The 121,432-nt window shown below is 38.8% G+C and overlaps 4 protein-coding genes and 1 long non-coding RNA gene across 7 annotated transcripts; 1 reads left to right on the top strand and 4 right to left on the bottom strand.

Annotated features, from left to right (window-relative positions):
• Positions 1 to 19,253: 19,253 nt before the first annotated feature.
• On the bottom strand, positions 19,254 to 23,740 carry adra2a (adrenoceptor alpha 2A). Its single transcript, XM_006790805.3, has 2 exons — positions 23,482 to 23,740; positions 19,254 to 23,302 (listed from the first exon to the last, which is right to left on the bottom strand). The coding sequence occupies exon 2, from the start codon at positions 23,091 to 23,093 to the stop codon at positions 21,807 to 21,809; it is 1,287 nt and encodes a 428-aa protein (XP_006790868.1). The 5' UTR covers positions 23,094 to 23,302; positions 23,482 to 23,740; the 3' UTR covers positions 19,254 to 21,806.
• Positions 23,741 to 31,577: 7,837 nt separating this feature from the next.
• On the bottom strand, positions 31,578 to 48,804 carry shoc2 (SHOC2 leucine rich repeat scaffold protein). The gene is made up of 9 exons (XM_006790804.3): positions 48,716 to 48,804; positions 39,516 to 40,559; positions 38,867 to 39,004; positions 38,585 to 38,715; positions 38,244 to 38,432; positions 37,367 to 37,489; positions 34,510 to 34,647; positions 34,077 to 34,194; positions 31,578 to 33,049 (listed from the first exon to the last, which is right to left on the bottom strand). The coding sequence occupies exons 2-9, from the start codon at positions 40,180 to 40,182 to the stop codon at positions 32,841 to 32,843; spliced, it is 1,713 nt and encodes a 570-aa protein (XP_006790867.1). The 5' UTR covers positions 40,183 to 40,559; positions 48,716 to 48,804; the 3' UTR covers positions 31,578 to 32,840.
• A 1,946-nt stretch (positions 48,805 to 50,750) lies between these two features.
• On the top strand, positions 50,751 to 52,488 carry LOC148102562 (uncharacterized). Its single transcript, XR_015719136.1, has 3 exons — positions 50,751 to 50,848; positions 51,235 to 51,299; positions 51,847 to 52,488. It is a non-coding gene; the product is annotated as an uncharacterized LOC148102562 (long non-coding RNA).
• Positions 52,489 to 52,631: 143 nt separating this feature from the next.
• pdcd4b (programmed cell death 4b) lies at positions 52,632 to 61,096 on the bottom strand. 2 transcript variants are annotated; one of them, XM_087841908.1, is made up of 12 exons: positions 61,033 to 61,096; positions 60,408 to 60,513; positions 59,830 to 60,147; positions 57,876 to 57,970; positions 57,636 to 57,752; positions 57,263 to 57,484; positions 56,036 to 56,133; positions 54,319 to 54,433; positions 53,749 to 53,856; positions 53,425 to 53,535; positions 53,183 to 53,322; positions 52,632 to 53,088 (listed from the first exon to the last, which is right to left on the bottom strand). In XM_087841908.1, exons 2-12 carry the CDS (start codon positions 60,448 to 60,450, stop codon positions 53,028 to 53,030), a joined length of 1,428 nt encoding a protein of 475 aa, XP_087698034.1. In that variant the 5' UTR covers positions 60,451 to 60,513; positions 61,033 to 61,096; the 3' UTR covers positions 52,632 to 53,027. The 2 variants fall into 2 exon arrangements, with proteins under 2 accessions (XP_087698034.1, XP_006790866.2); XM_006790803.3 differs by having other exon boundaries at positions 60,973 to 61,062.
• Positions 61,097 to 63,573: 2,477 nt separating this feature from the next.
• Positions 63,574 to 110,987, bottom strand: rbm20 (RNA binding motif protein 20). 2 transcript variants are annotated; one of them, XM_006790800.3, is made up of 14 exons: positions 110,463 to 110,987; positions 80,740 to 81,772; positions 80,287 to 80,351; positions 79,851 to 79,960; positions 77,636 to 77,736; positions 72,069 to 72,215; positions 71,105 to 71,236; positions 70,942 to 71,021; positions 70,143 to 70,845; positions 69,976 to 70,062; positions 69,275 to 69,863; positions 68,867 to 68,932; positions 65,788 to 65,909; positions 63,574 to 64,367 (listed from the first exon to the last, which is right to left on the bottom strand). In XM_006790800.3, exons 1-14 carry the CDS (start codon positions 110,582 to 110,584, stop codon positions 64,299 to 64,301), a joined length of 3,426 nt encoding a protein of 1,141 aa, XP_006790863.2. In that variant the 5' UTR covers positions 110,585 to 110,987; the 3' UTR covers positions 63,574 to 64,298. The 2 variants fall into 2 exon arrangements, with proteins under 2 accessions (XP_006790863.2, XP_035763529.2); XM_035907636.2 differs by lacking the exon at positions 110,463 to 110,987 and adding an exon at positions 107,704 to 109,520.
• Between the last annotated feature and the right edge of the window lie 10,445 nt (positions 110,988 to 121,432).

Below are 121,432 nucleotides of genomic sequence, written 5' to 3' on the forward strand. Positions count from 1 at the left end.
CCATCATTTAGCAGGTCATGATTTTGATAAGGGCAATTAGACCACAAGCTGCTGCAGAAAATCAATGGGCAAAGGAAGAGGCTGCCTCGCAGAATTTATCAGGTCTGTGGAGCAGAGAGAGGATTACAACTTGTCTGCTTGTCTGAGCAGAAGAGAGACAAATTCAGGTGAACCCTGAGGTGTCATAATTTCCTAGCAAGTTTTACAACCGAAGAACATTTTAATATTTATGCAAAACAGGTCAGTCAGTTTTATCTAGACTTGCTGATGAATGACTAAAGTGAAAGGTGAAATCAGAAATTTTGCCAACTTCCTTTAATTACGAGAGCCATCACACTTTTTTATATTTCTCTTTATTTCAGTGCTTTCATTTGTTAAAATTATCCGACAGTCTCAGATATCATTATTGAAATACAATAAAACCTTGCAGAGCGGAATATTATAGACTTCACATATATCTTTTAATAAGTCGTTTCCCAAAAACCCACTTGATGTGCCAATAAAAGGTTTTCCCTCTTGCTCTCTTTCAGCATTTATCTGCATTTCTCCGATCACGTGACCTCTGGCAGGTTTGGTTCACATGCATATGAGTGATGCCGAGGGCAGATAAAGCATCCTGTGGTAATGAAATACTCCACATCTGACAAATAGGAGTCTTCACACCTCAGGTTTTATTAGATTTAGCCCTTTTTAAATGTCTCCTCAGTGGCATGGAGGCAGCTTCACTTTCAGCGGTGAGGCACATACAGCACACATAATGTCTCAGTATTAGCTTTACTTCATTCTCAAGGTATGACAGGCCACATGCATCTGTTTGGTGAAACCCTATCATCTCCTGCATGTTCTCATATTGACAAAAAGCTGAGGTTTCATTGTGACATTTAAAGTCTTCTGTACACAGGCTGTGGTATTGACATGCAGCTGCTAACATGAAAATCTGTCAGCTGTCCCATGGAATAGAGGGTTAAAAATGATAATGGAAAAGATTGTGTTTGTCAGCTATAATATGTTTGTTGGCCCTCAGGTCATACAAAGACAAGAAATACGGGAAAAAGCCTAAAGGGTTTCATAGCAGTGGTGCAGTCTAAGATCCTTATGAGGATTTAATTCAATTTTTTGCTTCGACATTTGAACTTTTGTGGGGGGGTTTTCTCCTTTTTTAAACCAAATATTTGACACATTATGGGAAAAAGTCTTTTCCTTGCCCTTTGGAATAGTAGCAATTCCTCACTAAACCACAAAACCTTTACCCAACATTTTCCATTGTGTCCAAATGGTAAAACATTTCAGTGTGGACAAACAAAGCAGAGTCACAAAACTATAGAAAAAATGTCAATTATTATGTATGGATCCTACATTTATTTTTTATTATCCTCTGGATATCCTCTGTTGCCTCACACCAAGAAGGTCCTGCGTCAAATCCACCATCTGACCGGTGCCTTTCTGTGTGGAGTTGCATGTTCTCTCCGTGTTTGCATGGGTTCTCTCCAGGTGCTCCTTCCTCCCACCACCCAGGTGGGGGTGAGGGTAGGGATGCACCGATACCGATACTGGTATCGGGTATCGGGGCCGGTACTGTAAAATGTGTGTGTACTCGTAAAAGTTAACCGATACCATGAACCGATACTAACTTATTTCATTAATCAGAGGGTGGCTTGTCATTTTTGTTGTAGTTTTTCAGATTGGCCATTAGGGGGACATCCCACGCTAAACAGGTACAGGGTTAGAGGAGTCAGACTGGCAGCTCCAGATAAAAAAAGAGAAACTGGAGGCTGCTGTAGCTAGGCTAAACAAAATGTCAGCAGTGTGGACCGGAACAGCCAACTTTAACTCAGGTTTTGGAAAAGTGATGAAAAATGTCAAGAGAAAATCCACGGGCAGTTAAAATAACAGAGGCTCTGACTCATTATATCGCTCTGGATGACCAGCCAATGCCAGTTGTGGAAAACATAGGTTAGCTCCGTCTTCTCAGCATACTCGAGCTGCGATATGAAATTCCCAGCCGCCCATACATCAGGGAGATAATGGTGCCAAAACTTTCTGAAGAGGTAAAGACAAGCAGTGTGTGCGCGATGTCAGTCCTTGGTTTAACGGCACAGTGGACTGATGATCCACGGGCAGATGATGAGTTTGTTCGTCAATGCCAAATACTTTTGTGTGTTTACAATATGGACACTCTGCAACAATTTAAAAGTTTATTTTATTCTCAAACCTAATTTGTATTTATTTTATTCCAAACAGAAGTGTTCATTTATTATTCTGAAAGCTCGAGACAGTGGCAATAGTTCAGTGATATTTTGTTAAATTACAATGTGGAGACTCTGCAATAATTTAACAGAAGTGCTTATTTTTCACTTGAAATTTTTTTGTGGTCATTTTTATTAAGATATTATTTATTATCGGCAGAGAATGAAATAAAACCTGTCTTCCAATTCATTGCGTGTGTGTGTGTGTGTGTGTGTGTGTGTGTGTGTGTGTGTGTGTGTGGTAGAAGTATCGGTTTTTGTACTCTGTATCGGCAAGTACTCAGATCCAAGTATCGGTTTGAAAAAATTGGTATCGTTGCATCCCTAGGTGAGGGTGAATGGTTATTGTCTGTGTTGGCCATGTGACAGGCTGATGGCCTGTCGGTGTACCCCGCCTCTCGCCTTATGGTAGCTGACCCTGCATCTCTGAATTCAATAAGTGGAAGAGAATGGATCAGACGGATGGATGGATACAAGCAGTGATTAGCATAAAAGTGTAAATTAAAATGCAGTACAATAAAATAAAAATTACATAAGTAAAATACATAAAATAAGTACATTAAATGTAATTAATGTAATTATACATTTACAGTAACTTCACAGTAAATAAAAAGATTACCAATTGCCGTAAATTCCACTTAGCAGCAGAATAATTTTTTGTTTTAAAAAGTGTTTATTTATATTTATAAATTTAATGTGAGCATTTTTATAGTAACTGGTTGCCAGGAAGTTACTGTAGAATTTACATCAACCTGTTTGCATATTGTTTGTTTTTTTTTAAACTTCTCACCAAACACATGATTTTTTTTTTTCTTTTTTCCTTCTGTTTTTAACACAAAAATCTAAACAGAACTGAACAACCTTAAAAATGTTTTGATACAATTTAGTGCAAGTCAAATATATCAGCTGGGTTTATTGTCTCTGTGGTATATTTACTCCCCTCCACCTGTATGGCTTTGGTTTGTACAAAGATAGTACATTTCGAACCAAAGTCTAATATGGATGTGCAGTTAGCAGTAAGTCATAAAAGCAAATCTGGAGTGTCTCAGCCAAGCATCAGCAAACAATCACTGTTCTCAGTTCATTTCCATTGAAAAAGAATGACTCAAAAAAAGATTCATTCGCATTCAAAAAACCAAAAGATGGGTGTTCCAGTAGCTGAAATTGATCTATTTCAGAAGTTTTTTCTAATTAGTTTTGTAACTTTTAGTTTTTATTTATTCTATTCAGCATCTGTTTATCCTCCAGATCCAGATGTGGCTACTTTATTTTTCTGTTTCGTGTACTCTTTTCTCAGTCCTCCTGCCTGTAACATGGAAATACAACTTAGTGGGCCACCTTGAAGGATGTCTGACTCCCTAAAATACATCTGGCAGGAGAAAGAACCAAGGCTGTTTAGGGGGTCGTGTGTTTTGTTTTGCTTTTCACTCTTGATGTATCACAAAAAGCTTGGCAACAAATTATAACACAAAAAATACTGAAAAAATAATAATTCCACTTCAACTCATGATGAAGATTAATAATTGACTGCAACACATTGTAATACCAATTGCCATCTAAATGGAAAATAAAGATTTTGCTGTAACTTTGTAGATCATTGCTAGCACAATGTGTGACTACTGCTGCTCAGAGGCTATACATAAATAACAGATGTAGCTTCCGAGTCTGAAAAGTGAAGCTAATAAAGAAGTGCATTAGACCTGCTTTTTTTAAATGGCCAACATGGAGAAAATACCTTGTTGCAAACTAAATGTAGCTGTGTATAAGTCTATAGGAAATCCCCCTTCTCTTCCCTTGATGCACATCTTCAGTAACCATTTTCTTGAGGACTTTATGGGCTCAACACTGGCTGCGATCTACAGGTTGCAAACACAGAGAGTTACACAACAAGCAGAAACACCAGCAGTTTTGACAACGGCACTTAGAAAGTAGGTGGGGACATGAATTGTCCCTCATTTTCTTGTTTAGTTCGAGCCCATGCTCATCTTACAGCAAGACTTCATTAACCAATGTGTGTGACAGACTAGTGCAACACCCTCTGGCTTACACTCAAAGTTACAGCAGATCATGAGTCTCAAGGTTTAACACTGATCCCAAACAATTAAATTAGAAGACCTAATGTTAAAGGTAACTTTGAATAGCATTAGTAGTAGTAGTAGTAGTAGTAGTAGTAGTAGTAGTATTTTCTCTTTTTATAGTGATATAAAGCAATTGTGCAGTGGTAATCTGATATCGTGAGAGCCTTAATTCAAGCATATGCTATCAAATAAACTCCTACAATAGACTGGTACACTATCCAAGTTATACCGCCCCTTGTTCCCTGTGACAGCTGAGACAGGTTCCAGTCCAAGCTGTTAAGAAAGTGAATAGATGGTCTTCACATATATACCAGCCATGCACATTTTGTGATCGTGTCTGTGCATTTTCAGCTTATTTTATGTTATTTTCCACCATAATTGACACACAAATTGGTTAAGGTTCATATAAGGTGTGAAATAACACACGAGAACCAAAATATATGCTGTGTGCAATAATATGCAAAGAAAACACAGGTGCAATGTCATGATACCAAACCTGCGATATCGTCTTTCAAATTTCACGCTGAGGCATATTAAATGAGTGATGCTGCCAGTAACTGTAGCGGCACGGTAAGCCTTAGTGTGAGACTGTTTGTACTGGGCACCTGTTGGGTATGAATTTACCACCGCAGGGCTACAGCTCCTATAAGTGCGTGTTCTTTGCTAATGTGGCTGTTTAAACAAAGTGCTCTCAGGCAGTATACACACAAACAGCAACAACGTCTGACATGTGTTTGTGAGTCATAGAAGAAAAACGCCTTTGAATGTGCAAGTAATGTTTAGTCATCTGCTTTGAAATACAGAGAATAGGTAGAGTAGGAAGGAATAAATTCCACCTTCACAAACCTAACATCTGCCTACAATATATAGCCTATCAAACCGTGTGCATTCTTTAAGCTATTCAGCAAAACCTGTATTCAAAGGAAATAATGCTTTGTTGCTCCTCCAGGAATTCAACTTGGGAAAATTCTTGTTATTGCTTCTTTTGCTCTCTGTTTCATTTTTCATTTCTCAGTGATAGCTAAAAGTGCCACAAATTGATTTAAAAAAAAAAAAAAAAAAAAAAAGAAGAAGATGGCTTATTTCATTTAAAGATGCACCAAGCTGTGAAAAGCTGTGGGAGGACTGGTCCCCTCTTTTTTTTTCTCTCTCAGCCTTTGTGCGTCATAACAACTTTTCCATTTAGGCGCAAAGCTTCTGAGTGATTTGTGTGGCGGTAGCTTTTTTACATAACAAGTATTTTTATTAGTATCACCTCTGTACACTTTGAGGAGATTGAGTGAAAAGGGTGGGCTGTAATGCCCGGAGCAAACACTAACCAGGAATAATCACCGATTCAGAGGGATGAATGGAACACAATGCATCAAGTGGCAAGCGGAAATTGCAAAGGCCAAAGCATCATATGATGAAACCATTTCTGTAAATTAGATATTTACTCATCTTTGGGAGAAAACCAGGAGACAGCAAATAGGTAGGGGCGAATGTAATGTGGATTCACAGCACAGTGCAGGCAGTAATAATGTCTAAATACGGACCAGACCTCAGGGTCTAGGTCGCACTAAACTGTGTGTTTTTGTAACCTAAAACACTGTAGCCATAACCAACAAATGACTGCCATTAATAAAAATAAACACTCCATTTTCTTCGTGTTTGGACTGCTAACCATTGGCACAGCATGTTCACGCCGGATCCAACTGTGAATAAATCAGAACACATAGCTCTGCCTTCCCTCTTGCTGTAATCATATTATAGACACATATCATGGGGTGAATGTAGTGTTGTCGCAAATCTAGAATTTTAGACATTTTATCAGCAGATCGTGGACATTTAAATGAAATTACGTGATGCACCACTTCATAATGGATGTTTTTGGAGCAGTTTCTAAGGTGTTATTTGAGTTTAGAAGTATTAACCCATTAGAAAACCAGTCAGTTGAATCTTCATGTTAAAGTTTAAACCTCCTGGCTGACAGACAGTTACGGAGGTATGGTGACAGGGACAATTTCACTTGCTTGTGTTTGTAATGTGGTGGCACATTACAAAAATCAGCACTTTATCCTGGCTTTAACTGTGAACAGATCTCCTGCTTCTGTAAACATCCTTTAATAGAACATAAAAGTATTTCAAAATGGCTTAGAAAATGTACAGTTTTATTGCTATAATAAATTAGATTTACTGTACAACAGTTGTGGTGGTTTGGGGATTCCCGGCAAAGGACCCAAACTCTGAAAGACGTGGATGGGGAGGGTGAAGCTTCTAAAGACTAGGAATGCGCTGTTTCACATGTGTAATGAGCACAAGTGCTTTGGGCGCAAATTCAGATGATCTTTCTGTTGTTTTTGCACACTACAAAACAAGTGCAACCAGCCACTCTATATTGTTAGAAAAAACCCAAATAGGTCTTAAGTGGTAGCAGAGCAGATGTCACCATTTGGCTTGGAATTTGCAAATTTTGGTCAGTTTAGTGCTTTTGCGATTTATTCTTTAATATTTATTTTGTTTTTTGTAGAGGGTCTAATAAAATTATTCCAAAAGCACTCTGTAGACTGAAGTTAGTAACCAAAAAATATTTGAAGCACGCCGGTTAAAGCCAGGGTAGCACTGGCATCCATTGATAGTGAGTGGCAGTAATATAAAGGGGTTTATCTTAAAAGAATATATTTTATTTTTACTGCAGTCAAGCTAAATGAAATGATTTAGTTGATCATCTAAAGAACAACAGAACCAGAGACCCAGTCATGAAGCATACTAGCACCCACACAGATAGGAACACATTCAGTCACGCTAACAAAAACATTCCCCACACATCATAATAACACAATGAACTCAATCAAGACTTCATAAAAACACACTATTGCACCGTTGCTGACAATAGTGAGACCTGGCTGCTGTCCTTCGTTCCGTTTATTTTATGACAGACAGACTTTCCTCCGAGTAAACACCGCAATCTTTTTTTCAATCAAATATCACCGCACGCCATCCCTGATGAAGATTCCTCCACATCCTCCTATGCCCAATTTTATTTGCTTTTTGGATACCCACTTTTTTCTCATCACAGCTGCTCCAAATATCAATAAAAAGCTTAATTATCATCTTTTTGGAGCTATCCTGTGTAACCCACTATTGCCTGTTGTTATTTTTTCACTTCATCAGATTTAGTACGCTAAAATGCTGCAATAATATTGTGCAGCTCATGGATGTTTCTGTTTGCATCTCCCCAGTGTTGCATCAGAATGTTCATCATCCCCTTGTGATGGGAGAATGGATGGAAAGCCTTTGGGAGGTCTCTGAAATTACTCACAATGTCCTTCACATTGAATTTCTCTTCCCTCCACCAAAAACAGCACCAACTACCTGCCTGTTGTTTGTGCATGTATATTTATATGTACGATGAGAAGTGACTCCAAAATGTTTCTGGCGCTTTGTCTCTTATCCCCCCACCCTGCCTATCGTCTGAGTTGTTGTTTTCATTTTTGTGCTACAAGTTCCCACTTGGTCAAATCGTCACAGGGGAGGAGAGGTCACCAGATACAAGAGGGGGAGAAGGAGGAGGAGGAGAGAAGATGGAGAGGATGAGTAATGACAGGAAAAGGATAAATGAGTGCAGGAAGGGGGAAATAGATAATGAAAATGAAGAAAAGAGAATAGAATAGAAAAGAACAAAAGGAAAGGAAAGGAGAAAAGAAGGATGAGGGGCTTTTTTAAGGGGGGGGCAACAGAGAAAACAGAAATGGATGGGAATGTAAAGAGGGAAAAGGTGGGGTAAAAAAAAAATCCAAAACTGGGACAGAAGAAGGAAGAAGTGAAATGAAATGAAAAAAAAAAACCCAAAAAATTAAAAGGAAAATGAGAGAAGAGGCAGTAGAGCGGGGGGGTGCAGATCCAGAATAAGCTTGGATGTTTATCGTTAATCCCCTCAGGAAGGGTGAAATCTTGTGAGAACTGACTACTGTGGAACCCTGGACAGACTCCATGTGGAGAGAGCAAGAGGCACCACACACACACACACACACACACACACACACACACACACACACACACACACACACACACACAGCAGGGTGCTAAGTGATGAGGACTGAGAACTGTTACGCAGCAGCTCACCCCCTGCTAATTCAAAGTCCATTTTGACAGCTGAGATATTGATTGAAATGAACATGTTTAGTGGCAGTTTTATTAAGGCATTAAGTCATAAGACATAGATCTTCCTATCTGTCAAGATGTTAATGATGCATTACAGTGAATGATAACCACAATGTAAACATCTGCTCACTGAGCTCAATCGACTTCTCAGGAGAAGCCTGGAGAGATCCTGACATGTTTTATGAAACAGAGACAAAAGGTGCTGAACTGTTTCCCATGCATTCGAAATATGAAGACATGCATTTTGACCATCGAAACTCGCTGTTCTTGACTAATTCCCAACAGCATGCTGAGAGCACTACTTTGATGTGTTATTATTTCTCCTACATGTTATGGGAGATTGATGTCTGTATTTCCCTCAGACAACTCCCCCACGGCTTGAGTAATTCCCCCAGAAACAAACAAAAACCAAAAAAACGTGATGAGGAAAGAGTGCAAGACTGTGCCAGATGTAATCCTCCCCAAAGCGTAGCTCTCACTCCTTTTTTCTTTTCCAAGCCAATGCTGACTAGCTGACTAGTGCAATCGAAACAACTGATCATCCCATCAGTATTCACAGCCAGGCCCTATCCCTACTGCTGTCTACCTCTCTGCTGGCCACATGAAGCCATTTTTTGTCACATCTTCCATATTCTGCATCTCTTTTTGAGCTCTACGCCAGCTCCCACCTAAAAGGTTTGATGAATTAAATAATTAAATAATGGAATAAATGAGCAGAAAGCAGCAGAAAGTCTGTCGTGACAACTGTACGTGTTTTTGTTGGGCATTTTGCAGTTTCCTTCGAAGCATATCCACATGGGATGGGAAGGGAAGAGGCAGATGGAGGAGAGGTTAAAGGGGAAATACAATGAGTAGGATTCGAAACAGATCTGGAAAGCAAATCTCTAGTACTGCAGAAGACCTCTACAGCACCTGCTGTGTAAGGAGTGCTAAGAAAATCTTTAAAGACACTATAGGCCCTGGACATCATTTGTTCAGGCAGTTTAGAACTAAGAATGAATGCACAAATAGACTGAAACAACTTATCTCAAAAGCTGTAGTACTAAAGCCGAGTCATCGTCAGTCTGGTAGGAAGAGTTATGTACCTTATTTTCTGTGCAATATTTTAGGTTCATATATACATATTTTTCTTTTATTTATGTTAAACATGTTTGTGAAGCTTATTTTATTTGGTCATAAAAAATGGAAACATGGTATCTAACCAAATACATATTCCTCCTGGCATTGTGCAGGCTTCCAGAAACACTGTAGGGAAACTTGCATGGATATTAAACAGATTTCTAGGAGATCTTGTTTTCGTCTGTGCAATATTGCTAAATTTTGAGAGATGCTGAAAAACTATTGCATGCACTTGTTACTTTTAGGCTGGACAACTGTAATTCATTATTATCAGGCTGTTCTGAAAGCTCCCGGAAAGCTATCAAAATGCTGTGGCAAGAGTACTAACAGAGCACTCAATACCAGAAAGAAAAATCACATTTCTCCCTTACTGGCTTCTCTCCATTGGCTCCTTGTTAAAGCCACAATTGAATTTAAAATTCTTGTCCTCACATCCAAAGTGTTGAATAATCAATTTCTTAAAAAACTCATAGTACACTCATAAATATCCTAACTGAGCACTTCACCAGTGCAGGCTTACTTGTGGTTCCTGGTGTTTCTAAAAGTTGAATGGGAGTTAGAGCCTTTAACTTTCAGGCCCTTCACCTGCAGAACCAGTTCCCAGTTTAGGTCTGGGAGACATTTCCACTATTTAAGTAAGACGTTACTCTTTCCTTTTAGGTAAAGATTATACTTTGGGCTATACTATTGACCTTAAACCATTTCTGAGTTATGCTGTCATTGGCTGTGGCTGCTGGGGGGTGTACCGAGCGTTTCTTCTACACTTACTTCCTTTCAATCCTGATGTGTTTATACGCCTCTTCTGTCTACTTACTCCAGCAGTTTGAGTTTTGTTCTTGTCTCTCAATGATAAGATGTCTCTCAATCTCCCTTTTTGTGTTCTCTTCTGCTCAGAACCCAACCAGCCACAACAGATGGGCTTAGTGCTGCCAGAGCTCTCCTCTTCCTGTCAGAAGGGAGTTCTTTCTCCCTACTTTTACTATTGCCATTTTCTCCATTATACTGTAGGAAATTAAACTTACAGCAGAAAGGAGGACACTATTGCCATAAACTGGTGCTATATAAACAAAATGTAATTTTTGGTTGCCTTGGGTTTGAAGCAGGAGTTTGGAATTGCTAGCAGGTTTTTGCCTCAGGATTTCAAGATTTGACGCCATCTGGAGAACTACATTTGGGCTATGCAATTTTCTCTAAATGTTTGATTATCTTTTTGGCATTTAAAAACTGAGGCTAATTTATTATAATTCTTGTTTATTGCAACTGTTTCCAGCTAGAAATAACTTTGGGTCCACTGAAATTTGTTTTGCAATCACACTGATCTCTTCCCAAAATGTTAATCTGGTACTTATGAATAACAGATCCTGCAAAGTAGATGTCTCCAGGACCAGCTTTTGCCATGATGATACAGGCAAACGAACAGACAGACAGACTTACAAATGGTAATGTGAATGGTTATTATGTGGCTCCCTGCTGATTTGTTCGGGGAGCAATTTTAAGGCTGACCTTTGTTGGGAAAGGAGGCTATGAATTCAGTGACACTGTTTAAAAAGCCTTTCAGGTGTGAGTCAACCTTAGCAGCGATCATAGAGGAAAATTACTGAAATTTACTTGCGTCAGTGGTTTTATTTTGTTTTGTCATTGTTGTTTTTCCCTGTGAGGTTAAAAGACTGTTGTGTAACTGAAAGCTGTCTCCTTTTACTGCAGCACTACGTACAGTGAATATATCAGGTTTTCTGAGCAATCCCTTGTGCTCTCTTTGATAAATAATATCCTGTTATTTCAAGTGTGCAGCGCAATCTAAAGTGCTGCAACAAGCCTGTCTTATCACTTCATTTAAAGGAACAATGTCTACATGGTAGCAAAGTCCAGCCGTTGCCACATTTACCTTAATACAACAAAGGAATATTTATCTCTTACATGATTTTTCTTGACTAATTATGTTTCATATTTCACATAACAAATATTTACTGGGGGACTTTAAAGCTTGGCTTGTGAGTAGGCCAAGCACTCTCAGAAAGAAGCCATGCTTTTTTGTTTTCTAAAAGTTTAAAGGACACAGCCGGAGATTCACTATGTTTGGGTTGAAGGGAAAAGATGAAGGCAATCAGTCAGTGTGATTTGCTGCTGCTCTATTATGGGATGTTTCAATATACAGCTGTTTATGTCATGACTTTTTCAATTTTGCACCATATCCCAGGGGTTCCAGACCCATATTCCCTGACTGATCCACTGTTTAATGTATACACTGCTTGTCTCAGCCTTCTCATTTGCTGGGAATGTTCCAGAGAGAATACCAGTGGTTTTCTTCCATTTGTGTTTGCCAGCGACATAACCCAATTCACCTATAAATATGGGCTATCATGTCCATTTTCCATGCCTGAGCCGCAGACTAATTTACCACTGGCATTGATATGAAAGATGAGCCTTTTGTCTCAGGGAAATAGGATTATTCTCATTGATGGGAAGAGGCAGAATCACATCTGCTTAGACAAAAAAAAAAGGCTGTCGTATGAGAAGATGGCAGCCTGAATACAGTTTGGGCAGAATGCAACCAGGGCAGAGCTTTTATTGTAGAGATCTGAAGATCGTCTTGTACAAAACGGAGCAGGAGGTTTTGGCATGTAGATGAGAAGGACTCCCACCAAGGTACCCTGTGTACTCACTTCTCTCCCTTTTGCCAGTTTCCTAAATACACATATACCTGCTGCATGTAAAACTTTGGCAATGATCTCTGTTAGCTGTTTATTTTCATAATTTCAAATAATCTTGGGAGTTTACTTGCTCACTTTTATTGCTCTTGTGTCTTTTTTCTTCTCCTCATTATATCTCTTCCACCTGTCTCACATGAAGCAAATGAGATCTAGGTCGTAACACCCACATATCAGATCATCTACACCATTTGGATACATGCTCACTGGCACAGCCCTTTTTTCTGTTAATTGCCTATAATGTGGTTCTTTTTCTGGGATTTGCAAGCTTCCTGCTTAAACCGCACATAAAATGCCATGCTTCTGAATTACTCATAATTACCACGCAGTAGCATGTCTCCTATTCTCTGGACTGTATTTCCTGAGAGCACTTATGGAGAAACACAGCTTGAGTTTTACAGGCATGGATATAGGTGGGTAAGAATGGGTGAGTCAAAGGATGAGTTCAATTCAATTTTATTTATATAGCGCACAACAGTTACTTCATCATGCTTTGTATTGTAAGGTAAAGAACTTACAATAATACAGGGAGTGGAAAAGAAAAAAACTTCCTTATAACAGGAAGAAACTTCCAGCAGAACATGTCTGTGAAGGTTCTCAGTCATCCAGGTCATTGTAGTCAAAGGAGCTTGCAAAGAAAAGCGTCTGGACTTCTTTAAGTTACTTGAAGACATTTCACCTCTCATCCGAGAAGCTTCTTCAGTTCTAAGGTCAAATGGTGGAGAAGTCCCAGATATAAACCTAGTGGGAGTGTCCCCCCACAGAGGGACAAAAGGACCCTCTTGGGCAAATACCCGAGATTGGTTCTTCCAGCAGAACCAATCTCGGGTATTTGCCACGACGGGTTGGGGGTGAGTGGATTGAGAAAGGACAGAGACATGCTGTGAAAGAGCGGATAAGCAGAAGAAGATGGATGGACGGATGGACGGATGGATTTTGCCACGTTTGCATAAAAACTTTATTATAGTGGAAGGACTGTCTCTGTATGTCAGTCAGTTATGATTAAACCACATTAACTAACACTATCTGTTCAATAAAACAATAATAAATAACATGCAGTATGATGATGATGATGCAGGATGTGAAGCATGTGTCACTGACTTAAAGACATGTTTCTGTCTGAATGTCAAATTTACACTCGGTTTTTGGTCTCTACCAACTTCTAAGGGAGATATCTGGGTTTTACACTGATAAATCTTCCAGTTTTTCTCAACGTCTTGTTGCCAAATGTGTCTCTCAGCCTTGTGGCAATAAGAAGTTACTGGACAGAAGGCTTTTAGAGCAGGTCCAGAGAAAATAGCTGCCTTCTGGATCTGAAAACTGATGAGATTTAGGGAAGCTGCGGATTTAGGTTCATTGCGTTATTCCTTGTGTCATTATTCTCACACTGCTTTATGAGCCAAGTTGTGGATTCAGATTTAACTCCAATTGGTATTAGAAGCCCTAGCATTCATTGATAAAGAGAAAGGATGATGCACCAGTAGGGGCTACTACTTTAGTTTTTTCTTTTTCGTAAAAATTCTCTTTTCTGCATAAATCTACCAAATGTTTAACTTCAATAATTGAAATTTCAATTGAACTACATCATAGATACTGGGTTCAAAGAAACCCATGGGTACAGTTTACAGCCCTGTTGCAAAATGAAGCAAGCTTGAAGGTATCATAAACTCTCAAATATTACAACTTGCAGTCAGAAGAAGCCCATCCAGGAACTCTGTCTGGTTCTAATCAGCGAAATTCTGTTATTTTACTAACCTGTACTAACTGGCAGCTCTTCGCGTCTGTGTGTTGCACAATCTGCTGGAGTCCAGAAACCAATGTGTGACTTCTCAGCACCTACATTTATATCCAATCTATGTTTAAACTGTATCTTTCTAAGGAAATAGTAAAATAATCATGTGACTTGGCGCCAAAACTACAGAACAGCTTACCACCCTCTCTTCACACCTTAAAAAAATTGCTTAAAAGTCATCTGTTCAAAGTCGTGTGTGTGTGTGTGTGTGTGTGTGTGTGTGTGTGGTTCATGTGCGTTCATTTTGTCCTTGGACAATTTGTTTTTTATTGATACTTCTCTAAAGTACTTTTGTAGCTAGTTTTTACTTTAACATAAAGGTTCAAATGCTTACTATTAAAACAGTTAAGTGACAACATTTGTTACCCTCAGAGTGAGAACAAGCTAAAAAGAGTGACTGCATTTGCAACCTGAACTTCTTTCATCAACACTATAAAGTAATTGTGCTGTAACTTCAAAATAAGAAAATGTTCATCCACGTTTCCTTCCCAGTTATTGTGATTATAAAAGCTGCCTAAAACACATGCTATTAACTTACAATCATGGTACCATGAAAAAAAAAGATCAAACATGTCCAAATTTATACTGCACATAAAAAGCTGCTATTCATGAACCGACTGCTTTCATTAAGTCATCGTTATTAAGGCCTGCAGCAATGAAACAGCAGAGTGCTCAGGTATAATCTCCTTCAAACGCCCACCGGCCTGTCCATCAGGACACACTAGACAGTCATTATAGACACTACAGCAACCTACTTCAAATGCCCTCTCTGCCTCCCATTCACTCTGCTGTTCCCGTGTCACCATACAGATATTCTTCTCGGCTGTCAATCACTCATGGAGAGATGGGAATTTCCAGCACAAAGACCTTAAATAATGGTGAGAGAGAGATCGGCTATTTGTTGCTTTTGTAGGTGATAATTAGCGAGCCGCACAGTTCGCGCGGGGCTGGAAAAGTATTGGTTGTTTTTTTTAATCTTCCACCTCTGTTAAACACTCTTTCATGAAGCTTTTTCAGCCATCATTTCTTCAAAACGTGACTCTCGCTTATCAGCTGGTTCTCTTGGGATTGATGTGTGACAGGTGCGTGTGGCGTCTCCATCAGGTTAAATAGCTCTTTAACAGGAAGCTCTGCTTGGACAGACAGTATACACATGCACATGGACAGAGACTGGGCAGAGAGTGCTGAATGGATTATACAGGAAATCAATTACAAATACAGAAATATCAAACTAGAAAAAACAAATTTAAACAGCTACTTGTTTCATTTTCTCGTGGTCTTGGGTCCTTAACACAGTCTCTTTGTGTTTTGGGGGTTTTGACTCTTTGGATTCTGGTTTATTTTATTATTTTATTTATTATTCTAGTTTGTATTTGGTTTCTGTTACCATGCCTGTGTTCTACACTTCATGTTTAGTGACTCTTGACTTCATGTTTTATCTCTTGTCTCCAGTTTGGTATTCCTTTTCTGTCTTGTGTCTTTTCTGTTTCTCCCTCAGTCCCAGTGTCAAGCTTGTGTGTCTTAGTCTCCCCCTCGATGTGTTTCCTGTTTTATTTTAACAGTCGTGTGTTCAGCGTGTTCAGTTTTGCTTCCCCAGTTATGTCTATTTGTTGCAGCTGTGTACCCATGTGTTTCCACTTTTGTTGGGTTGTCATCCTCTATGTTCTGAGTCTCAGGCTTTTCATGTGTCTTATGTTTCTTATGTTTAGTTTCACCTTGTTTGTTAGCAGTGTCTTGGTCTCCTTTTCCCTTGTATTTGCATCTTTACTCAGCCACAATAAAACAACTCACTTGTCTCCCTGCGTCTGCTTTTGGGTCCTCACCACTCTTCGCTCCACACAATCATGACACATTTGGCTATTAGGATGTTAAGGATGTTTTTAATGTAATGTACCGGTGTCCACGGGGTGTAGTTTTTGTAGTGTTTGAATATAATTTACCCTTTTGAGTTTGCACAAAGATCACATCAGATAATATCACATGATCATATGCTCTCAGAAGTTCAGAATTGTCTGTTTTTATCTTCTGCTGTTCACAAATGTAAGCACTTCCGTGCTTGATGGCTTTCACATAGTCTACAGTGCCTGGTGATGTCTTATGAATATCACGAGGAACATTAGATTTTGTTTTATTTTTTTGTTCATATAAGAACAAAGACTACTCCAGCTGTCATGGGGCAAAGTGTGTGTGTGTGTGGGGGGGTACAACATAGACGGGTCACACAGATCCATGAGTAGAAAGAAATTCCAGAAATCGAGTGTTTCGAGCAGTCTGAAGCCTCAACCTAATTATTTAATGTTTTGGCTATGTTTAACATGAACATACACCGGTGTAATAGTGTATGTGGCATAGCAGCATAACTGGACACTTACAGAATGAAATTTCCTTTCCAGAGATAAGGAAGTTGAACTGCACAACTTGAAAACCTTGCTAAAAGAAAGGGTTTTTTCTTTAGAATATAATATATTCTAATAATAGGCATGTATATATAAACATATACATGCCTAATATCTACTACTACTTGTATTGCATTTATATGAATAAGAACATGTATGGATTTTTTTTAACTAGTTTCATCCCTGATGTAATGATGCATCTCTGACATATATTCTGTTACTTGTGGCAATTTATTCTTTCTCAATTTTAATTTTTAATTCATTAATTATTTGTTATACTATTTACTTTAAAACCAAAGTAAAGCAACTTGATTTATGTTAATAAAACTCTTGTACTAACTGTGTGCATCACAATACAACATCTCTGTCTATGTTTAGGCTCCAGTCAGGTGAGATGAAATGAATATACAGGGTGCACATCATAACAAAATATCAAATTTAATGTGTTACAAAAGTAAAAAAAAAAACAAAAAAAACAAACAAACAAAGATTAAATTAAATTAAAAAAAAAAAAGCAAAGTGTAAGATGATATTAGTTTGTATCAGAGAGCATTTAACTGCATGGTATGTTGTGTATTCAAGATAATTATATAATAAATAAATATATTTACATATTGGATGATTTTTCTGTTTGTTTGTTTTTGTTGTTGTTGTTTTGTTTTGTTTTGTTTTGATGAGGAGGGGTTTTCTACGTGCTGCATTTCACTATTACCAAAACTGGGTTTGACTGGCAAAAAATAGAAACACATGTTTTGATTCTGTTGCTAAAAATTGCTGCCAAAATGCACACAGCTGTTAAAAGTGAGATGATGCATGTGTACACTTGTGCACGCTGGCTCAATATGATTCTTAAATGGTAGAAGCTTAAATGTATAAATGCTTTAAGACCGCTTTTGTGCTTTTCTTTCCTTGTCTGCATATTTCCAGTCCACGTTGTTCAAAGATATTTTAGACACATGAAAACTGATCTGCTGCGCCAACATTTTTATGCGCATGACTAGAACACTAAATCCTGCATGCTATCCTTTCTCCAGGCAGACCAAAGTACCTCACAAGTTTAATAACCACGTTGCGTAATGCTGTGTGGTCTCTGGGACGATGGGAGCTGATTGCACTCAATCATAATGAGTTCCTGGAAAATAGATTTGTCGCGACAAATTATTCTTCAAGGGAAATATCCACTGCCCTGCGTTGTTTTGTTTCTCCAGTCTGACAGATAATCAGCTTGTCGTTAATGAGACTGGAATTTCATTTTAGATGACACCTGTGAAATTCTCTCTTTCCTCAAAGAGGAGCTGACAGCCGGCTAAGACTGCTAGAAAATATGATCATTTTCTAGTCGTATGTTCTTGGTGTAAATCGTAGTTAAGATGACAAGTACAGGCCTCCTGTGAAATCGCAAAAAGGAAAGCAGGCAAATCAAAGTAGGAGGGAAAAAAAACACAGTGAGTCATCAGTAACACTGTGAATAATCATGTATATTAAAGCCACCTCAAATAGGCGGATGTCACTCTGAAAAAAAGCTGTACAGGTTGTAGTACGTGGGTGCCTCAGCCAACATTCGCTGTCATCATGACCTTTTCACCCCAGCCACCTACAGCATATGTGCACAACACACAGACACACCCATCCTCCCACGGCCACTTATAAGCACTCATCTCAAAACAAAGCAGCCAAGTAAAATGCAACTTTATCCCCACACGCATCCTCCATCTATCACGGATTATTTGTCCTGTATGATTTTCGAAGCATACTGACATTTTGTTCCTGTCATTTTCAGTGGTAGCTGCTCTGAACCACGCTTTGCCTTTAGAGACGGATGTGCACTCTAACCTGATGATCCATGCCCCGATTCCCAGAGGCTAAATGTTTGTGTGTGTCTATGTCTGTGTGTGTGTGTGTGTGTATGTGTGTAGAGGGTCTGCTGACTTCGACAGCTGGCTTCCTCCAATAGGCAGTCAGCGAGTACATCCGCCTAATGATATCACTACTGCTTGTTGATGTGAAAGGTGCAGAGGGAGAGACGGAGAGGAACAGGAGGACGAGACGAGGTAAACACACAACACATATATATTAGTTAGTATCCATTCACAAACCCCTGTGACTTGCTGTGCAATATTTCAGATCTGTCTCAAAGGAAGAGGATATCACGACGACACATGCATTTAAATCAGCTATAATTAATATAGCACTAATCTATAAAGTGACAATACGAAAGCACTGCAATCTGCTCAGCGCCAAAAAACAGATGGATACTGTAACTAGTGATATTTCTCTCAGGAGTTAGCTAGAATCCAAAAACAGAGCAAAAATGACAGTAAATATTGGATTATGTTCATCAGCAGTTCCGCAACCCAGCTTCAGTTGAATCATGTTCCTGTCACACAGCTGCCGTTTGCATAAATAAGCAACTAAAAGGGTTGCCATATCAATTTACAGGGCAATATGTTGGTTTTGTTTTGACCTTCCCACATGTCAGTAATTCCCAGTTTAGAAATTTAATTAATGTTTATGTTAAGCAAAATGACTTTAGTTACACAGGATTGTGTATCTATTAATATTAGCTCATACCAGCATGCTGGTCACACCACATCAGTGTTTATATACTGTATATATGTTACTATAGCAGTATGCACACTGTCCATATACACCAGCAACAGTATGCAGTATTTATAAAAATCAATATTATGTTAATTATAAGAAGAAGCAAAAAAAAAAAAAATAGCATGGTTCAGTTCAATTTAATTCAATTTTATTTATATAGGGCCAAATCACAATAATAGGTGCTTTATACTGCAAGGTAGAGACTCAACAATACAATATAGAGAAAACCCCAACAATCAAACAACCCCCTATGAGCAAGCACTTGGAGATAGTGGAAAGGAAAAACTCACTTTTAACAGAAAGAAACCCGAACCAGGCTCAGGGAGGGGCGGCCATCTGCTGGGACTAGTTGGGGCCGAGAGGAGGAATGAGATGGTAAATTTTTTAGATCTAACCAGGAACTCTGTCAATGTACTGTAAAGTTCTGTGAATATGAGTATTTCATAATGAAATACTTCAAAAAGTAAGTAGTGATACTTCACTTTTGTAAGGATACAAAACATCTAAACTTCCTAAATAAGTTCAGTTTAGTTTTAACTTGATGTTCAATCTTATGAGTTGGCTGCTCTTTCTTGACGATGGATATTTCACAACAAATATCAATGTGAAGAGCTTGTGTTCTCAACCTGCAACCTCACAGGAAGTAGAAGGACTTAAATCAGGCTCTGGGGAATCAATGAAAAACTCTCTGCTCTGGGTATTGTAAAAAAGTAACAACAAACATGTTGATTTAGGTCATAGTTTGTGACTGGCATCAATTAGGACACAGCACTCCAAGAGAATTTATTACAAATAGACTGACAGCAAAAGCTTGGCTTTCCTGTCCATTTCGAAACAAGTGAGCAGAATTTGAGAAGACTTGACTTTGATGTATTAGTTCAGTAACCTTTATTGACACCCATCTCTGTTGGTAACGTTTTCTTTTCTTTTCTACAACATAACAAAATCTCCCAGACAATTTCTCCTCACATTCAAAATGAGCATGGAGTATCAGCACGACTGCAAACATGTCTGTCCAGTGGGAGCTCACCCCCTGTGTTTATATGTGCTGCAAATACTCTTGCACATTCTCACACACATGCACTGCCTTTTTCTCACAGACTCACCACACTTATACATGTTGTAAACGTGCAGAGAAACACTCCCCCGGCTAAATATAAGTGTACATCAGGCTGTGTTGTAAGGTGGATACACAGTTAGAAAAACTCCCAAAAGACCATTTAGCTTTCCGAGGACTGTGCTGCTCAACTGCCTTCCTGACTTTCAAAAGGAATCCATTTACTCCTCCTCTGCGGGGAAAAGCTATGCTCTCTGTATTCGATGCACAGATTATAGTTACTCAATTGTTTTTTTTCACCCGCTCTTCGAAGTCTGATGGAGGGAAGACAGTGAAGAGAGAGAGAGAGAGCAAAAGAGAGATGAACCAGTCAATCAGGATCTGGTTTGACAGGCTGCGTGTCTTTATTTAATGACACATACTGTGGTAGCACAAGACAGCAAATGAACCGCTACTTCTAATCATCCATAACGAACTCTGAAATCTAAAGCCCCACTAGACAGACTTGGGGTGGGGAAAAAAAGATTGGAAGTGTAATTTAATTTGACATCTTCCTAAAAAGAAAAAAAGTCAAGCATCTTATCACAATCTTTGTTAATTCAAAGAGCAAAAGAACATTTGCACATGTTCTGTTCAGGCTCATTAAGAGCTAAGCTCTTTGTTAATCTCTTGCAAAGGTCAGATTCACCAGACCTGCATATTTGCACTTTTCTGTTGGAGTATCCAATTCACTGTACAAGAAGGTTTTCACACCCTTACACGGGTGGCACGTGGGACCGCTTTATTTTCTCCTTTGGAAACTCTTCCTCAACCCGTGATCATTTTCTGAGAACAAATTCAGACGTTTTCTTTTGTTCGTGCTGCCTTTGTGCCTTTTTATTACACGCCTCTAGTGTGTTTTGTGTGAAGTAAACACACAGTAACACTCTGTAAATTATAACATGTCATCACCAGTCTGAAGTTTTATATGGCTCCTTGAGACTCCTTCAGGAAATGGCCTTTATTTACTCTTTAAAAGGGTCTGCATTTTTTCCCACACCGCCATCATCATCATTATCTTAACCGTCATCGTCATCAACATCATATCATAAAAAAATGCACAATACTGTATCCATAACAACAAAAATAGAGACAAATATTCAGACAGATCATTTTGTACAATACACGTTCATAAAATACAATACATATCATGGACTTCACTGTGTTTGTTTCTTTTATAAAAATACAAAGAGCAGTTACAATAAAACATGTTCTCGCTGTGGTGTTCGGTACTTTAAGCCTCTTTTTTGTGTGAACTTGGTCAATGTTGAGGCTGTGGGTGGCAGACGTTTCGAAAAGATGCTGCAAGACATGAGAGAAGTTAGCCTTCGGTTCTTTCTGTTGTATTTCATAGAATGTTTCTTAACCCAAACAACAATCTTTCTGAAATCTTACCACATATTTGTGTTGCTCAAACCTAGGAAAGCATAAAAGAAAACGAGATTTTCTGCCAGAAAGTTCTAAAGGCAAACTTTTCCCACTGGTGCACAGGAAGCTCATCCTGGCAAAGCTTTTCCAAGCAGTAACACCTAGAGCAAACTGGTGATCCATGCACAAAGATCAATGTCTTTTACAATTTATGTACAGGATGGCAAAAAAGAATGTATGTACAAGATCAAGTCCATCATACATATCTCCTAGTGTCCCTCCTGCACAGAATCTTTTTGAATGACCTCCGGAAGTCGTTGTTGAAGATGGTGTAAATGATGGGGTTCAGTGCACTGTTGCAATAGCCGAACCAGAAGAAAAACTTGAACAGTTTTTCAGGGACACAGCAGGACAGACACAGTGTCTTCAGCATGTATGTAAAGAAAAAGGGAAACCAGCAGATCACAAATGCTCCAATGACCACTGCCAGGACGAAAGTGAAGCGTTTCTCTCGGTTCTGACGGCCTTTCCAGCGGCTGCCTTTGGTGCTCGGCTCGCGCTTTCTGACATCATCTTCCCCTGGTTTGATTTGACTCAGTCTGGGTGTCCCCTTGGTCGATTTTTTTTTAATTGAGCATGGATTGTTCATATGATGATCAGAGGAGGATGAGTCCTCAATGTCCACCCCGTTGGCCTCAACTTTCTCATCCTCTGCACCATCGCCTCGTTTCACTTCCTCCTTCAGTTTGATGACCTGTTCGCCATTCAGCTTGTCATGATCCTCATCATCCCCCATGCCGTTCTGCTTCTGGTTGGAAGCAGCGACGGTGGCAGCCTTTGGCAGATCCTTTCGCTTTCTGTCTCCGGGTGGTGCTCGCGTCCTCTTTTTGGCAATCTGGTAGATCCGAATATAGACCAGAACCATGATGATGCAAGGGAGGAAGAAAGACCCGATGCAGGAGGAGATGACATACCATTTCTCATCATTGATCCTACACGAAGGTTTAGTAACATTAGTAAAACTGTTATTATTGTTATAATCATTTTCAGTATTCTTGTCTTTCTTCATGGTGATTAGAGGTGGGAAGGATATAACTGCTGCAATAACCCACACAATGAAGATGATGCATTTGATGCGACGCGGTGTCCTTTTCAGGTTGTACTCGATGGCCTGGGTGATGGACCAGTAGCGGTCTAAGCTGATAGCACAAAGGTGGGCAATGGAGGCAGTGCAGAAGAGAACATCAAGTGCAAGATAGATCTCACACCACACTCCACCGAAGTACCAGTATCCCATGAGCTCATTGGCCAAGGAGAAAGGCATCACAAGGGTAGCCACTAAAATGTCTGCTGATGCCAGAGACACCAAGAATAAGTTCTGGGGAGCCCGCAGGGCCCGGCTTGTAAACACAGCTATGACCACCAGGACATTACCAAACACTATCAACAGGATCATGATCGCCACCAGCACTGTGAGTGGCAGGGCAATCTGGAGGGTGTAAACTTTCATGTCTGTCTGGTTGGTCTCCATAGCACACTCCATTGGAGCAGGTTGACCCACTGCCTATCTGAGTTCACCTGAGGTTAACAAATATCATCCACCAGGAAGGACAGAGCTTGTAGCTCACAGCAGGGATGAGGAAAGGAAGCAAATGAATCACTCCTCTGGGGCTTTCCTCAGCTTTTTCTCTTTCATTGTGCACTGCCTCCTCCAAGAATTAGCCCTTATTATTTATAAGGCTGACAGTTCATCTGAAAATATGAGGCAACACAAAGAAACAAACATCAGATCCTTCAGTGCTAACAATTCTGTTCTCACTTAACTATGACATGACTTATGTACTAATATCACCTGTCTGAGACATTAGGTGAGCACTTGAACCTGAGTAACACTGAGAAAAGAGCGTAAAAAAAGAGCGGAGCAGCCTTACCTGAGATGAAGGGCAGTGGCACAACGTGTCCAGTGCATGAGAGGCACAGGCATTAAAAAACTGTCAGTGGGTAACTTCTTCAGGCAGACCGTTTGAAAGAAAAGAGGCTCCATGTGGCGGATGAAGCGTTTCCTCTGCGTCTCCTCTCTCTCTCCTCACACAATGATCTCTGTGCTGCATCTAGTTGTGCTCAGTAGCGGACCTAATAGAGCGCTAATCGCGTTATCCCGGGCGCTGCCGTGCTTCTGTCTGCGTGTGGAGTTTCTCTCCTCAGTGTTAACCAGTGCGCCACTCCCTCTCTTTATATTCCGCACGCTGCAAAAAGTGTCCCCATCACCGGGCCACTGTGCTTCCGCGGAGTGTCAACACTGGCGTTTTGCCGTGACATGTTTATCTGGCAACATATCGCACACAAAATACGGTCTGCAAGCTTAGTGCAACGGGGAGGTATTAAATGAGGCGGAGATGGAAAGGAAATGAAAAGAAAAGAAAACTTGTGCAACTTCTGAACGAAATAACAGGTATATCTGGATCATGCGATGTTGTTACATTTTTGTTTAATTTAATTTGTTCCCCACTGCTCCAGGTGTTTGACATGATGCCTCGTGATCCTGATTTTTAAAACGAAAAAACAGCCAGAGTAAATAGATACTAAAGGCAGAATTACTGCAAGAGAAAGAGCGCTTTTTTGTAGCAAAGTTATGGAGGTTTTAATTCAGTTCACTGAGTAAGAAACCACATTTTGCAGTTCAAAAAGAGACTATTGAAAGCGTAAAGTCCAGGCCGTGTTGGGACAGATATTTTTTGCAGTGCAGCTGCTAGACTCTGTTGCTAAGCAGCTGCCATGGACATACCATGTGGATATCAGAGAAGCATTTTATTACTCACCAAACCTAATTTATTTGGCCACCTTTCACACTCCACGTAGAACACACAAGGGAGTCCCCAAACTTTTTCGAGAGCGGACCTCTGACTGACTCACAGACCTGTTTGCCTGAAGGATACGTATAACAAAGTGGCCAATGGTAGCAGAGGCTCAGGCAGATGTAGAATATTAGCTCTGTATTCCCAACAGAATCTGAAAAAAAAAGGCAACCTCTTTTATAAGGAGTCCTCTCTGTGTGTGTGTGTTTCTCTGTGGCCACTTATTGAAGCAAATTCGGTGATTAGCAGAATGTTTTTTTTCTATTGGCACAGACGATCTAATCAGTATCTTGTGATATAAACAGATTGCTGCCAAGTAATATTTTTCTTCAAACATGCAGGTGGTTTTCTTCTTCAGTGTAATCTCATGGTGGCTGCTGACTTATAGGGCATTAAAAGTGGATAATGAGGATAAAGCTAAAAATTAAATTAAAATGGTTCAAATTAAATAAATATCAAACATATTTTTGCCTTTCTATTTATTTTCTAATGTGTCCTATGTGACTGTCTTGCCATGTAATGAGAATCAAAAACTGTTTCTTGTGAAAAAGTTGTATAGTGGGAAATGTATCACAATACAAGCCTATAGGAGTCACTGTGCAATCCACTTTGCAAGACAAATCCTGCAAAGTGCCTTACAACAAAATGCTAAAAACAAAATGATAAAAAGTTACCCAGTGGCCTGAAATAAACCTGCCCAAATATTCCTTTTCAGCATTCTGACATCGTGACAAACCTTATCTCTCAACCTCCTAATTAACAGTCACTCCGAGTCCCACCCAAACACTCAGAAATTTGACTATAACTATGAATAGAAACCCTTTGTCTCTTTACATGTCATGAACTCTGTTCAGTAGTTCACCTGATGTTTGAATTCAAATATTTAACTTCACCTGATGCTTGCATTACTCTGCCCAGTCCAGTTTACTTAGACTATATTTACCTGTCATATGATACATGCATTGCGTCCATAGACTAAGGATGTGGCAGGTAATCACACAACAGCTGCAACAATTTAACACTAAAAAACATATTTATCAGTATGAAAAAAGGATAAACACTGGATCTTTACTGATCTTTAAAATAAACCAACAGTGCGCAGAAGCCGGAAAATGTTTTTCATAAATCTAAGACAGCAAAGGAACATTAAAAAAGAGAGCAATAAAGAGTCAGTTTTAAGTATTACTTAAGTTTACTAGAAAGTAGTTGTTTTCCTAACTCTGACACATACAGTGTGGGCAGTATTCCTCTGACATTAGATCAAAAATCTCACAAGACTTCGCAAACCCCACAAATGCTAATCCCCTCGTTTTATGTATACAATTTATAGCTGGAGAAGCCTGCGCTTTTGTTTGGTTTGGACACTTTTAGCATTTCTTTAGATTTCATCCACTGGGGGATTCATTATGGTCCAAACTCCCAGAGTCTTCTCAGAAAGTCTTTCTTACCACAGAAACTGTGCTGAACGCATTGTTTGTGTTCCACTAAAAAAAAATCGCTCTAGCAGGGTGACTCGAAGGAGGGAAATCTCGAAGAGCTGCAGGAGGACACAGAGTACCCTGCTTATCATCAGTGTGTGCCGGGCGCGCTCAGAATGCAGGAGTCAGCAGACACACTGAAAAAAGTGTCGTGATAATCTTGACTTCAGTTGTGCTCGTCTCTCACAAACAAACTAAAGCTGCAACAGTTAATGGCGACTTCACTGGGTTTAACACCCTGTTGGTGTCTATGCTGTAGAGAGGCTAAAACTACAGCTCTAATTATGAACCAACCATATTTTAGTTTGCAATTTTAGCTAATAATACATTTTTTACAGTCACGTGCTTACATGTAGTGTCTAATTTTCTGATGTTTTGTCCGGGGATCTTTTATTTTCTATTCACCGTTAATTTGATGATTTTGATCACGGAAACAGAAGTGTGCCTTTGACCCTGTTCACTCCAAAGCAGGAGCAACAAGATGTGGAAGAGAAAATTGACATGGTTTTAGTCAGAAACATGTAACCCAATAGCTTAATGGATTATTAGAAATTCTGGTTGCTCTGTGATTGTCTTCTGCTGAAGCCATAGACCACAAACTATCCGATAAATGTGCGGAAAGCTTTTAACGGGAAGTCAGTGAATATTCAAAGTGCCCACCTGCGAATCGCTGCTCACAGGCAGGACCCACAAAAAAGCCTGACAATCCAACTCTTATCTGTCCTGGCTGGTGAAATGATAGCAGCCGTACAGGGAACTGGCTGACTGTTTTGGGGGTAAACATTGTCTCGTGGCGCCGGTTGATGCATGAGGGCGCGCACAAAGCGCAAGGATACAGTGACACCTGTCGTCTCCAGCAAGAGCCTCCCAGCTCCGGGAACCAGCTCCGTGGGAAAAAAGATATTTATGGACAACACAGACGATGAGGAAGTGGAGGAGGTCAATGAGCTCAGTGGGGGTTTTTTTCCCCCAAGTTTATGATTTCCTTTGCTAAAGACAGATATGTGAAGGCACTCTCCCACAGTACATACTTGAGCGTAACTAGACGAGACGATAAACTCGGTTGATCGGGTTGATTTTCAGATGGTGGTGGTAGCTCCATGGTGACATCATGTGAGTATTATTATAGATTTATTTAAAAAGACAAGACAAGAAAAAAGAAGAAAAACCCGTTTCGAGCTTAAGTTAGAAAATAATTTCATCTCCCCAGCAGGGGGCGGTGTTGCACTGGACTGATGACACCGATACAGATTCAGGCCGTTAGAGAGACAGTGATTACTTGAAAAACAAACAAACAAACAAATATTGTGTAAAATGCACCTGCTGCTCTTTTACCATCTTTTGTTACACATTATGTAGCATAAATGAAACCGTATTAACCCCAAAGGCAAGGTGAAAATAGCCAGTCTGAAAGTGAATTATAGATAGATGGTGAGAACATTTACTATAAATCAATACTTAAGATTAGAGCAACTTATTTCTTTCCGTTATCAACAGTGGCGTTTGCAGCTGTATTCTCTGCACAGGTGAATAATGAATCACATCAGCACTTCCGAGATGAGCTGTGAATGAGAACAGGCTCAGCTCTGGCACAGGTCAGCAGCGATGCAAAACAAACAGGAAACGTGTTGTGTAGTGAGTGCTGAAATTGTCCCCGGGGGTGACAAACAAAGACTGCTTCCACTGCTTAAGTGGAACCAGTGGAAAAACATTTGTTTATTTATTTCATTTAGAACATTAGAACAGTGTACTTTTATTACAAATTAATAAATAGATGTTTCTTTCTTTGTATTTTTAGACTGATTGCATTTTGGGCTACAATAAATCTTAATGATTTGTTATTGAAGAAACTACTTGCTTTTACAAAAGTTTCTTATCAAGGCAAAGTCCCACACCACCAGTGATGAAGCCCCAGTGCATGTCCCACTAACTGGAACTGTTTCTCTGTACAGCTGCTTGCTGTTGCCACATTTTAACAGCACAACCACCTCTTAAAATTGCCACTGTGGTTACATAAAAAAAAGATTTTTTTGTGTTTATTTGGTTGGTTTCTGCTATTTTAGAAATTATTGATGTTGTGTTTTAAAGGTGAGTATAGTTGTGGCTGTTTTGTAAGTTTTGATTTTCAGAGCATGATGATTGATGACGATTAAGCATGATGAGTTTTTACTAGCACTTTCTTTTAATAAATCATTTGGATGTTTTGGATTTGTTCTCATGTTTTTTCACCATTGTGGGAAAAAAACAGCTTATTAATTTCAAGTCTCTCTTAAATTCTGATTACTGTTACCTTTTAACATTAGGGAAACGTTAATATTGACTTAATATTCCCATGCTGTGATGTCTGTCTGGAATACAAAATGGAAACAAAACGATAGAAAAATTGGGGGGGGGGGGGAATGGGGAGGGGAATCCTGACTTGATTCCCCTCCCCAAAAATGTGAAATTTAAATACAAGCACATGAATTTGTAAATATTTATCAGTTTATTACAGTTAAAAAGATGTATGTACATACAGAACATCACCAAACATGGTCATTTTCACTCATTTGCAAAGTAGTACTCTGCAGCTAGTTGGTATCAGAATAATTTTCTTACAATGGGGCGGCATTGATTAAGTTTGTCATTTACAACCAAGCACAAGAGTCAGTGTATTTCTCTTCTTTTCCAATTGCCAAATAATGCTTAATAAAGGCATATATATCCAAACAAATAAAACATCGGAGGGGGGTGGGGGTGCTTAGTAAAACAGACTGTTGTTTAATTGCTGGTCCAGATTTCCTGTTTCAAACACACAGCTGTACACAGGTGGAAACACCTCAGACTGGATCTTGGTCACTGGTTAGCAATGAAGACTCATATAGAGGTAGTCATGTCTGCGTCTGCTCGTCCAGTCAAGAAACAACTCATCCAAAATCTGTTATGTCCAAGGACCCGCATCTCTTTACTGGCGTAAAAAGGAAACAAAAGAAAAAATGACTGTCTTTGTGGATTAAATCAAGCGGTCATAAAGGTTTTGCTTGGTGCACATAAGGCAGTCAAGTAAATGTATGGAGATACTACAGGAGGATGTGTCAGTGGCTGGGTGCGATTTAGATAAGTATGCACTGGGAAAGATTGGACAGCTTCACATTAAAGGGCCATTCCACCAAAGCTGACTTGGTTTATATACAAAAAAGATGAGTAATTATGAATCCATGTTCCCTCATGTGGAAACAAACCTGAAAATTGTTTGTTGTGTTTCTGAAAACATGTCCAAAACTACCTAATTTCAATATAGATTTATTTTTAAGAAATGAAGTTTAGTCCCTCTGCAAAACTCCTGAATTAAACCTGATATAACTGCAGAGATAAGATATTAAAAAAATAAATATGTTGTTCTTTTGCAAAATAACAATGCAAGTCGGTGTTGGTGGAATTCCCTTTTAATGCCAAAGACAAGGGAGACGTAAGCTAATGCACATCCACTTGGTAGCATAATGGCATCATCTTCCATTGCGCTCTCTGTTTTCTTGAAAAACTCATCACATTACAGATTTTGTAATACTGAGCCTACCATAATGTCAGATTACTGTACAGAGTAAAAGGAAAAATAAGACAGAAGAAACTAGACCCAAATTTACATTGTAACAACCAGTTGCTTGTCATCAAGTACAGTCAGTGGCCATAGACACAAGGAATAGCCAAACAAACACATAAAAAAGACCATTAAGGCTGCTTGTCAATGTAGATTAAGTAGGATAAGCATTGCCACACAATGCTTCGACACCCTTTGCAATATACAAAAAGGGAGCATTTGCAGATACACCAAATAGCCACTAAATCGAAATCTTCTATGCAAAAACGCCCGATTCTGACCCAGACAAATCATGTCAAATATGTGTTCAACATGCTTGTTTCCTGTACAAAATAACAAGGCAAGAAAATGACGATTCATATGATCCAGAAACAAAAAAGCAAAAGGAGCAAAATGACTGATTCTGTGATGCTCTCGATGGCCTAAAAATCACAAACGATAGAAAAATAAACAAAATACTCCAATTATTTTGGATGCACCAGTACGCAATACATCATCACCACCTGCAGCAACAAGCCTGGAACTGAATGGACAGGTCGGTGATCTCCATCTCCTCCTCAGAACATTAAAACTACATTCCACGATCTGATAAATGCTCTCCAGTCGATCAGCCCCGCTCAGTTCGTGCCTCACCTCCCATCATCTCGTCTCTTCATACCCTGGCATTCGCAGCCTTGCAAAATGGCACATGAATAAAGTAAAACAGAGACTGAATGTAAAAATGGGTCACAGCGCTCACGCTGCATACCTAATGCACATCTCACTTTTGAGTACTCGTTGAAGGCATTTTTCACACAATTGTTTACAGCTAAAAGTAAATACACACACAAAACAAAAGAAACTTCCAAAGCTTTTATATAAAACCCAGGAATGCAATGCCTCCGGTGTGTTGTTGAGCGTGAACACAGAAAGCCCTTTTTACAATTTTTTTTTTTGTCTTTTTCCGACAGTCTTGTACTGTAACTGCGTTAAGCTCAAATATGCACCTTGTGTTGTCTCATCGTTGTGTCCAAACGATTTGATCTGTGTGAAAACCACCGGGCCTGATGCTTAACCGAAAAGGTCAGTGGATTTGTCCCTTGTCAGGTTTTCGAGTGAAGTCTCTATCGTTCTTGGGAGTGGATCGTTTTCCCTTCTCCTGCCCTACTCGGCTCCCTCTGTCTCGGAACAGCATATGTTTAAGTCCATGAAAAGCAGCAACAGGTTCTGCTGGTAAATTAGAAGCAGCGTTTCATTGTTCCCCCAACCCTGACCCGACCCAACTCCAACGTGAGCTGTGGTGCTCACGTCACTTGGGCTTCCTGTTGAGAAGAGTGGCCAACACAACCCACTAAAACACACCAAGCTGCTGCAGAGAAAGTAGGCCCACACATGTCAATACAAAAAAAGATCCATGATTGAATATAGAATTGGGCTGCAAAACAACTTAAGGAAACAAAAAAGGTTTGGTTTGATTTCCTTTTGTTGGATTTTTAAAATGCACAGTCACAGGAAATAATACTAACTGAAAGCACATTTTATCATTTTGAATCAAAAAACAAAAAAAAAAAAAAAAAACCCCAAAACAAATTGATTTAAAATAAACTGGGCTCATTTGAACTGCAGTTAGCCATTATGCTTGCAACAGAGAAAGCAGGATATGTGAATATTAAAACTGTCTCACACCCAGAGAGACCCTTTTTTTACAGTTCAAGAGAGCAGGTTCCTTTGCGACTGAAAGGAAAACCTTCCCCAAAGAAAGTTACCATTTATTTTGAGCCAGTGAAACTCAGCATTTATATTTAATTGATACAAATTTACAACCGTTTAACAAATAAAATACTTCTGAAACAAAATGCCCCCATTCAAAAATAATCAATGAGAGACTACTGATTTTTTTTTTTTTTGTCTTAATATAGAGAATGCAAATAAAAAGTGCATACAAGCAGCAGCATTGCTGGGACAGTGTGGGACAACAAAGATATCTTTAAAAAAAATTAAGTTACAAATCAATACAAATCAAGGGAATAGTTTGCATGATGCTATTAAGATTCTTAACTCGACCCTGTGAAAACAAACTACAGAAAATTAAAGACATTTTTTTTTTAAAAAAGAAAAAAGAAAGAACTTTCAAGAAGTTACCGGCCAATGTTTTATTATAAATGTTTTTCTTCTTCTTTTTTAAACTCTCATACACTCACCACTTGCTCCAGAAGCTCAAAACGTCTTTTAAAAACGCTTGATATGTTGGTCAATGATCAACTGGATGACAGCTATGCAACCCAACACTGAAGATAATATCAAACAAGTAAACATAACTAAAAATTGCACTCAAGGCAACAACCAGTATTTGTATTAATATATAAAAACATCATTTATCCCATCACCTATGTATGCTCTGTTTCTCAATACCTTTTTGTCACATAAAATCAATATAGACAGGGCCCACAGCACTGCCTGTTTTGGAGAAAAGTCCAAGTTGCTTCTGTTTTTCAAGCATGTGTGATTGGCATTTCTCTATGTATGCATTTACTATCTCCTGCTGCTATTTATTTTAAAAAAGACCCTAAAAAAGTAAAAACAAAAAGTAACAGCAGTAATTAAAAAAAAGTTACCGAAATAATTTATGTCTTTGTACTCTTGTGGTCAACCGTGTTTAGAAATAAACCACTGGTTCACTCTAAACATAGGCACATTTAAAAAAAAGAAAAAACAAAACAAAATGCCAAAAAAAAGAACACCATCATTAGACCTTTGTTCTCTATAGTCAAGAAGCAATTAACACAATTTATGTCAAGGGAAGATGATGTTTAAAAAAAATGTTTTAAAAATGGGAGAGTCAAAAGAATATATAACAAGATGACGTTAAAAATCACGGCAGCAGCAGTAAATTAAAAGTTCCAAAGACTTTTTGTTTGTTTGTTTTTGCATACAATTGTATCCTTGCTCACATAATAGATGCTTGTAATTACCGTAAATACATTGGCAATGGGAGCATGGTTTATATGGTTGAAAGACTTGCCACTTAGCTCACAGTTACTCAATATATATAACTTTATATATCTTCAGTTTTGGCAAATAGATGGAAATAATTCCTCTTGTATGATTCGGAATGAAAGACGAGTTACGGGTGATGGACCGGCGTCCTAAAATGACCGTGATAAACTGGAGAAACACAGAAGTCAAGTCTCCAAAGGTTTGCTTTGCTTCTGCCCAAGGATGATAAAAAGAAACATTTTCCTCCTCAGTATCCTCTTTTTATTTGCCCCACCGACACCTGTTGTGACGAGTGTGTTTTCTTTACAGTGTATGATACACATAATGAGGGTGGGCAGGCAAAAGGGTGCAGAGCAAGTGGAGGGTTTGCAGTTAATCAGGACTGGCATTGAGCTGCTCTTGGCTCAGACCATGGCACGGTATGGTCCCTGCATCTTGAGGAACTGAATGATGAAGGAAGGGCCTCCTGCGACAATCTGGGGTGGCAGATGGGTGAGGGGACAGTTCTCTATGCTCATGATGGACAGTTTACTGCAGAGGGCCAGCTCAAATGGAAGGCTGTGCAGGTTGGGGTTGTCGTTGAGGTACAGTTCCTCCAAGTTCTCCAGTGTGCCTGAGGACAGACATTATGCAGTGTTAGTTGAAGCATATACGGTCATCCAGGGAAACTGTGTCAATAAAATAATTTTTTTCAATGATAGCTCCTTTATTTAGTATGATATTAGATTTGATGCATTTTAGCACTCATGAAATAGAAAATGAGGTACGCATAAGTGCAATTAATTCCAGCGAGCCAAAAGCTCAGGTCAGACTAGGTTCCAGTCATCTCCGCTAGACACCCCTGTCTCTGAGCAAAACAGCATCACCAACCTATTGTTCAAAGAGACAGCCAATGAGAATAGACTTGGGCTAAAAGCAGGGCACCTAAGTGCAGTTAAAGATAATCAAGGATTATTAAGAATGAAACCGTGCAAAGCTGCTGTAGTAACTACAACGTCAAGAATAAAAGTATTTTATTTATATTGCAAGAGGTTTCCTTGTAATGTTTTGCAATAAACTTTACTGATCATGATACCTAAGGCTGCAACTAGTAATAATACAAACTGCCAGTTAGTGTCCTTTTGAAAGGCTTCATATGTTAGTGAATATGAAGGGCAACAACATAATTCATTCATATTAGAAAGGCCAAATTAAACCAAGCTCAGAAAAAATCATTAATGGCCATTAAGAGGGTAAGGAAAGACTGCTACACTGTAGGCAAACCTCCAATTTTCATTAGCTATACAAATTTTAAGTCTTACAAACTATAAATGTTGCACTGTTACTGCTTCAAAAGAAACTCCAAATACCTCTATAACACATCTATAACCTACTTCTTCTCTCTGCCTAAACACTCTAAAAATACACTAACCTTATCTTCTTTCCCCACTCATTTTAATCTCTGGCTTAACGCAACACTAACAAAGCTATCCAGATTGGTCCAGTCACTGGGAGGAAGGGTCAGAGGTGGCACATACTGTGGACTGTTAAGCTCTTGAACCCTAATGGTTACGCTTAGCTTTTATGGAAAAAATAATGGTTACATGTATTTGCTTTGTCATAAAGGAGATTTTCAGAACGGGTATAAGAGGAGCACTGACCAATCTCCTCCGGAAGGTGTTGCAGCTGGTTCTCCCCCAAACCCAGATGAGTCAGGTTGAGGAGGTGGCCGATTCCTCTGGGTAACATAGTCAGCTGATTATTTGTCAACACCAGTTTCTGAAACGAAGGTAGAGACAGCACAATGAAACTGTAAAAAGGCTTCTGATTCCACTGTATGCCACAGGATTTACCAGCTGGAGACCAACTGTGGATGATTATCTAATGTTTAGACAGGCTGTGCTGTATCTGCTCCTTAAAACTAAAGTGATTTCTATGATAAAGGATTAGGATCTCAGTTTTTAAGATTGTTAAAACAACAAAAAATGTTAAAACATTTTAAATATTACATGTTAAAACTTCCTGGTTCTGATTAAGCCTTCATATACAACAAAAATCAGAGCAACCAGACAACTTTAGCAATGGTAGGCTTACCTGTAAATCTTTCAGATAAGCGATTTCATTAGGTAGACATTCCAACTTGTTTTCCTCCAAGTCAAGCTCCCTTAACTTTCTCAAATTCCCAATACCATGTGGTAACTTCTTGAGAAGATTATTGGACAATATTAACACCTGTGAAGACAATGAGATTTTTTTTAGCCCTTAAGAACCCAGAACTATTTCTACTTTCATGAAAATTACGGGGGTTGTAAGTTATATCAAATGAATCATATATAACACATTTCTGAAGTTTTTTTTGTAATAGCTCCACCCACTGCCCCAGATCTGAAATGTCACATATGCGTCACATTGGACATACAAGGTACATTTGTTCCATATTTAGAAAGTAATTCTGTAAACACTTTCTTGCCTTTAGAAACAGAATTTCCTTTTTATTTTCAAATTCTTAACATGAATAATGATGGTAACACTTCTTGGTTTACTTCAACAAGCTTCCTGGAAAAAAAAAAAAAAAATCAGCCCAATGTTGACGGTAAATCAACCATGCGTTGACAACACCGAGCATGATGGTTTGCCAGAACAGGTAGAGATACCACCTCCGTGACTTCATGTGGTACTTGTACCTTGCAATGCAGGTGTCAAGCAGGTCAATACCCCCCATGAATGTGTTGTACTCCTTCACAATGAGTGGCCTTTTGACCTCAACAAATGCCTTGCCCGATTTACTCCAGCGGTGGACTGTATCTTGAGGCTCAGTTGCACAATAGGATGAGATGAGGGTAACAGATTTGTTGTCATACCACTTCACAATAACCATGCTCTCCTCCTTATTCACCATGGCATCAACAGATCCTCTGCCTCTCTGGGCAAGACTTTCTTCATCTTCAAGCTGACAACCTGCTAAGCAATTTCCACAAAGTGTTCCTACAAAGTAGATCTGTCGCTGAAGAAGTGTGAGCACAAGTGGGGCTAAGGAGAAGAAGTTATCAGCAAAAACTTTGTAGTTTTGCTCAGCTGGCAGAGTTTCACACAACTTCACCACAACATCTCCAATCCCAAGTAAAGTCTTCTTCCCAGTACCACCTTGATAAACAACAAAATCATGGAGCATACCAGAGGATGAGCACCGGGCCCAGATTTTCAATCCCCAGGTGTGGGGTTTTCCCTTCACATACTGCCTTATTGGGCTGTGTGTCCCCTTGAAGGGTACCATTTGCTCATCAACAGAGTTGTACTCCTCTGGGACGATATCCAGGCATTGTTTGCGAAACATTTCAAGCCATGGACGGATCTTCCAGCACTTGTCTTCTGCATCTCTGTGTAATAAATCTGTATTGGCAGTGAAATGTAGAGATCCCAACAGGGTTTGAAATCGGTTGTGGGACATGTTATCTGCTACCATAGGACACCTGGTGTCATTTTCCCAGTATGCTCGATTTCCAGGCATTTGGCATAGACCCATCCTCAGATAGAGACCAATGAGTATTTGTAGTTCTTTAACAGTGGTATTTACATTTCTCAGATGGTTGGATTTTTGTACACTGTATAAATTTGTTTGTTCCATTAACAACAGCAGCATATCATCTGTGATGAAGTTTTTGAAGTACTCCAGTGGAGTGTGGATCTCATCTGGAGGTTTGGCACAGGGTCCCTTGAATGTGGTGTCAGGGGTTTCTAACGTTTTCTTTCTCCAGGAGAATTTTTGTCCTTTGATAGCTGCCTTGGGCTGCCCAGTGTCCATATGGCTTGAATGTGGCTCTGTCTCTAAATCACTTGAATCACAACTGTCTGAATCACTGGATTCACTTGATTTCATCACTCTCCACGTCTTTGTGGGGGATGTAATTAGGGTCTTCAGAATCTTCATCTGAGCTACTTTCACATCCCTCATACTCACTGTCCTCTGCAGTGATAAACTCCAGCGCATCTTGAACACTATATTTTTTCTTTTTATCCATTCTACAAAAGAGTGAAAATGATAAAAAATGGGGGGTAACTGAAAAACGCCTCGACAAAGCTAAAGTAAAGTTCCATCACAAATTTAGGTAATTTAATAAATTAGTTATGCTTGAATTTAGTTAAATATGACTGGGAATTAACAACAAAGAATACATTTACTTAAAATAACTGAATGAGCTAAACTGACTAAGCAAATGATCAGTTTTTGTCTTTTTGTGACAAATATGTCACATCAGTTTTTTTAAGAAAATTTGGAGTTTAATGCCCGATGTGACATATTTGTCACAGCAATATTTAACAAACTGATTCTAGATCAAATTGTTTCAGAAATATTACCAAACTAGGTTACAAGTGACCTATGACATCTTATCTAAAGTTTAGAATTGTTGAATGACTAAAAACTTACCTTTGCAAAAAGAAAAGAAAGTTTTTAAAATTAGCATAGTGGTCTCATTAGCTAACCAGGTGGACCAAGACTTTGAAAATGGTGTCTTGAACACCCAGAGTGCCTCACTTGTCACATGACTGAACTAGTTTGTGCAGTAGACGCCACTTAGGGACTTTATTAGTTAAAAGCCAAAGTTAAACCATTATAAATAGTTTTTCTCTAAGTGTAAAGGGGCGGTGACACCAGTGTCACTGTGGGTCCTTAAGGGTTAAAATAAGGAACAATCAGACAGCTTGGCACTATTAAATATAAAGATTCACAGAATTAAGCAATTAAACATCACAATTAAACCAAAAAATAAATCCAGAAAAAGCAACAGCGGCTGATATGAGTTTATTTAATAAATCACTAGCCTCAAAGATAAGTTCCCAATGTTCCCAATTTATTATGAATCTGTACCAAATATCATCTCTTAGATATTGTGCTGAGATACTAAAAAAAATAAAAATAAAAATACCCAACATTTATGTATGAAAGACTCACCTCCAGAGAAGCAAGACCACAGATATCCTCTGGGATCTTAGTCAGCTGATTGGTGGCCAGGTTAAGTTCAACCATGCTAGTCCATGTACCAAAATCCAAAGGCAGTGCTGTTAACTGGTTGTCCTGAGCGAAGACAAAGGAATAGCGTTATTAGCAATATAACTGACAATTCAGTGAGTCAACAAAATAGAGTGAGCAGACTGATGGATTACATTAGATATGCTTCTTACAATAAAACATTTTTTTTTTTTGAAATGACACTTTAAGAGTACTCACCGTGTGTTTTCTTCCACGTAACAGATATTTGACTTTGATATATTTAATGATTCCATGAACTTTTATCGTTCTACCTCACTTTTATTAGAACTACTGTAAAAACAAACTTTCCAAAAGTGCAGAATGTTGATTTGTTGCTTTTTTAAACATCAAAATTTTCTATGAATTCACAGGAGTGCATAACTTTTTGTATGTGACTCCGTATTGCTCAGGTATAACAAAGCTTCAGTTCAATACCTGATGTTCCTGTGGTTTTTCTTCTCTGAAGATATTTTAACATGTCACAGCACAGATTCAATAATGTTCAAATTCAATTTAGCTCCCTCAGTTTCAGCCTCCTAGTATTGCTCATGCTGGCTCACAGTCACAGCTTACTGGAACACTTGACAATAACAGAGCCATTGTCCACCTGGACCTTTCTTTTTACGACAAGTCAAATATGTCTGCAGTAAAAACCAGGCTTAATATTCACCCGTTTTATCCTCTTGTGATACCTTACTACCACCAGACTTAGGCAAAAATAAAACAACAGCAGATAAAATGGAGATAATTTAACCAAAAGATATTAATTGTATATTGTATTACAAGCGTGTAACTATACCTTCATGTTAAGCTTGCTTAACACTTTTGCCCTGGAAAAGATGCCAAAGGGTATCTTGTTGATACGGTTGTGCTCCATGTTGAGAGAGTAAATGGTTGAGAACTGGGATGGCCCACCCACAGGGTACGACTGGAAGCAGTTTCTTGCCAGTGTTAAACTCGTCAGATTGACCAAACTTGACAGCAGACCCTGACCAAATACAGAAACAGTAGCATGGCAGGAATCATATGAGCAGGACAAGGCTGTTGGTATATGCGGTTGGGTTTTACACTGGATATATTCACAAGTAGACCACAAACATATCATATTGCATTTGTGATAAAAATCCGTGGTCTACTTACCTCTGGCAACACTGAAATGTTGTTGTTTTCAAGATTTAGCTCCTCCAGTTCTCGACATTGCGCTAAAGATCTGGGAATAGCTGACAATCTATTGTACCTCAGACCTAAGCGATTTATGCTTGCCAAGTTTCCTGAAATAGTAACCAAAATCATTTTTACAGTCTTTTTTGTATCATTATTAAATGTAGCTGGATTAACAAGGTTTTGGGGGAAACAAAACAAATTTAAAAAAGCTTTAACAAAAATACAAACTGATGAATACAAATGATGTAGTTATATTACCTATAGTCTCTGGGAGGTCCAAGAGCTCATTGTGCTGCAAGTCGAGGTTAGTTATCTGTGTGCAATTTCCAATCTCCCACGGTAGGTGTTCCAACTGGTTATGGGCAACGTCCAGAGTAATGAGGCTGCATAGCTCCCCTGCAGGAAGATGCATACAAAATACAAAAACTACTAATTCAACAAGGGTGTTTTCAATATTATACACTGGCCTCACTGACAACTTCTAAACCTTTTGTCTCATTCCACATAAAGAGAATTAAAATACAGATTTAAGTGTGCAGAACAGATTCTTTTTTCCCCAAATTGGAACAGCCAAGTTAACAGCAATAACTTTTAAATGCAAGGGACTACAGTACGTTAGAGAGAACATTGACAATTACAACACTGTTATTGGTTTGGGATTTTGGACTATAGTAATGGTCTATGTAGTACTGCTGGAGCTGAAGGAGACTGTGTATAGGGATGTTGTAGAATTATATACATTAAAAAATGGCCATCACAGCATACACCCTGATTGAAAATGAATACAGCTAAATATTTCAAATCCATGGTCAATCACTCCCTTACACTGGAATCTTCTTACAGTCAGTGAAAAAAGGCTGTCTTTTGTCCTTCCTTCATCTGAAGAATTTATTTCCATTTTACTCACCTATCTCAGCGGGTAGCTGTTTGATCTTGTTCTCACGAATGCTGAGCATGGTGAGTTTGGATAGGTTTCGGATGTCCTTCTCCACTGTTGTAATGCGATTGAAGCGCAAGTACAGCGTGGTCAAAGATGTCAAGCGATAGACGACTGGTGGTATCTCTCTTAGCTTGTTATGTCGGAGGTCAAGCATTCGAAGCTTCTTCAGGGAGTCCAGGGAGTCAGGCAAACTGGTCAGGGAGTTCTCACTGAGGGCCAAAGTGACCAGGCCTGATAGGCAACCCACCTCAGCTGGCAGGCTCTGCAGCTTATTGCTGTATAGGTAGAGTTCAGTCAACTGTGTCAACTCCTTAATGGAAGTGGGCAGAGTGTGAATGGACCGCTTGGACAAATCCAGTCTCGTCGAATTCTCCTCCCGACATTTGTTAAGCTCTTTGATCACCTCTGCATTACTGGACTTCTTGCGTGTACCTGTTGCTGGGTTTGGCCGCTTTATCGTATTGTCAACGGAGAAGGCAACACCTGGTGTTGAGCTGCTGGTGTCCTTCTTTCCTTCTTTGGCATCTTTCCCTTTGGTCTTCGGGTCTTTGCCCCCATCCTTCACTAAGCCAGCCGGACCACCTTTGGGGTCCTTTTCTTTCGTTTCTTTATCTTTACCTAAAGTACTACTCATGTCGACGTTATCGGGGAACCTACAAGATTGCTCATGGGAGTCTCTCTTGTCAGGTTACTTATTCCAAAAAAACAGGACAGACAGCCAAAGAGGCTTTTAAAAAACACATTCCTGTGCAGGCCCACACATTTACAATTACCCTTGGAATAAAGGCCTTTGGATCCAAAGACTTTTTGGATTCTTATGATACTTTGTCCCTTTGTTAAAATGCCATGGGAGAAAAAATCCTTTGAAGTAGCTGGATTGTGGCATCCATAGGCCACATGCTTAAGTGTTTGAACAGCACACAATCCCAGGACCTTCGGATGGAAGCTCTTTCCCGTTGCAAAGGTTAATGAGGGTTTTTTTTTTTTCTTTTAAAATTCCTTCGACATTTGCTGTGGGAGAAAAACAGAAATTTTGTTTAAATTGGCATTTTTATTTTTACACTTTACAAATATAACACTTTGGATTTTGACAGTAAATTTCAACTAGCTGTCAGTCACTTTCTCCTACAATTTTTGTTTCTTTTAACTCTTTCCTGGCAGTTCTGACAAAAAGAAATACCCCTTTTTGAAAGGACTTCTAAGAATAAAATGTTTAGAAATATTTTCTACTCTGATGATGAATCTTAAAAGTGTTTCCTACTAAAAGAATGCAGTTCTCATTACCATTTAAAATAAATCTTTAGTCCTCTTGTAGTGGGCAAAGATCAGAATATGTGTATATGAAAACTGACAAAAACTGTATGTACTGTATGTAATGTAAACATGCTCCTTAGAGTTGTGCTGATATATGACAATGTCGAGATCAAAGATTGTAAAAATGAGCAGCGATAGCATAGGTAATTTTTATTTCATTTCCTCTTTAATGAATTAAATCATTATTACCATCATCATCATTATGAAAGTTTAATAAATTGGATCTGCCTTCACTATCATTTCTCCATAGAATCAACACATGCAACACAGAGATGTCTGGGTTTGCAAAGGCACAAAATTAATGTGAGTGAAGCAGCTGTAGCAAACCATCATCATCATCTACTGACAGAAAACAGGAGGATATTTCTGACTGCCGTACTGATTTTTGAATTAGAGCTTAATGTGACTACTGAGATGCTCTTCTATCTTATCTTATTAGGCCTTAGTCACCTAGGTCTAAAAACCAGGCAGTGATCCCCTGAAAACATCTGGCTGCTAGGGAGAAGCGTGTATTCCCAGACCGTCTGACAGCAGGCTGCTGGCTGCCAGTGTGTGAATTTGCAAGAACTGAAAAGAGGGTGATTGATTTGATCACTAGCAAGTTGCTGCTGTTAACGAGTGTGATACAAATAGGAAATTCAGACCACTCACCCTCAAAGTAAAAAGTTGCAATTTTTGAAACATGGTGGTTTGAGTGTTAAGAACTTTTATTTTAAATGAAAAAAACTGTCCATTTCGAGTTTGTATCACACTTTCACAACCGCTTGAAGGTCAGCAAATGTTTTCAGACATATTTGTGTATTTCATACAAACTACAAGTGACCACAGCAACCTACTGACCAAAGCAATTGCACAGAGGGTTTCAGCGCAGCACCGTATATCTCTTTGCGATCAATTTCACTTGGCGATAGCAGCAAGCAGCCTCCTGAAACCACTTGCCAATGGTAAGAAATACTTAGTCAATTTCACAGAAACCTCACACAACCAGTCAAAACCGGTTGAGCAACTCTCCACCCACCTCCTCCGTATCTTTTACCAGACATAACTGGTTACCAGAAGATTGCAGACCAGTCTCTCAACTTATGTGATTGGAGCTGTGACTTTTTTCTTCATCTGGTTTTTCTGTCAGTGAAAAACTCAGCTGTGTGAAAAGGGTATGGTATAGAGGTCAGGCGAGATGGGTAAGATAGGTGAAATGTTTTATTCAAGGGGGGAGGATGGTAGATGCTACTACAGCTCTACGGTTAACAAGTCAAGAGTCAGCAAATGTTGACTTTATACTGTTTTAGCTGTTCAGCTGATATCTACCCACTTAAGTTAACTACTTATAGTAGACTCATTGTTGTACTGAACATGCGACATTGCTAGAAAACTGCCGGAACATGTTTCTCTTATTGTGTTTCACTGCCATTTAAACAAGATACACTGACAATATTCTTCCTTAAAAAAAAATCCTAATTTAACAGGTTTCATATGCTGTCATTATAATTAATTTATTGAGTGTGCTCTGCCAGATCAAGAAATCTGTTTAATTCACTCAAACATTGACCTCACACCAACTACAAAACAAACATTGCATTGTTCTAAGTCTAACACCCCACTTAACCACCCCATACAAAATTTACAACAAAATGATCATATTGACTCCTGAGGCAATACTTATGCCCTAGATGTCCAGAGCAAACAAGAAGGGATGTTAAAGAATATACATGTACTTGTCTCAAATACTCTCAGACAAAACACGGTCCTTTGGATCTTTATGTGACAATCTAAGACAGCCTCTCTCTGGCAGCCGTCTCTGTTTAGCCTCTTGCTGGTGCACCTTGATGACTGTGTAAGCTCTCCAGCACTAGTACAGGCTAAGCTGCAGCAAAAAGAGAGGCAGGTTTGGCTCAGGATCAGAGCTAAGTGAAAAGGTTAGGACTGCTGAGAGTAATCTTTAGAAGTGGTTTTCAAAGCATGAAGTTCCTACAACAACAGGTCATATGACCTTTTGGGTAAAAGAAATGTTTGGTCAATAGTAGCACCCCTTACATGAGAGAAAGCCTTGTAGTGTGTTTCTGTAAATAATAAAATGAAGTATCCACTGCTCTTTTTGCCTGTCATAAATAAGTTAAACAGCTAATACTGTCTCTAACAGGCATACCTGTGTACTACATAATTATTTAAAGAAAATGAGAATACCCAGGCCAGTCCAACTCCTAGAGCAATGTAAACCAAACTGTGCAAGCAACTTCCTTTTATGGTTGTACTCTCCGTACCTGTCCTTTTACTTCTTTATGGTTATAACAAACTGCAAGTGAAAAAAAAAAAAAAAACACAATATGCACACTGATTTCAAATCAGTGCAGTTAAGAGTCCAATGCTTTCTACTTTCATTTAAATCTGTTTCTCTCCTCTCTGTGAACGGTAGACATGAGCATTGATCAGTGGTCACGACTATTTGCATAGTAATGATCGTGAAACTGAGCTCATGGCTCACTGTTAGTCAGTGGTGCTAGTTTTTGTCATTATGCGAAAGTACTGTTTATAAGGTTAGGGAAACCTACAGTGAACTAAGACTGAAGAAGTCACGTGAATGTGTAACAAAACATTTCTCCTGCTACATCCAAATGAATGGAGAAAACTTTCTCTGATTTTTCTCCACTCCTTTGCTTTGCTTTTTTTGGTTCACCATGTGTGTGCTGGTAAAGAAAGAGTTTAAGGTAACTTGTCACATTACTGGAAATGAAATTCCAGTACAACTGTGGATGCTCCTTAATCCAAAAATGAACCAATATCAACCCCAAATTTTTGGAAGTAAGACAGCTGCCAAAACAATCCTGAATATGATGACAAAGGTCAGAATGCCACAAGCTCTGCTGCTGATAGTGGAGTTAGTCGTGTCCGAGGTACTGGCTGGTCTCTTGCTAATATAGTTGAAGCACAAGAAACAGATTAGGGAAACTCCTGGCTCCATAAGACCAACATTTAGGCTACATACAAAAGTAAAAGAAAACGAAAATGAAGCCAAGAGAGAAAAGCAATGTTGTCCCCTCCCTTTGAGCTTTGCTCCACTTGATTTTACCTGAATACCTGTCAAATAAGGAGAAATATACTTTTATTTCATAGGTATTCTGCTTAATTTGTCCTTGGGACTAAGCACCAAAGAACAGTTGCCTCATAGATAAGGCAAAGACTCTGTGTCTCATTTATGGCAATCTGATCAACTAGTATGCATTTTATGCTTCAATGAATGAAACGGTCATAAATATTTTTATTAAAATCCTGGAGCATTTCCTTTGGGAGTGACCAAAACCTCTCTGGTGGGACCAAAATACTTTGTATGCAGGATAAACCCTGACTTTGTGATTATCGTATCATCGTTGTAAGTAGCAATGACAGCAAAACATTTCCCTAAGCAAAACAAGGGTATTATGATTTGTATGTGTCAAATAAATGCAGTGGTTTCTGTAAAATCACTAAGTGGCTTAATATTTAAATGAGCAAATACATTCTCACGTCAGATGGATAATAACAGAAAACATTAAGAAGAAGCACCAACAGGTAAGAGCGCTATTGAACAACCACAGATTCAAGATATTCAGCCACTAGGTTAAGGCAAGTCCCTATTTGCATGAATGTAATGGTTGGCTATAAATACTGGAGTCCTGCTCAATTTGGATCATTTTAACATTGGCTCTACCAGGCAGCATTCAAAAGCCCTTCCCTTTGCTAGGTTGCTGCACAGTGATAAATGATGATAAACAGAATCTAACAGCAATACATATATTCAAATACTAAAGACTGACAATATGTGACACCAATCTTTCAAGTGGGGATATGCTATAGCCAATACGGGTGGGAGAAAAACTGACACAAATATGAGAGATTTTGATATTTCGACTGCCGATACCCTATCGATACAGGGACACCAAATATCAATAATGTATTACAGAAATTAAAATACTCTTGTGCACCACCAATCCTGAGATAATGTTAGCCCAACAATATTACATTTTGTTACAAGGAGACTACAAGGAAAACAAATCTGAACACACTCAGCTTGACAAAGCTACCACCTAATTCAGAACAAGCTAACAGCTCACTCACAAGTAAAAATAGGACAGCAACCTCACTGCTTCTACTAAAATTGGTGATGGCATCAATTTTTTTTTCGCATGCTGTAGTGTCTGAATGGTTGCTCAGATTTTGAGAGTGTTTCACAATCACAACCACTTTTGATCGCAAGGCAACTGCACAGGTGGCCAGATAGAAGGCAACCTTTCTGCAAACAGTCACAGTCTTACTTAGACTTACTGCAATCACTCAAGTGAGACTGCTAAAGGTTTGCAAATAATTTCTATCTAAGCTATAAATGCAGACACATTGCCAATATGTTACCACCAGTCTGAATGCGTTTCCAGGAGACTCGACTCAGCTGGCTTTGAGCTGGATGTATTCTGGTTATAATCCTTTTTATTAGGAAAGTTGTTGAGTGTAAATGTAGTAGTTCAATATGAATTTCTGATAAATGATACAAATATGTGATAGCAATAGATATTTGATTTTTGACCATTTATCACAGTTAATTGTTGTATTAGCATAAAAAGATTGCATGCAATTGCCAACTTGAACCATTTGAATCACACTCTGATAGCAAACTGACTCCACCTTAAGATAACGTTTCTGGCAGTGTTGATATGCCTGAAATCTCATTTTGCACCAAAAAGAAAAATAACTTATCAAATAAGGTCATCTTATCGAATGAAAAAAAGATCAGTGATATCTAGAGAAAACTGCTGTTACTTGAAACCTTTTTTTCAACATAAACTTTCTCAACAAATAACATTTAAACTCATCTCTCAGAAGAAATTATATACATATTATTAAGGCTTATTACAATAAATATTACATACATTAAAATAGTCCACTGTAAACTAATATCAGAGTAGGTCTTCAGCTGGTTTAGCATGTAATACAATGTCCTATCCTATCCAAGTCAACCTAATTGTATTTATATAGTGCCAAGTCACAACAACAGGTCCCCCAAGGTGCTCCTAAAAGTAAAGAAACTCAGACACCATGTAGAATGATCAGTGTAACTTTTCTTCTCTATGTGCATCACTCTAATTTTGCACTTTGAACATTCCCTCACATCAGTTCTGATAGTTTCAGTAATCTACATCCAGCAATTTGCTAAAATCTGTGACTCCTTATATTGATGTTATGGTTATTATTTGTTATTACTGAGACAATGATTGTTATTCTCTCAATGATAAATATAAAACCTGCGGTGAAAAAGTAGCCAGAAATGCACAAGAGATATTGCTGCATCGACGCAAAGTGTAGTTACATTTCTAGGAAGGTACACGTCAGGTTATGGTGTAGAGTTTCAGAAGGGTTTGTGGTTATGATGTAGCTACAGAGCAGATTTCCTGCTGAGGCATAATTTCCCAGTCAGCAGTTAGCAATAAGCTAGCTAGTTTTTTAGCATCTGCTACCCCATGGCTCACTATAGTACCTTTGTGTTAATATAAACACATTACAGCAGACAATCTCTTTCTAGAAAAGAAAAGTGCATTCATATTCAGGAAGCAGACACTGAAAACAGACAAATCATAACCAGGTTAGCAACTAATATGATGTTATGTGGTCTGAGTTATGTGTAACCAAAAGGTTCTATATCCCAGGCTTAATCCTCATAGTGAAACCTTACTTGGCTCATCTGTAAGCCCTGAGGCTCTAGTATACACAGAGATTATTGTTATTATTTTACACCTCAGTCTAAACATGTTGTACACATACTGAGGTCTAAGAAAAAGCCATAGAACATGTAAAATGACAACACAATTCTTGGGGGACTGTTCAACCTGAAGACACCACACACATACGGAAAAGGTTTGGTCGGTTGTCAGAACTAGGTTACTGTTAATGCTGTGGTATTGGGTGTGCTTAGTCAGACCAAGAAAGTCTAGTGTACCAAGGATAAACTCAAACCGACTTGCTCCTGCTACGCAAACATGTAGCAGGAGCTACATGTGGGTGTTAACATTGCAGTAAGCCTACAACCCCATCTAAGCAATCGTTCAACTACTTAGCTAAGCCCTACAAAATCCACAAAAGAAAGACAATTTTAACTAGATACGTATGACTGGAAAACCTAATTAGTCAACAAAGGACAACTCATGTGAAATTATGCAACTACTCAGCCAAACCTGTTTGACCAGAACGGTAAATTGTGGATGAGCCTTTAGATCACCCTTCACAACTGACTGATATGCTCATGTGTGACTGTGTGTAAGCTGAAACTACTTGTTTAGCCAATGTAAATATGAGGCTGAACTCAAGCAAGGTTTTGCAGAAAAAGCTAATGCATTTGTCCATCAACACAACCACAACACCACCATAAAGTGCTATTTGAACTTCCCACATAGACTAATGAAGTTATCCATTAAGGATATCTTGGGCCCATCTGCTAATGTCAGTACATTCAGGCATGAGTGGAACTGTTCTCCCTTGTTTGTCCATTATAATCCCTTTAGGATCAGATGATACATGTGCCGATATATCAGCTAATTAGAGAATGCAATAAAGCACGTCCGAAGCAAAGAAATGTTTCCGAATCAGATTCAAGAAATATTCAGTCATCTGCTTGCTGGTACTTCACAGTAAGTTGAGGCCTGTCAATATAGAATCTCCGTATGATAGAAGGACGCAAAATTGCACAACAGGGGTGAGGTGGCAGCTATCGCTGTTGCCACTAAACAGAACTCCACATGACCCCACTAGGTTGAGGGGGGTCATGTAGGCTACGTGTGCAAATGGCAAACCCCTGGAAACAGACTACCGACAGAAACGGTAGCTACCAGGTCGAGAAGTCGCATTTCAATATCACCCAATTTCCATGATATGAACACCTAATATGGGTATGACAGTGTATTATCAGTAATGTGAGTGTAACAGCTTGACGCTAATAATGCTACGTTGTGACTGTTAACCTAACTGCACAAGCTAGACAACTATTTGTCGTAAACCAACTCGAGTAAGCTAAAATGTCTTCTGTTAGCTAAGCCACTCATAAAACTAAAATATATAATACACGTCTCAAAGTCTTTTCTAAACTGGGAGAAACAGCAACCTGCTAAGACGACTGACAACAAGGCAGGAAATAAAAACAGCTAAGCTGAGCGTCAACGGCACGGCAAACGTCAGTTATACCAGACTGCTAAATTGCTACCGTCAGCTAGCGAGCAACTTAGCTTACAAGCTAACGGTACTTTTTTTCCAAACAAGGGAAATCAAAACAGCTGTCATTAGCACATAATGAAATAAAGGACCATTGGTGGGTGTTTGCTAGACCGTGCAGAGAGGGTGTCGAGATTTGCCCTTAATACTCACACCCAGCGCTTAGCTTAATCATTAGCAGAGGTGTGTGTGTAACGCAGGCCCGAGCGGAGCGGCTGTCGGACGTAGACCGACCCGACCGAAGGGGGGGGAATCTCTGCTGTAGCCAGCTGAGTGCATACGGGTAGCAGATACCCAAAGAGAACATCCTGTGAAGGCGTGAAGGCAGCTGATATTCCGACCCGAGCAGCCACGCAAGGCCACAGAAGAGCCGACAACCTGTAACGCTGAATCTAAGCGCCGTTCCCGTTGTGAATATGAGCCGAGAAAAAAGAAAACAGTGAAAAACAGCGGCCATTCCGAAGCTGAACAAAAGAGTGCGTTCGTACTCGCCACCGCAAAATGACACATCGCTGTTACACACGCCTTAACGAGAGGCTGCCAAGTACGTTACCTGTAGAGCAATGCGTTACCGTGCTGTGGGGATAAAAATGTCCACTGTTAATGTAATAAAATAACTGCTTTACCTTCAGAGGTGTGACTCCGCCATCCTTGCTGCTTCCTCCTCTTTTCCTACACTGCTGCTCTGCTCCCCTCCCTCCTCCGGTCACCAAACTGCGTCATTCACACGCCTAACCAATGTTATCACGAGACTTTGAAATGCAATCAAACGTCCATTATTTTACAAACATTTATCTGTGAAAATCAATCTGAGATAATAATAATGATTGATTACAAACCGGAGCATTAAAACAATGTATTGAAAAGAAAATTAAAAAAGAAAACGAACTCATACAAATCTCTGACTTTTATTAACTGTAAAACTGTGCAAATACATTCTCAAAACAACTAAAAACAGATGACTGTCCTTAAAAAAGCAAGCGGATTTTTTTTCTAATTTATGTCATGTCTCTTCTTCTTTTTTTTACACTTATGAAAGTTTTCTGAGTTTTCAGCTCCTGAAAACGCCCTCTCCTGAAAACGCCCCCTCATAACTAAAAAAACAACCCTGCTACCACTTGGGGCTGTGTCCAAAAGTTATTCGCTCCCATGTTAAAATACACACAGCAAAATGTGTAGACTTGCAAAATAGATGCAAAATAAAATCAAATGAATAAATAAAAGAGTTCAATGTACATTTAAAACAGTACTACAAGAGGCAATTCTATAATTATAACCTAAAGACTGGGCCACCTTTACAAATACAAGACAGATTCAAGCATCAGCAATCTAATTTAAACCACATCATGAACCCATCTGCATAATAAACAATACAGGCATGGTACGATCACAGAGAAATATAGTCAGAGCTATAAAGGTGCAAAAAGATCTGTATTTATGGCTTAGTGCACAATATAGGAGAGACTTTCTCTGCAGAAATGGATTAATAAACTCACCAAACACTAGGATACTCGTGAATCCAGAATATATAAAGGCTGCAGTTTGTTTTGCAATCTTTGACTGAGCTCATGCTTTTAAACCTTGTTGTGCAAGCTAAAAAAAAAGCCTCTTTTTTAGTCTAATTTAGAAATATGGGGGTTAATCCAAACATTCTGAATTGCATAAGCCCATCCCCTACAAAACCATTTCTAGTGCAATTGCTGTAGATCCACTACGGAGCTACTATTAACCAAATAATTAACATGAGTGTGATTGTTACTGCAATAACTTACTGGTGATGCGAGGGGGCAGAGGCCACACAGTTATGGATGGGACTGATAATGCCACCCTTTCATTCTATATGATAACTTCTGGCTTCAAAAACAATAACATGGCAGCAGACAAAATGCTAATGTTAGCTTTCATAATGGGGAGTACAAAAACCAGTGGTCATGTCCATGTTTTATATACAGTTTGTTATCTTTACACATTTAATTTACAGTGAATACAATTTACAGATGACAGTGGAAATACACTGCTCAAAAATAAATAAAAAAAATAAAGGGAACACAAAAATAAGACATCCCAGATCAGAATGAATGAAATATTCTTATTAAATACTTTTTTTTTTTTACAAAGTTGAATGTGCTAACACCTGTGGATGCCGGGCCCTCATTTACATTGTGTGTTACATTGTGCCAACCAGAAGCCATCTCTCTGCATATACAGAAACATTACCAACCTATATCAGTGCAATAAGTGCACATAATTATTTTTCTTCTCTGGCTGGTCCCTTTATGGTTCACCATAGTGGATCATCTGCCTCCATCACATCCTACGCCTAGCATCCTCTTCTGTCACACCAACTATGCCCTCCTTCACTACATCAACAAATCTTCTGGTTTTCCCCTTCTGGTCTTCTTTTCTTTCCTCCTGCCTGGCAGCAGTCTTGCCTCTCTAACCTTGTCTCCAATATGCTTAAACTCATCTACCTCTGTTCCTTACAGCTACACTGTCACACATGTGTCTCTCTCATCCATACACATGTTCCGTCCAAAAATAAAAGTGCAAAAAAAAATTGAAGCGTGAGACGCTCAATGACCCTGTAAAGCCTGCTTCATAGCGTCAAACATTATTCAAGTTATTGAGTTTTGCTATTCTGCTAGCTGCCTATAGGTGCCAGTAAAACACTGTTCAAATTAAATAGACAACAGAAGAAAATCACGTGATTCTTGCGGACGCGTTGGCTTGACAACTGTAATCTTTACCTGGTGCTGAAGGTGAGAAAAAGATTTCCATTTTACACATGCCCGAGTGGGTGAATAGTATTGATTTGTTTATACTGTTTTGCATTAGTGAGACATTGTGTCTTTGGATTAGAGAGCGTTCGCTAAAAGCTCAGCTCCGGCTAAACTAACGATACCTTTATCGTTAGTTTAGCTGGAGCTGAGCTTGTGTAGCTAGCTAGCTAGTACTGTGTACTGATCTGTGGCTAACCTTCTGACCAGTTTATTATAAACGATGTAATACCCACTATAAAACTAACAGGCTCCTTGAATTTTGCATTCCCTCTCGAGCGGAGAGCATTTAATGATGCAAAAACTATTCGGAATTTGTGAGTATGTGTCCAAAAGCTGTGAAATGTCCAAATATGCTTACCTTTCAGCGAGCACTCACAGGACACCATGCCAGAGGTCAAATCAATATTCAGAGAAGTTCTGCCCAAACAAGGTTTGTACCAAAGCTATGTGGACAGCAGTAGTTACAAAAGGTTGTTTGTGGCTCTCAAGACAACACGTGAAGTGAACTAAAATTTCACAATAGCTTGGAGATTTAATCAAGGTATGCTCTGTGGTCTCTTCTGGCTTAAAAATATAATTGGGGTCAACATTTGGGGCAATATCGCTTTTCTTTAGTTAAAGGTGTACTGGTTGTTAGTAAGAACAAGCTGTTCAGTGGCTCACAATCAGATGTGTAAGATGCCAGATTGGTAACTAGTTGACCAGATATCAAAAATATTGTTGAATTCTTCCGGAGTGGTTGAAAAGATACAAGAAGTTTATAGATGTAGCATCGTATATTTGAAACTCCTTTAAATAGAACAGTAGCTCTGTTTGCACTACTATAAAGGTTAAAGTGTAAAGAGAACATTTCTCACAGCTAATGTGCTGCAGACTTTTGTGAGAAATAGCACACATGCTAGGTTTTTACATAATATCTTCATTTATGCTTAAATTAAAATTTAATCATTTGTGGATTGTTTTAATGCACCTCACAGGACAGCTCTCCATGGAAGATGTCCCTACTATGGTTTTGTGTAAGCCAAAGCTGCTCCCACTCAAATCAGTCACCCTTGAGAAACTGGAGAAAATGCAAATGGAGGCTCAAGAGGCTGTTAAACAACAGGAACTGGCAATGAAGGAGCAACTACAGTAGATACCCAATGAAGGATTGGAAAAAACAAATGCCTAAACTGGCAAATGTCCTTCAGATGGATCAAGCAAACGCACTGATTCCAAGCACTGGAATGTATTTGTATGGACTTGGAGGGAATCTGTCTTTACAGAGTTAAAAAAAAAAAAAAGTGTTTAATCCCTCTTCGTCCCTTTTGAAAGTCTTGCTGTTCTGTGGTTATTGTTGAATGATCTATAGCATGGAATTAGCGAAGATTATATCTGTTACTTGCCAGTAGGGGTAGTGAGCTACTCATTATTATTATTATTATTATTATTATTATTATTATTATTATAATATCTTTCAGATAACTGCTTATTTAAGTTGCAGTATGCAGTTAGTACTGTGTGTTAAACAGACAAAAACAGATGAAATGATTTCATAGTGATTTAATCAACAATCAAGGAGCGTCAGGGTGTCTCACACTCCTTATTCCCCAAATATAAAAATAAACACTCTTAACACACCACTTTGTGAAGTTACCTGATTGGTATTTGTTTTTGCACAGAACTCATGCCACGGATGTGTGATTAAAGACTGAAAACCTAGTACAGCATAGAAAAAGCAGCTAGTTAGGAAGCCAGTATTGCATTGAACCAACAAACTCCCTTTTATTTTATTTTTTTTAATACATTTTTATAAAGCTCTTGACACAAACCAGTCATGTCGATACAAACACTGCTTTCTAGAAAACACAAAAGGAGTGGCAGTGAAACCAAGAAAATACTGTACAAAACAATGTGGAATGACTGACACTGAGAGGTGTGGCACTTTAAGAGCTAGCTTATGTAAATGTTTATATTGAAAAACCTTGGAGAGAGTGATCTACTTTAGTTTCAATCACAAGTGCATTTTTTTTTTTAAATTACCCTTACCTCAATTTCAGAAATGTACCTTCTTTTGACCATTAGAAAGGAGAAAAAACATTTTTCCAGGTACTTTGAAAAATATGCAAGTAAAAAAGTAGCTTTATGTTTTTGGGGTAATCTGGCACACAAAGTCTTCTCAGTAGCTTTCAAGTTTGACAACACCACCGTCTCCCTCGCTGACATACCTCTTACGGCCCCTGAGAGAAGATGAGAGCAACAACATGATTAACAAAAACAGAAGCACATCTCTGGAGACGAGTGTCAGATGTGTGTGAAAACCAGCGTGCTCACCGACAGGGACAGAGATCCCTCAACTTTACATCAATGATTCCCATGCTGAAGCTCTTGTCAACAAACTGCTCCAAGATAAAGTATGCACGAGGGACATCAATGTTGATCTCAGCGATGTCCATGTAAACTCTTTGGTAGCCCTACAAGAAAAAGACAACCATTTTACAGGGCTACAAAAAAAAAAAAAAAAAAAAAAAAAAAAAAAGAGCAGTGCGTAATTCACACACCAGATGGCACCATACCCTTCTCATTTGGTCCACAGTAATGATGGAGGACACAGAGAGTGACTTGAGTAGCTGCAGAACCATTTTGAAAGTTTTCTCTCCATTAGACTCCAACACCATCACTATCGCCTGCGAGAAACAGAAACATTCACAATCTTGTGTTAGTACTCAGAGTACTAACCGCTTTTAATTTAACTGAAGACCACACAATGCAACATTAAGGGTATAAAGCTAAAGAAATCCCCTCAAAACAGATAAAATGTTTCAGTAGTTTTATAACATTTTACATTTAGGCTGCATTTAATGTGTCTGCTGCTACATCAAATGTAGCCATGAATTTACCTCATAGACAAACTCGTGATGGAAATGGGGAACCTCAAGATCTCTGAGGCATCGCTCAGCCTCCTTGCTGTCACCAGATAGGATGTACTCCTTCAGAAGAAGGTTCATCTGGCATGACAGAATACAAATGAGAATTTTTGTTATGGCAATATCCATACAGTAACAAAGAGCTACACAAAGAAAAACAAAATGCAAGTCTGCTACCATGTGCTTTCTAATTTCACTTGAAAGTGATGAAAACAGACATATTTTACACACAACTGCTCAAAAGTTGTAAAAAGTTTTTTTGGGATACTTTTATTTCACCAATTCCTTGCTTTCAGACCTCTTAACGTTTCTCCCAGATACGACTGCTATTTTGAAAACAACAACGAGACCAGGTAGGACCGGTTCATCAACATGGCACGGTTTGCATTTTAGGAAGAAGTTCTACAACCCCCCCCCAAATACATGATGAAGACTGTACAGTACTGCTTCAGTTTTATTCGAGCTTTATAATAAGAACCAATTACAATTCAGAAAAACTGCTTTCATTTCAGAGTGTACTTGATTCTGCTTCATATAACCTACCTCTTTGATGAGCTGTATGACTGGTTGCTGGCCTCCACCTGTCCCCCATTGGCTATCTATGCGAAGCCCACCCATACTCATCTTCAGTAGCACGGCTGCTCGGTCCAGAGCCGCCCTGAGAAGAAAGCGATGCACACAAGGTTTATAAAACTTTAACCTAAACTCTCTCTCCTTGTTTTGGAGAGTTGCTTGTAATGTTTAAGAGAGGTGGTGCCTGAGTAGAGCGTGCTGGAGGCAACACACATGATGCACACTTCTTCATTGGGAACTTTAAATGCGCTACCCTCAATCTATATTTCTCCAAATAGCAAGCTAGCAAGGGAAATTGGACATTTGCATTCTTAGATACAAATTAGACAGGCAACATGTAGCACAAACTCTTAACAAGAAGAGAAAAGAGTCCTGCAACAGATGGTCTGGTCCTAACAGAGCCCTGATCACAAAAACCAGGAGTCAGTCTGGGATTACAAAACATGGGCACTGAGACAGCCTTCATTCAACCAACCTGCCCCAAACACCTTGTACACTGTGAGAACTGGTGCAGTTTCAAAAGCAAATCATGATCCCAACATTTTATTTTTATTAGATATTGTTTTGTTGTCCTTTTTTATAAATGTACACTTTTATTCAGTTTCTAGATAAACAATGTAAATGGCAATATTTTTGAAAGCATCCTCACATCACTGGCAAAAACATTTTAAACAATACTGTTGGTGTTAACCTACTGCTCTCCAATTAGAGGACAACAAGAACAGCTGATCACAAGGCTAAACTAAATCCTCTTTTCTCATGAATCACATTGACTTATTGCATTATTCCAACAGCTATAATTACCCTGATCTCTCAAAATGCAAATGGTGCAGACAAACATGTAACTAACCATTAAAGCAATATAATAAAAGCAACCTATTCTAGGTTTGAAATCAGTTTATTGCTAAAAGATCTGAGTATATATGAAGACATCTTTAATTTCTGTGAAAAAACACAAAACAAACTTTTATTCCTTTTTGACTCCATGAACTTTTTAAAAACAAAGTTAATGATTTGGACATCTTTGTGCCATTTAAATAATAATAATAATAAAAAATAAATAAATAAATACATTTTCAACCGTCCATCCTAACTATTACCCCATATAGGCTACAGCTGGCAAATATTATGAGTTTTCATTTTCTGAGACAGAAAAAAAAACAAAACTTTTTTGCTATCATTTTATTCGAGCTCCAGAGTAAAACCCAAAGAAAATATTTGTAAAATATTTACTGCCTATTTATTTAGCAAACTTTGATCTAACCCAAAATCTGAAATACAGATTTTGTATACAGTTTTTCATATTGAAGTACACATGGTATAGCTAAAATACAAACTGAACTTGTACCCTGATCCTTTCAACAGAAATTATTACGCTTCTCATTATTATTTATAGTTGGATGCTCATATTTAACATGGTAGACGTTTAAAATAATGAGGTCAGTGTATGAACAAGTAATCCCTGTGAGCCAAAAGCTTCAGACTCGCCAGATTAATCGCTCTGTTTCTGACGGCAGAGAAATGTTCCTAATGTGGTAATACCAGGCCAACAGCTCCCCACCTACTGCCACAAACTTTCTGTTTGCTAAGGCTAGCAAATTAGAAGAGATAATTTAAAAGGGAGAAAGAATAAAACTCCTTGTTTCATCATGCTAAGCTATTCTGGTGGAGTCCAAGAACGACATACCTTGCATATTCACAGTCAACTTTTCCTTTGTAGCCTTCGATGTAGGTCTTGGATAATATTTGGTCACTTACAGCTCGTGCAATGAATTGACCCACCAACTAAAAGAGAGATACAAAGATGGAAAAAAAACCAAATAATTTTAAACACTCTTGCACCATGTTCCTGTTTCTTAGAGCTGCTAAGCCACTAAATCAGGAGATATGATTGACTGGTCATTTATTTTCGGCATAAATAAAGTCCGCTTTCAACAGCCTGCAACAATAAGATTATTCGTAGTTTACAAGCTTTAGTTTGGAGGCCCCACAAAAACACTGACTGGACAGATGACTGACTGTTGCTTCACTTGCGCGTGTCTCTTTGTTTACAGTAGTGTGAGCACGTGTTTGAGGAAAATGAAAGAGCTGCCTTTGCTCTTCTGGCCTCCACAAAGCCTGGGCTCACTGTTGCTCATTGTTCCTGTACAGACAAGAGGCAGCTACATCTCAGCTGACCCACTGCTGTGTCTAGACCGACAGGCAAATGAGGAGTAAGGGGGCGTGTGTGCACTTGTGTGTGAAACTGAGAGAGCGAAAGCGCGAAGGGAAGGAAGTGGGGGCAGGGCGCTATCATAATGCCCCTTTAAACCCACTGAGAATTTGGAGAGTGGGACAGACATGACCAGCGAGACCCAATGAGATGGCGAGAGGAGGGGTGCGGGGGGAAGTACGCAGAATAACCCTTTTAGCGTCCTTTGCTGAGCTTGCTTTTTGCGAGCACAGTTAGACAATAGCCACAGATCTCATGTCTGTGCAGGCCGAAAGGGAAAGAGCTCTAAAAAACACACCGGCTCTCTCTCGCACACCAACACACAAGAAAAAAAAAAAGAAAAGAAAAAACCCCACAGCGTTGTTCCCCTGTGCTCAACCACAAGCTATGTTAACACTTCAAACAAAAAGTATACTTCTAGCTGACGAGTGTTAAAACTGTTATCTTCTTTAAATTGACTGACTTGAAATAATTATTCTTCAGGAAGTCAGTTTGTTAAATGTCCTTTACCACTTGTTTTATCTCGATTATCTTGCTCTAATTATCGCTGAAAGCCAGAATTATAACTGAAGTTCTTTTGTTTAACTGCAAAGACCTAGTTTGGACTCATATCCTCAAGAAACAAGTAACTAGAAAACACACAAACAGAATAAGTTGCTATCTGAGGAATAAGTATACACACATTTGTCTCCAAACACTCACCTGAGCAGCCCCAGGTGTGTCTAGGACCAAATCAGGCAACTCTCTGAGGAGTTTGTCAAATGACTTTTCCAAGTCGCCATGGGACAAAACTGGCCCACAAAGGTCAGCCAGCAGCCTGGAGGTGAGCTCTCGGTGGCTGGCTTTGGCCTCCAGGGCCAGTGCTACAGCCAGTGAGGGCACCACGCTCCGCATAGGCCCCAGGTTCAGCTCTGCAAGCAGCTCCTGGAAAAGGAAAAGGACACCAACGTGTCTTAGACTTCATGGTTGTGTTAATATCAGTTGTTTTTTTAATAGTGTGTTGATGTCAGCTTCTGTAATAGAGTAGCTCACCTCAACTGCCAGTATGCATCTACATTAACTTGGTAACACTCACCGCTACTTCATTTGTGTCTCCATGTTCAAAATACTCTTGCACTATGGGGGTAACCGTCTTCTCGAAGTCCCTTTCATCCAACGGGGGGACCACCGTCTCATACACACAGTTTTTTTCCTGACGAAGCAGAATCGCACTTCAGTCACACTTGTTTGTGGAACATGTATCATTTTTTTTCATTTGCAGAAGAGCCTGTGTTAATAATAATAATAATCCAGGTGATGTCAGCACAACAATTACCTGATCTTCATCATAGTTGGGGTCTCTTTCATCTACTGCCTCTGGTTCATAAACTTCACCAGATCTGCCCCATACACCTTTTCCTCCAGCCCCACCTGGAGACAAAGGGCAGTGACAATATGAATTGTGATGCGTGACATTGTCAAAGTGCTTTCTTTTTCTTTTTTAAAAGTTTTAGTGACCCACATGTAGTGGCAAATCTCATTGTTTCATTATCAAGTGTACAAACAGGTTTGACAACAGGACTGAATTTAGTCATAAGATTAAAGTGTCAAATGCATTTGGTGCTCTACTTTGAACTAAAACAGCTACTGATACTTCATTTACTGCATGTTTCCTGAATATTCTCTTCCTGACTTGCTTTGGTCATAGAGTACAAACTTCCTTTAAGAAATGGGCTTCTAGTGATGAAAAAGGGAAAAATACTCTTGTTTTTCTATTAGCATTTAGTCTAAATTTAATCAGTCTGCATAATTTGTACCAATCCAAAAATCACTTCACTCCAGTCAAGTTCCTGTATGTTACATGCATCACAGTGTTGGTATATGGGGGTCTACTCGCTAAATACTTCCTATGTAGATACATGCAGAGAACTGAAGCTGCTGCCAACATGCTGCCCAGGCTACATTTTCTGTGTAGACACAAGCAGCAAACATCTGCCAGTTCTGAGGTCAGCACTGGCAGATTGCAGACGGTTTAAGAAGCTGAATGCCAAAGCAGCTTGTGAGACATCCCTTAAAACCTCCATTAGTCTCCCACCCAGTATGTGGCATACGACATGTCACTATATTTAGCTGAGTCCACCTTGGTTGTGAAAACCGCCAAGCTTTAGCATTTAAACATTACACTTGTGTACACCCTCTTCAATGTTTTTCCAAACCTTAAATGCATAAAATTTTCATGCAGGAAAGCTACAAGCTCAAATTGCCAGGCTCTGATAGTGTGGCAGTTCTGTTACGCAATCGAGAAAAAAAAAAGAAACAGAAACAAAAGAGGGCAAGCTCTGCGCAGGGAGAAACTAGACATGCCCATGGGGAGAGTCAAGTGCCTGAACTGTACTGCAGTCTGCAGGGACACATACTGTAACCGAGAACTGTATGCTGACATCACTAAAGATCTGCAGATGGCTGAAGGATTGGAAAATGCTGACACTTTACTAAACTCTCATCTACTTAGAAACCAACAATTATCTATACAACCTATACAAGAGGCAAAATGTTGGCAGGCCAGAGAAGCCATTATGCAACATTTCCAGCTGATTGAAAAATTATATTTTCAATAGCATAATTATCTATAGCGTTAATGTTGCTTTACACCCAAATAGATAGACAACAAAAACACAGGAAATCAGATGCTCCATAAGCCTTGTGACTGTAGCTTCGAGTTTGAGACTCGTTTAAACAGCACCTGTGCATCCAATAGTTATCTTAAAGATGGACTATTCATGTCACATCCTGTGCATTAATATCAACAACAAAAGCAGTTTGTGGTACATTATACACAAAATGGTACCAGGATTGTTTTTATTTTAACCTTCTCACAACAAAATTGTAGGATTGTTGAAAAAAAATTAGACCTCCTATTAACAAAACTAGTTACAACGAACGATTATGTTACAATGCTATTTTTGGGGCAGGGGGGCATTCAGCATGCTGCAAAGAAGCCTGGAAATTTCCAGAAAGGGTTGGCTGAGCAGATGGCAAGGAGAAAAAGAGGATACAAGTGAGTCTGAGCCATTTGTTTACTTGTTAATTGGTTTATGGCTTCCATAAAATAAAAACAACAAGAAGAATGGATAACAGCACTACATGAATGTGTGGATGTAGCACCTTCCCTTTGAAGTCCTGAAATCTGAAATACAAATGGCTCTTTGATAAACATTCACATGCCTTTGATAACGACCGTGCTTTGGTTACAACTGTGCTACGTTCTTCATTTAATAATATGCTCTTACCTTTCTTTGGGAGGCCTCTGCCCTTCCCGAGCCGGGACTTTCTGTCCAGCAGCTTGCTCTTGGGACTTGTGGGTGCCACTGAAGTTCCCCTAACCACATCTCCATTATCGCTGAGCGAGTCCCCCCTGCCAGAATCCCTGGAGGAGTTCTTCCTCAGCCTCCGCTTGGCCTTGGCCTTCAGACGTGCCTCATGGATGCTGTTGCTAGAGGAGGCCACCCAGTTGCCATTGATCTCGTTGTTAATATTTTTATTAGAGATAATGAAACCTCCATTGTCTTCCTCCCCAGATACAAAAGAGTCACTCAGGTCTCCAACCTCTGTTGGTTTACAAGAGAAAATTGTGGTGAGTTCGTGTTTGGTTTGATTTGATTGACAATATGCATGCATGCAGTTAATTTCTATCTGCACTTAAACACAGACTACAGCTGAGGGGGAGTAAAAAAAAGTAACTGAATCTGTACACAGTGCAAGATAACATACTTTCACCCACTTCCGCATGAAAAAAAACCCCACTGCCCCACATCCTATCCAGCTGATGAAGCACAATACTTAAATGGCTCTGAATGCTCACACTTACCCACGGGGTTTGCGTTCAGCCAGGCCTCGCAGTCAGCTGCCATGATTTACAGTAGAAAAGAAGCTTTTGCGGCAGAACGGCGCAAAAACAGAATTTCAAGCGATACCTGCAATAACGAACAAGAAACTGTCACCTTATGTGCGGACGTGCGTCGATAACAAGCCCAGACAAGATTCAGTAACACCACGCCTCCCCCGCCCCCCTGTTCATTCAAAGTCGCACTGTTGATAAACAATGCCTAACGCTACATTAGCTTAAATATTCACTGCTAGGAGATGTAACCGCTTTAAATAAACAGAGAAAATCTATCTCAGTGCGCGTATCAACGAATAAAACTCCCACACCGTCCAATATCCGCACTTTTGTAGGCGTTTTATGCGTCGCTAACTGTTATCTAGCTCTTCTTCTCGAAGCCCGAACGTCAATTAAACATAATATCAAATTGCAAAGTCGCGAGCTCGGTCTCCATCTTGAAATACATCTATAAAATCCTAATATCTTTATCTACGCTGTCATATAAATCACAGCATTAGAAAAAAAAACAAACAACAGAAAAATCTCCGACCGTTTGCTGGGTCCAAGCTCCAAACTGTGACACGAACACTGTTGTTTTTGTTTTACTTACAGGCAACGCTGGCACTTAGGCCAATGTTTTTCCTTTGCTCATTGGCTGGGAGAAAGGTTTTTTAAAGAAAGAGCCAATCAGCATGCAACACGGAATTCCTTCTCGCAATTTCTGTGAGGCCGTGTGCTTTATTAAGTGCTGCCCTCTGTCGGCGATGTCGCGGAGCTGCACTTTCTATACATAGAAGTCCTTTATTGGCAAACATGGCATGTACTGGCAGCTGCAACATGCAGGTTTCAAAAAAATAATAATAAAGCTATGGTTTTATTGACGTTACATTATCGATAGCCTAGGACAAGACATTATTAAAATATAAACTATTTGTGTGGTACTTTATACATTTCTATTTGTATTTTTTAAAAATAAAGATTAAAGTATATGTCTAAATTTGTATAAATGTCTTTTATTTTCACAAAAATCCTCTAAAATCAATAATGGAGGAAGAATATTGAGATGCTAGTGCTAAAACTTTTGCTTATTCCATCACCAATTGCTAAACCAGCATGTAGGCATGTGTAAAGTATGACATATAAGGGCATTTTTACAACAAAATAGCTGCCACATATCTTCAATCAAATCAAAAGCATTCCTTTATTCACTCATCCACTGCACCTTCCCCACCAACCTCCTTAATTTTTTATTTTTGACAGTTTCTAATGCAAAATATACATAAATTCTCTACCATTAAATTGCCCTTCTTCCTCATCAACCTCTCTATGTATCAGAGAGAGTGATGAAAAAGAGCATAAGGCTGTGGTGGACAACTTGGTCACAAGGAGTGAGTAAAACCATCTGCAGCTTAATGTGGCAAACCCTAAAAAGTGGTTGTGGATGAGGTAGACACAAACACTAGTGACCATTATTTTTATCCAGTGGGTCTGTGTGGAGAAAGTAGATGATTACAAATACTTTGGTGTTCATGACAATAAACTGGACTTCATCAAAAACACAGAAGGCCTCTGTTTCTATTTTCAGAGATGACTGAGCTCCTTTTACAGCTGTTCAGGATCTTTTATGAGTTTGTGCTGGACAGTACCATGCTCTTTGCTGTTGTGTGCTAGGGCATTACACTGAGTGTGGTGGAAAATAACAGATTCAGTACACTAATCCGAATGCCAGCGCCGTTGTGGGTGTGGAGCTTGACTGTCTGACAGAGGCTTCAGAAAGGAGGAAGCTATCCAAGTTACAGTCAGTATTGGAGAGTCTGCAAAATGTGGCTACCAACTTTATAATTCACATTTATAATTCCTTTACTTTCAATTGGTTTTAGTGATTGAATGTTATACTTGTTCTGGCTCAAATTTGAGTGTAGAAACATGAATTCATTTTATATGGCTAATAAATACCAATATAATTTTTAGTTTTAAACAAGACTGTGACAGCTTTCTAAAAATGTGTTATGTTTTTTATTGTTGTTGTTTTATTTTTCATGTCAGGTGGTCTAATAAATTTATTACGTACAGTATATCTCACTTCCAGTTTCTAGTTCCAGACCTATTGATATAAAGGGATGATGCATTACTTTACAAAAACGTTTTGTACGTTAACACCAGGGACAACTGATGTTTAATTAATATTAAAAACTGATTTTTTTCCACCATGGCAATATTATGCTTAATTTAATGTAATGATAATTTCACTAAACGTTAAAAAAAAAATACATGTAGTTGAAAAGTGGGGTACATGGCCAATCTTCCATTTTTAAAATTGGTATTTTAAGTGAATAACTAAAAATTCTGAAAACCTTGTGTATGAACAAACTTAAATTATCATTACAACATTTTCATCATAAGGTCACTCAAAAGGATTTTTGCAATTGACAGCATTTCCAGTTTTGTAGTGCGATTCGGATTTTTGCATATTGTGAGTAACCAGCAGATTCAAATTTATCACAGTAAACAAATAATGATGAAATAAAAAACACGCATCTGCATTTAAAAACTTTCTCTTGGTTTTACATTTCTGTTTACAGCAGTAGATTTATTGCAGAATTACATGGATGTAGTGGGTTTTTTTTGCCTCAACACTTGGTGGAGCTCTTTCACAGCACTGCCTTTCAAGGTTATTACACACAAAAAAGCTGCTAAAGCAAAATGATCAAATCTGTTTTTTGTTCAAGAAAGGAAGATGGCTAATTTGAGACATTCACAATGTTTATTCAAGTGTTTTCCATCAAAAAGTCAAGAAGTCTGTCAAAGAAAAATAATACTATATTGCTGAAGTCACAGGATCAGTATTCACAGTATACAAAAACAGCGTGTGAGCTTGATAATCCCTCCGTAACAAATTGTCGTAACATGAAACAGTTCATGTTTAAATTAAACACATGGTCCAGTTGAAGTTTCATATCTAAGGCATGTCTTGGCAAATATGACTGGGATTGTCCTATGAATTACATTCAACATAAAAGAGAAAATAAAGATCTTTTGTATCACTGAAACATTATTAATCTAAAGGACGTATAGTTTTCCCTGACGGATACTGAAGTTCACAATCGCATTTGGGGAAAAAGGGAAAAAACAAAACAAAAACAGCCTTAGATATAAATAAAAATGTTAATTTTTTTATTTATACAGAGAAATTTGTTTAACAAGAACAATAAACCTGAGAATCTGCCTCAGTTTTTAAACCGAGGGGGAAAAAAATACAGTGGCCCTGAGAGCTCTCGTCACAAAGACGTACGAGAAGATAAAACACAAGCAGATGAAGAAAACATCCTCACTGATGATGTCACAAGTGAAAAAAACAAATGCCACAAATGTTTGTTTTTTTGTTATTGTCTAGTTTTCTTAAATACACATAGCTCTCAGGCTCTGTAACAAAAAAAAAATCATAAACTTAATACTCAAAATATTCAAGTAATTTAGCAGACGTAAGTCTGTCCCAGTTGTTTCAGTGATGACGAGACAAAATTCAAAACACAAACTGTAAAAGACTTTTTTCTAGATAATTTAAGATAAATGTAAATGCACTTTTATTCCAACAATATAACTTAATTTCATTTCACACAAACCATTAAAGTAAACTGTAAGAAAAATGATAAAATTGAAGTTAAATTTTAAAACCTTACTATACATTTCACTTCACGTATGTACAAACCTGAAAGCCTCTATTGCCTGCGCCATTCAAACATTGCTCTCCCATAAACATCAGAATTCTTGTATTTGTCCGCCTGTTCCATGTATGGCATTATCCGTGCTTTAGGATCGTTTAGGAAATCCTTCCTCTGATGTTCGTTTCGCAGCAGGTGAGAGGTCGAGGTATCGTCACTGTGCAGCTGGAGGTTCGGTCAGCACGCTCGATAGACTGACCTCTGCCAGCTGGGAAAGGTATTTCTGTTAAAAAGAAATCAAAGCAGATACCTGCTTAATACCTGCAAGTTGTGTGCTAGCCCTCTCATGCGTCAGTCTTGCTCCAGAACATCCCCTAGCACCCTAACACCCATCCATACGGGAAAGCACTTCACAATTGATCGATATAATCCCAGGAAGAAGAGACACATTACACTCAGTAAAATTAAAGTAATCTAAATGCTTATATAAAAATCCAGCCTCATCCTGAGAAGTGTCAGCACGATGGCTTAAATCATTTATTTTGTACTGTCTGGAGATGAGAAGAGTAAAACAAGAATCAAAACAAAATCAAACAAACTACTAAACACACAGAGCTTTGACAGACAGCACAACTGTTTAAAACTGTTTTTTTCCTCCTTGGAATGTAATGCATCAAATGTGAAGGAAACACACTCCCCGACCTCGCTTCAGCTGTGCTGCAAAGGACGAGGGAAATGTAAGATGGGTCGGTGCTGACTGGCCAATAACGGGAAACCTAATACAGTCGCAAGTTTACATGCGATGCCTATGTTCGTGTGTATGTGTGCGCGTTAGGACGCGACAGCAAGCTGTATATTTATGTTAGATTTCAATTTACGATTACGATCCATTGATTTTGTTAAAAACTTTTTTTTTGTCATTTAAATTTGAGCTGTTATGAAATGAAAACTTAGAAAATGGTTTAGTGGATTTGTCAAGCCACTAACGCCCATTAGAAAAGTAAATCCTCACATTTCAGGAACTCGAATTAGCAAACTTTCTCTCAATAAACAATAACAAAAGAAAACAAAAGGGACAAAAGAGTTATTTATTGCCAAAAGTGTCTTTGTGCTATCTGACTATTTAATATCTGTTATGTCTTCCAAACTAAATCTTGTGAAGAACATCTTTCTGAGAGCAATGGAGTCTGTTTTTGAAAAAGATTATTTCAAATAATGTAGTTGCAGGTGTTAATGAATCATTTGCTCTGTGCATTAATAGGTAACACAGCCTCTGCAGTGGGGTTAGTGCTAAATTAAAATATGAAGATAAGTCATTTTTATCATTGCAGTCCTGTTTGGAGAACAGAATCATACTTAATAAAAAAAAGAAAGAAAAGTAAGTTTTATCCTCATGTAAAGTAAAGCAAGGCAAATTAATATAATATGCACGTGCTGACTGTGGAACAAAGAGATTACTCTCTAGGCTGAAAACAGCTGGTGTAATCTTTCGTTAAGGCCACAGTTGATGTGGCCTAATGAATCCCTCAGTAAGGAGTGTGCGTCACACAGATCGACTTTATATGGGCATGCGGGAATGCCAGCACACACGGGTTTATGTCAGATACACTATCTCCCGCCATAAAGGTTTGATATGTTCATATAATTAATTTCTCAAAGACTGGATAAAAGAAAGGAGGTGTGTGCCGTCTCGCAGTTTGTACCTGTAGGTTCCTGTAATGGACCGTGCTGCGGCAGTGAGTGGTCTTTGCAGTTTCCTCGCTGGTGTAGAAAAGTCCGCAGAGTTTACAGTAGAAGCCGGTTCTCGGCACAACAAACTCCACTCCTATGAGAGAGCGAAAACAATCATTAAAATTTAATCCCTGACAAAAGACGGGACTCGCATGGTATTTATTAATGAAACCTTTTTTAGAAGGATTTTGATCCAGAATCACAGTCAAGCCTCATCCCACTAATTTGAGTCATTCTACTCACACATTTGCATACGTTATGGATGGATAATAATTAAAAAAAAAACAATTATAGAAGGTCAGTTATCAAACGTAAATTAACTACTCTACTGGGACTGGCGCGTGGGTTTTGCGGCTGACAGAAACCATCATGCTGCTGGTCTCAGATTACACATTTTCTTCTCTCTCCCCCGGGTGCCCTGATACCAAATTAACTTTGAACAAAATTTAATTGTAAATGTTTTTTTCCTGCACTGACTTCTTTCAACTCATAGTCTCCATCATCCTTTCTTTTCTTTTTATCCATAGAAAATACATAGTATTCTTTATTCTAACAAACATCACAAGGTTTTAAAATTTATTGTCTTTTAATCCAAATGTATCCTGTCCAGACGTGTTTTGTTTTTTTTCTGCTTTCTAATATTTGTTCTATTTTCCCCAGTCTGCATAGGTTATAGTAACAGATTTAAGGGCACCAGATGGGTTGCAGCTGAGGGTAAACAGAGGCTTGGTTAAAAATTAAACATGGTTGGACCAATAAGCACTGAATGAAGCACACTGGGAGTGATGAGGTAGGTGGAGACCTTAACAGTTGCTTGAATATCCTGTATGTCAGTTGTAAACAACTATATCCTAAAATATATGAACTTTACACTCTCATTGCAAAAATATCTTATAATAAACAAAACCTAGAAACTAAAGTAGTTTTCAGTCATGAACAATGTCAGGGGAATCAGGTTGTTTGATTTAGCCGAGGGAGAACCTGGATCAAGTGTATGGGGCAGGACACGTGACATCTAATCATTTGTTGTGACTCCATCGGGCAATTATCTGAGCTATTTGCACATGGGCACGATCAGACATCACACAGACTGAATGGAGCTGGCAAGGCAACAGCTGTTTAACGTCCAATATAACTCTACTGGACATTTGATGATAGATTTCCATAGGGTAATGTAATAAAATCACAATCTGATTTTGTGCGGTTAAATTCAATTGAAAGAATGGGATTATATTATCTAACAATAAAAGCGATCATACCCTGCTGGCAGTGAGTTCTTATAGTCTGCCCACTGCATTCATTTCACACTCAAAGACACGCCAAAGCCCTATTTTTAATAGCAGGATTAATTATGTATAACATATCTGTATAGGTTCTCACTCATCTGCAGTCTTAAGAGCTTGCAGAGAAGGTGACTAGACTCCTTTAAGTTTTTTGAAGATGTTTCACCTCTCATCCATGAGGCTTCTTCAGTTCTGGACTTTAAAAGAAGTCCAGTCGCCTTCTTTTCAAGCTCTTAAGAATTATTTATAACCTAAACAACTAAAATAAAAAAAACTATTTTAGTTAGCAGGAATAAAATGATTGCTGGACATATATAAAACATAAGCGCAATGATAATGTGCTCTTAAATAACTAAAAGCTAAATGTATTAAGAATGTTCTAAATGGTTGTTTGAGGCTTTGTTACATATTGACTCAGTGACTCAGAAACCTTTGTAAATTTGTTTCTGACTGGGTCCCACAATGATCCACATTTATTACAAATAAGAAAAAGGCTAAAAAACAAAATTTAAAAGCTGGAAACTAACAGGAGCCAAGCTGAATTGAAAACACATCCACCACACACACCTATTTTCACTTTCAGGCTGGTAAAGAACGAACAAGATGGAAACAATCAGAAGACTTATCAGTATTCCATTGGTGTTAATGCACACAGTTTTTTTCTGGACACACATGTAACAGAAATAGCTCCACAGTCCTTCTGTGTGTGCACTGTGCACTGAGCTCTGTTGTTGTTGTGCCACTCCAGGGCCTTTGTACAGTAAGTCTCTGCACCGCAGGCTGAAAACTGGCCATGTGCTTTGGCTGTGTCATTCTAGCTCTAATGATAATATAAATACTGATCCCTCAGGGGTGCATTTCACAACCTGCTCACAGAAATAGGTCAGCAAGTGGCCAAGCAGTTCCAGGCAATTAGAGTGCTAATGCAACAGATTGTCAGTGCCCTTACTAATGGTAAAAAAGATAATACTTTATCTTTGGGACTAAGATTATGGGCTCAAGACTCCCGCAGCTTTTGTCCACGATAATGATTAAATATAGCTGTGATAAGCAGGTTTTAAGCCCACTGCTTTAAAATATATGGACTAAAGAATTTTCAGAACTGAGAGCAGACAAAAGCATCAGGATACACGCTGAGACTTTCAAACCTTATTCTCTGACCATCAGGATATACATTTTTTTTACAGCAACAGGTGTTAACTGGCCTCTAACATACAACCAGGTTAAATTAAATGTAAATCTTTTACAAACAATTGTGCAGTTGATCAGAATGAGGTTGTTAATTATTAACAAACTCGTTAGGAGCAGAGGAGGTGTGTGTGAGCTTGTGAATTTCTAATGCAATGAAATCTGATGGTAAACAATTTTTAAATTGCCAGCTCAATAGTACAAAATCCTTTCTCCTGCGTGCTCTGCAGGCTCCCTCACCTAAACCTAAAGTATTTCCAGTAGTGCAAATGCATTTGAAGCTGACCATACCCTGTTGTGTGTTTTATCTGAGCAGCAAATTCTCATAAAAAGTTGTTTTTTTTTTTTAATTTAATCAGAATGTCACACGTAAGAGTCTAGACTAGATTAGAAAAAAGGTGTTACTTTTTACCTTGATACTGCTGTAACTTAATGGGTTATCTACCCAGACATCCAGTCTTCTACTGGTGACTTTTTTAGGTTGTGGACTTTATTCCGAATGATTGGATAAACTTTAGAACGAGAACCGCTTGCTTTTGTTAGTTCAACAGTCATGGTAACAAAAATCTGTTATGCTTACCCAAAGGAATGCCGTGTTCACTGACAGCTCTATCTTGTTCACAAGATGGTGAGCGGGCCTCAAAGTCTATGAAAGGCATATGAGTTATGAGAAAGAAACGTACTTACTTTTTGTTTTGTTTTTTGTATCTGGGTTTAGACAACTAAATAAGACACTTGTAGAAAAAATCTTCTCAGTTTACCCATCACGTAGCTCTAATTACATTTATAACCTGCACTGTCATTTGAGACCATATTGGTGACTTATTCGAATGAGGTACAGAAAGAGGAATCATTTTACAGGTCTCACACTAGCTAGATGCTTTTGTCCAACAAATGATTAACAAAACTGTATACGTTTAACAAAATAAGCTTAACAGCTACACTTGTTTGTTTTTAATGAACATTAATGTTCTCTTGTAAGCAGTACCTTTTTTATGAACATCATCCTGGTGTTGCACTCCATTATTGACTACTTCCATGACCTGTCCTACTTCTGGGGTCTTGCTGTCCTCTAATACACAGATGTGATTTTCCATAGTCTCTCCTGGTGGCCCGTTGTCGGCTATTTCACTACCTTCAAAGCATGTCTCCTTCAATGCAGCTTTAAACTCCTCACTGGGGAATTCACTAAGGTTAGCAACTGGTAACTCAGAAGTCACTGGATTCGTTTTCTGTTCTTCTGGTTTGGCTGAAGTTGTAACATTCTCTTGTTTCTCATTTACAGTTGTTGCTGCCTGGTCTCCAGCATCCCCACAAGACTTTTCAGTCTCTGGAGATTTCTCATTAGATGTTGGCTGCACCTCCGAGGATGAGGAAGACGGCAATATAGACTCTTCTACTGATGGCTCCCCTGCTGAGTCTTTGGGGCAGGATGCAAACTCTTCCAACTCAGAAAGGTCTGGCTCAATAATGGAATCATCTTCTCCTCCCACTTCATCTACAGTGACCAGTTCCTCCATGTTCTTAGGATACCAACACTCTTCATCTGTGTCGTCACAACTTTCCCGATCCTTCTCCTAAGAAAACAGGTCAAAAAAAATTGTTTTTAATACACTACTTCCTGGAAGCAGGAAGTAGTGTATTAAAAGCCAGAGCTTATAAGGTGTCATAAACATCATGTTTACTTACAGCGTCCCTGTCTTTACCACCTTCAGAAGTTTCTTTTGTCTTACTGATTTGCTGAGGTGAAACTGATTTTTCTTTTGACTCGCGGTCCTGAAAAATTTAATTGCTTTAGTTACAAGAAATATTTGACAGATGTAAATAAACAATGTACATTTACAGAAGTTACTCACAGTATTTTCAGTAGCATTTTCTTTCTCTTTTTTCTCCGCAGCTGTGTAGCTCCTGCTTGTTTTCTTACTCCTGCCCCTGCCTGGTGAACTCTGCCTCTTATTTTCCGGTGTTCTGCAAAGTTTCTGATCAGCCATCTCAAATTCTGAATGCCTGGACCTAGAGTGGTAGTCATCACCATCCCTCCTCTTTGGCTTTGTGTCATGTCGCTGGTATGGAGCTCTGAGCGGCTTGTCTGACTTGTACACTTGTTCCTTGTAGAAATCATCTTCGATGTTCCTGTACGAATTATAGGATGAGCGTTGAGGGCTTCCTCGTGGGTGCCAGTCTCTGCCCCTCATCCCTTCTCCTCCACCTCCACCTCCTCGCTCATCTGTAGATCTGAAACTAAGATGATCTAAGGATTTTTGGTAGGTCTTTCGACGGTCAGGCGCCCGTCCACCATTAGGTCGATCATCATCCACGCTGCCCCCATTCCTCCAAGGATCATCCCTCTCCCTTTCATCCTCACCCCTTCTTAAGTGTGACGACCACTCCCATGAGCCCCGGTGGGGGCCCATGCCGTCTGAGCCTCTCTCCGGACCCCTGCATGGTGGCCCTTGGGGGCTGTGGGCTGAGCTGCATGATGTAAAACTGGGGCTGTGGGAATGAGGACTTAGAGAGTGGCTGATAGGGCTGCGAGAACGTGCTCGCTCTGGTACAAAGCTAGAAAGAGAAGATGCACGTTTTTGAGATTGCATTTTCTCCATTAGCAACTCAAAGGAGTCTGCTGCATGAAAACAAACATTTGAGTTTTCTTACTGTTCATGTTGTTGCATCTCATCCCTTTCCCGCTGTGAGGTAATATCCTGGATGATTGATTGAACATCTTTACCTGGTTTCTAAATTAAAAAGACTTATGGGTTTAGTAAATGCCCAACATAGTGTATAACTGATTTTTGAAAATGTTTCTCTTTAGTTTTACCTTGAGTTGCAGCTCCTTGTACCTCTTAGACATTCGTATTAGAAGTTTTTGGTTGTTAATCATAGCTGGAGTAAGTTGGTAGTACTGAACCATGGCATGAGCTGCCTCTACATATGCCATTTCTAGAAAGGCCTGGTGGAGGAATACAATGTTAGAAAGTTGCAATAAACATGAACCCTGTTACGAGAGGTTCTTTTTTTCAGGGCGAATCTTCTCAGAAATATATACGTTTCAGATGACAGAGTAGATGGAAGAAAATCTGAACATCATCATCCTCCAGTATCGTATTTCATTAACGTAATAATTCACTGAAACATTTTCTTTAATCTTTGCAACTAATACAGGGATTTTAGAGTGAATGCTTTAAATTTGATAGGGGTGATATGAATGCTGCAGGTCTGTTAAACGAAACCCTGGAGCCTAAGTGAGCTGTCAAGTACTGGTAGTTAAACAGCCAGTAAGTTATGACTAAGTGTTTGGTATCATATAACAGCCGTGGCAGAAAAGAAGATGCAGATAATAAAAAAGGGAAAAAAAAGATCATTGGAATTTTACACATGTGCTCCATATAAAGGTAATCATCCAATCCGCAACTTATCTGGCGGTAACCACTAAAGAAATCTGTGCAAACATAGCAAGATGCTTCATATATTTTAAAGTTAAGTTCGGGGTATAATTACAACACCCTGCCACTGGTATTAAAACCCCAGCGGTCAACTGTATGTATGACAAGCAGCTGCAATCAATCAATAAATGCTAAAATAAAGAAAACTGTAACCATGTGTCCTGCATGGTGCACATTTTAAGCACAGAAGTTACCTTTTTATACTAATGTAACAAAGAATTTACTGATCTGAATGAGCAATGGCCAAAAGTATAATTTACTTTTTATACAGACATGTAATTGAGACCTAAACATGAACAACAAGTTACTATTCACTCATAAATAATCATTTTGTTTTACCTGATGTGTAGACCGCATGAGAATGTAATTGGTAACTTTGCCAAAGGGTATTCCCAGGTTGATGACATCAGTCTCCGTGCAGCTGCCCTCAGGGAGGTTGCATATGTGGACGACTCGACCGACGGAGGTCTTTCTGATCAGAAATGGCTGCGAATATGAAACAAAAATGCAATCTTTGAGCAACTTTAAATACTTTATCTGATCTTTATTTAGATCGCCAAACTTTAAAACAGCTTTATTCTATTTGCAGCACTTGTAAACATGACCAGGATACAGAGAGCTGTGTTTATGTGTCAATTTTAGTGTGTCCCACAATGAGCACACGACTTCCCAAATGGAGAATGCAGCTACTGAACACAGGCGTCAGCCATGGAATTCAGTTACCCAGCGTCTCAAAGATAATGTCATGGTCGGACGGTCCTCCCCGGGGCGACCTGTGTGTGTGTGTGTGTGTTTCTCTCTCTCTCTCTCTCCTCCTCCCCTACCCAGTGGCTGACACACCTGCACCTAATTTGCCACCCAGCTGTCACTGATCATCCTTCGTTGTGGGCTGAGGTATTTAACTGTGTGTCCAGATGGCAGTCGACGCTGGATTGTACTGGAAGCTTGGTAGTGAAGTGTTTGTTGACTTGTAGCTTAGCCTTAGCCGGCTAGCCCCCTTACTTGGTGTTTTTGCTCATTTGTAGGAGGAAAAGATACAGAGCTGGAGGTTGAAGAGAAGGAGCCCGCGGGGTTAAGCTATTGGAGGAGAACACACACTTGGATGTCACTTTCGGAACTCACCTGCGCACCACTGGGAGTTTGGAGAAGATCACCGTTGGACTTTGCACTTCACTTTGTGTTTTGAAACTGTTTTTTGGGCACTGTAAATAAACGCACTGTGTACTTTGCACCCAGAGCTCCGCGACTGAGTCTGCATTTTTCCATTATCCGTGACAGATAAATATAAAAGATATCACATGACATTTCATAGCTTTAATTTCCCCTTTGACAAATCTTAGCAAGAAGGTTTTTTTTCCTTCCTTCAGGAATTATGTGAAGCTAGGCGTAGGAATTGTTATCAATCCTATCATCTAATTTTGGCTGATAACAAACATATCTTCAAAACTCTGTGTCAATCTCTGCAGTATATAAAAATCATGCATACTGTGTAAAATGAGTCTAACTAAGACTGCAACACTAACAAACAGACAATGTGTAAATTTCCCTCCTTCATACAGCCCACCTCAGCGCGTTTATTAATAGATCCTTGGGAGCCATTCAGCAGTAAAAATTACATTTTGTTATTTTTTGGCATTAGAGACATGTCAGTTTACTAGGCCCAGACATATGACACACATCTCTCCAGGCTGTCAAGTATTGTGACCTGCACTGCTCAGCACCCACTTGTAATTCCTTTTTTTAATCTGAACTGAGAGGGGGTAATACAGAGGCACAAAAACACTAGAAACTAGACTCCAGGAACAATACAGATGAGGTTATACTATTTGTTTTGTATAAACAAATAGATGCTATAAAATCCTACGTCATTATAAATCGAATCCCTTATGTCGATCATCTGGTGTCCCACAGGGCTAAATTGTATGCAGGTCAATCATCTTCCACGCTGCTCCCATTCCTCCATGGATCATCCCTCTGCCTTTCACCCTCACCCCTTTTTAAGTGTGACGACCACTCCCAAGATCGTCGTTGGGGATGGAGACCATTGGAGCCTCTCTCTGGACCCTGCATGGTGCCCCTTGCGTGCTTTGGGCTGCATTGATGTAAAAACTGGGGCTGTGGGAATACGGACTTAGAGAGTGGCTGATAGGGCTGTGAGAACGTGCTCTCTCCGGTATAAAGCTGGAGAAGGAAGACAAGTGGAAGCTAAAGTGCTTCCTTTAGTAATTCTCACATACTTAGAGTTTGATAAACCCGTCAAATAGAGTTTTATAACACGTAAAACTTTAGTATTAAAACCACATAAGGTATATTGTAATTGATAATACAGATACCTGCAACTCTTATGCACCTTCTTTACTGTGACGGAGAAGAGTGAATCCCGCGTATTGCATCTTGGAAATGCGAAGCGCTATATTCATCATCAGACTAGCTGGTCGACATGCCGTTTTGACACCTCATGTTCCTTTGACATCACTGCAGAAAGCAGTTATAAATTCAACTTGTTATATCACAGAGTCTTAATTCTGCAACCATTGTGCTGCAACTGCAACTTTTCCAGCACCCCTCCTCCTCTTTCCGCGTCTCTGGTTGACAAACCTGACCGACAGTTCCATGTGTTAGCCAGACCGGGGTCTTGATTCGACCCGGAGCATCTTAGTTTTATTCTTAGAATTTTGTCCAAGGAAAGCCCAGCAATAACAAAGACTTTACTTTGCTTGAATCTACAGTGTATATAACTGTATAACCTTTAAAATTTACATGTCAGTTTGGTGCATATTCTGTGCATACACAAACAGCCCAAACACAACATGTGCCATGTGACTATATTTTAGACAAAAAAAAAAAAACATTTGATAATGCTATAAAAAAAAGAAAGATATTATAACTTAATAGTTTCTGGCCAGCACAGTGACATTAACAACTTCAGATGCAATTATGATAATTCTATTAACAGCCACATGCGAGTTCCACCACCAGAACACATAAAGGTCAGTTCAGGATGGGCTCAATAAACAGATCCAGGAATAGGCTGTTTATGTCCCTGGAATATTAGTGAGAACAAGAAGCTCAGTCGCTGCTTGCTTTAGTCACAAATGTATGACCTGTAAAAGTCAGGCCTGTGTCTGATAGGCCAGACAGTTTGATTAGCAACAATTAAAATGCACAAATACATAAAGAACAGGAAGGACTCCAAATAATCTTTTAACTGAACTAGCTATCAACCCTGACTGAAATAGTTTAATTAAACCCTTGCGAGTTTCTTACAGTTTCTTACAATTCAGCGAAAGGAAACAGTCCTAAAAATATAGCTTTGCAATGTGTTCAGTAAGTTGCAGTGGAATCTCTTCTGAGGATACGTCTGCTTATTTTTACAAATCAGGGTTCATGCTGCAAGGCGGTCAGTTTGGTTTCACAGTTTCTCCCCACGTTCCTACGCAGAGTGCTCACAAGCCGATTCCTCAGATCACTTTACCAGTCTCTCACCAGTCTGAAACTTAACACTGCTGCCTGGGGGGTGTAACCCTGGGGTCTTTAGGTCTGTGCTCCACACAGCAGTTAGCTGTAATCCTGTGTTTATCTCTGTTCGAGTTCTGTCGAAAGAAGCTACTGTGTTACTTCAGACTGGACAGCTGACACTGCAGTGCAGAAGAACAAAAGTTGTGCATGTTTCTAATGTATGTATGAACCCACAATATTATACGTTGTGGTATTTTCACAGTTTAGTGTTTTACAAATTCCCTCACAAGCAAAAGATCCCTGGTTTGAGCCTTGGATGGGGCTGTGTCTGGAGGGACTTTGGTGAAAAAGTGTCAGATCCAACATTTGGTGGTACCTAAATCCCCTTTTGAATATAGAGCAGCTGAAAATAGCTTTCATCTTTATACTGGTAAAAAATCTTTCCTTTTAGTCTGGTTTGTATCTGAGTTATTGTAGTTTTTATTTTTCAGTTTTAATTAAACTTTGCTCACATTTCAGTTTAATTCCCGTTTGCTTTTAAAGCGACCATATCAGCTTAATTTTTGTTCCTTCTAAATGCTTAGTTTTTATTGTAGTTTTTGCCTTAATATGGTAAAATGGTGCACTTTTGCATTTTGGTTTTGTGACTCTTGCCTGTGAAAAGCGCTCTAAAATGTTTGTTTTTTTTCAAAATTTTTATTCACTTACTAAAGTGTAGTTTTAATTTTTTATTTCAGTTAACTGCAACTACAATTTTTTTATTTAGTTAAGTGAAATTAATGAAAACAATTTATGTAACTTTTAAATTTTTTTCTGTGCATATCTAACAACTAAATTGCTGTTACACTAAAAATGACACAGAATATCAAAACCTGTACGCGTGTGTGCATTTGTGTGATCTCTGGGATCTCGCAGGGCTTTAAAAACAACAAAACCTCACATGTTAGGCTTGGACAGGTGTGTGTTTATTGCAACCAACATTAGCTCATGTAGCACACCCTATAAATACTTCCACGCTAATAAAATCAAATCCTTTGTCAAAAACCAACCAAAGACGCACACGGCTTGTTCCATCACTTACATTCTGTTATACAGTTACCCTGGCAACAAAGAACAAACAGCGGCTTTAGAGGCGAAGGAATCTAGTTTAAACATTAAGGCATCCGTCTCTGGATCGGCCTGTCTTGTCTTTGAATTTGACTTTGAATTTGTCACAAATTAACTTTCATTCAAAGTTACAAATTTAACTTCAAAATTTAAGGGAAATTATAGAAAGTGAGAAAATATAATCTAACAAGTTGAATGCCATGCTTTATGCATTATAAAAAACTGAAGCTAAAATAAAGTATAGACCACACGAGTCTGTATAGTGTGTTTGTGTAACCATATTAATACATATCCATGCACTGGGTGTGTGTTGATGCCCGCAGGCTGTTGAAAGCTGCATGCTAGTTATAAGTGTAGGCTTTCCGAAGGTTTGCTGGGTCTAATTTTGGTGTCCTTTCTCTTCACTCATCATCTGCACTGTGCTTTTCAAGAGACCTGCCGTCATGATGGACGCCTATCAACAGCTGCTGTTTTTTTAACCCCAGTCAAACACAGGCTCTTTAAGTCAGGCAAACTCACTGCAGGACCACAGTTAGGACAACTATCCTTCATCTATACTCTTAGAAATACTTTAAAATCAGTGTTAGGATTATTTTTTGCTTTTGCAACCCATTTGGTAACCCTCTACATTGCTAATATTAATTATGTTTGAATCCTTCAGTGTCATCAGGAGGTTAAATCTAAGTGTCTTTACAAATGTGTGCATAACCAGAAAACAGAAGTAAAAGAAAAAGTGTTCAAGCAATTACAAAAAATCTCTTATTCTTAAAATATAAATATATTCTTGAGTAAATCTGGATAAATGTTCCTATGTATGTATTTGTATTTATTGCTGTTGTGCTCTTTTTTAAATCCAGGGCTTTTGTAATTCATGCGCTTGATAGATTTGGAAGTAGTCTTCTAACTATTAAAGTTCAGTGGAAGAGCGCCAACATGAAAGTTGGTGTTGGGCCTGAGCGTCTGTCAACAAGGTGAACTGAGTCCATTCAATAAGCAGCACACATTTGGTGTTGATTCTTACTTATTCACTCTTTCTTGATGTTAAAATGTCACATAAAAGAAGTGTAGCAGAATAAATGCTCAGAAAAACTAAATGAAGAGATCATGTCAAAGGTATAAGAGTCCTTTGAACATATTGTTGGATGTTCAAATGTAATTTAAAAAATCAAATTTGAATTATATATAATTTTTTTTATAGGGAGTGAAAAATCAAGAATTTCCGCTGCTTCTTTGTCAATAGCATTTTTTCCAACTTATCTTAAAATTTGATTTATGTGCTCTGGGCAAGCTCTAACAAAGAACCATGTATCCAATCCAAAAAACCCAAACATTTGTCTGACCTTTGACTCTGGCTGGTGTGAGGCAAATCCTGTGTCTGGCGTGGGGTAAGTCTTCATGGCTGTAGCTGGCAAGTATGACATACTGGCTCCTGAGGATACATCTGTGGAAACAATTTGATATGGGAACTTACAACTGTCCTGAAACAGTAAACCCAGTGCGAGGGAAGAACTTTGCTTTAGTAAAGTACATTGTTAAATATTTTGTTCAAAATGTTTAATATATATATATTTTTATTGTTGCTTGTCTTAATTTCCTCTTTGTTCAAAGTCTTTTTTTTCCAACCAGCACCTAGCTGGAAGAAAAGGCTTTGCTAAACTCGTCACTCTTGAGAAACATCTGGAAAACAGTAATAATGCTCCACTGTGATGCAGATGTAGTTGCAGTTCATTCGCATAACCCATTTTCACACAAGCCCTGTAGCTTTATAAATATTACAGATGGAGATGCAGCTGAGAATGAAAATGTTTGATGAGTCAGATTGGAGTCTTCATTCTGCAGTTTTCTCTGCACCACAACATTCACATGGTGTCTGATTAAGCAGATTTCTGCCATTTTGGCCGATGTGAGAATTGTGCAGGCATTAGTCCTAGCTAACTCGTGGTGATTATGTTTTCTTGTCTCTTTCCCCTCATGCTTGAGCTAGTTGCAGCAGATGGCTGAACTTCCCTGAGCCTGGTTCTGCCAGAGGCCTCTTCTTGTTACACGAGAGCTCTTCCTTCCCATTGTTGTGTAAATACTTGCTCATAAGGGACCATCCAATCACTTGGATTTCAGCTCCAAAACTATTTAAACCAGATGGTTTAATCTTAAGTGCAGAGTGCCTCCACAATAGTAGAGGTGGGAATCACCATACATCCCACGATACGATATTATCACAATACTTAACGCACGATACGATATTATTGCAATTTTTTAAAATATTTTGCGATATTCAGATTCTGTACATAAAGGTAAACTTTATCAATATTCATTTTATCTAATATCAAAGTCTCGCACTCAGTCTTTCTCTCATTTCAGTCAGTTTTATTGTTGACCAACTGAACGGTTTGTATTACAGTCTAGTCCAACTTAACCGAATGCAACCATCTGGTACAATTATAGCTATCCTGAACTATGCAATTTATGAAAACTATGCAGCCCCTTCAGCAACTGAAGAATTTGAAAGTAAATTAAAACAAAATAGAATTTTACATTAAATAAAAAAGTTTTAAACTTAATTAAAATAAAACATGTCTTAAATTAAAATAAGTAAACTGTCATGTTTATTGCTGCCAAAAAAAAGTTAAACACATTTGGACAGTGAAGGAATGTCAGGATTCTTGCTCAGAAGAAGGATCAACATGCTCTGAAGTCAGAGCACAAAAACCTTTTTTGTAACAAAATATCGATTTCTGCTGTCCCTGTATCGATACATTATTAGCAAACAAATTATCACGATACTACACAGTATCGATTTTTCCCCCCACCCCTACACAATAGATATCCAAATGTTAGCTTCAGATTTATTTAAACCCTAAAGAGAAGATTGTCTAAATTTAAAATTGGTTGAATGTGCCATAGGAGCTGTAACTATGATGGAATGACCTCAGAACTATTGGAAATTGGCACACAGTACTAGCATAGTTCAAACAGCTACCCAGTCTTGGGTAGCTCAAAACACATTGTTTCCATTTTATTTAAAGACATTTCTTCACCATCCTTCCAAGCAATGGGAATACAATACTGAGACCGAGATCTTCTAACAGATTACTCATCCAATAAAAATTGTGTTAGTTAATTAGGCACAAATATTATTAATGCTGTATGGGCTTGTTGGCAGTTTGTAGTTAGTAATTATACATAAGTGAATGCATTAAGCATATATAATAGGATCAAGACAGTTTGTCAGAAAAGCAGTGCGTAGAAGTCTTCGGCTTTGTTGTGTTTACTGCTACTCCTCCAGCATGTACAAAAAAAGATGATTTGGCACGGTGCAGCACTGTTTTAGGACTTCAAAACACTTCGTGCTAACTGCCAGCGGCACTTCAATGTGTTAAAATAAGAAGTGTTCAACTCTAAAAACATGCTGCCTCATGTCCTAAAAATACCCCGTTTCTCATAATCAAGTGATGAGTAAAATATCACTCTTACAGCAGGAGTTAAGACTGATGTTTTACACTTTGCGCTAATGTAAGGAGATACACAGCTGGTGGTGTTGGTGGTGGGTTATCCTACCTTGACTCGCAGCAGAACAGACTATGGGGTTCGTTCCTGCGGGGTTCAGACCTCCATCAGAAGGCCTGCTGACAGCATAGTGAGTAGCTCCAGCTGATACCACCGCTGAACTGCAACAATCAGAGACGGCTGATTTTAGCTGCCTCTCCCCTGCCTTGCTTGCTCATATCTTATGACAGAGCTCATATTCATAGAAAGATTAAGACAGCTGCATAAGAAGCAAGGAAAAGGAAACTAACATATTTCCAACTGCTAAAAGAGGTTTGCTCTGAATTGATCGACATCGTTTTAAAGCTGTGTAAAAAGTCTGAAACTCGGCAAAACAAAAACCACAACAAATCACATCAACACAGAGGCTTACTGAACGTCCTCAGTCATCAATGATAGTCTAATTTAGACTCTGTGCAGTGAATTTTTGGAGTTGTAAATGACTCACCCGTCATTTGCATACAACATTCGATTCTGGAGGTGTAGCTTTCCCTTCACGTGCTGTTCCCAGTCCTAAACACACGCACACACATAAACACTGTCTGAACATGTAGACTCAAACAGTTTAGACACAGGAAGCCCAATACTTGCCCTCCCTTAGTGGCTCTTAGCTACCCTTTGTATAACCTCATGGCTGAAACCAATTAAAGAGACACCATCATGGACTTAGAGGCCATCGAACAAAAATACTTAACTACTGTATATTAGCTATTCTTAATATCTGCTTAATGCTCTTACAGAAAGTCAGGACTTGTTTAAATTTTGTAAAATCCTCAAAGCAACGCACAAACTTGTGTTTTAGTTCAAGAAAACTAACTGTTCTGTTCCTGTTTCAAATATACAAATGCATAGATTCATATAATGGTCACGTGCTAAGATTTACACTCATCAGTTTGCTCACCTTTAGGTTGTAGACCTTCTTGTCACAAATGCTACACTGGTGTGGCAGCTGAGTGGGTGTAACAGCATGGTAATCATTGACTTGATAATGCTGAAGTGTCCTGGTACCTGACGATAAAGCTTCCTCTTTTCCGTGCAGGTGCTGGTAGAGTCCTAAAGCCTGCATGCCACTTGAACCAAAAGAGGAAACTGCTGCACTATTGCAGTTTAACTTCGTATCACGGGTTGGCTCCTCTGGGTTATATAGTTCAGTCCTAGGCCGAGCCGGCTGTCCAGCTGGTGTCCACGCAGGGGGAGGATTAGAACCCACATCCACCATACCGGTGTGAGACAAGTTGGTTTGACCTTGCCATTGCTCTTTATGTCCCATTGAGTTAAAAATGTTCATTTTCTGCTCACTAAACCCAGCTTGTTGTACTTGCATATCCTGCCTATAGAAATCTCGCTGAAGACCAACGTTGGTCATGTTATTTGCCTGAGTATTGATAACTGTGGACAGCCCGTTACCAGCAGTGGCTGATGCTGCAGATGTCCCTCCAGATAAGTTGTACTGAAGTCGTCTGTCTGTGTCAGAGGGGTAAGTCGACCCAGACTTTTTCCCATACTCATTGCCCTGTTGAGCCATCGCGTCTCCTCCACAAGGATGGTTCAGCCTAACATTGCCTGAATTTTGGTTGAATCCCCCACTGACCAAGGCTCCCAAGGCTGAATTTGAAGAGGGGAAACCTAGAACTCCTGTGGGGAAGGCACTCTGTTGACTTCCAACCATAGTTGAAGTCCGTAACTGATTAAACAAGGGCTGAGACATGTTGACATTGGAGAGAACCTGATTGAGAACAGTGGCCGCAGCAGCTGTGTTGCCTTCCTGAGCCAGTTTCAGGCGATGGAGGGTAAGCTGGGCCTGGAGCTGAGCGAGTTGGAGGCTGGCTGGAGTCAAGAGGAGCTGCTGGTTTTGCTGCTGAGGACCTGTCTGCGACTGGACACCCAACTGGAGACCCTTATTGTCAACACCGTCCAAAGGTCCCGAAGTGATGCTGCAGGGTACAAAAGATCACAGATGTTTTTTAGGAACCTCAAAGATCTAATCTATTAACCTTGCCTATGATTCTAAGCCTGTTTCTGAAGATTTGGGCATATTTAACTGATACTTATAGGCTACAGAACAGATCTTTGCTCTGCTCTTCATTAAAAATGGTGGATTTAGTCTACAACTGTCTGTAAAGTGTCAATTACACATTACACATGTTTTTCATTTCTAATAAAATGTGTGGCCAATACTGTGATTTTTATGATATTTTCAGACCATTTTCTTTTATAGCTTCATAATTATTTACTAGTGATTTGCAATACTGCAATGTTTGGTAGCAATCCAATACCAAGTAAAGACACAGTGAGTTTTGCTAATACCAAGAACCAATATATATACTTTTAACTTAAAAAGCAGCTTATGTAGAGCAGAGAGCTGTGTCATGATTTATGACATGAATCATCACCAGTTTGCAAATTCTGAACACATTTTAAATATCACTAAAGCATTTTTTACTTTTCAGAATATTTAGTTCACAAAATAAAACACAGCTTTCACTAAACCATCGATTCAATCTTGCTAGTATTGCTCCGATAACAATACTGGCTCAATATCTGGATTGATATGTGTACACATATTATTTACCACACCTATATATAAGTAACAACCAATGCTCTACAGTTTGCATCACACAGGGTCTTGTGTACAGAGCATTTTCTTTTAAATTTGATTTGCAAATGTTGTGTACTGATACCAAATAAAGACACATTTTGCACAGTGTGCACAGTCCTTTGCAACAGCTTAATAAGCACTGATATTGTGCTTGGCTTAATGCCTACCGGCAGCTAATTTTTGGTTAGCTTTCATTACACTAACTAATACCATATATCACTGGTATTACAAAGAAAGATTTATCAGATACTTCAGTTTTTCTTTTCTTGCTGATATTGGCTGATTTAAAGTTTCAAAGTTTCAGCTTTAAATGTTTACACACTTAAGTGCCCCACAGCTAATATCTGCACACGTGGAAAATCTCACAAGCAATAAACCAGAAAATGAGAGTTTAGCACTGCCATTAGCCTGTTGTCATTGCTGCTGGGATTAAGGCAAACCAAACAATGTAATTACACAGCATTTTGCTTCTGATAATGTCACGGCTGGGCAGCAGTCGTGTGGTGGAATGGAAGAGGACCCAAGATGCAGATGGCAGTGGAGATGCAGGTGGAGATTTATTTAAGGTGAAAGATCCAAGGTGAGGGCAGAACTAAACATAAACCTAAACTGGTGAAACTAACACAAACAGAGGACACAAAGCGAGGAACAGAGAGACACAGAGACATACCAAAATTATGCAGAGAAATGCAGACGACGAGACGAGGAGCACAGGCAGACACGCAGTATAAATACACACACCAGGTAATCAGGAAATGGCACACAGGAGGGGACACAGCTGGAACTAATGGGCATAACGAGACACAAACCTACAAAGTAAAACAGGAAACTCACAGACTGTTTCACAACACCAACTCGGGGACACGAACAGAACACAGAGGAAGGACACAAGTAGGGATGATAGAAACACTAAACACACAACTCAAACCATAAGAACAAATCCAAAACAGCAGAAACTGGAAAATAATAACAATAAACTCAAAACACTGGGTCAACGACCCAGGACCATGACAGATAAGCAGATTCCCATCTGCTTATGCATTGAAACAATGTCTTAAATCAAACATAATTCCCAAAGGTCCCAACCTAAAACTATCAGGTCTCCTGCCAGGTTCATTTCCATACCCCAACGGGTCACAGTTGTTTTTCAGGACCTACAGTATAAACATTGTGGCTAATCAGTGTGCAAATGGACACAGACACTATGTTTTAACCTGTTAAGACCTGTTCATCAATTTAATTTTGAAACCTTTTGAAAGTTTATTACATCTCTATGGCACATATACTAGCATAATTAAAGCAATGTTATATCCATTTAAAGCAGCATATATTTCAAAGTGGTCCATGAGTTCTCAATACTAACACATCTCCAGTCCATTGCTGACAGCACAGGAAATGTCATGTATTCTTTTATTAAGTCCAAGGTGCAAGGATGAAACAGAAAGGTAAGAAGACAATCCACTGAGGTATTCCCATGATGATGGCCACGTGTACTGACACATCTGCACATCTCCTGAAAATCTCCCTGTCGTGTCTCTTTGTCAATTTCTGAAGGCTCAGTTCTTCATATTTAGCAGCTTTTACAGGTGATAAAGAGCTGATAAAGTCCAAAAATCACACTGTCTTGGTACTGATTGTGTTGTCCCCACAGAAGTCAGTTTGCTCCATTTTGCAGTTAACCAGGGAGCTCATTTCATGTTCATGCTCACAGAACACAGAAAAACCCTTAAAAGGTCTCTGCAGACCTCCATTAGCAACCTGTGATATCCTACTCACAGCATATGAAGCGGGCTCAGTGTGTATCATGAGTGTCTCCTAAAGTAGTCGGGTATTGTCCGTTTGAATACAACTAATGCGTTCACATACTCGATCTGCCCCAACCGGGATGCAAGCAGCAGCAACACATGTGAACTCCCTCGACCAATGACATGATTGGAGCCTCGCAGCAAGCAGTTCACATTAACATGTCTAGAATACCATCATCTGTTAATCCTACATCACAAGTACTGCAATCCTCACACCTTTCCTCTTGCCAGTCTGCCTCTTTGGAAGATTTTCCTGCAAAAATATCTCAGTAAAGCACGTGATCCTACAATCCCAACGTCCCTCTGGGTCTTAGTCAGTGCAGCTACCATCTCAATTTCTCAAAAGAAACAAACTGAAGAAAGAGATTAGACTTTCTAGACCTTACTCTCCATCTTGGCCGCAGCCTTGCATTCACAGGGAATTATCTTTGAGGATTTGGGACCTTACAGTGTGGCTTTGTAGAGCTCAATCAGCTGATTACTTATGTAAATGATGTTCCACCTCCTGATATTATAGCATCACAATGCAAAGAAAAAGCACTGGGAAAAGCAAGAAAAATCAAAGTTTGGGTAGCCAGAGTTCAAACGCAAGTACAAAACACAAACATTGAAATGAGCTAAACTATGCAGGTAAATTAAGTCCTGTATGATTTTTAATCGTAATATTTGCATATTAATATTTGATTTAACATTATTCATCCATGTAAAACATAAATTCCATTTAATTTTGACAAAGATGTTGGAAAGTTAGCACCTGAGCTATCTATTTACAGACACAACAACACAACACAAACTGTTGTAATAGAACAACACAACCCACAGGTACCATGACCCTGTTTCACTGGTCAGCCTTTTCAGTTTCTGATGAATGCTCTTACAGGAGAGCTAAACTTAGTCCACTTGACTATTCATCACATCATCTATGTTAAGCCCTTGACACCGGCCTGCCTGGCCACTGCTTCAATATTTGTGCAAACAGTCTGTCAGAGACAAAGAAGCGACAGCCATAAAACTTTGTTTACAGCAATTATGAAGCATTTGAATCTGGATTATTTGTAATTTTTTCATAAAAGGTAGTACTGTGCATAAGAAGTGAGAGATTATAAAATGGATTTTGGTTGTTCTAAACAAACACAGGGCAAAAGGCATTTTCAAACATTAATTTATGAAACAGAATCTTGCAGAGGATTATCACCTTCATGTCTGTCATCTTGTTGGCTTCTTCAGTTGTGATATGGTCTTGTGATTACATTGCCACATCATAAACTTGTCATATCACAGCCATCACTCACACGTCAACTGAGCCATAAATCATCTTGCTGTATATACTGTGGTCCTAAAATCCCACCTCTCCAAATGAAACATTGTGAGTTTGTTTTGGACTTTGAGAATATTGTAGTACACTTTGTGTTGAAATATTGTATTAAAGGTGGTGTATTTTCTACAGTATAAGAGTAATGGCTGATGTATAACACCATCAAATCATAAAAAAGATTACTAGTTCAATCAAATCTGATAATAAAGCATTCATTTAACTTATTATGTGTCCAAAGTGGTACATCACAATGAGTTAGTTCATCAGCATAACTTTGTTTCCAATTATTGGTCATACTCAGTGTTTTTGGCTTATTACCCTAATTTAGTCAACTGTTTTTATTGTTCTTTGTCTGTAAAGCTCTTAGGAACTTTGTTAAGAAATAATTTATGTATTTGCAACATATACAAAGCAAAGTAATCCAGTACAGTCTGTGGAGTTATAATACCTGTGCGTATGATATTTTGCTCATCCTGGACAATTCACAGCTCCCAGTTCTTCTGATGATTGTACACACTCTTAAGTGAACAAGCATGCTGATGGAGAGATACACTTACACCATTCCAGCTTATGACTCAAAGCTATAAATACTAGAGTTACCCTCTGCCATCATGATACACAGTGTCCTTAATAGGCTAATATGGACTCTTGGGCTCCTGGCACAGTGTGCCAGACACTTCAAGCTAATCTTGTTATGACGATAGGGAATATAGGTGTCAAAATAACCTCAACCAGTTGTGGAAGGGAAGGGTTTAACACTATGTATGTATACGTATATGTTTCTGTATCTTTCTCATAGATAGATAGACAGACAGACAGACAGACAGACAGATAGATAGATAGATAGAATAAACATTCAATGTGACTTTCTATATTTAATTGAAAAGTGGAAAAGAATATCAAGAATATTTAATAACTACAGGAATTGACAGGAAACATAAATAGGAAGTTATAAAGTGACAAACAAATCTAATCTGAAGACAAATCATTTAAAACAGCAAAAGCAAACAAAAACATGCATTTCTGTTTAAAATAACCAATTTATCAAACTTTTCAAATGGACTACAGAGCTTAGATTTGAAACATGCCTGTGCAATTTTCAATCCTAACACACTCTTGTACTATAGTATCCAAAAGAGAAAACAGTTGCAAATCATATATAAAAACATCACACATGTATTTTCTATTCTATATTTGAATATTCAAATATAGAATATATTTGAATCATCCGCTGTGATGTGTTCTTATTTTGTTTCAGGTGGTATGCCGGTGTGTTTTTCGGTGTGTATTTGTTACAGTTCCCTGCTCTGAGTGACGCGCTGAAAACAGCCTCTCACAGTCAGAGTCGCAGTACAGATTCATAGCAGACAGCATTAGCTCAGTCTTCAGAATAGCTTCATGTGTTCTTAGCTACATAAATACATGTAAAGGTTTCTATTTCGTCCCACAAGGTTTAATTTTAAAAATACATAATTCGAGAGAATATACATCAGAATTACGGCTGTTTATAAACTTAAGGAGCAAAGTGATGGCAGATGGTATCAAACAAGAATGTCTACTTTTTCATATGGCATCATTTGCAAGTTAATTTGCTGCTAACTATGCATGCTCACTTATTCATTTTTTTCTGATAGGGAACCATAAGCTGTCACAAAAACATAATAAAGACTCATAGTGACCTTTTTGCTAAAGAAAAAAAAGGACAATAAAAAGAGATTAAAGGCTGAGTGTCATCAGCATATTTTAAAATCAAATGAAAATACATTCCTTAACACCAGAAAATATGGTGTTTCTAATAATATAAACCAATCTAAAATGCCAATAACCAAAACAATACGAATCCATTTTATTAAGAAAATATCTTCTCTCTCTCTCTCTCTCTCGCTCTCCCCCCCCCCCCCCCCCCCCCCCCCCCCCTTGTGGACAGGGGTACATACGTTGTGCATTATGATGTCCTCCATTTTCACTGTAGTTCAGGAATCTAATTATTTCTAATTATTTCAGTGAAAAATTCATATGAATGTTAAAAGAAAAAAAAGTCAGGTAAGCTCTATTCTGCACCTGGAGCGCTGATTCTTTGTTAATTCAGCTCAACAAAGCGTTATACAAATACAAGACCACATCCTAACGTCCAGTTAAAACTTCATTCGTGTTGAGAAGCATACGTAAAGCAGCAGATTCATAAAAATCAGTCAAAAACAGCTGCCAAGCAACTTTGACTGATAGTTGCTTCCTGTTCTATTTTAAAAACAATAATAACACAGTTGTTTGGGCCACATGTCAAACTACAACAACCATGTTCTCTCTGCAAAACTCACAATTTCTAAGTTCGAAGACAGCATCATAGTCAAAAACTTAAGCGTTGATCTGGTCTGTCTACAAAGCCTCATCGGAGGAAGTAACAAATTAGAGGAAGGGTTCAGGTCCGGTTTGGTTCAAGAATAGTCATCCGCTGAGTCCAGTAAAACATCCAGCAAAATGCAACATTGTCCAAAACAGTTGCATCTTCACGATTAGCTATAAATCCTGCTTCCGTGCAGCTGACAACACTTGCTGCTATACACTCAACGAGCCAAAACTGACAAGCAAACCTTGACGTATTGGAAGAAATGCACAAACCTTGAAAAGTTAGGCGGCGAAGGTCCGAGTTACACCTCTGACGCTAAACTCTGCACTGCTTCTTAATAATCTGACCTTTGCCCAGCAACAGAGACGGCATCTTTGTCCACTAACATGTTGACTAATGCTAGCACATGTACACTAACATAACATCGCTAGAGGTCTTTACCCCAGCGTGAGTGACGCTGCTTCCCTGTGTTAACGGGACAGGCAGAGGCAGAGACGCGTGTGATGAAAAGTCACAAGTGGTCGGCATGTGTGTGTGAGGACGGGGCAGACCAGCACATAGGAGGAGAAAGTATTTACAGAGAAGGCATTTGGGTAATGCAGTGCAATCCGGAATCTGTTGCCTCCACAATAGCAGCTGTAAAGCTTGGTGTGGAGTCAAGAGTCAGGTTCAAAGTCACAAAAAACAGTAAAAGCTGTCAAGACTACCAACCAACTACCTCATACGTGTTTCGCATCAGCAAAACCAGAATCGGGAAGTTTTGCGACGCAAAACACGGATGTAAAAACAAACAAACAAACAAACAAAACATTTGATAAATCAAAAAAGATCCATATTCAAATACCTCCAATCTGAAGGGTATGCATATGTTGTGATTTTAACAATAAAAAACATTAGCTTCTTGAAATGTGGGGAAGGATCAAGGCATAATGTGCACATATGTAAAATTTGTTTTGCCTAAAAAAAAACTCATCGGCAAAGACTCGTCTCTAATTTCTGCTTTCTCCAAAAGATATCAGGTAAACAAGTGAAGTATGTGTGAAACTCACGGCAACCAGAAAAGCTGTTGTTGTAAGATTTATTAACACTGTGAAAAAATTGAATACATTTACATTTCTACAATAAAAGTTGTCTTTTTTATTTTATGATGTAAATAAAACAAAATAATAATTATTTGTTGTTCATCATTACAGCTACATGACTATAATATTGCAATTTGTTTTTATATTTATACAACTTAACTCTATTTATAAAAAAAGATACACATTTAAGCACATTTATAAAATTATATATACTTTTTCACTTTACAAATGTGCTGTCTGGGCATGTACAACAAATAAAACTTTCAGAATATTTGTCTTTTGATTTACTTTTGGTTTTTTTTAGTTTTTTTTTTTTTTTTTTTTTTTTTTTTTGTGTTGTTATGCATTCACGTAGTTAAAACCAGATCATTAGAATTGCATAATGCATTTTGTTCGCTTCCTTTTTCATAAGAAGTCACCACGGGTGGTCATGAACATTTGATTTGACAGATTTTCACATTAGATGCTTTTCCTGACTGAACCACAAAGAGATTTCTGTGTCCTCCCCTGATCGCTTGTCAGGCAAAACACATGTTTAAAACACGACACTATACTCCAGTCTACTGTAGATAAAATAAAATTTTCAAAAAACATATACATTAAAATAGTTTTCAAGTAAAAATATATGTAAGCCTACTTTTTTTTATTGGGGTTTACTGAAAAGTGCGGTCAGTACATTTTTTACAGCTGCAAATAAAATCTTTACCTAAGCACACATGCATCCAACTCTCAAGGAGCCTTCAGTTTGAGAGATTTATAGTCAATCCATCTGTTAGCGTCACAACCAGATGGCAGGGAGAGAACAAGCTGCTTGTTTGACTGCCATACTTTATGACTATCAAGAAAAAAAACCCTATTATTTTTTTAATAGTAGTAAACGTATTATTATTATTATTATTATTATTATTGTTAAAATTCACCAAAAAAAGTTGCAGAATATCTTTCAAGTACTGTTTATTAACACATTTAAATCAACTGCATTTTCTGACTGGATCCAGCAGACTAATGCAAAAACAAATTGTATGTTAGTGAAGAAAGAAAGCAAACTGATAATTATACTAAACATAGATTTTATTTTGTCTCCTTTAGGTTTTGATTTAGCTTCAGAACGTTTTCTGTAAGTACTTGCAGCTGCAATGTCTTGTGATGCTGTTTTCTTACAGTGTGGCACAACTTAGAAAATCAGACTTTTTAAAAACTGTAGCTGGAAGTACAAAAGCCTGAAGTATCACACAAAAGGTTGTCACTGGTATTTATTTTATTCCTCTATTCACAGATGATTTTAATTTCATTAAAATGCAAAAGTAATGTTTATTCTGCATATTATCAAAACATTAATTATGTTTTTTGTCACTTCTATTTTTTTGTTTTACTGATTAGAAATTTCTTTAGCAGTTTAGGATTAGATCCACATTAAATCATGTCTCTACTGCTTCACTGACTTAATATTTAAGTATTAATTTCCTGATGACTGTACCAACCGACAGGGTTGTCATCTTTTTTGCCTAATTCCACTTACACACAATCTTTACCATAAAATGTAATAATTTACAACATTTTGACTAAAAAGGGACATTATTTTTTGTCCACACACTGTTAGTAAAAAGACCTACAAGGTAGGTTCCTTACAAAACACTTTTTCTGCTGTCCACTAGGTGGTGCCACATATCGACATAAGTAGCCCCAGGTGGTCTGATAAGGATTCATCATTTTGCCATATGAGGGCACTCTTTTCATTTTAATTAACAGGTCCTTACCAGGTTCCTAGAATATGACATACAGTGTTTACATTCGCAGGCAGTGATTTAGAAAGTGTGCCTCATAATGAAATGCCATGATGGTGGTATGGTAGCCTTGGAATGGGAAACAAAGGCTTTCCAGTCCCTTGCACAGATGTGACATGCAGACAGAATGTGGAGAGATGCGTATATGTGGATACTGCTGAATGCATGACTCAAGACACTAATCAAGAGGAGCACGTGTAACCTCTGCTCTTCCTAATAGGGCAAAAAAATCGTTACTGACACTCCAGAACCTTAATTTAACTTTTCACCAATAGATGCAGCCTATCAAGCAATGAAAGACGGTCACATGGTGAGATATGTGCTAGGAAGCGGGGTCAGCTTGCTTTCGTCCACATTTGGCACAGATGGTAGTTCCTGATTTATAGGTTTCTAGCAACGGGTGTGGTATCTCGGCCACAGAGACATAGGGTCTGGCCCATCACAACCCCCGTAAAGCTGACACATCCACTCAAAGGCATCACTTTGATCCACACCATGTTTCTCTGGTGATGCTTGTAAAATGGTCAGATTTATGCAGGGGATCAGTCACAGGGTTTTATGAAGTCATATTAAAATGTAAACTAAAGTTTGTGAGGCAACTTCAATCGCATGCACCACGCCCAGGCTAATCAGCAACAAACAAACCTTTAAATCAATGACTTACACCAAAAGTGAACAGGAGATATGCAACTACACGTTAAGAGAGTTAGTTCTCACATGCACACGGTAGCTGAAGGTGATCTTGTTTCAGGCATAGGCTGGTAGGATACTGGAGTCGTGGAGAAACATGCAGGTCAAAAGTCTTACTTGACAGCTGTCTCCCAACTGTGGACTTTTAAGAGCCCTCCAAAAAATATGTTTCCTAGCAGGAAATCTGCAATTAGTTGTCAAAGCCCCCATGGCATGGTGCCCACTTAAGGACTTTAAAGGGACACCTGCTTAAAGCGAATGCAAATTTTTTTTTACTAGCCAACTGATGACAAAAAATGTGCTCATTATTCACTAAATTTACAAAAAAAACCCAAACCTATGACAAGTAACCCATGAATTGTAATGCCAAACCTTTATCAACACTTGTCCATTTTTTCTAGTCTATCGGATGTTCTGTGGTTAGTTTTGATTCAGCAGTGCTGACAAGAGCTAAGAAAAGCCCTTCGGTTACTTGGGATCTGCTGACACTGAGTGTCAAACTGGGTGCTGAGTACTGAGGGCCAGGTGAGTCAGTTTGCTTGGACTTTGGACAGAGTGACATCAGCGATCCAGCTGGCTGTCAGAGCTGCTGCTGGCGAAAAGAAGGAAGGAAACCTCATAGGGAAAGTCTAAACTTCATAAACTTGCACCAGTTAGACAAAAAATGATCCATTTCCCTTAATTAAAATAAAGATATATACTATGTAAGAAATACAGTCAGCCCCAATAGTATTTTTTTTTCTTCTTGGCGAGTTAATCCTGTCTAAACTGGATTAGTAAAATATTTGTAATGTGGGAATTCAAGCACAGGAACTGTCACAAGACTCAGAGGTGAAGTAATATGAGGAATGGGGGTGTGTGTTGGCTTTGACAGCTGAGCTTTACCAGCCATTTTTTCTGCTGCTCTGAAATAGTTATTTATAGCTGCTGTCAGGGTGCAGACAGTAAATTTACTTTTCACTGGAAGCTGCTGTGGCGTACCACATTCATGTTTCTTTGTGAAATTCCCAGTGTAAACATAAAAATAAAGCTTAACATGTCCACAGGCTTACTGATTACTTCTGTTGATGTGTAACTGCGGGGTACAGTAAGGAACACGTAAGTTTAGTCTTTTAAAATTTCTCCATCTACCCCTGAGTAGCACTAATGCAAGCCACAGTGTTTCCTGACCTACATTATAAAATTGCATCTTTTCAAACTAAGCTGAAATGCACCATTAATGATTCAATAAATTCCTTTAGAGTCTATACATAGTCCAACCAGCAACGTAATTCAGTAAAACCACTGCAAACCAAGTGAAGCATGCACAGGATTCCCTGCAGGAAGGTGACTGCACAAAACTGGACGAAGATCAAATAAAATGGGTGGGAGAGCTACGAGTATTGATCGTATTGCAATGTGCAAAATCTCTGTCTGTCTGCGACAGTCCTCATACACAATCAGGAGTTCAGCAACTAAACTTGGTACAAAGGATGAGCTACAATCCCTGAAGATTCGTATCTGTATCAGAAACTGTTGCAACTGCCTAGCAACAGACTAAAGAAACCTGTTTTAGCACTCATGCACCAATAACACATTATAAAAGCTTCGTATCATTTTTACTTGGTAGCAACAACATCTATAATTTACATCCATAAACGTGGAATTAAACGTACTATAAAATGAAGTCATTGTGTTGCCTGACAAGAACATAGCAATTGGCTAAAACGAATGCTTTTATAGCACCCACTACTTTAAGATCACTACATTAGCATCTCATTTATGTCCAATTTGAATGATAAATGCCTACAAACTACCTACAAATGGGCTAAAACAGCCCAAATTTTAAGCAATTAAACATCTACTACCACTGGTCTTTTACTTCTCACAGTGTGATTAAATATATCATTTTTCCAACAGTATGGACATTTACTAGTATTTTAAATACAAGGTAATTCAATAGCTTCACTTGGGAGTGGGTTGGGAGTCGAATTCAACAAAAGACCTTGAAAGTGATTGCACACATAGACTTTTTTTCTTGTTTTCTCTCTTTCACTGGAAATATTGGTCTCATGCAAAAAGAGGGATAATCTGCTATGAATTTCATGTTTTATTAATAGTAATTTATTAGCTATTTGTAGCTCTAATATTATTTGTGCAAATATTCCAGTCTAAACTGCATGTTGAGTAATGGTTCAGTCACCTTTTATTTTACCAATAAAATTACCTTAACACGGTTGTCTCATTGTGATATTGAAATACAGTCAAGACATACACCACATGGCACAGCAATAAAAATGAGAGTTAAAGTGAAGACGACAGAAGGATAAAACAGCCAGTCATACTGTTTTACCCTAAAAGTAAAACAGCGGTGGACATAACACAAAGCTGACAGTGATAGAAAGGCCATTGCTGCCATATGGCTCAATATATCTCATCTCAGGAAACTGCTGGCATCTCAGGCTGCTCAAGGAACCATTAGTAGAAATGAGCCTAAACAGGAAAAGCAAGCGATTTTACCACCTTTTCCAACAGCTGCTCTGCAGAAACCCTAAAAAGACAAATGAACCAAAGGGGAAAGAAGAGACAGTCGTCCCAGTGTAAGTGAGAAATCCCCCTCAAAGCCAGTGGACAGAATGGGTTGGCTATGCCCTGGAGTAATGACCATCGAGGGATTTCTCTGCAGAGCTTAGTCATTGGAGTAATACATTCTAATAAAACTCAAGCGATAAACTAAGACTACTCATCTTGTACTTTATCATTTTATAGCTACAAATACACAGCGCTGAGTCACGTCTTTCCTTTCAGTCGCATAAACTAAATCAATGTCAAAGAAGAAAAAAAATCCACACAGCATCTGTGACAAGCTTCAGCGTGAAATTCTGAAAAAACTGCGATGCGCACACACACATATATGTCTACACATATATTGAATAACAAAAAATTGTGTTTATAAACTGACACATTAGTCATGGAGCAGAAAATTATAGTCATATTACAAAGACTGACTTAATATGTTCACAGATTTGCACAATATACAGTTGCATGTACAGAAAGTCGCATCTCTGTATTTTTGAATGCAAAACGATCTGATAGCATAAGGCTGATGATGCGCCTCGATCAGCAGCAGTTATTGAGGTAGTCTGTGTGTGGTTAGCACCATACGGTACGATAACTGCAATGCAAAAACAATCTGAGATGCCACGAGGCTACAAAAACTACTGCAAACTTAGTCTGGCAGAAACAGCTCTGGGAGGACTAATGAAAAAAATTACTATGAAATGTCTACTGGGTTCGTGCAAACATTAGACAAGCTTGTTTTTCTGTAATATTTCACATTACCAAAGTCTCAAATAATGCTCTTGGATCGGTCGATATCAAAGCTCTCTTTGATATGGTTGTGTCCGGAATATAGTTCACAAAACATTTTTGTTTATGAATGGCAGTCAATCTGAAAACCGAAAGAAGGTGTCCTTAAAGCAAGAGTAGCTGAAACCGCTCGGCTCAGACACATGATGACGTAAGAGGCTCCACCAACCTGCAGTTCCATTCCAGGGATAAATATGTGATAAATACAAAAATAAGCAAATAAGCACAGCAGGTCAATTTTAAATAAATGTACCATATGCTGTTAAGCCCTACTTGGAGCTTTCTCTCTGTGTGTTTTCAACTTAAAAAAAAAACGTTACCATCATTTCTCTTGAATCTTTTCAAGAGAACCCTCAAAGAAATATACATGAAAAAGCATGCCTGCATTGCAGCACACTGCAGTTAGAAATTATGTGTAACATACACACACAAAGATACATATAAACCAGAGAGGTTTTTACTGAGAACACAACGCCTCAGCAGCTTGAGGAAGTTTTGTCTTCAGTTCACTGCCTGCGAAGTGGAACAGGCAAATCCACACACCACAGGGAGTCAGGAAGGTTACTGCCCTGCTATCTTCACAATGATGAGTCACTGACAGCTGTGTCTGAGCTGTTCCAGACCCACACACAAAAACACCAGAGTAACTTTATTTTTTTTCCTCGTGCACTGTGCTGACAGTCCGTGTTTCTCAGACAAATGAAAAACAGAGAGAACAAATTAAAAGGAGAAGTGCCATTATTATGTCAACCCACCACCTCTCCCACCTCCCTGTGGTGCAATTGATTAGCTGGGAAGTTAATTGACAGGAAGCTCTTTGGCATGGATGCTGACCTTGTGGTGACAAGCAAAAATCTTCCAGGTCACCTCCCCCTTATGACACTGGATATTTTAGGCTGCCCATTAGCACGCTTGATTTCTAATCCCTTCCTCAAACTCCTGCTTGCTATGTAGCTACACCCCCATCTCACTATTTCTTCCTGTTTGGGGCTGTTCTGTGCTTTAGCCACTGTTTACCTCCCATCACCACCACTGCCACCTCCCTCCCCCATCCCAGACATCCACACAGACATCTCTTTATCATCCCTGTCTGTCAGTCGATGATAAGGGAGGGAGAGCGGATGATAGCAGACGCCAGAAATAGCAGCCTGACGTATGATTGTTTCTGCCTTGGACACAGCACCGTGGAGTAATTGTTGCACATTGTAAACACCTGAAAGCGAAGTTGCCATTACACAAAAAGGAGTTAGCAAATTTTCTAGGAAGAGCCACAAACTTTGTCTGTGTTAAAACTGTGAATGTGGTTAATTATTTTTGATTTGAAAGAAAATAAGATAAAGAAATGAAAAAACGCAAGCTGCAATTCTACCTCACCATCACCACTCGATCATACCCTGTCTTCTCTAACGCCCGCAATGACAGCCATCGGTCTTACACAGAGTTGAGTGGACTGGAATAAGACTCCATCTCACACCACCCTCAAACAAAGTTTCAAACCAAGAGCAAAGCTAAAGAAATGAAAACATACAAAAACAGTATGCCAACCTTTCAAATGAGGGTAAAGAAGAGGCGTGATCAAAGATCTATGCTGTAATTAAACCTAGTGTGGGTGAGTCAATATACATACACACAAATGTGCTTCTAAAAAGGTGATAAGATGATGGCACAGAAAGAATGCGTACAAAGAGTTACATAGCAGTGATGAGTCAAGTGTAATGACAAAATAAAGATGATCTTTTTGCTTTCAGCTACTCATTTGTCATTAACCTACATATTATAACAATAGATGAACTACAAAGTAGCATCTTATTAAAGCTAAAGAGCTCAAAGCCTTTTAATAATGCAACCCACACCAATAAAAAAAAAGAAAAAGAAAAGTTAGATGTTACATCAACACAATGACGATGACCTGACCTAGTTTGCCAAGTTGAATATTTAAAAAAAAGACTGTTTTAGTGTTATGTAAGGTCTGTGCGGATAGACAGGGCAGTGACTCATTCCAGACCCCAAAACCTCTCTATGACTCAACACTACACCAGAAATACTGTGAGTCCTGAATGCCTGCTGTTCCACACTTTGGGACAATCAGTAGGACTTAACTCGAAGAGAAGGCTGAGGTTTTATAATTGATCAAACTCTTACAATTAAGAGAGAATTATAAAGTAGACGTAAAACCTCAATACCAAAAAAAGATTCTGTTGAAAATACAAAAAAGCAAAATTAATCACACGCAAATAATTTAAACTACAGCCCTTGAAAATCTGAACTAAATTCCCACTTTTATGCACATTTTTATATCATTTGAGAAAGCATGCAAATACTGGTGGAGAAACCATGACAGCAATATTACAAAATGAATAAAAAATGTCAGTAATTACCAAAAATGTGGAGCAGCTGTGCCATAATCCTCGCATTGAGTGGTATGGATGGTATATTCTATATCTGTCTGAACACAGTGCCAAAACATGTACAATGAGGAAATTTATCCTAATATTGAATTTGATGCCAGGAGCATATTTTCAATAGTTGGAAAAGGAGCCATTTATCCCGGTGAAAGATTAAGCTTGGTTCAAACACACTGTATGCATTTTGAACCTGAGGAGCACAGCTGCAGTAGTTTTCAACATGTTTTCCCTTTCTTGGGTGACTGATTAAGGATCTGCTCCACAGTTTGGGCCTCATGTATTTTTTGTAACATAACGCGCAGATGCATGTCAGAAATGAACTGCAGGCCAGTTTAGCATGCTGATTTACCGACTTCACAGCTAAGCTTTTGTAATTTCTGCAGAATATGACAGTACTATCTTGCTTAAATAAGCAAAGTCTTCCCCTAAAAAGAGGTCATCTGGATGGTGGTCATTCATGCTTCTGCATCACATTGTTAAAGCTTATCATATAATGCTTCTGAACTGGCATTCTCCTCCTCAGAAATTTTTATACACAGATTTTAAAGTTTATGTGATGATATATAGTCCTGCAGTATAAAATCTATGTGGTAACATAAAAGAAATACCCTTGCTTACTACCCCGCTTGGATGATCTTAAGCAAGACACTTATCCTTAGCAGTTAGCAGATGCATTGTGCATTTACAACAAACATGAAGGTACCTTTTCTTGTGGTGTGATTACATGCAAACACTATTCAACTGTGCCATCCAATGCAAGTAGTTAAGATAGTTAAAATATTTAATATGTGAAAAACCATCGGATTGGAGTTTCCTCATACACAATCACAAACTGAGGACAAGTATGGTGCCTGCAGTAATATGGGCAAAATTGCAGGAAGTTATGGTAACTTCTGAAAATATGTTACTGCAACTTGGTAAATGGCCTGTATTTATATAGCGCTTTACTAGTCCCTAAGGACCCCAAAGTGCTTTACACTACATTCAGTCATCCACCCATTCACACACACATTCACACACTGGTGATGGCAAGCTACATTGTAGCCACAGCTGCCCTGGGGGGCACTGACAGAGGAGAGGCTGCCAGACACTGGCGCTACCGGGCCCTCTGACCACCACCAGTAGGTAACGGGTGAAGTGTCTTTCCCAAGGACACAGCGACTGAGACTGTCGGAGCCGGGGCTCAAACTGGCAACCTTCCAATTACAAGACAAACTGCCAACTCTTGAGCCACGATCGCCCCGCTTGGTTCTAGCTTTCAGTGTTACTCCTCGTTGGCTTTTAGGGGTGATTATTTATTGTTTTAAAAACTTCAAGTCATGCAGCTGTACTCATGGGAATAAACTAAGGCAAAACTTCTCTTCACATTTGGTGTGACCACGTCATTACTTGTACTGTCCCTTTCAGCAGTGCCATAATTTCCACTTCACTTCAAGACAAAAACTTTTCAACGCTTGGTGTAAGGGCCTGAAAGACTTCAGCATTATAGTATACATATACTTCTTCTTTGAGTTTTTAAATTGTATAAAATGTTTAGTAAGTAATAATCAAGTAATATTTATTTACTGGTCTGGTGCTGAGAGTCTGGCAAAGCGCCATGCTTCTGATGCTTACATGAAAGATAACACAAAGGGGTCTAGATGACAGATAAAGTGGTTCTCACTAGTAGTAATGTGGTCTCATGGGAAACAGTCCCATTCCAATATGTAGACAAATTACCAAGTGACTTAAGTGGGGTTGATTTAATGCGTCGGGGTGACCGTGGCTCAGTGGGTTGGGAAGCGTATCTGTAACTGGAAGGTCGCCAGTTCGATCCCCGGGCTCTCTGTCCTGGTCGTTGTGTCCTTGGGCAAGACACTTTACCCTACCGCCTACTGGTGTTGGCCAGAGGGGCCGATGGCGCGATATGGCAGCCTCGCTTCTGTCAGTCTTCTGTCAGCTACAACCGTAGCTTGCCTCCACCAGTGTGTGAATGCGAGAGTGAATGAATAGTGGCATTGTAAAGCGCTTTGGGTGCCTTGAAAAGCGCTATATAAATCCAATCCATTATTATTGTAAATGTAGCTCAGGCATCTTGATTTATTGTTGAAATTTCACTATTTAAAGTTAAGGGAGGCAAAAAGTGACTTTAATCTCCAGGAAAATAAAAAAAATAATTGAAAAAAGGATAAATTAGAGTGCTGATGTTGTCAAGTTAACCCATTAAACATGTGTAGCCTTTAATTTTAAGATGAAAGACAATAATTAATAAAGTTGTGAGGAGCTTAAATATTATAAGTGGTCACAGAAACTTTATAGTCTTTAATGGCCTCATAAAGTCACAAAAATACTTTTTTTGTAGAACTCCACTGCTCAATATTTATACATATAAGTACTGAGTATATGTAATACTAAGTACTCCAGAACTACTCCAAACTAGCTGGGATGTTGGGTTTACGTGTTAAACGTGATCTGATTACAACTATAGGATTAAGGACACTTTTCTTTAGTTAGTTAAGTTTTTATTAAATCATTCATAGACGTCTTTAACAGAAAAGAATTGAATGTTTACTGAACATTATGTCATAATGAAATCATAAAAGATCTACCCTTTAAATTAAATAATAGTACTACATAATATTTATGTAATGATGTTACTAAACAGATAATAATAAACAGATAACGTGTGCTTACTCACTCTCTCACATTCACAGAAACATTGGAGGTCTGTTTGTCGTTGGCTGCAGTTCAGCCACACACAAACTCAAACAGTAAGCCATTCTGTGATGGAGAGCATATCAAACACTGTTTAATTATTTAAATTTGAATATGGCTTTTGTCCAAATGAGTTAAATTGATTTAATCCTTATATCATCTTCAGGGCTCCATTTTACAACTACTCCACTAAACTTCATTATTCTCTCAAACGGGTTATAATCAAAGTCCTGTGTTTGTTGTAAGACTGCCTTCTGACATCTTTCATTTGCCTCCATTTCCACACAAGAGCATTCATCATTTTTCTTGACACAGCAACCTGTTCTCAACATATATACTCTATCAGCTGTTCTGTTCACCTGCTATGCCAAACTCCAGAGTGGATATCAGGCATTTCCCCATTAACATTTGTGCACACTGTATCTACAATTACAATTGCTTAGTTGTAAAGTTGTATATTAGCTCTAACTATAAGAGTCCTCTCTCCTGGCATGTCTGATAATTTATATATTGCCCACCTGGTGTCCTCCGCATATCCCGGAGTCTGAACGTGCCACACCGAGAACAGCTTCTGTCATCTACTCCCTCAGCCCAACTTTCCCGCGCCCCTCGTGAGCGTGAAAACAAATAGATATGGGTCAAAAAGCAACATGAACCAACCCTATTAAATGTCCAACTCTATCTTAATTCCACCACAAATCATCAAGCTTCTTCAGGCTGTCACTCATTTCCACATATAGTCAAAAGAGTGTGAACAGTGTTGAGCTGCCTTATAGATGAAAGTCCTGTCATTTGGTAAAACACATGGTAAAATACAAAGATAGAGTAAATTGTAATGAGAAAGTTCTTTTGTACAGGTTTTTTTTGTATTTTCTGGACACTTGAGAACGGAACTAGATTAGTAATGACATTAATAATCAAAATGTTCAGAGAACTTTATCTGATGACACTAAAATGTCCAGTTGGAGATGTAAAGGCAATACAAAGAGCCACAAATTGCCTACACCAAAAAGGCAAACCCACTTCTGTGTGAAATTCAGCAAACAAGAGCAGATATATAAACATAAAGGCAGGCAAACAGGTCTAATGTCCAAACATGTCTCTATGAATGAAATACCGCACTCTTGTGACTTGTGATTTTTCACTATATAAATAAAACTGAATTGAACTGAGTTATAGTTTCCAGACTTCCATTAGTTTGAATGCTTTTCACTATTAGAAAATATGTCAACAGTTCAAGGAAACATGGTGATAGTCAGAAATGGTGAAAAGACTTTGAGCTGTAGCTTCCAAAGTACGTTGGTCATGAACTAGTTCAAACTGCTAGTTACAAAAGAAAAAGCTAAATTTTGATATATAATCCTGAATTTGGTCAAATGAGCTTTGATAACATATCAGCTCTTACAGTTTTTAAACTTCAATTCAATTCAATTCAATTTTATGTATACAGCGCCAAATAACAAAGACAGTCGCCTCAAGGTGCTTTATATTGTAAGGTAGACCCTTCAATAATACATACAGAGTAAAACCCAACAATCATGTGACCCCCTATGAGCAAGCACTTTGGCGACAGTGGGAAGGAAAAACTCCCCTTTAGCAGGAAGAAACCTGCAGCATGAATGGCAGCTAATCACAAACAGATGGCTTTCTTCAAAAAGCAGCTCTATTACTATATCTGCATACCAACTGAGTGTTTTTGTCTATTAATCATTAAAATCAGTAATGAATAGATTTATTTCCAAATATCTATCACTGGTTTATAAATTAGGGAGACATATAACCTTATAAACACAAAGCATCTTCACAATATACATAACCAAAACCGTTATTAGTATGCTTTGGATCATATTAACCATTAAAAACCACTTAAGCCTAGACCACCTGATTTTCTGTGGGGACTTTCTGTGGTCAGCCAGACACGTAAACATGTCCTTGGTGGAAATAAAGCCAGCAAAAACAGTCAGGCACCACTGCCTGTGACGGTCAAGATGAATGAATCCAATTTCACACGCAGTTCATTTATATGGTGATTATAAATAATTATACAAAGGTATTTATCACCTTTTGCCTTCCTTCAGCTTGCCATGGTGTTCCCTGCTGAGCAGCCCTTCTTTTGACGCAGAGAAGCTGAGTGTGGTATTTCTGCTATTAAGGACCTATACATAGCCAAACCCCGGGTAATGGGACGGGGGCCACTTGCTCATCCCTACCCAGATACTGACAGAATTCAAGTCCAAATTCAACAACCAGTAATAGACTAGCTCTTTAACTTACATAACCAACTAATTTTAAATTGTAAGCACAAGGTTAGGCTAAATCCTTAACATAACAGAACAGTCTACGCCCAACGCCGCCTATTTATTTTTCAGCGGTGCTCTTTTTCACGATACAAAGAGACTGCATTAGCAGACATTAGCACCATGCAATAACAAATCCATTGCTGGTAATATGTTGTGCCAGATTACTTTGCTCTATAATGACAAGTATATAATGAGCTACAGTAGTACATAGTCACACAGCATAAGCAAAAGCACGCTAACACATAAAAAAAAAATAAAAAATACACCCACACACCAAGTGCGTAGACACAACGAAACAGATAAACAACACCTAAAAAAACTGATATATCTGGGATTGTAGCAAGTCAAGCAAAATATGATATAAAATGACTTTAAAATATATGAAACAGAGATTAAATGTATGCATGTCTTTAAATTACACTTCACAAAGGATTAGATTGTCTTGGCAAACCCACGGACGACATAGTGACATAATCTTGGTGTACACATGTGACATAACATTTTAAAAAAAACTGTCCTCATATAGAACAAAGATAAATCAACAAATAAAGTTCTTATCTGCAGGTATTGCCTGTGTATGTGTGTGCGAGCTCCACCTGTGCATGACACGTATACAGAGAATTTGATTTCCTGGATTCTGGCCTGCTCACTATGTGGATGAAAGGAAGATGCCTTTGGGGTGAGCACACGTGCTACAATCTCCACTGGCCTCAGCTGTTGATGCCGGCCTAACAGAGCAAAGCAGAGTGGCTGTGTGATACTGTGTAGGTTTATGTGTCACTTAAACACCCGTGCTCTCCTTCTGTTAAACCTGTAGGGCAACATGCATTCAGTACATTCTCCCAATTCGGAACTGAGCTGCTTCCTCTAACTGTGTGTGTGCAATGTGTGACCTTGCACTGAAGTCTGACATACAGTAGCTGCACTGCAGGGTGACATTATTTATATTAATTAGGACAATCAGAAGAGCCAGTCTATTCAGACCTTTCCTGTTTCGAAAAATAGCTTACTCCCAGGTTAAACTACAGCTTTAAAGGCTGAGAAAGACAAACTTATTCATTGTAATTCTCAAGATTTTAGACATTTAGAATATTTTGTAGTGAAGTTTTTTACTGCAGCTGAACAGTGCTATAACTGGCTGACAAATCCTGTAAATGTTCATTTTAACTGACATATAATTTTATCTACTAAAGCCAAAATATTAATTTTGCCACCTGCAAAACAGGTTACTGTAAGCACCAATCATGCATGCCTCTGCAAACCGAAAAGCTCTCTGCTAACTTGACAGGGACATCTTTATCCGCCAAGGCCCTACATGTGAGAAAAGTTGAAAACAAATCAATATTGTGCTCGGCATTAATAGTAAAATCGTCGAACTTTGTGAAAAACTTTCACATTCAGTATTAAACTTTCTGACTGCTGGTTTTGGATAGCAGCAAATTTGTCAGTCGAGTTTTTATACACTACATAGAGTGTCAAAAAAATGAACTATGCTTGTGGCATTAGCCTTTAATCCTCCCTCTTCCCTCACTTTACTATATCTTGAACAAATACCGCTAAACGACTGATTGACAACAAGCAGCAGAGTCCTCCTACTCGCGTTAGCCTTGTCAGAAGAAAATAGCATAGCAGCAGCAGTATTGACAAGACCTTAAAACAGTATCTGACTCATTTATGACTCATTGAATCCAATGTGGGGTTTAATTATGCTCAATTCAAGGGCCCACGTACCCAAGCTTACATGCAGCACACTACCTACGCGCTACCTGAACAACAAAATACAAAATTATGAAAAACTAAAGTCATTTGATTACTCTCACGGACACAAGATACAAAAAATGTATTCAATACTTTGATGATGCAACCCCCACATCTGCAGAAGAGCAGCAGAGCTGTTATCCCAACATAATTTGTTATAACAAGGAGGAATGTCTAGTCCAGCAGCAGATGGTTTGATAAAAAAAAATGCATCGTTTATTTAATAACAGTGATTATGCAAGGACTCATAAAGATGGAAAACAAGCCATATAGTCAGCGTTAAATAAAAAGTGCCCAGTTTAGTGTTTGATGAGCTGCCAGTGGATCATGACGAGAATGTGTCCTCACTAAACTTTTCACATAATCTTCCCATTTTTGTTTTTTGGAAATGGACAAAGGCTTATTTATATTAGGATAGTAAAATATTATCCCAGGCCCAACAAAGGCACCATCACAAACATATAAAAGCAGTCACTGTTCACATGCACGGAGCAAATCTTACAAACACGTTGAAGAATTGATCCGAAAAAAAGAATGTTGCAGCCCCCGCTGGGAAGTACACTTCATCCGTTTCAAATGAACAACCCTTTAAATTTAGATTGTGTTCACATCGAGACCTTTAAACTCTGCCAGCTCATATATTTAAGCATTAAGAGCTGGAAAGGTAGTGATGAAGAGCTGATCCCAAAGACGACTGATTGCCTCTTGTAATTAGAGCGAGGATCAACTGCTCAAAATGTTCATGCTATGCTATGTAACTGTAAGTAAATGATTTTCAAGAAGAAATAGTCACAAATTAAAAAAAAAAAAAAAAGTAAAAACCTCAAACAGCTACTGGATACTTTAAGCTCTGAACAAACTGTAACCATCTTAACAGTATGACTGTCTCTCTGGGGGATTCTGCTAATCTTTCTCAGTTTTGTGCTCATGGTGCTAGAATTACAGTCCATCCATTGGAAGAGTAAAAGTCTGTGTGATTCTCAGTAATGTGCAGCTGATACTGTGTTACTGATGAATCCAAGCAACTGCAATCAAACGTCACAAACAATTACCGCCTCTCATTTTATTAATATTGTTCGAGCTGCGTCTGTGATTTTTTTTCTGCATCAGCTAAGAAGACCATCACAGCATCGGCGTCATATTACCGCTTCATTTATAGAGACACCAGAACTAAACTGAAACTGTGATGATTTCGGGATTAAGTGGTGTATCCCTCTCAAGCCCGTCTAAGTTGCGTGCAAATCTCATTGGTAAATGTATACAGATGCAGATATTTGACAATGCTCTTTTATCATTGCTGTCTTTTAACGTGGATACCATTTGTAAAGACATTTAAACCCCTTTAACTCTGACCACTCCCATTGTTCCAAATAGTTAGCCTTGCTAAGTCTACCAACTCAACGCCTATAAACCCTTCCCCACCAGGACATAACCCCATGTGCTGCAGGAGAAGAACCATAGACATGAATTTACTGTCACAACCAGCACAGACTCCGTATGATCATTTCCTGTTTTATTTTGAAACTTTCTACCAGTTTATTGTACTTGTTCCTTTGGCTTCTGTTTGCCCACAACACCTGTTTCCCTTGACTTAATTACTCTTTATACAGCCATGCTGCCATCTGTTTCCTGTCAGACTATCTCAGCAATTTCCAGTATTTTCTTGTGACTTGTTTCGAAATTTCCTGTAAATCTTCCTTGTCTGAATTTTTGGATTTTTGCTCTGTGAGTCTTTTATTTAGCCTTTGGATCTACTGTTTGGTTCAGCCATTAAAGCTACAGCATACTGCTGGAGTCTGCCACCACCTAAACTTTCTTTCACCATTGTGGCATGTCACAAATCCTGCTTGTAACAATGTTTTTCTAAGGCCTTTTCACAGACTGTTAGCTTGAAGAATATGCATTTAATAGTTTTGGCAATGGCCTTGTGCTGTAAGACAATGTGTGCTGAATTAAGTGAAATATTGCAGAGCTTTAGAAAAGGTGTACTCAAGCTTAAAATTCATTTAAATTAGGTAAAGCCCAGCCAAATAAACTGTTACGTGTTTGTTTTTACTGTTATGCTTTATTACTCTGCATTAGAGACACTGATCTCTGTGTACAAGTCACAAAGGCTATGTTACAGTTATAGAGAATGAAACTTCTTTGTTGTGCCTTGGGCTGATATTAATAGTGCATTTTGTGGTAACATCCTCATCCTAATTTAATGATCCAATTACAGGATGCACCTACACTTGGCTGAAAGTGGACACCAGCACGGCCGTTGTACCTACGAAGACTGTCAGCCATTTAACATCAAGATTAGCCACAGTTGTTGCCACGTGTCAACAAGGCAGTGAACACATGCTTGAGGTGTTGGCGGGGGAGGTAGATGGTCCCGCGACACAAATAGGTGACACTAGAAATTAAGATTTTCTGTAAGCAACAGAAAGGACAAATCTTCCTGGTAAAAAGTGAAGGACGAGCGTAATTAATCTGTTTGGTCAACTTTTCTGTCTTCTTAAGGAGAGACAAGATCTATTGGAGGGGACAGTGATGACTGTATTTTAATATCAAATGTTATTTCAAAACATAAAAAAAACTACTCTGTATTTTTTATTTGCTCGGCCTTGTGCCAACCAACATCACGGGTTTCAAAGGGATCTGTAAAGCGACCACACCAATCACTCGACACTTCTCTGTCCAGACGGCCATTTGGCCCGATCCATTTAAAGTGTGCGAAAGTCTAAATTAGCTCCCGTTAATGACCTTGCAGGGGATTGCAGGGATGATTGAAACTTCAAGTTGACGACTCGGTGCAAAGAGCGCTTTTAAACATGACACACTTGGCAGCAAACTAAAGGATGTGAATTTGCTTTGATAAAACACATCAATAGTTTTCTATTGTTGTAAATTTTCAGACATCTGTGTTTAATGGCTTAAAATCTATGAGATTTAAACAACAAAAAAAGGATGTTAACAACACGTCACCAGGGGTGGACAGCGCGAAAGAGTAAATATCCGTGAAACTTCATTTTCACATTTTTAAAAACTAGATCTCCAGAGGATTTTTAGAGGATGCTTCTGTTTCCCTGAACCACAACATAGTTATTTTCAATATTTTGCTTTCGACAGCTGTGGCTATATACTTTCCCTAAGGCTCGAGCGTGGTTACACGTGGCAAAATGGTCCTTCAACTCAATTGACTCCCCTCTTACACTTACACTGCCTCCACTGAAAGCTATTTATTACATTAAAAGTTTTGAGAGCACAGACATTTAGACAGGCAAAAAAAGATCACAGATTAGTCGACGAATAAAATAAAACACATAAATATTATAATTGTACATGTTTATCAATGCAGAACATTCTCTGTCCTGATAAGAAAGCTAACTACTATGAGCTTAACTATGTACTGATGTAACGTTAAATAGAAGAGGAGCATAAAATAAACTATATCATTGCTGTTTTGATTTACAGTGATCAAACAAATAAATATTTTATAAATATAAGTACATGATTATAGCTTTATTTATAAATCCATGGATACTCCCAAACGCAAATGTTTTTACAACTAACCCAAAAATCAAATGCAATATATTCACTACTTCGTTAAAGACAAAGTTGTTCTTTACAAAGCTGAGTTTTAGACCGTAACGTATTACAACATGTAATGCCTTTGAGTTTTGTCTTGAAATGTGGCTTTCACAGCACTGAAGAAAAGTATGAGCACATCGATGGAAGAACACCAGCTTTTACCTTTCCTGCTGCATTTTCACATATCAACTTCCGATGCGGAGCCGCACGGTCTGTGGTACAAGGTAAAATTCGCTCAGACACTTAACTTTCCCCTCTGTGACGCGCTGTCACAGTGATATAGAGCCGTGGCAGGTGGGAAAGAGTCATAAGATGAGGAAAGTGAAATGGCAAAATAAGGGAAGGTATGAATGCTAATGCATAGATGGTGTGACAAAGCATGTCAAGCATGCTCAACTGATCTGTTACAGGACAATCCGTCACAGGCTACTCACCACTAAACCACCACAAACACACAAAACTACCATGCAGTCTGGTCACCCGGATCCTTCGGTCCTGTCCTAAATTCTGGCGGAATGTTTTTGTAACGACATGTTACAACTTTACAGTTTCCTTATTAATTGTGCAGATGTTTGCACAGTGGTCCGTATACATTCACGGCAAGTCAGAAAACTGCATACGTGGACATGTTAGGCTCTGGAAAATCCTTTTTTTTTGTAGCCTGTGGTGATATGAAAAAGAAAAAGCTTCCTGATGGAACTAATTCCTTATATCTGTCTTATATCTGGGATAATCTGTCACATTAGAACTGAAAAGACCCTGGTAGGTGTTTAAGAAAGCAGCTAAAATGGCTCTTTTCTTAAAGGGGTGATAGCTTTTAACAACAACAACAAAAAGTCTGACCAATCTTGTTACAGTCTACTACCCAAAGAGACGATACTTTTTCTTACTGCACATATTTATTTGCTGCATTATAATGATCTTAGTACATAATTGTACATTCCTATTGTTGCTTTTTTCATGTTTATTTTTTGCACAGCCTTATTCGTGTGATGAGCTTAAATTTGTTGCAGAAACACAGAAAGTCTGGCAGAATTTTTTTTGTTTTTGTTGAGCTCTAACTTTTTTTGTTTTACAGAGGTTTGCACAGCGGTCCGAATGTGTAACAGTCACTGCAAACGAGAAAACCCTGCACATAGACTCACTAAGCGCTGGAAAATCTATTTGCTCCATTAAACAAAAAAATAATAATAATAATAATTAGTTTACATGTTCAGACATTTCCAGAGCTAAAAGTAAAAAAACGTGTATTTTATTTTAGTTTGAAAAAATATCTGAGCTAAAAGTTTGCCTTATGTACAAATGTACAAATTCCTCATAACTAACAAAATTCAGATTATTATATCTGAAAGATTTTTTCTGACATGCTTAAATGAATGATATCCATGCCTGGGCTGAATATTTGAGAATTAAGAAAATGTTTACAGCACTTAAGACAAAAAGACCTCACCGTGTCACAGTGTAACTGAAAACACCCGGGTCGATGTTTAAGAAAGCGCGTAATGATCTATTACATTTGAACATTTGTACAATCCTACCGTTGCTTGTTTCTGGTTTTTGGAATATTTAGACTTTATTTCCCTTAAACACTTTTCCTTTAATAATTTATCTCAGCTCTTGATTCTCCAGGTTATCCAACAATACTTTTAGGTAACTAATAAGTCTCGAGAAAAAGTCTAAGGCTGCACAGTCTGACTACATGTTGGGTTTTTGTTTGTTTTGATGATGGCAGCAAGCAGGGCAACAAATCCTTAACTGAATGACGATCTTAAATAAACAGCAGAATGGAAGTCCATTAAAGTGCTATCGAACTCTTTTACTTTGCTGATTTGCAATTAACCAAATAAAATGTAGCTACTGACACTATCACACACAACAATTTTCATGTATTCATTCAGTAGAAACTCTCTGCCCAATAAACGTTTCCACCAATTCATATTAATATTTAAAGACAAATTGCACAGTTGTCTCCTCACACACTGTACTCCAAAGAAAAATCATCAACAAATACAAAATATAATCAATATATAATCAAGATTTGTTACAGAAATGATCGCATACGTTTTACAGTTTTATTGTAGGGTTGCAGAGCTTGAGCTCAGTGATACTGTGTTGTTGACAAATTTAATATAAGACCTTTCAGTGACTTCACCGCGCATTGTTTGGCTTACAAATGACATCAAATTTTCCAAATTTAATGGATATGTTTATCAACTGAATTTAGTGGTCATGTTGAAAACAGCTAATGTTCCTAAATTAATTGTTTTGGTTTTAAAAAGTTAAGTAGTTTACAAAATATAATTTATTCCAATTTAAGGAGAAGCAGCAAACGTGTGATGTTAAAAACAGTGGGATTGTTTTCAACACATCTAATATTTTGAACAAGACAACCACAGATTTGAATGAGGAGCGAAAATACCTGCTTTTTAATATGAATCCTGGATATGTTTAGATAAAGGGGGAAATGTGTTAGCTCAGTGCTCAGTATATTCAGATAAATCTGCTGACTGTACAATTTCCCTTTTATTTAATTTTATATTGCTTTTTCCAAAAAAAGAACCTTAGAGCCTCTTTTAAAGTGCAGATATTTTTTTAAATAAATTTTAATAAGCACTTTGTTATATTGTTGCATATTGTTATTTTTTTATATATGGTGAGTATAAAATCCTCAGTACTGTAGTAATATTCACTAAGACACATTATAGATAGCAGCTGTGCGGTTATCAAATTCGATTTCATGCAAGACGACCTTAAAGGACAGATGCAGACATTTTTCCAACATCACAACTTTTTTTTTTCAGGATATTCATGATACCACTGCAAAAACATGCTGTGGACTTTTTTTTTCATAGAGCCACGTGAGCACCTGGCATGTGTTTGTACTGTATCCTGATTCTGTGGTTTACAGATTTTGCTCTTACCTGTGTAAGGTGTTGCTTGTTGTCTCAGGGGGGTATCCACTGCTTTGTCCTTTTCCCAGCATTATTATATGACCTGTTTTGTCACTGTCAACGCTGCTTGTCCGATCCCAAACGTTCTGCATGGCAAAACAAACTCCCTAGCACCACCCCCAGCCTTTACACCCTTCCAGTCACCCCCCTCAGAAGTAACCACCTCAGACCAAAGACACCAGATCTTGATAGGGCAACTTTCTCCAGCCTGCTTTTCTTTGTCTTTTTTTTTTTTCCTTTCTCTTCACTGAACGCCCAGATCACAGAAATACCAACAGGCAGGAAGAGACTGGGGGCTGAGCACTTCAGCGGGGTCTCTGCTGCTCAGCTACTCCTGATCAACAGCAGCAAAGGCAGCAAAGCCCCCTTTACCCTTGGCTATCCAACTGTCTTTCCCTATAAACTATGCTACATACACTTCCAAGACTTCCCTTCACTTCCTGTATTCTCTCCAGGGGCAAGAGATGGGGAAATCAGTGTAGCGCCTGTTCAAAGAGAAACAGGAGGATGACTGAGTGAAGTTAAAGAGGGAATAACAGAAGAGGTGGGCTCAGGGGACCGCATGGGGGGGGGGGTGAGTTAAATAGACTAAAAGGGAGTCCCTGCCCAGGACAGCTCCACGCAGTACAACAACAGGGACGCTGATTATCACCTCTACGCTGACACAGAAACACAGACACACGCACGCTTGCATAGTCTGGCTGATGAAGGGATGCACTGCGGTTCTGGGAATGCCATCAGTCACTCAGTAGGTGTCGGGATCAATTTAGCTGCTGAATCATTGGAGAGATCCAGTCTCTAGGCCTGGAACACAGTGTCAGATTATTAACATTTTGCAATGTCAGACAGGCTGAGGTTTCACATCTGTCAGCCAAAAAGTAGGGTGTGCTTGCTCATAAATCACCATTAAGAAAAGGCTGACACAGAGTGACAACACATCAATCCTCAGGGTCTTGTACGTGCTGCGTGGTTGGATTTTGGGGTATTTATTTAGATTGCAAAGGAAACTGTAATTTTGCAGGGGGATTTAAGTTATGAAGACAAACCTAGAAAAAAGTTTCCAAGAAATGAGTCAGAGAATCTGAGAGATGATGTTTGTTTAAAGAAACCTAAACCATGTCTCCCCATAGACAAACATATCATCTAGATATAGCTGCTATTTTATCTGATTGATCACGAAACAAAGATTTTCAGCAAAGTCTTGAAACCTAAATTTATAAAATAATTGAAAAACTTTCACAATATGCTTTTACAAGTGGATTAGAGTTTCATAGCTCACCTGGATTTGCCCTAATAAATCTACTTGTACAAAATGAAGACTGGAGGAAAAAACACAAGGAGCTGGAGCTTGCGTCTAAGCCGTTACTCTAAAACGTAAACAGACGCGCTACACTCGTGGTTGTTCAAGGAAGCTGCTCCTGACTGATCAGCCGTTTATGGTAAATAATTGTAGTGCACAGAAACAGCCAAGCAATCGAATTCAAGTCACAGAAAAGCAGGAGGCAATTCCTAATCATCCACGAGATGCCACATTCTCTCCATCTTCGCACTGACTGCTTGAATGATGAACGGCAAAATTGAAAAATATCCGACACACCTTGCCGACAACCGCCAGGAAACTATCGCTATGCGTTGCATGTGCGCAAGCAAGCGTGTGTGTATATATGCATGTGACAACTCTACATAACAATCCCCCACACTTATTTTTGGCGCTGTGAGAAAGCAGATACCACTGTAGGATGAAGTGGTTTCTATAATGGTGTGTGCCTGGATGGCTCAATGATAAGCGTGGCAGTTAGAGAGGTGAAATACATTTAAACTGTATTGATTTTGTATTGAATCTTTCAAAAAACAAAACAAAACAATAACAAAGACTTGACAGCTAGATTTATTTTCATTAAAAATTATTAATGAACATATTTTTTGTTCCTTTTTTCTCTTATTTATTCCAGTTGTGATACATCAGGGCAATTTTATCTCAAGAGAATTATACACAACAGAACAACAATATTAGAAATACAGAAAAAAAAAAGGCTAATTGCTATGACTTTGTTTTACATGTAGTCACATTAAAACATTAAGTTGGGCACTTTAACTTACACCCAAAGAGCCACTAAACTGCAGCTGGAGCAGTTTAGGGAATGCTGTTTATAAAACTAGTACCTACATATGGCTGATAGCTTATCACTTTTCGCCTACATGTGAAAGTACTTCACTATTACCCATCTGAGTCTCTGTGTATTGTTTATACAAAAATGCACTCTGGTTTTAATGACCATGTGAGGTGAAAGGAATCAGAATATATCCATCTCAATGTGTGGCATAAAACCACATTTCCCACAATTCACCAATACAGGAGCTAACTTTAGCACTGTCATGTGAACTGAGACGACAGTGACAAGTGATCTGTCATATTCAATGTAGCCAGCTGTGGTTGGAAAGCCGAGTGATGAAAAGTGGTTTTGGATGATAATGAGTGACAACAAGAGGCCTCGCAAAGACCTAATCAGTGACAAAGTGCTGTCCAAGTCACAACTTCACAATTACAATCTTTTTCCCGTCTTCAATCATTTTCAGTCCGGTCCTTGTACCTGATCATTTTCAGACTAAAGTGTTTAACTCAAGGGATCAACCAGTGTCTGTCTACACACAGCAGACAACTTAGCTTTGTTACTAGCAGCCTGTCACAAAGACATACAATTTGTTTCAGTTTCTTTACTTGAATCTACAAAATAATCCCCAATGCAACACCAATGTGATTTACAAAGAGCTATTATATATAGTTACAATATATCCATACCAGATTATCAGTATCTAAAACTCATGTCCTTAAAAAATAGGGAATTCGGAGGATGAGAGATGCATCGAGTGAGGTACGCAAAATTACACATGAACCGAACTGAAAATCAGTGGCAGCACGTCCTATGGAGTGATGAAACCAGATTTTAAGCTTTTCACAGAGGAAGCTGGGAGAGAGGTACAATGATGAGTATCTACAGCCATCTGTGACAAATGACGGAGGCTCTGTCATGGTTTGAGGCCGTATTTCAGTCGCTGGCTTTGGGGATCTTGTCAAAATTGATGGAATTAGGAACACGGAAAAGTACTGTCGGAGTTAAATCCACCATGTAATCTGACTAGTATATGACTTTGTCCACAAAAACACTGTCCATGAAGTAATAACACACAGTGGAACACTATCAGTCATGGATTAGCCTCCCCATAGCAACATAACATCAACATTATTGAAGCAGTGTCGGATCATTTTGACAGAAAACGGAACAAAAGACAGCCGACATCCAAAGAAGAGCTTCAAGAAACCTGGAGAACTGTTTCTGAAGTAAGAAATCTTGCCTAAGAGAGTTCAGACTGTGTTGAAGAATAAAAGTGGCCAAACACTGACTTTCAAGCTTGTGAGAATTGTGCAAACTTTTTTTTTTTGCCTTTTGTTCTGTATTTTTATAGTGTATATGTATACATTTCAATAAATCACTGCACCTATTTCTCATTTTCCTAGTAAAATGTAAAGAAATGACTGGGTGCCTCAACACACTTGAAGCACCAGAGTTTAAGACACGAGGGATAACTCTGAGGTTAACCTTTCAGCATGTGTCCCCAAACTTCTACGTGCGGATTTGAAACCAGAGCAGTATATTTAACCATGCATGCAGTCATGAGAAAACTAAGAGCGTCTCTAGTTTTACAGGGATAAATGGCATGTGGTTTAGCTTTTGTAGAAATCTCCCTGGATGGAAAATGTAATGGCACCACAACTTCTCCGTATCAATATCACCATTAAGTTTTGTGACACAATAATTTAGTGAAACAAAGACAACCATATGCATCCATACCATTTGCGAAATACCCAAGTAATACTGTGCTAAGTAAGAAGCAACTCCCTTTCCAGGCGATCAGTTTTCAGAAAATTCTCCCAGTGCAGCTGAGAATGCCTCTGTGGAGCCGAGCATTCCCGTAAAGACGGGAATGCTTATTTTGCAGAGGATTTAAGACGACATGTGTGAAGCCATTAAGTAGACTTAGTCTCTTAATTAAATTCATTCTGTTGGTCTACCTTTGACCTCATTACAGCGAGACCTCTGCACTCAGATGTGAGCAGGCTATAGTACGCGACAAGTAAGCGCTCACAAATTCATTCGCTGCCACATGTGGCACACACACATGCATACTGAAGGTCCAATGTGCTTACAGCCGTTGCATGAGAAGAACGTATCTATTTCAGCAGATCTCTTTGACTGTGTGCACCCCAGCTAGCACAAATAGCAAACGCAAACACAGAGGGCATTAGTGCTAATCGTGGTTTGGACCGAAGCTGTTTAAGATGTCTTTTTAAATTATTTGTGATTATCTGGGATTCAACGGATTAACATTTTCCCACCCAATTTTTCCCCCAATTCACACAGCCAAGAAAGGCTTTGTATTTTTCCCAAGTGAAGAACAGTTGCTGCCTAATTAACACATGCACATGCACACAAAAATGTTAAGAGACTACAGGCACTTTCAACTAAAAAGACTTCAAAAAGGAATGAACTCACAGTTTAGATGCTGGTGCCCTTGTGGCTAGAAGTTATAATCAGTCATCAACATTTGGCCGGAGACTCAAAGAACATATGACCTCATAAAACGAGCTTAAAAAAGGAATGAGCCTGGAACGATCACTGACAACAGCTTGTAAATTCCTTTGTTCGTGGCAGGACGGCGCTTGCATTATTTTATTGTTGAACTAAATTTATACTGTGACACACAACAGCACGATCACTATCTCTCAGTGTTAGTGGTATGCGTGGGACATAAAAAGACGTCTTTTAAATAGCCAAAAGCAGAAGCAAGTTTATAAACAGCTTAATGTTTTATAGACCTGAATGACACTAACACCATTGGTGGAAGCTACATGGGGTCTGAGGTCTAAACCTGAGAAGCTTTAAACAGCTGTGATCCAGAGAGTGTTTGTGAACACTTTATAGACCTGAGGAGCCCCTAAAGTGCCTGGCAGTGAGTAAGTGTCAAGCCTTGACTAAATTAAATGGTGCCACTTATTGTAATTGTACAGGCGAATACAAAGTAAATACAAACTGACTAAAACTGCACTTAACTTTAGAAACGCACCTATGTGCTAAGTGTACTTTTCCAAACTCTGTTCAAGTGAAAATTGATTTGGATACGCACACGTACCACCAGAAATATGAATAACACCTTTCATCATCTTTACTCATAAACTGAACAAGCATCATTAGTAACGGTAGTAATTCTGAATATTAATCAGCAAAATGCAAAATTTCTTCATACACTTAATGAATCATGAGAATTTGACCTTCAGGAGTCTGTCAACCTCATAGCGGGCACAAGCAGCTATCCACAACTGAAAAGGCATAGATCAGGCCATAACATTAAAGTCATGAAAAATGTTCCCCGTGTTGTATTTATAAACGATCTCTGGCAAAGGAAGTACAAAATAATGCTGAGTATTTAGCAAAAATGAATACCTGAATCTTTCTAAATTACTACAAGAGACCGCTCCTGATTTGTCAGCAATTCATGTTAAGCTAAAGACTGAAAAGTTGTGCTGATCACAGCAATCTATTAAAACAGCATTCATCCATCTGAAGCATGCTACACGCTTGACCTTCGGGTAGGATCATAGGTCACGTTGGTGAAATTTGGTTCCACAGAGTCTTAGTGTGGGCATCCTGCTGATCTCCAGCAGCTCAGCAGCAAGCCAGCAGTGGTAAAGGTCTGTCTGACTGCCTGCCAGGCCAACTGGTGCCATGTAAATAAACACACTCCAAGAAAAACCCTGACAGGAAAAACCTCTCTGTGTTTGTATCCATAATTATTACTTGTATATTCAAACATAACTGAAGTAAAGACTCACGCAGATTTTGACAAAATGCTAAGAAATCTGAAAAATCTTCAAAAGTCAAAGAAAAGTCAAAAGAACTACTTTATTCAAGCTGGGGATTTGGGCAGGTGTGACAGGTTTTGCTAACTAGTAACTTAGTGACTACCTAATGCAATCTAGGATTTTTTTAAGCACTTTTAAAGCCACAACTGATTTAGTCTAATTGAGGGTAATTAGGGTAGTCCTAACTAGCAGTTATTATCTTCTCCCTGGTAATGCGGAAACGAGTTGGTGAGAACTGCCATGGGATGTCAACATCAGATGCAGACATGGTTGTGCAGTGCGCAATGTGCATTTTTCACAGTGCTCTGCCCACGGTCCTCTCACCAGCCTCACTCACCACTTCTCCTCTCTGGTCCCACTGTGCTACTACATAAATAGGGGAGACTGATTAGACAATATTTAACAGGTGTTCCTCCACATAGCACTGCACACTGAACCACCTGCCTCCTCCAACAGTACAAGTTTTTCTTAATCAACACAAGCTTATGATCTGCACTTTCTTTAAGTTTCAGCTCTGCAACCATAATCCCTTCAAAAGCCAAAGATTTTAGTTTCCTAGAAGCTTTGTTTTTTTTTTTTTGGTTTTTTTTTAAACCATATTTTGCATCAGGATGCATTATGTTGCAGGCTGTGAAGACTGTTAAATTCATCTGAACCAGAGTATTACGTCAGTACTACAGCTTTCTTACTGATGAAGGCAACAGGCGGAAGAGTTACTGATTAGGCAGATGGTCAATGTCTCACACTGGCTTTGGAATTACAAATAATGTATCAATGTTCATTTAAATTGGATGAAAATGATTAAATTATATTGAAAAACTGATAAATGTAATCATCTAATAATTCATTGAATGTTTAGAATATACTTGTACTTAAACAGATTTGACTTTTTAAAATTAATACTATTATGCAGTTATTTTCCTTGTGCAACCCACTTGAGGCACCGCTGGACATGTAGCAGCAGTCACTATTTAAATTCCTTTGCTGGCTCAACATCCCTTCCTTTGAGTGAGTGGCAGCTGTTGTCTGATGACTTAAAAAAATCTAAAGCTGCCTTGTCACTAACAAAACCATCTCTCTTTTTTTGTTATTGCTTAGTGAGCGATATATTAGCCCGCGTTTAGGATTTCACATTTTGCCAACAGTGTGCTTTGTTAATTCGCTTCAGTTAACATCAGGGGCAGATCCCAGGCTACCCTGTTAACCCCCCTCCCCACCCTATACGGCAAACCTGTGACTCTATATAACAAGTGCCAGTCTAATTACAATCTTGGCCAAAATGTTCAAAAGCAAAGTTATCCAGAGTATAAATACAAACCTTTGGGGTTTTCGAGGTGTGGCTGCACCTGTAACAATACATTAGCCATTAGCCATGTAGCTAATTAGTCATGTAGCACACATGCGCAAAGTTACAGGCATGAAACTAAAGCCTGATACAGTGTTAGGTTAGTTGTTCAAACGACTATATGTATAATGGGCCTGAACATAAGCTCTTTTTCTCCTTACCTTCTCGTTTGCAGAGAAACAGGTAGAGGCGCATGCGCACACCTGTGTGAAAGTCCATCAGATCCGTCCCTGCTTGCTGAGTAGCTGTTCAAGTTGATTGTTGCAGAACAAAAATCAGCACAAGTTACCCGTGGTTAAGATCAAGGAAGTCAGCTACCCATTTCAAATCATTAGCTAACATAAAAAAATAGTAATAAAATAAAAACATTTTTTTAAATGTTTTGGAAAAAAAGAAGAAGCAGTAAATTTAGTAAATTTATGAAATTAAATATTTTAAAAAAGTTGGATGTGGCTGCATTTACAACATTAGGAAAATTGGGAAATTTGGGTTTACATAGTAGCTCCTTAGAATTAGCATGTTTACATACCTATCTAATACATACATATATTAGAAAGGTATGTAGGAGATTTCACTAGTATTTGTGTTTCATTTATTCTAAACTTGTAAACTTACTCAGACATATTTAATTAACTCAATATGCCAAATGAGGTGTTGTAGCTGGTAGCTATATTATCTGGACTTTATCCCAAGATCCATCCAAAAAATCCATTTGCAGAGTTACCGCATTACAAATGTTGGTCCAGGACTTCCATAACTTAGGATTTTGTGAATGTACACAAAGCCAGATTTATTTTTACAATTTGTAGCGGGATATTCTCACTGTGCTTACTGGGATCTAATGAATTAGTTTTCTTTTCTCCTTCAGAGAGCAAAAGTCCCTAACCCTTCTGCAATTCATCTCTCACCACAACGTCCAGGGGCTTCAGGTCAGGCTTTGGATCAATTACATGTTTATGTAGGACCTTTAACACAGACCACAATCACATGTCTGTGGTGGGAAAAACAGTGAGACAAATAGACAGATGACAGACTGACTGATCAGCTGACAGACGCTTAAAACAGACGGATGACTTTGGAGCGGCCGGGAGGAATAAGCAGTGTGTTGCGCCTGCATGGCAGATGGACCACCATGAAGTGCAAGGACAGAGCCAATCTTTTCACATGGTTCCCTCCTCCTCCTCCTCTCTCCACTGCAGTTAATAAGCACCTGTTACACAACAAATTAACTTGACTGAAAAAAATACCCGGACAGCTTTATGCCTTTTCTATGATAAGGAGCTTGATTATGGGAGCTGGTATTATCTGTCTATTACTGTACTCCATATTTTGATAGCAGGGAGCAGAGGGGTGAGCAGATGGCTTGAAAAGATATGGTGTTTATTGTCTGACTATGAGAAGAAGCTTGATGCCGGGCGAGAGGTGGTGCTGGTCTGATGATTAATCTGTTAATTAAAAATGAAATTCAAAGCTGCACAAAGTTTTTGGCTTATAAACATGTCAGTATTTTATATGAATAAAGTTGACATCAGCAGATTCATGCATCTGGCTATTCATGCTGGCTCATTTATTAATCCAACCATCCATTTGCTTCCGCTTATCCAGGGCCGGGTCGCAGGGGCAGCAGCCCAAGCAGAGAAGCCCAGACTTCCCTGTCCCAGCCACCTCCGCCAGCTTATCCGGGGGAACACCAAGGCGTTCCCAGGCCAGCCAAGAGATATAACCTCTCCAGTGTGTCCTGGGTCTGCCCCGGGGCCTCCTCCCGGTTGGACATGCCTGGAAAACCTCGCCCAGGAGGTGCCCAGGGGGCATCCTTGTCAGATGCCCAAACCACCTCAACTGGCTCCTTTCGATGTGGAGGAGCAGTGGCTCTACTCTGAGCCCCTCCCGAATGGCCGAACCTCTCACCCTATCTCTGAGGGAGAGGCCACCCTTCGGAGGAAACCCATTTCCATCGCTTGTATTCGCGATCTCGTTCTTTTGGTCACTACCCACAGCTCGTGACCATAGGTAAGGGTAGGGGCGTAGACTGACTGGTAAATTGAGAGCTTTACTTTTACGCTCAGCTCTCTCTTCACCAGGCTCCGCATCACTGCAGCCGCTGCACCAATCCGTCTGTCGATCTCCCGCTCCCTTCTCCCATCACTCATGAACAAGACCCCGAGATACTTAAACTCCTCCACTTGGGGCAGGGTCTCGTCCCTGACCCGGAGTGGGGTTAGAGAATCCCGCAAATAAACCAAGTAAAGCTTAATGAGAATGTGATGGATTTGAATTTTACTTACTGTCTTTGCTGTTTACACCTGTGTGAGAGGAGAGCAGATCGTGCTTTTCTATTGGTGGAATGAGAACGTCGGTGTGGGTAGGTAGGTGTGATGCTTTTTGACGTATGTCAGCTGACGTGGTGACAGAGAGCTTGCAGAGTTGTTAATGTGACACATCTGCATCCACGGGGTGAGAGGGGACAGGCGGATGAGCTGTGCTGACAATGAGGTGAGGTATAAGCAGGTGTTTTTATTACAGCTGTGGGCATTTAAAAGGGAATAACTGTTCTGTATGAGGTGGGATAAATGGTTGTTATTTTTCAATTGTTTATGCCAAGAGTGTGAATTAGATTTAGAGGCACTGGCTCTTAAATATAGGAAACCTCCCATGGCTGGAGAAAGTCAAAATGTATTCCTGTTTGATTTCTCTTAGCAGTCACCCCCACACACCAACTTCAGGCCAGAAATATATTTCTGTTTTAGATCACGACTAACAACAGAAGTGGAGTCATGAAGTGGAGGACAAAGCTCCTGGTGCTCTACTTTCAAAGGGGAAAGCACTCTGACGTAAGATACCACGCGAGTGCTGGCGAACGCCGTGGACCGAGATGCTCTGGAGGTCTGCAGTATTACAAGAGGGATCTAAGACTTGATCTCAAGAGGTCACAACCTTTTAAATGCGCTGCCAGAGCAAGGTGATGTTACACTGGAATGGCAGCCATGCGTGGGTGACATGCGGGAGCTCCCCTGGCACAAAGTAATTCAGGATCATTGCTATTAAAAAAGAAAATATAACACAAGTGTAAGGGCTGTGTAATGTGTGCCAGACACCGACCTTGTTGCTACAGTTGCTGACCACATGTCTACTGTGCCCTGTGTCTGAATCTACAGCGGCCGTGGATTAGGTTTCCTTCTCAAGTTAGATTAATTCGGTGTTGAAATTAAAGGATTAGACACTGACAAGTGTTGTGACGGAACACAATCGGGTGTGAGAATATACACTGACTTTTCTTTTTGTAAATACATCTCTCTTCTTTCATGAATGTAGCTTTTCAAAGATGTTTTAAGATAAAATCTATCAGTTTACATTGCCAGTATACAGTGCTTATCACATTTATTAGACCAAGATCTAATGTAAGGTTTATGACACAGCTGTAGCTTCAAGGTATCCATCAGGTACAAAATCATATTTTTAATACTACTAAAGCACATTTATTTTTATTAAGTGGCCAAATTAGTCATTTATTTGGATTTATGATCAGAAAGTTTTTGATGGTTGAACATTAGACTTGATTAATTTGTGTGCAGGTTCAAAGTTAGGTATAAAACATGAAATTATTATTTGCATTAATTATTATCCATGTATATTTTTCAATATGTTTCTAAACATTTTTGCTTTGTTTTAATCACA

The sequence above is a fragment of the Neolamprologus brichardi genome, chromosome 6 (genome assembly GCF_056152115.1).
Source record: "Neolamprologus brichardi isolate AB-2024 chromosome 6, ASM5615211v1, whole genome shotgun sequence".
Taxonomy (NCBI): Eukaryota; Metazoa; Chordata; class Actinopteri; order Cichliformes; family Cichlidae; genus Neolamprologus; species Neolamprologus brichardi.

Excerpts from the sequence above, each read along its gene's own strand:
- shoc2 (XM_006790804.3), bottom strand. The coding sequence starts at position 40,182 with ATGAGTAGTACTTTAGGTAAAGATAAAGAAACGAAAGAAAAGGACCCC. Across the intron at positions 37,490-38,243 it reads TAAGCAAGCTTAACATGAAG|GACAACCAGTTAACAGCACT; the intron begins GTATAGTTACAC and ends GTCTTCGCTCAG. Across the intron at positions 34,195-34,509 it reads CTTATCTGAAAGATTTACAG|AAACTGGTGTTGACAAATAA; the intron begins GTAAGCCTACCA and ends CCTTCGTTTCAG.
- rbm20 (XM_006790800.3), bottom strand. The coding sequence starts at position 110,584 with ATGCAGAACGTTTGGGATCGGACAAGCAGCGTTGACAGTGACAAAACA. Across the intron at positions 79,961-80,286 it reads ATGTTGTATGCAAATGACGG|TTCAGCGGTGGTATCAGCTG; the intron begins GTGAGTCATTTA and ends TGATTGTTGCAG. Across the intron at positions 72,216-77,635 it reads CACACCAGCCAGAGTCAAAG|CCATTTCTGATCAGAAAGAC; the intron begins GTCAGACAAATG and ends TCATATTCGCAG.
- pdcd4b (XM_087841908.1), bottom strand. The coding sequence starts at position 60,450 with ATGGCAGCTGACTGCGAGGCCTGGCTGAACGCAAACCCCGTGG. Across the intron at positions 57,971-59,829 it reads CAGAGGCCTCCCAAAGAAAG|GTGGGGCTGGAGGAAAAGGT; the intron begins GTAAGAGCATAT and ends CTTTGTCTCCAG. Across the intron at positions 53,857-54,318 it reads TCATACAGCTCATCAAAGAG|ATGAACCTTCTTCTGAAGGA; the intron begins GTAGGTTATATG and ends CTGTCATGCCAG.
- adra2a (XM_006790805.3), bottom strand. The coding sequence starts at position 23,093 with ATGGAGTGTGCTATGGAGACCAACCAGACAGACATGAAAGTTTACACC.